General features: G+C 32.4%; 5 protein-coding genes across 8 annotated transcripts; 3 read left to right on the top strand and 2 right to left on the bottom strand.

The window, feature by feature from the left end:
• Nucleotides 1-21825: 21825 nt before the first annotated feature.
• Nucleotides 21826-31484, top strand: LOC132739346 (uncharacterized). Its single transcript, XM_060727044.1, has 3 exons — nucleotides 21826-22016; nucleotides 22408-22601; nucleotides 29200-31484. The coding sequence occupies exon 3, from the start codon at nucleotides 29203-29205 to the stop codon at nucleotides 31378-31380; it is 2178 nt and encodes a 725-aa protein (XP_060583027.1). The 5' UTR covers nucleotides 21826-22016; nucleotides 22408-22601; nucleotides 29200-29202; the 3' UTR covers nucleotides 31381-31484.
• Nucleotides 31485-33539: 2055 nt separating this feature from the next.
• LOC132739345 (uncharacterized) lies at nucleotides 33540-39892 on the bottom strand. Its single transcript, XM_060727043.1, has 3 exons — nucleotides 39785-39892; nucleotides 35750-35861; nucleotides 33540-34553 (listed from the first exon to the last, which is right to left on the bottom strand). Exons 1-3 carry the CDS (start codon nucleotides 39853-39855, stop codon nucleotides 34401-34403), a joined length of 336 nt encoding a protein of 111 aa, XP_060583026.1. The 5' UTR covers nucleotides 39856-39892; the 3' UTR covers nucleotides 33540-34400.
• A 2867-nt stretch (nucleotides 39893-42759) lies between these two features.
• LOC132739344 (large ribosomal subunit protein mL44-like) lies at nucleotides 42760-59749 on the top strand. Its single transcript, XM_060727042.1, has 10 exons — nucleotides 42760-42918; nucleotides 47605-47752; nucleotides 50225-50311; nucleotides 51586-51677; nucleotides 52378-52453; nucleotides 53021-53105; nucleotides 55913-55984; nucleotides 56399-56518; nucleotides 58075-58186; nucleotides 59274-59749. The coding sequence occupies exons 1-10, from the start codon at nucleotides 42807-42809 to the stop codon at nucleotides 59444-59446; spliced, it is 1077 nt and encodes a 358-aa protein (XP_060583025.1). The 5' UTR covers nucleotides 42760-42806; the 3' UTR covers nucleotides 59447-59749.
• A 2067-nt stretch (nucleotides 59750-61816) lies between these two features.
• Nucleotides 61817-131836, bottom strand: LOC132739343 (ankyrin-3-like). Of its 4 annotated transcripts, XM_060727039.1 has the most exons (26): nucleotides 131732-131836; nucleotides 129061-129180; nucleotides 117760-118633; nucleotides 114610-114732; nucleotides 112380-112558; nucleotides 110059-110128; nucleotides 100584-100711; nucleotides 99765-99868; nucleotides 97711-97870; nucleotides 96983-97036; nucleotides 94895-94989; nucleotides 94407-94470; nucleotides 91797-91864; nucleotides 90121-90241; nucleotides 89253-89323; nucleotides 88038-88143; nucleotides 86799-86876; nucleotides 84921-85125; nucleotides 84126-84331; nucleotides 83281-83414; nucleotides 82895-82968; nucleotides 74203-74320; nucleotides 73463-73572; nucleotides 72154-72362; nucleotides 68133-68251; nucleotides 61817-66687 (listed from the first exon to the last, which is right to left on the bottom strand). In XM_060727039.1, the coding sequence occupies exons 2-26, from the start codon at nucleotides 129076-129078 to the stop codon at nucleotides 66540-66542; spliced, it is 3636 nt and encodes a 1211-aa protein (XP_060583022.1). In that variant the 5' UTR covers nucleotides 129079-129180; nucleotides 131732-131836; the 3' UTR covers nucleotides 61817-66539. The 4 variants fall into 4 exon arrangements, with proteins under 4 accessions (XP_060583022.1, XP_060583021.1, XP_060583023.1 ...); XM_060727038.1 differs by lacking the exon at nucleotides 131732-131836 and having other exon boundaries at nucleotides 117760-119048; XM_060727040.1 differs by lacking the exons at nucleotides 96983-97036; nucleotides 131732-131836 and having other exon boundaries at nucleotides 117760-119048.
• Nucleotides 102042-106344, top strand: LOC132739339 (uncharacterized). Its single transcript, XM_060727033.1, has 2 exons — nucleotides 102042-102514; nucleotides 106037-106344. The coding sequence occupies exons 1-2, from the start codon at nucleotides 102334-102336 to the stop codon at nucleotides 106342-106344; spliced, it is 489 nt and encodes a 162-aa protein (XP_060583016.1). The 5' UTR covers nucleotides 102042-102333.
• Nucleotides 131837-144179: the final 12343 nt, after the last annotated feature.

Genomic DNA, 144179 nt, shown 5'->3' with positions numbered 1-144179 from the left:
TTGAAAATATGTCTGACAACAATTGAATGATTTTAAGCATTAAAATAACTAATTACGCTTCATGGTTTGTTTTCCTTTTTAGTTCTATTTTTTGTGTCCGCTACTTAGCATCAACAAAACAACTTCATTGGTTTAGATTTGATATGCATACACCTTGGCTATTTATAAGGACTTGTTTCCAGTTTTCATTGCTATTTGTAGTGTCGCTTGATTTTCAAAATTGTTTCCGAAGTCGTTTTTTACGTGGGTGTGGCATTCCCGCCTTTTTATTTTATTACGTTTTAAAGTTATCACTGGACTTTCATATTAATCTAGAAATTTATTTTGTCATTTTAAGGCATATAGACCCTTGTTGGGTTTATTATTCCATTCCAGTCGGAATAAAATGTCTATAAGGACTAATGATAGGAAAAAAGGTCGCGAATACTATAAAAATGATCCAAGGAGGACGACAATGGAAGAGAGGTAAACAAATTGCCGACTGCTTCTGCTGGTTTATTGGAAGAGTCAAAGCCCTGTGGGATTTCAGTTTGTAAGGAGCAAGCGTCTGCTGATACCGAGGACTCGAATCTGGATAGTATGAAGGAGGAATTGAGAAGCTTAGAAATGTAATTTAAATATGCCCATTGATGTTCAATTTTAAACAAATCCGACTAAATGTCAAAATGTTTTGTTTTTTTTACTATCGGTTTCTACAACCATAATAATAAATATATAAATACTGTATTGTTTGCTTTTGTACCTATCAATTAACTTATTTTAGGTGGACTTTTGCTACATATTGGAAATAAACTTGTCAACAACTCCCAGCATTGAATTACTATTTGTTTACATGTTTAGTCTTTTAGCGTAGGTTGGACCGAAATACCGCATCCGTTCTGAATATTAATACTATTGTGTTCGAGGTCCTTATCCGAAGACTGACGGAAAGGGCCAAAAAGTTGAGATTGATACAGAACAGTAATATTATCTTCTGATAAAACTTAGTAAAATATGATGTGGGCTGTCTTATTAAGGTGTACGGTAATTATTGTGTAGAGATACGAGGAAAAACTGATTACCTGTACCGTAAACAAAATATATTTTTATTCAGTTAAAACATTTCAGACTGTTTGGTAAACAGGGACAAATTTAAACGGACGTTGTTGATTATATGTGGATATTTTAAATCAAATTTTATTGAAAAAAATGAAATTTCTTCTCTCTATACTGGTTATCATTGGTAACTTGAATGTGTTGCTTGCAAACAATGATAACTGTAGAGAAAATGACCTGAATGCTTTAATGGTACGTCTGCGTGTACTTCGAACAGATTTTGACAAACAGAAGAATGTTCTGGAGGACCTAAAAGAAGAACTTAAAGAACTTAGAAAAAATACATCTTCAGAAATAGCTGAAATTAAAGGTATTCTATCAAAATATTTATTCTAAGATGACAGTACTTATTAAGGGGACCCATCTGAGGTATAACTTGACATGACTGGGTCAAAACCTTGTTTTTCTTCAAAATATTTATACCATTTGATTTAGGTCTATACCAATATTATGTACAACATTTCAGATCGTTAAAAGATGTTCACTGCCTTTTTCAATAGTTATCACTTTATTGAACAACATTTATTTACTTAAATATGAAAAATTAAAACTCAAGTTGGTCTGAAAATTGCTCTAAAAACAATTTTCTGTATAAGACTGGGTATATTTTACAATATATTTGCCTTTTTAATTGTCCCTGTTGATATATGTAAAATTTTCAAATTCTATGTTTTTAAGAAAAGGAGCTAACTTTAAAAATGTTCAGCTGAATAAAAATTTAAAAAATAATAAATCATACTTTAAATTAAAGAAATAATTTATTATACGGTAAGAAGATAAAATTACTGCAAAATCATTTAGATCAACTAAATTTTCATGCTTTTCGTGAATGTCATAAAATATTATCCAATGATATATTGTTTCGTCTGCTGTAAGGTTACTTTGCACAACCTTATTTGCATTTTTATTTTGTTTTGCAAAACAGGACATTCCACAGTTTAAAAAAAAACATGACAATTTCTTTTTCGACAAAACCATGGCATTTTATGCCCATGAAACTATTATTTTATGTGGCTTCACAGTTATAGCAAGTGTTACTACAACACTTGCGAGTGTAGGGACTTGAAAATATATGTTATATTTCCTCTCCCAGGTATGCTTAAAGAAATAAAGATGGTCCCATTATTTGTGGCGCCCATGAACAATTACTATTTATGTGCCAATTATACATATCATTTAGCAATTCCTTTTGAAAACATCCTCCTAAATCAAATTCTGCTTCAAAGTTATTCAGAGACAACTTAATGATTTTGAAATCTATGGGGATTATACCCAAACATTTCAAGATACTACTAGAGAGATGTTTTTAAACAACACTGTAATCAACCAAAATTCACAAACAATAATATCCCAATCATTTGAAGTTAAAAAATGTGTTTTCTTATTTTTCTATAACTTTTAAGGTAGCTCGCTAATTTCCTACAGAAATTGGATAACACATAGATCTTGATGTTTTGTTGGTATGCAAACATGTACATATTTAAGCTTTATTCTGTAAACAAGGAGCGTTAGTATGATGTCTAAGAGCCCCCTATGGGCTTTTTACGTCTTTTCATCCGTAAAACATCCTGTACTTCATTTAAATTTTATAATGTTTACGAGTGTATTATCTTCCTTTTATCTTTGCTACATACTCGTTTACTTCGATTTTACATATAATTTTACTCCGTTTTGACGTACACATTGTTGAAATATCGCGCGTCATGGCAATACCAGTTGTGAATTAAAAAAAATAGCATGTAGTGAAATAGTGAATGAAAATATTTATTCAATAATTATATAGGGTTAATGCGCAAGATATTTTGCTATCACTGTTTTAAACATGTTTTTTCGGTTCTCTCAAAAATTGATTTAAAAAGCATTTAAATACTCGTTTTAATCAAAATTTGGGGAGAATACATGTGCTTATGTCAGAAGAGGATATTTGTTTAACCAATCCGGACATAAATGTAAAATTGAACGATAAAAGCACTACTTAATACAAACGTATCTATTCCACCTCGAGTAAACAAAGATACAGCTATTGACCAAAATGGTAGGCGACTTATAGATCTATGTCTATCTACTGGGTTACAAATTGAAAATGGCCGGTTAGAAAATGTACTTTTGTTATCACCGAAAATGATTTACTATTAAACTTTTTAGACTTTGAAACTGTGTAGCAGTTCAGTATATGAGATCATGCTGCTATGGAGTTAAAATTTTCGCTAAGTTTAGCAGACGACAATGATAGCACCTGCACGAATTCATCGTTTAACACAGCTCCCTTGACCTCTAAAATAGTATCGGATGACAAAAAACAACTTTTTTTTTGTGCATAGGTCACTATTAAACAAGATGCATTTAATAACATTATCGAACGCGCATCTCACGCACCACATAAATGGCTGATAGTGCGCATAAAATCTTCGATGATCTTACACAAAACATGTAACCATACACTCTAGAAAAACAAGCAAAGATTGGTTGCTAACTTCGTTTCGGCAAAAAAAATGAGTTTAAACGCGTACATTATATTTTTGATCTTAATAAAACAAATGAAAACATGGTATTGTTCATGCGTGCTTGAACTAAGTATAATAAAGTGAAGCCCAAAACATTTGATATGTGTGACAGAAAGTTAGCAATTTAGTTAAATCTCAACCTAGACAATTTTGGAAAAACATTCGAAAATCCTTTAAGAAAGGCACCATTAAAGGCTGGTAATCTTAATCTCGATAGTTTGTTTAACCATTTTAAATGCATTTTTGGTAAGGATCCGCGTTATTTGTGATTGTGCATTTATTTACAATTCTATAAACCAAAGCTACTTTTAACTTTGAATGCATTATAATTCGTTGGATATTTGTAACAAAATTAGAATATTTCTTTCGTTTTCAACGCTAGTTTTAAGCTTTTTTAAGGTTAGGTTAGCTGCTGTTTAATTTACAGTTTGGTTGGCCTTATATTAAATTTTTGGTGTGAAAAATGGGGGGGGGGTGCATGAGGCGACCGACATAGACTGTAACATCTTGTATTAGGCGTGAAACATTCAACAAACCTTTCAGCATTTTACGGAAAACTCGATCGCGTGCCTCTAGCTGTATTTAGAAACTAAACATTATTAAATATTGAATAAAATGTGTAGGGTGCATGGACTCTTAACTAATTCAGCAGACCTATACGTTTCTAAAAGCTGACGCTGAGAGTGGTCCATAACTAGGCTGCTCAAGCGAAAAGTATTTTAGAAGTAAATGGGTTAAGCTATGTCTGGAATCAACGAACGAATGTGAATAATATACCGTTACAGTTGATAAAACAACGCATATTAGATACATATTATCAAAGCTGGTACTCAGGCATAAATAATTCGCCACGCCTACAATCTTACTGTATAATTAAACATAATTTTCAGACAGAACATTATTCTGATTACATTAAAGAGAGCAAGTATAGGGTTTCAATATCAAAAACTTACCACATATGTTATTTTATAGAAATTTATTTATAGAAAACGGACGTAACGAGAATATCGTGTTAGAAGAACGTCTTTGTAAAACGTGTAATATTATGAAAAAAGCAGAACCTGAATTTTACTTTATTAGCTCGACTATACGAAGTATATAGAGAGCTGTCCTACTCGCCCCGGCGGCGGCGTCCGCGTCCAGATTTCAGATTAAAGTTTTGGTGCAGTAAAATATTTTTCACTTTAACTTTGTTATTTCTTAAGGTATCAACTTCAAACTTCAAATATATGTTCCTTATCCTCAACCACATCTTATGTGACAAAGTTCATAACTCTAGCACCAATTTTTTCAGATTTATCTTCCCTTGAACTTAGAATTTTTCTTAAAAAATACTATTTTTTACTGTTACTTCTTTATTTCCTACGGGATCAAGTTCATACTTCAAATAAATGTTCCTTATTATCAACCAAATCTTATGTGACAAGATTCATAACTCTAGCACCAATATTTTCATACTTATCTCCCCTTGAACTTAGAATTTTTCTTAAGAAATACTATTTTTTACTGTTACTCCTTTATTTCTTAAGGGATGAATTCATACTTCAAATTAATGTTCCTTATCATCGACCACATCTTATGTGACAATGTTCATAACTCTAGCACCAATATTTTCAGATATATCTCCCCTTGAACTTAGAATTTTCCTTAAAAATACTATTTTACTGTTACTTATTTATTTCTTAAGGGATGAACTTAATATATTTCCGATCCTTAAAGATCGTTCAGCACGACATTATTGTTTTGCTTGTGGTGTTTTAGTTCTATCTATTCGGCATCTTTTTTGTTGGGTTGTTCCATTATTCCTCACTTGAATACTGTTGTATCAGCCTTAGGATATGAGGCCTGCTTTTTAAATTTGTTATATCTGTGATATGCAGGCTTCATAACCTCAGATCCCCTTTCAAAATTCCATTTTATTTAGTTCCGCCCATTGTTTTTTCGTTTAGGGCGCACACATTTTTTTACTTTGGGACCATATGCTGCTTTTCATGGAATGGCCCTAACGTGTCACATTGAAGGTTCCATGATAACCACCATATGAACACATCTGCGGATTATTAAAAATTCTAAATTTTATCAGTTCATGTTAAATGTTGCATTCTGCTTAAGCCGGTGCTAGGGAGCGTGGACGGTAGTTTGCACTTGACAGTACCGTCCATGAATAGGCTCATTCAAACCGAGCCTGCAACATTTTCAATTTTGCCGCGTTGGGCTTTCTTTAAGGATTCGTATTTCACTCTTTTTCATATTTCAAATATAATTTCATTATCATCATCCTTTTCTTATGTGACAAGGTTAATAACTCTAGCACTAATATTTTCATATTTATCTCCCTTTGAACTAAGAAGTTTCCTTAAAAACATTATTTTTTACTGTTATTTATTTCTTAAGGGATCAACTTTATACTTCAAATATATGTACCTTATCATTAACCACAAGTTACATGACAAGGTTCATAACTCTAGCACCAATATTGCAAGAATAATCTCCCCATAAACTTAGATTTTTTTACTTGAAAAATGTTATTTTTACTATAACATTTACTATAACATTTTTAGTTTTAAAGGTATCTTCCTCAAACTTCAAATACTTATTCCTTATCATCAATGACATTTTATGTGACAAGGTTCATACCTCTTGAAGCAATACAGATTTATCTCTCTTTGAACTTAGGATTTTCTTTATGAAATATTATAACCTCTTTACTTTTAAGGTATCTACTTCAAACTTAAAATATATATTTCTAATCATTACACACATGTTGTGTGACAAGGTTCATAACTCTAGCATGACTATTTCCAGAATTATTGTTATTTTTTTTACTATAACTTAATATATAATTATACATAATTTATTTTTCTTTCATAGTTTTGTCTTCCTAATTGCGTCCAGTATTTTATTAGTCGAGCTTCGCTTTCTTCTGTGACAGCTCTTGTTTTTGTATGTCCTAAATATCGCGAATTGAGAACAAAATATTTTCGACAGTATTTTTGTTATTGGCCTTCGATACATAAATTTGACTCAATTATTGAACTCCACAGCTGAAAACTCTATTTGTAATTAATTGAAATACATATGTTTTGCCAATAGAAAAGGAATTTCATAATTTGATTATATACCCCATATTATACTCTAGTTATTAATTTGAAAACAACAGCTGGCATTATAAAATAAATACATGTACACTGAAATTTATTAAAATGTGAAAAATACTTTGTATTCTTAAAGTCAATGTAACTTGTTTTTCTTTCTGAAAACCCGTTTTCATGTACTTGCCACACTTATATCTTTTTTTTTATTTTTGCTATAAACTTTGTAAAAGAGTTTTATGCACAATAAATTTATGTTATGTAATGTTAAATATAAAATAAAGGGTTGGTAAAACGCAATGACTTTGGTGACGTTAAAAGATGTCGGAGTTTAAAGAATATACAAACTAACAATATTCTTGCGTCAAACATTAAAATTCATACAAAGTCTTGTTGATTCTTTTTTAATTTTCAATGAAATGGATGCGCTAAATGAGCCAGTTATAATGTTTAATCCGACTTTTTATTAATACCTTTCTGAATTTCGGATGCAATATCATTCATCTTTCAATTTAGTTTTTTAAAAGGGTTTTTGCTAACCATTTTTTAGTTTGTGCATTACATAGACTTATTTTATTGACTGGAAAATAGGTTAATAAATTAGTAAATGAACCCTTCTTAACTCGGACACTCTGTATAACCACTATCTTATTCGAATATACGTGTACTTTATTACCCCCTTTTTACTTAATAATCGCATGGTTTACTATACTAAGTACATTTTCATTGGGGATTTGAAATATGTACTGAAATGTAACATGCCAGGGCACAAGGGAGGGAAAAGCACTGAAGATATCTTTTATTTGCTGATTTTTGTTTCAAAAAATTAACTGCGATTAAACAGCTATAATATATGAATCACGTTGGTTACGAGGGTATAACACTGGCTTGCGTGACATCTCGGAATGTTTTTGCAAAAAATCGTCTCGGCCTTACGGGCTTGACATTTGTTAATAAGCAGTATCATCCCTCGGTATGGCCCCATCCACTGTTATATCCTCGTATCTAACTTATTTTATTACGTATAACTTCTACATAATGGCCCTCAATAATTATATTTTTCCTAAAGATTTCCACTTCATTTTACATATGTAAATTAGCACCTCCAATCGAAACCAAAAATATTCGTTTCCAAAAGGGCATTGCTCTGCTGTATATTGCAATCAAATGCTAAATATAATTTTTAAATAACTTGCAATGCCTATTATTTCATAATTATTTCAAAATGATACCACCGAAAAAATTGTTAACGTTATCGTCGTATTCAATTTTTTGTATACAGTTTGATTAAAAATAATAATAAAGAGAAACAAAATAAATTTAAAAAAAAACGTACTTATGTAAACAATAAAATGGACTTATCCGTTATCAACTTCATTTGTCGCCATGATGATGTAGTCGGTAAAGTGGTCTTAAGTTGATTTCGCAAGGGTTCCTGTTTGAGACACGAAATCATAATAAATTACCTTTATTATATTTTGATCTTACATACACAATAATTCTTACAAACATACAAACTACTCAACTTCTGCTAAGCACCATATGTTTGAGTGTGAATACTCTTTGGGATAATTTTATTAACGCCGTGCGAAAGGTTTTTAATTTTGATTTACTGAATTTTCAATTAGCAGGAGGACGAATTTAACCCTATAAATGAGTTTAAAACTGATTTTGTGCTAAAGAAGAGGATAACGCCCCTCTTTGAAGATTTCAGAACATGCAGCGTGTTTTTAAATTTTTTTTTCTTAACAGTTTTAGACTTAATACCGTGTGTGTGACCCGTGTCTATCAATGACGGCTTTGTAGCGCCTTCTCACACTCACTATTATGTTTTTGATCGTTCTAACGGGTATGGCTGCCAATTCGTGGACCAACATTGCTGCAAGCTCCTAGATGGTTCTGGGTTGCCAATGACGAGCTGAAATTCTAACCTGCAGCTCATTCCACATGTGTTTTATTGGATTTTAGTCAGGTGAGTGAGCTGGCTAGTTCATTCGTTCGATAAACATCCTCTCTAGGTAGTCCGCCATATAGGAGCAGTCATTATCGTCCATTAGAATGAACTTATTGCCGACTGCTCCAGTATACCCCTTAACCTGGTTGTCAAAGATGTCGTCTATGTATCGCTGACCTGTCAATGTACCTCTATTTAGCACAACCAGGTCGGTTCGTCCATCCAAGCTGATGCCTCCCCACACAATAACTGACCCACCTCCGTAGCGGTCATGCTTAGCAATATTTACCGTCTGAAACCGTCCACCTCGTCTTCTCCAGACTCTAGCACACCTATCTGTGAAGTCTATGCAGAACCTTGACTTATCAGTGAACAGAACGTGTCTAAAGTGTTGCACAGTCCACCGTATATGCTTCATGGTCCATTCCAAACGAGCCTGGCGACGTCGACGCGTCAAGGGGATACGTATGCAAAGTATTGTCTTCATGCAGCCTTCTACGTACCGTCTACGTGGAAACACGGACCCCACTTCATTAACAAGGTCATTTCAATGAACGACCAAAAACCAATCCTGAGCTGTTCTTGTGACCCTTTGCCGACCTCCAGCATTCCTCCGGGCGGGTGTGACATGTAGCCGAACTCTCTCAGGCTCTAGTGATGTCGGTATGTGTACACCATGCGCCTCACCAACCTTGCGGACGGTTGCCACCTGCTGCACCATCCCTACAGCCCTCCATAACTCTGCTTCTCTGCTTCTCTCAAATGCCGCCTAATGTTAGTAATCGGTATATCGAAGTGACATATGTTAGAAATGTAAGCCACTAAATGACAGTAAGCCGGTAATGTCGCCGTTTAACAAAAGACATGTGATTGCACACATCATCAAAAATATGAAAATATTGGGTGCATGCTTTCCATGTTACCTAGACGAGTTGTAACGGATAAGTCAACACGAATTCATGTCAGGGGACTATCTCAAAACCTTGCTGAATCAGAATTTTTAAAAATTGGAAAGAAATCTGTTTTATACTTGTGATACCGTAATATAAAATTTTACTTATGGTGCTTAGCAAAACGTTGAGTAATATATAATCAATACTTTGGTGATTTTCTATTCATTATAAGATAATAATTATTATGTTACTTTAATTTATTTTATTAACATTCTACTCTAAGGATATACCTTCGCTTAGTAAGCAAAAGTGTAGGTGTATAGAAAACGAGTTTTTGAGCTTGAATGAAGTACACGTTCTTAATAGCGCTTTGAAATTGTTTAGTGTATGAAATAGTTCGTGCCTATGAAGATGCTGTCAGTGAAAACTGGTTTGTTAAATTCCATCCGCAGATCGCGCGCTATTGAACTTGCGGGTTATAAATAAACAAGAATATCTGTGAGAGCAGGACAGCGTGATTCCTATTTTAAATCTCACTTAGTGCGAGAATATTAATTATTGGTATTTAGCTGTGAGAGAAAAGAGAGTCTATGATGGCTGTTAATAAATAAAAACGTGTAGAAAAAGTTTTAAATTAGATGTCTGCTAATTATGTTATTACTACCAGTAAATAATGTTTATGTACAAAACATTGTTACTTTCTGTTGATCATACATTTTTGAAACCTAAATGTTGACTTTATATTTCGTATCAAAAATAAATTAATAATATTCATTTCGAAAATGACATTCTCAAAATTCTTCTTCTAATTGATCTCTCTTATTCGAAATTGTTACATATGATAGCATGGATGTTTATGAGGTATCGAAATATACATAATATATTGATACAGCGGCTGTGTCAGCTCTTTCATTCTCTTTTCTGATATTTTTTGCAAAATTTATGTTTGTACTTTTTTCCTCTTAGTCGGCTTTTTATTTTTTTCTTTTAATATTTAGAATTGTCTCTCGGTGTCTTGAACTACTTATAAACATTGGTTTTCGCTTTTCAGAGATTAATAACAACTTAATAAACAAGTTCAAATATTGTTGCAATGCAGCAATTGAGAAGCTCCGCGCACATACAGATACCTTAGCAAATCATTGATACGCACAGGTCATGTTATATTCATATTAAGTACTGTAATTAAAAATCCGTGATTTTTCGGAATGTTTTGTAAATCATTTTTTTGAACCATTATACTTATCGTATGCATGACGTATTGTCCATAAGAGAATAGCCAGATATTAAATTAAAATAAATATGCTGTCACTGATGCCTACCTGATAAGGAAAGTAATTCCATTGAATACAAACAAGACTTAAAAGACTTGTAATTGTAATGTGACATGACTGTAGTGCAACAGTGTTCTGTTTGTGTCACTACTGTAGTCAGAAACATAAGATGATAAGAATATCAAAGCATGTACATTTTCTTTGTACCTATAATCCTACTTATTTTCTACAAATATCAACAACTAATCATGGTAAGAAATATAAAAATCCATATGTTAATAAGCCAAAACACAAATTTTCATGGACTTTACTTTTCAAAATGTCCTTTGCATGTTTCGCGACAAATGGTGTTTCATGATATAACAAGAAAAGCATTGATGCAAAGCATCAAAGGGCATCAAAGCAAGAAATAGAGCAAATTACTCTATCTCAATCCATTGAGAAGTTGCAGCACTTTGAAATCAGTTTAGATGGGAAAAACACTGCAAAATAGTGATTTTAGGCAATTTTGAGACGTCCCCCCCCCCCTTTGCCATGGTAACAGGAAATATAATATCGAGCATGCTGTTACACAGAGGCTATGGTCCTGTAAACATTGTGCCAAGTATCATCAGTATTGAACCCTTTTTATAGTTCCATAGCAGTTTGAACTTGTATCGGGAGGCTTTTTAATGACTATTACCCAAATAACTGTTTGAACAGAGATCTATTTTAACACGTTTTCGCTAAAAATGACTTTCATTTAGAACTCTAAGCTTCTATAGATTAAGTCCAAGTAAAAGCGTGATAATCAAATCAACTAAAATAAAATTATGCATCATTATAATGTATATACTAGCAAGAGTATAAAAGAAATTAAACACTTAAACTACAACAACTAATCTCAAAGAACCCCAACAAAAAATCAGCTTATATACCCTTTTGTTTGCGTTATGTGCAAAAGTAGACTGGCGCGCGACCCACTTGCGGAAACCAGTCTGCACGACTCCTTGTGCGACCTGAATATTGCGCCTTAACAATGTTCAAAATGGTGCGCAAGTGGTTCACGTATACAGCCTGTTGTGCAATACAAACATAAGTACAAAAATACATACATATACATGTTAACATTTGTTCAACTTACAAATTCACAGATAATAATAATAATAATAATGATGATGATGATGTACACAATGCAAACATTAATTTTTTGAAAAAGCTGTGGGTCCGAAGCATATAAATGCTTTGTTTTAAAGTATTCTAGCCCCACCCAATCAACGATGAATTTGTTTTTTTTATCTAAAATTGAAATCTGACCTTTTGATTGACTTCTTCTGTGTTCATTCGTCGCTGAAGAAGTCATTCAAAAAGGTCAGATTTCAATTTTGAATCAAAAACAGTGCAAATTAGTGCAGCATAAACTTGCAAAAAGTAAATATATATTTGTATTATTTATGCTATACAAGATTGAGACACTTACATTTGATTAACTATTCTTTAAACTTATTGATATCAGAAAAAAAACTGAGAAAATATCTTTTATATAAGCTCAACATTTACATTCTATATAGAGAAAGCAGTGAGGAATTTCATTCATAAAATCTGATATTTTTCGGAGATGATGAAAGGCTAACAGTTCACTCGGAAAGCTGATTCTACGCGACCGTCACTGGCTGATCATATCTAAATATAACTGAGTTGTGTCAATGACCTGGACTGTTAAACTAGTACAAGATATACATTCCTTTAAACTGTACTTCTTTTCAAATTTAACAGTATTGTAGCTATTATTAATGTTTACTGTCACTTTTTTTCGAATTCGCTGTTAACAAAACAATCAATAGATTTTCGGACATTCGCAATGTTAAGGTCTTCTAGTCATTTATAGCTTTCGAATTCATGTACAGCAATACTGCTTTCCGGTTCTCATTCACTAATATGCCATGCTGCGAATCACCGAATGGGAAATCAATATATGACTTTACATAATAGAAATCGGAAAGAGTTCTTGAATTTAGCTGTAAATCGAAGGGATTCATTGTTAAAAACCGGGCCCATGGACGAAAATAAATAGTAAACACAAATATCTCTGCGCCTATGGGCACGGAGCAATAAGATTTGCAGACCGTCATACACTGATCTGTTTTACATGTATATGGATACTTTCCGCTTCTGTAAACCAGAAACCGCTTTTGTATGTCAGCAACCGCGAGTTTTTGCCAGCAACGCTACTGTATGTCAGCATCCGCTTCGGTATGTCAGCATCTGCTACTGTATATCAGCATCCGCTTCTGTATGCCAGCATCCGCTTTAATGTGCAAGCATCCGCTTCGGTATGCCAACATCCGCTTCTGTATGTCAGTTTTTGCTTCTTTTCTTCTGTATGTCAGTATCCACTTCTGTATGTCAGCATCCGCATCTGTATGCCAGCATCCGCTTTAGTAAGCCAGCAACCACTACTGTATGTCAGTATTTGCTTCTGTATGTTAGAATCTGCTTCTGTATGTAAGCAATCTTTTCTGTATGCCAGCATCCGCTACTGTATGTCAGCACACACTACAGTATGTTAGCATCCGCTTCTGTACGTCAGTATCCACTACTGTATGTCAGCATCCACTACTGTATGTCAACAACCGCTGCTGTTTGTCAGCATTCGCTACTGTATGTCAGCGACCGCTTCTGTATGTCAGCATCCACTTCTATTTGTCATAGGTCAGCATACATTTTGATTAACTTGATGATACATAACCGTCATAACAATGTTGTTATTTTATGACCTTATAAACTCGGGGTTTTTATTTGATTTTCAACATACATTTGTATTATATTTTGATCCTTTTCTAATTATAATAATTATGTCTCTATTCATTCATTTACATTTCATGGAAAAGGGGTTACCCTAAGATAAATTATATGTTCTTTTTTCACCAGATTGTCCTGACTTTGAAATACAAGAGATGAACTAGTCGTGAGAATGAAAATATTTCCCATGATTTCACAACACAATTTAAAGAGATTTTCATGGAAACAACATAGTTGCAGTCGTTTTAAATTTCCAAGACCTTGATATTTAAGTATGAGGTCACTTTTATCGTCATTAAACTATTTTAAACAGGATGAAGAGGTTCGTTAAGCGAAGAAAATATTGTGTATTATTTTTCCTAAGAGTTTTTAATAAATAAAAGTGCATGTTCCCACTAATTTTATTTATTACAGGCCTTTAACTACGTTATTGTCAAGTTTTTAAAAAAATATTAACAAACTTTCTTATCTTTCCGTTACTATATAATAGTCAGTTTTTTTTGGCGGGGCACGTGTAACGCGTGTTATCCGATTTTATTAATATAACAAGATGGTATGTTGAGCCGTCCATATTGAATATTAAACACGTGTGAATGGTATACTAGTATTTTATAAAACAATTAACATTTCTGCATTTTAGTTCTAGTTATTATGGCAATTTTATCCTAAACTTTATATTTGTGTGATATTGATTGAAAACTTCGCGAAACTAACGAAAGGCAAAAACAGACGGACAGACAAAAACATTCAACACTATTTTCAAGTAGAGTGTCATAGTCGCAAACAGTTCTTTGGGAACGACTGGACTGCAGAATCCACATAACCATTACTAAATCGTGTCATCATAATTATAACCAGTCTAATATGTAGGTTTTTATAAGCTCTAAGGGTTGTATTATACGTTATAACTCAGATCGTTATAAAATCTATTCGACTGCCCGTCCATATCAATATCTTGCCCGCAGTAATTTTTATTGAAGCGTTTTCAAACTACATTGGTCAATTGTTAATCTCATTGAGATGACATGCACAGCTTAAATTTTAAATGCTAAATAATAGAAAATTGGAAAAATAGAAAAACGGGCAAAAACATTAGATAATGAATTTCGTAGTATGCGAGAAAATCTTATCTTTTACGGAATACCTGAGACCCCCGAAACAACACAGCCAAAGCAACCAACTTCTACTTCCGGTTTGTCACAAGATGAACCGTCTATACAAACAAAATCATCAGAAAATCAAACGTGTGAAGAACTAGTTAAAGGCTTCATCACTACAAAATTAGATATTGATTACGAACACATGTTATTTGATCGGGCGCACCGGCTTGGAAATCCCAAAACAGCGAAACTCCCAAGACCTATCATTGTTAAGTTCCATTATTTCAAAGAAAGAGAAATAGTTAGAGAAGCCTCGTTTCAGAAAAAGGAAAAACTTAAAGAGATCAAATGTGGAGTATCAGCTCAGATTCCAAAAGAATGGAGGGAGGCTAGACAGAAATTGTCAACAGTTTATCAAGCAGAGAAATCAAAAGGAAATAAAGTGAAATTTGTCGGTGAAAATTTGTATGTTAACGGTGTAATCTATAAATCTTCCCATATTAGTGCATAGAGGAGTCGAGAGGAGCTAAGTATCTTAAGTTGGAACATAAATGGACTTTCAAGGAAAATTTCGGACTTAGACTTTTTGAATAATATTCAGTCATATGATATCATCATATTATCAGAAACTTGGATCTCAAAAAACACATGTTACAATTTAGACATAAACGGATATAGTGCATTTCATTTATATGGAAACAAATCCCCAAATACTACAAAGGGACGCTATTCAGGTGGCATATCATTGTATTATAAATCAAATTTAAAGGACAAAATTTCTGTTGTCGAAAGTCACCAATGTGGTATTATTTGGACTAAATAGGTTTTTAGATTCAAATTATGAGTTAGAAAGTAATGTAAATATACCAGAAAGAAAAAACAAAGATAAAGTTCTTGATATTCATGGAAAACGACTAATAAACCTTTGTAAATCTACAAATATCGTTATAGCAAACGGCAGGTTAAAACATGATAACGGTATTGGGGAATTTACTTTTATTTATAATACTGCAGCAACGGTAATAGATTATGTTCTAGCGAACTACAATGATTTCGAGCATATCTCAAATTTTGAAATTCAGTCACCGAATGAATTTTCTGATCACTGCGCTATACACTTTTGCTTAAATTGTAAATATTCATTCGAAGCACGTGACCAAATATCGACGCAAGGCGAACCAGTCATTTCATGGGATTATTCGCGCGCAAATGAGTTCTATGACAATATGTTGAGTCATTCAACCGAATTAAATCGTATTACTTTAAATTTAAGCGACAATATTGAATCAGTTGAAGAGTTGAACACATATACGTATACATAGAAGAATACATGTATGTTATATTTCTTATACTTTTTGAAATGGGTAAGTTATACTGTCAGTAATGCAGTTCATTCTCCGAAATCAGTATGGGTGTTCGCATATGGTATAATTCTGTTCAATACATGCTGCTTTTTTCATTGCATTCCTCATGCGTTAGTATGTTCTTTGCCTGTAATTGTTATTTATGTAGATGAAAAGTTTTATGATATATGGTTTATCCCCGTTTTAATAAAGATGGTATGATCAATGACAAAATGGAGGGTAATAATATAAGGCAAGCATTTGTTTTATTTTGGTGACAATTCGTTACTTTATTTAACATTTTCCATCAAGCATCATATTGCTACAGTGAGAATATGTAGTAAATAAAACAAATATTAGAAAAAATATTTAAAAGCTATCAAAAACTGATATTGATATCATATTTTTCAAGCTAGTAATAACATATTGTCAATCAGCTATCTGTTTATACAAAATACTTATTCATTTACCTAAAGTGTAATTATTATTTACATTAATTATCACCTTTTTTAGAAAAAAAAACTAGCGCAAATATATAATATTTATTATATACTTATAAATGAAATATTAAAAAAAATATTGATGTAATAAAATGCGTATTTTCATTTTCCGTATTTTAACTATAAAAATCTATTTTTCACAGCAGTGAAACATATTTTCCGTATTTTCACTGGTGTCTTGCCGGACTACTTTCTTTTAAATTCTGCCAGTACACAGAATTTAAGGGAAAGTCTTTCAAATTTTAATGTCAAAAAGAGAAAAATGCATATAATTAACAGAAAATTCAAGTTTTTTTTTTCTATAAATACATGATTTATTTTCATCTTGTAGCATGAAAATTACCATATTTCACTCGTGGCTACCGCCACTCATGAAATATTTATTTTCATACCACTCGATGAAAATAAATCATGTATTTATAGAAAAATCTTGAATATCCTCTATTTATTTAGATAATAATTAAAATAATAATGATAACACAAATAAAAAAATTATAATAATAATAATGATATTAAAATGAGAAAAAAAATTGTCCGTTATTTTTAGTTTAATATTATACTTTTTTTCTCATTTTACTATAGTAACTATGCTTAGAAGTCTTAAATATTGTGCTTTAACAATATAACTGTTATATTTATTGGTATGTGTTTTTCCAAAATACCCATAAATTCAGGAAGAACATAGAAAAGTTGTTTGTAGTGGCAAATAGGTGAAAGATAAGCTCCTTTGCTTTCTAACGTTTAACAAAATGAACAGGCAATTTACTCGTAAAGTACATGTTTTTTAAAGCAGTTTATATAGCATTTCATGATAGGAAGATTTTTACTTTATCCTTTTTTTAATTATTCATAAATAAATAAAGAAATGAATAGATAAGTAAATATAAGTAAATACATGTATAACTATATGAAAACTAGTAAATAAAAAATGAATAAATAATTAAGTAAATAAATAAATAAATTTATTAATGATGAATAAATAAAATGAAGAAATAAAGATAACATAAATAAATTTAAAAAATCAATTTATAAATAAATTAATTAATTAATTAGTTAAAATAAATAAATACATAACTTATTGATGTAATACAAAGTGCTTGAAAAGTGAAAAAAAACATCAAATGGTTAAAATGTAGTAAAAATGCGGTTTATCAATATTAATTGTATATGCGATGAGTTGAGTTTGGTGTCATGAAAATCTTTTGTTTTAATGATGAGTAAATATCATAATTATATAACCCGGTTCAGAAAGAAGACAGAGCTCATTCAACCAACGTTTTATTTTGAAAGATTCTATGGTAATATGACACGTCTTCAACTGCTAATAATTTTGAAATAATATTCAAGATTATGCGGACATTTAAAATGTAACTGTTTGTTATCCATGTATGTTCTAAAAGTGACAATTCAATAGTCTTAAATATCTTTACTCAAAGAAATTGTAAAACTTATAAGCTTTCATTCTAGGCTAATCGTACAATCTGTAGTTGTAAAACTGACAGTCGATTTTACATTAATCATTTTCGCTAGAAGTCAATAAATACACTGCCCTGAGAAATGCTAGCACTAATAGTCCATTACGCATTACGCAGACATAATAAAAGTTAAACATTAAATTGATTAATAACACAATTTGTGAGAAGTTCTACACTATCTTCAGGTATTTCATTTAAAAGAATGCGTTTTCAAAATAATATAATAAAATATATATTACTTACTTTATGATAACAATTATGTAACACAAGTTAAGCTTAAATAAAAACAAACAAAAGAAACAATATGGATACATAACTGAAAATGAACCTAAACTATTAATTTTATCTAACAACAAAAGTATCTTAAAAATGTTCGGCCGTTTTAGGCCATGCTGCCTTGTTATTACAACTATAGTCCTAAATATATTCAAACGTATGTTCAATGATATGTTTTATTGAACTTGAAATTAAATTTATGCATAGCATAGAAAGAGCTTAAAATTTCAATTTTCATCATAAAATTTTTGCATTGTTATTTAAACATATAAATAAGACAAAGTTGAGGTTGAGTTGAGGTTACTGAACATTCATCAAATGTAATTATAAAATAACTAATAAATTATTTATGGAGATTTCTGATCTCATGTCTAATTTCCTAACTGATATCGAAAATCAGAAACAAAAATAAAAATCAATTTGAACATTGAAACATATTTAACATATTAAGAAAAGATGTTTATCAAAGAAAGATATTGGATGTTAAAAGCTAGTATCAAAATTTTAAAAAGGTTAAAGGCACAATATGTCCCAAAATATATCAAACACAAAATTGTTCTATATGGACAATGAGTGCGTACTTTTTTTATAAAACGGTAACAAGATACCAAACATAAATGAAACTAACAGTATTTTTGAGGCATGTCGTGCCTTTAAGTATTTAATATCAAATATTATGAACAAACAGAAGTTTATGGCACAATATGTATCAGAAATCCATACTTATCAAATATGATACTATTGCGCAATATTATATTACACAAAACTCAAAGCACTGATAAGACATATTATTTATACATTTCCCGGAATTATATTTTAGCGGAATCAAATACTAGTAACAAGTTTGATTCTTAAAAAAAAAGAAAAACAAAAAAACTTTAGTTGAAACATGATGAATTGAGAATACCAAAATCACTTCAGCAACTTCAAAGTTAAATGTTTATGCCTGATGTCTTCAGCGCGCATTCAAAATTATTTGCGTTTGTTCCAATGCATCACTTATCTTTTATCCGTTTTATCCGTATTTTATGGTTATTCCTTATTTGACGCCTTTTTATATTAATATCCAGTATCATCTTATTGATTGTTTAATGTCAAATCACTGTTTCTTTCTTCTTAAATCTGAAAAATAAAATGAACAATTTCATTGCATTTTTTCTCATTTCTTTAAAGTAATAAAATTAGTCATACATTTATTCAAAAGTTTTAAACGATCAAATTGCTTGACACAAATGAAACACATGACTGTATGTATTTAATTGGAAACTTATCACTCAATAAAGGACTGACAAAATGTACATGTATCACATACGCAATCTGAAATATATTCATTTTTTTTACCCTCTGATGTTTGTGTGTGAAATAGGTCTTAGAAATATATGTGACTTACACTTTAAGCATAACGGGGTTTTCAAGTAGATATCATTTTATTTATTTGATTTATTGCAAGGATTAATACAATGTACTTTTAATTTTATTATGTTACTTTTTATTCATGGACAAATGGACGAACGAGTCAAAACAACATTTAAGGATCATTATATGCAAGAATAACAAATTATTAACAATTAAAAGCATATGGATATACATGTAATTATTAGAAATAATTTATTAAGTCTTATAACATGCGTAAAATTATTATGCTTGTTAAAGATTATTTGTGTAAAGTACAATAAATGTAAAATTGTAATAATATAAGGTTCGAGAAGTTGAATTACAACAATTTCAGCTATCGTTATGATTCTTTTATTAAAATGCATGGCACACATTTGCATGGCAATGAAAGAGATGTACCTAAGCTAAAACAATAGTTAAGAATCTTAATTAAAATCTTATGGAATAAAGGTAATAATTCTGTGATGTTGATACAAATACAAACAGGAAAATATTAAAATCAATGTATACAAAACATGGAAATGGTGAGTATATAAATACCTGATTAATTAACGAATTCCCAAGCACCACTCGATTACCTCTCGATTACTTCTTCCTTGAAGTTTCAATAGCCATTGTTTGTAATGTTTTGCTTGCTAATTCGAATCATCACTGTCATTAAGTGTTACATTTCGTAGTTTTAGTACACAATTATACATTTTACATAACACATATGTACTATTCCCCGAGACTATTTTCTATTTGAACCGAAAAAGTCTGGGCCGATTCTCTCTTCTGATGTTGAATAACCCTTCGGTCATACTTCGGTTAAATCTGCCATTATATAAATGCTGAATCTGTTCAAAACATGAAAATACCATAGCACAGTCGTATAATAGAAAATTTTTTGTCGGTCTGTTAGCAATTTTAATCTAAAGGAACTTGGAATAATTAGACAAAATTATTGTCATTAATTTAGCACAAAAAGCGTGTTTATTTTATCAAGATAATAATGAATTTTAATTATGACATGGTAGAACAACTTTTCGTGTGAGCTATTTATAACTAGGAAATACATTAATAAAAGTGTACACGAAACATCATCTTAACTTTAACGCCTTTTTATCGAAATACCGGTATTGTGCTTTTTTCAAGGAAAAACTGTTTAATTGAATTTTTGTAATTTTCAAAGATCTTAACGTACATAACATAACTTATTGATGAGTACCTGTATAACCTTATTATTTTAATGTCTTGAAATATGCTGAACAGTGAGTATATTTAACAAGATATTAAAAGAATATAAAGGTAATTTTTGGCGTTATCGTGTTACATTACAATAGTGTGCACGTCTTTTGATAATATATTATGGTTTTCAAAATTCGAGTATTAGTCATATGCACCTGCATCTACTACATAAAGAAATATGGCATGTTTTCATATTCAATTATATTAAGTGTATCCCTTTGTCGATTATGCTCTGTATTATTCTGTTTAGCTTTTTCTATAACAACAGAATATTATTTTCACATTGTCGTTTATCTGTTTGCACGAACAGCACACAAATACGTTTCTCCCACGAACCTTTTTCCTTATCATATCGGCTTCTTATGCAAATATTTCATCAATCAAATAGTGTACAATAAAACCTAGCAATTTTTATGTTTACAGTTTTATGGTGGTTTTTGTACTACTTTAGAAAGATAAAATATTCAGTAAAAGACAAAAAAATCTTCTAACGATAAACTTACATAAAGACATGGGTAAGACGGACTACAATAAATATATGAAATATGTACCGTGTAAAACATTGCAATATTGTTACACATGACATCTATTTGTACAATAAGTAACAGGCGGGTATCTAAATAACGGAGCAATATGTTGTGACAGCTTAATAACCAACGGTCTATAACATATATAAAAAAACTAGTATAAGAATGCGCTTAGTAAACTCATTCTTAGAACATATCATGATATAATATGTACTTATTGACATATTAAGAATGAGACTGGGCCATCAAATATGAAAATATCGTAATTTGAATGCATACAAACAATAAAAGTTTAACTGCATACATTTACAAAATAATTGTGTAGAAATAAAAATGAATCTTTAATTTACATACCCTGCCACGTTGTTCGATCTCTTTATCAATATTGTGGTACGGTACGGTACGGCACCGGAAATAAGACAGGAATTAGCATCAACGCATGCGCAGCAGTTCAGTTCCATGCTCGTTTCTTCTTGTATCTAGATCGTTCGCTGATCAGACTCAAGGCATTTACACCTACAACAACGACTCAGAGTTCACTGGCCGGTTGCCATTGTACGACGATTCACACAGCTTGTGGGTAAGTGCTTTACTGGCGCTGCGAGCTATTTCGGATTTGTGCATTTGATGTTTTTATCGCGGAAATTTCTGGTGCGGCCATAACTTTCCCCGCGGTTTTACGTCATCACATCCATTTCATTTTAATAGATAAATTTTTGCTTTACAGTGAAAATATCATTTATTTCTTCATTTAATAGCATAATAATTGAACATCTGTTAGGGATTTGATGTTCTTTTTGTGATTTAATTAAGGATTGCATCAGATTTCCATAATTACGAAACCGTTGCAACTTTGGCTCTTTCTATACAGATTCAGCAAAAATAATTTAGTTGAGACATCTGTCTTAGAGGCTATTAAATTATTGTGAATTTTTGTGAAGCATTTGAAACAATTAATATTTATTTTCCAGATATTAATTCTGATAGCTGTCGGTCAAACATAGAACAGTATTACGGTTCTAATTGACAGAGGCTTACAGTTAGTGTGGTCATCCTTCGGAGGACAGCACTTCCTTGAACTTACTTACTGATTTTGTGTTCGTGGTCATCCGAAAGGGGGACAGCGTTCACTTTCCAGGGTTTTACAGCGACAAGCATCTTGAATGTAAGTAACCTTTATTGAATACTTGTCTTGCATATAGGTATATATACATCAAACAATAAAATTAAAATTAGGCATCACACCACCAATACAACAATGTAATTTCCAATCCAGACGCAATACCTTGGTGGACTCTCATTCAATCTGACCTCATGTTCTAAAGTAAGTTTCCTATTCATGAAATCTTTAGTTTTCATAATTGTAGGCAAAACTGGGTTTTCTTTCATTTCTTTGATCTGGTAAAGATTTTCAACATTTCTTATAACATCTTGAAGTGGATGTGCTTCCGACAGAGTGATCAACGATTTGCTTGATTGTTGTCGAAGAGTTGTGAATGTTTTCTCAAACTCTGTAACTTGTTTACCAATGTCTCTTTCCATGAGATATATATATACACTTTACCCTTCCCAGTGAGTACCACACTACACCCCTCTTTAAGTTCACACTATATTTCACATATATATTAATAATATTTGTTTTCATGCATATAATTATTGTTGTAATTACTAGACATTGTGGTTGATCAGGTTATACCGGTCCGGATTGGCTAGTCCATTATTCAATATTTTATTAAAATATTTTTATTGTGAAATCTCTGTTTGGTAATTTGCCTGGTTCTACCAAAGCGGCAATATTATCCATTATAATAGTAGACAATTTAATATTAAAGTTTACTTGTTCAAAGTATTTATGTAAGATAAAAATTATTAATTTTGTCTGCCCTGCATTCATCACATTTTTTTGTTGCAATAATTTTGTATTATAATTAAATACCTGTCATTTATTGAGCAATAATTCACATTTTTTCATCATCTATGATTATAATATCAATAAATATATAGATAAATATATATAAATACTTCATTCATACATAAATCATTGTACAATTTCTATAATATTGTGATAAAACTATATAATATTGTGATAACACTGCCCTACCCTACACAATGTCATTCAACAAAGTAAGAATCAATGAAGCATCATTTGAGGAGCTTACTTCATTGCCGGGTATTGGACACAAAACTGCACATGCAATTTTGGAGATAAGAGACAAGTATGGGTTGATCGATGAAGAAACATTACAAGCGATCCCCCACATTCGAATATCTCGGGAACTCCTTAGCCTGGTTGACTTTTACCCTGCGGAGGAAAGAAGATACCAGAAGGGTCCAATAGAGAGAATTACAGAGGTAATCAACAGGGCAGATCTCCACGGTCCCCCAAGGGACAGAGGAACATCACGTTCAAATAAATCTTACTCTTATTCAGAGTATGACGATGAGGCATATGATGATTATGAGGAACCTATTTACATGAGGAGAGTGCCAAGGTACCAGCCCTCAAATACTAGAGCAGATATACAAGCTCCTAGATCTGCTAGAAGAATGATTAATATTCCTAGGACGCTAAATTATGATGGTGCCTCTAATTGGAAGGCCTTCTTTATGAAGTTCATTAAGTATGCCGAAACGCAGGGGTGGTCTGGCAAGGACAGCAAAGATGCTCTCTGTTTATGCTTGACTGGGAAGGCAAGCGAATTCTATGCCAACCTGTGTGACCGTGACGGGGACATGGAATATTACGACATTGTTAGACGGTTCGAAAAGCGGTTTGGGTTTACAGAATTGCCCGAAACAGCTATAGTCGGTTTCAACAATGCAAGGCAGTCATCAACTGAATCCCTGCATGATTGGGCGGATCGAATTGTATCTTTGGCAACTGAGGCATTTCGAAACCTGCCCGAGGACTACATGTGGTCACAAGCGGTTCTTCGCTTTTGCCATGGGTGTGCGGATAAAGAGGCTGGTGAAATAGCAGCAAACGCTAGACCAAAGTCTATGGATCAGGCAATTGACCAGGTGAAGTGGGCTATCCATACCCATAGTGCTATGCATGGCAAGCAGAGAACAGTGAGACAAATCAGCCAAGAAGATCCTCAGATAAGCAATGTTGTCAAACCCTCTGTTGTCAATTCCAGACTTGATCAGCTGGAAAGCAAGGTAGGGGATATGGACAAGAAATTGGAAAGAATATTATCAAAGCTTGATTTTTTATGCAAACGTGTTGAACGAGGCCGGTCCACATCTCCAAGATCACGTGGACAGGTGGAATGTTTCGCATGCAAAGGCAATCATTACCGTCGTGATTGTCCTCAATTACAAAACCAAGAAAGGCCTAAAACGGAGATTAAAGAACAGGAAAAGCTAACAACAGAGGATAAAAAGGTCCAATTCCTCGAAAATGCAGACAGTGGGGATGATCTTGAGGATTTAAACTTGCAGGGGTCGGGCGAAAAGGCCTAAATTCGACCTCTACTGATGAAGGCCTATTTCCAATTGATCAGCTTAAAGCGGATCAACAAGTGACTTGGGAATTGATGGCTGAAGATGATCAGCACATGGCGGATCATCCTTTTCATCAAGACAGGGAAGGGGAAACCATTACTTCAGCTGAAAGCGATCAGTTTGTGGCGGATCGCAATGAGGGAAGTAAGGGAGAAGAAGATACTGGTGATATTGTACAGGACACTGTAACTGAGACTTTATCAGTATGCAGGATAAAGTCAGACTCGATGTTCCGTGTTCCGGTGCAAGTTAATGGATTAAGTCTGAAGGCTGTTGTTGACACAGCTGCAGAGGTAACACTTCTTTCGGACAAAGTTTACCATGAATTATCTGACAGACCAAGTAAAATCAAGGATGTCAACTTACGTACAGCCGGCAGACAGTTAACAATGAAAGGATTTGTTGCTGGTCCCTTTGATATAACCATTAAAGAAAACAAATACCGGGAAGACTTTTATATTTTTCCAATACATGATGACATGTTGTTGGGCCTGGATTTTCTCAGGAAAGCGGAAGCTTTAATCAACTTGCCGGAAGAATATTTGCGATTAGGGACAAGCATAATCAATGAATTAAAGCCGGAAGGGGATATTCAAATTTCAGCTGTGAAAGTTTGCAAATCTTCCACAATTCCACCAAACTCCATCACAAGACTCGCATGTGACGTAAGTTATCAAGAGAATGCCTATTGTCTAGAGTCAATGGATAATGGTGAACTTCTGATTGCACGCACCCTACATGAAGGAGGCACCAATCCTGTGGTTTGCTTAATAAATTTGAATGACTTTCATCTCAAACTGAAAGCTGGCCAGCAAATAGCCGTCGCCCAGGAGGTTAATGTTGTTCAACCGGTGCCAAATGATATGAATGAACAGCTTATTGTCTGTAAAGTTTCAGCAGACATAGGTGGTTCAGACTCTTCCAAGAATTTGCCTGCACATCTTTTAGACCTGTTTGAGAGATCGATCACACATCTAGATGATGAACAGCAGCGAAGGGTCAAGGAATTGTTGATCGAATTCGAAGATGTATTTGCTAAAGACGAATTTGACTTGGGAAATTTCACAGCTGTGGAACACAGTATTGACACAAGTGATGCCAAACCTGTGAAACAGAGAATGCGACGCACACCAATGGGATTTGCTGCCGAAGAAGAGGCGCACTTGCAAAAAATGCTTAAAGCTGGCGTCATAGAACCTTCAGCATCAGATTGGGCTTCTGCTCCGGTGCTGGTGAGAAAGAAGGATGGGAATGTCCGCTGGTGTGTGGATTACAGAGCTCTTAATGCGGTTACTGTAAAAGATGTTTATCCACTTCCGCTGATAGAAGACTGCATGGATATGCTGGCAGGACATAAATGGTTCTCGAAGTTAGATGCAAATTCGGCCTACTGGCAGATCCGTGTAAAACCAGAGGACAGAAAAAAGACAGCAGTTATCACAAAATACGGTCTTTATGAGTTTGTACGGATGGCTTTCGGTCTCTGTAATGCACCAGCTACCTATGCAAGGGCAATGAACCTAGTCCTTCATGGTTTAAATTGGAACACCGTGCTCTCTTTCTTGGATGACTTGATGGCTTTGGGGAAAAACTTTGGTGATCATCTTAGAAATTTGAGAGATGTGTTTACCAGATTCCGGATTTACCAGCTTAAGTTGAAACCGAAGAAGTGTGTTCTTTTTCGGACAAAGGTCGAGTTTCTGGGACGTATGGTCGGGCCTGATGGGATAGAGATTGGAAAGGCTGATATTGATGCCGTTAGCAAATGGGCCAGACCGACATGTACCAGGGAAGTTGAAAGTTTCTTGGGTTTAACTAACTATCATAGGTCATTCATACCAGACTATGCTCTTAGGGCCTCTGCACTGTATAACATTACAGGGAAAAAACCATTTGTCTGGACTGAAGCTCAAGAGAAGTCATTCAATGATTTAAAGGATGCACTAACAAACCCACCAGTACTTGGTCTTCCTAATACCACAGATCTGTTCATACTGGATACGGATGCATCGAATGTAGCGGTAAGCGGGGTATTATATCAACAGCAGGAGGGAACAGAAAGAGTTATTTCTTACGGTTCCTATGCCCTTACCCCGCAGCAAAGACGTTATTGCACTACCCGGAAGGAACTATTAGCAGTTGTGAGGTTTACCCGTCAATTCAGACATTATCTCCTGGGGAAACCATTTAAGGTTAGAACTGACCATAGCAGTTTGACATGGTTACTACACTTCAAGGAGCCTCAGGGACAAATAGCTAGGTGGTTGGAGGAGCTTAGCCTGTATGATATGGTCTTAGTTCATAGACCTGGGAAACAACATGCAAATGCTGATGCTCTGTCAAGGATCTCATCATCAATCTCCCCTTGTACGGAATATAAAGCAGACACTAGGCTTGAGGATTTGCCTTGTGGAGGTTGTAAATATTGTGCCAAAGCACACAAGGAATGGCGAGGTTTCGAGGAGACTGTGGATGATGTTGTGTCTCTCGGCCGTAAAATATGTAATGCTGAAGTGGAAGAGCATGACCTACAAATGTTTAAAGATGTAGATCTGTACACCAATGACACTGAGACACAGCTAGAGCCAGGACAAGCTGGGCTGGTCCTTACAATTGACAAGGTTCAGGAGGTAACTACTGACCAGACTGACCCTACTCCGAAAGCTTGGGATTTTCAAATTCAAAGGTTGCAAAAGGCCCAAGGCGATGACCCTAATATGAAGTTCTTAGTCATATGGCTGGGCACTAAAGCCGAACCAGCGGAAGGAGAGTTATTTATAGCTGGACTGAAAGCCAAGTTTTATTGGGTCAACCGTGATTGTTTCATGTTAAAGAATGGACTAGTCTGGAAGAAAGATCTAAAATCTAGCACAACTCGCTTGGTTATACCAGACACCCTTAAAGATGAAGTCCTGTCCTTGTGTCATAGCATTCCTGCATCTGGTCATCAAGGGGAGGACCGGACATTAGCAAGAGTTAAGAGAAAGTATTATTGGCATGGCGTTTCCAAAGATGTAAAGCAGTACGTAGCGACCTGTCCGGCATGCAATAAATGGAAGAAGCCAGTTCGAAAGGCTAAATGGGAAATGTCCAAATTTCATGCTGGAGCACCTTTGGAGCGTGTTCATTTAGATTTCTTGGGACCACTTCCAAAAACTGTCAGGGGAAATGAATATGTACTGATGGTAGTCGATCAGTTTACAAAATGGGTTGAGTGCTTCCCACTACCATCACAAACAGCGGAGGAGACAGCTCAAGCAGTAGTGAATGGTTTCTTCTCCAGGTTTGGTTGCCCTCTGCAGATCTTTACAGACAGAGGAAGTAATTTCGAAAGTAAGCTCTTTTCTTCGGTCTGTGATTTGCTGCAGATTCATAAAAGCCGGACAACAGCTTATCGGCCGTCAGCCAATGGTCAGGTGGAACGATATAACCGGACCCTGATGGACGCCGTTAGATGCTTTGTGGGAAAAAATCAAGGCTCATGGGATAGGCTGCTTCCACAAATAGCAGGAGCACTGAGGGCAAGTGTAAACCGTCATACGGGTTATACACCGAACATGATGATGCTTGGAAGAGAGGTTAATATGCCTGCTGACCTCATCTTCCCCAGTATGTATGAGGAAGTCCTGGATTCTGACCATTATGTGACACGTCTCCAGAACAGTCTAGGGTCTGCTCATGAAGCCGCTCGTGGAACATTGAAAACTAGTGTCGAGACCATGAAAAGACACTATGACGTGAAACTTCACAAGAGACAATTTGAGGTTGGGGATGTTGTATACATTTTGAATGCTGCAACAGTTAAAGGACAAAGTCGTAAACTTGGTCCCCCTTGGAAAGGGCCAGCGGTTGTGGAGGTCAGAATTTCTCCTTATCTATATAAGATAAGATTGCAAAGAGAATCAGTGACGACAAATCACGACAGGATGAAGCCCTGCAAAATAACGGCTTTACCTGCTTGGGTTAAGAGGGTTCAAAGACAGCTGACGTCGTCAGAGCTCTCCAAGCAGGAGGATCAGTCAGCGGTAGAGTTATTTTGCATCTGTAACGGGCCAGACACTGGCCAGTTTATGGTGCAATGTGATACCTGCGATGAATGGTTTCATGGCGAATGTGTCAACCTCACGGAAGATGATGTCAAAGACATAGAGGAGTACATCTGTCCAAAATGCACAAGAGCCATGAGGGATTAATACAGGGTGGGCAGTGTTTGACATTGCCTATGTATATTACTTATATTATTCTTTACTTTCCAGAAAATGGCGGAGGGTTCACAAACACCGACGTCTTCAAGTTCAGACTCGCCAAGGAGAAGTCCGCGCAGACCATGGAAACAGTTTCACCAGCCACCAAATCTGGTGAAACTCCAGACGCCCCTGGAGGAAGTATTGACCTGGAACGACCAAGGCAGACTGTGGGCGTCCCCAAGGGAATTGGTTACGCGTCTTCACACATTTCTGTCGGCTAAACAAAACGACAAGATCCAACAGACTCTTCTTGGCCAATATAAGTTGGCTAAGGAAAAGAAGAAGATCGGGTGGATGAAGGAGTTCAGGGCGTGTGTTTCTCTTCATCAGAGCGACAAGTGGATGAAGGAGAATATTGATTACCGCCCACCAACTCGCCGACAGCAAACAAGTGCCATCCCCTCTTGCACAATGACTAAAGATGTACGCTTGGGTACAGATCCGTCATTACAAGTCGTGCATGAGGAGGTGGTCACTGTCAAACAGGAGCCCACAACGGAACCCGGTTTGACAGTGACAGTCAAGCAGGAAGAGACATATGCACTGTTAACAGTGCCTGAGCCGATAATAATATCGGACGAGGAGCCTGAGGACAGGAATGCTGATGCCCGGTCCACTGCTCACACAGAGGAAGTTATTGACAACCTCAGGGAGGTTATTGACGAGTCCAACTTCCAGGCTCCAGGGGACAGGGATTTACGGTCTCCTAGGGGTCTACCTGTAGAAATGCCACCACTGGTTGACAGAGAACTATCTCGGTCTCTAGTGGCACAATCAGATCTGAGGGCTACTTTGGACAGGAAAAGACAAAAAAGAGGATCTAGTCCCCCACAAGAGGCAAGTCGTGGAAAAGTGCGCTTGAAGAGTTGTGTAATTGCAAGCTGCAAGAGTATGTTTCGCAACATAAGACGCCACGCTATGGAGAAGCATCTTCCAAAGGCTTTCCAGGAGAATGCATTAGCTGATAGCTCTCTTCACAACAAGAGGATAGAGTTGCTGATGTTTCTTAAATGCAAGGTTCTGGGAGAGAAGGCTACCTTTAGTGATTTGTTAAGGTGGGTGGACAGTCAAAGAGCCATGTCAGTGGACACATTTGTGCCAGATACAGATTTCAAATGGCTAGAGAAAGCCTGCAGAAGGCAACGGTGGAGACAGCCTAGAAGGTTTTCGTTAGTGCCAATCAACTGTGAAGCATTGTTGTTTCACTGGAGAGTCTTGTTAGTGCTGTTAAACCATGTCACCGAAGAGGAACGCCTGTTATTCAAGCAGGGTAACACAAGTAACCCCATCACAGTGGAGTGCAGCGAGGAAGATTTCCGGGTTGTGGACAGTGTGGGCTTTGAAGACAATTTTTCAATGGCCAGCCCGTCTAATGACCTGGAAGCATTTGACTCTCATTTTCATGCAGATAGGCTGAGCAAGGTCCTATATGGAAATCCAAGGGAGGCGGTAGCCGACCTTATCAAGGCGTCAGTTGGAGTTCTTCCAAAAACATCCGTGAAAGTAATTGGTGGAGTTATGGTCTTCTGTGACCCGGAGACATTTCCAGAAAAGCTGCCAAGTGAAAAAGGGTTTGGTTCTGCCGTGGGAGTTCATCCAAAGAAATGCCACCTCCTCTCTGATTCTGCCTATCAGAAACTATTAAGCTTCCTTATGTCCTGCAATGTTGTTGCACTTGGAGAGATAGGGCTTGACAGGACGGAGCCAGAAATGTCTTGGGATCTGCAGGAGAAGACCATGGTGCGTTTACTTCAATTTAGCATGCCGGTTCGCCCAGTTATTCTACATATGCGGGATGGAACAGACCAACATGCTGGGGAGGTAAGCGCCAAATGTCTTCAAATAATGAAGGCTAATACAGCCCCTACGCAGAAGATCCACCTACACTCTTTTGGGGGAACTGTGGAACAGGTCGTTGGCTGGTTAGAGGCATTTCCTAACTGTTACTTTGGATTTAGCGACCGAGTAACATATTTCGACAAGTATCAGGTTGCTGCCCTCCAAAGGGTCCCTGACAACAGACTTCTGCTGGAGACAGATGCCCCTTACTTCAAAAAGAATGCAGCCAAAGCAAGCACACCAGCTTTTCTGGGAGACATTGGTGATGTGGTCAGCAAACACAGAGGTACTTCATTACCGGAAACAATGAGGCTGACTACTCGCAATGGACAGGATTTGTACTCTCTATAGAATAAGGTTGCAGAAAAGTTCAGCGTTTAGCGGAGCTTTGTTTGTCCATGCTTATCGACGACATGTAAATTTAAGGAAGTTGCCTCAGCGTAAGCGGAGCATTTATTGTCTTAATTATAGACTAAAAGGAAAAAATTGTACCTCAACTTGGATGACTTTGAGCGGCGTTAGTCTGCCCTTAAAACTGGAAGTATTCAAACCTAGACCTTTTTCTATAGAATGGGGAGGAGTGTGGTACGGTACGGTACGGCACCGGAAATAAGGACAGGAATTAGCATCAACGCATGCGCAGCAGTTCAGTTCCATGCTCGTTTCTTCTTGTATCTAGATCGTTCGCTGATCAGAAACTCAAGGCATTTACACCTACAACAACGACTCAGAGTTCACTGGCCGGTTGCCATTGTACGACGATTCACACAGATGCTTTAGGCTGTCTCCTAATTTGCACAGCACAATGGTATGTGGGGTAGTAACAATGTTTCTGTCTTCCTAGAATGTCGAAGCACCTGATACAAATTGTTTGCTGTCAGTTTCAAGTGAGTGTGAGAAGTCAATTTCTTTCCACAATAACAGCAGAATTTTCAATTAGATTGTAGAAGAGAACACAGACACGATTGACCGGTTCTTAATAGATCTTCAAGTTGTAAAAACTGGAATATTTTCACCAATACTTCACTAGGCAGATCTTGAATCCTTGCACTCCTGAAAATATGCAATTTATGGTATTTGAAATATTCAGAAATCATAGTGATCAACAAGAAAAAAAGTTATAAAAAATAATCATGTTTGATCTTTAGAACAGTCTTTATGAAAGAACTGCGCACGTCCATACTGGCACGCAAACAAAGGTCCCAATGGGTTTAATATACAATGTGATCAGCAAAAACAGTATGGCAGCTTTAAAAATAAAATTTAAACATCAAACCAAGAAGGACTTGTTAAAACATCTAACTGGTTTGGTGACTGATTTCCCAGCAGAAAGGGCACACAACGTGTTAAAATATAAGATAGGTGGATACACATTTACTTGGAATGTATGTTACATACTATTTATCTGTGCATACATAATGTAAATGGTGACAAGAAAAGTTAAAACATAACACACTGAATGGTTCAAGGGGATGTTTTTCTGCACAATCCAAACTTTGTCCAAATACAGTGTGCATCCGAAATATGTCTATTCACTAAACCATTGGAACAGGTGTAAATCAGAACATTTTAAAACACCGCTGTAAGAAATTCCTGAAATAAAACAGTACTTTTAGTTTATACTTACATTTTCTATTAAAAATAATTCCCATAACTTTATGAAAATCATGTTTAACTTTACAATGCAGCTTTCAAAAATGGATACTTTTGCAAGTGAAAATTGTACCTAGCACCGTTTAGAGTGAAATCGGCCATTCCCATTGGTTGTTGAGTTTACGACTTTTTGGAAATCAAATTATGTGTTTAAACGGACTTACGTCTTCTTGGAACGGAATATAGCGTATTTATTATTAGTTCTACATGGGTGTTAGTCGGCCCATCTTGTATAGCTTGAAATTACGAATCCAACGATACCAAACATGACATTTTGCCAAAAAATCGAGTTACGTCCCTCTAGAAATAAGGCGACGAAGTGTGCAAAGTTTCAAAGCCATATGTCAATGGACTCTGAAAATATTTGAACTATTACAAAAACTTTAACGTAAATTCTAAGTTGAAAAAGGGGCATAATTCTGTCAAAATGCTTGATAGAGTTACCTCCTCCTATCTACAGGTTGAGGTCATGATGGTGAACAAGTGTGCAAAGTTTCAAAGCCATATGTCAATGGACTCTGAAAATATTTGAACTATTACAAAAACTTTAACATAAGTGGTTACGCCGACACGGACACCAACGCTGACGCCGACGCTCGGGTGACTACAATAGCTCTACTTATTCTTATCGAATAGTCGAGCTAAAAATTGAAAACAGCTGGTTTTGTGGCATTGCTTTATTTCCTGTTTTGAAGAATCAGACACAAAGTGTGACAGGTTGAAAAGGGGTGGGGGGGAATTATAAAATGATTGACATGGTGTCCATTTTCTGAAAATCACAATAGAACATTTGCTCACAACCATGACATCCAATTATATAAATTGAGAAAGGACAGGCTAAATCAGAACAAAACAACTGGAAGTTAATGATCTATATTTTTCATGTCTTTTTTATATAATTGAATTCCTTATATTAATAATGAAAAGTTAAATTTTTCTGTTTTATGAATATTAACTGACATTGTGTTGAAAAAGCACGGGCTTAACAGTACATGATTACTTCAATTCAGCTCAAATGAAAGATATGAAACAAAGTTTTAAACTGTTCTTAATATATATATAGAACCCTAAGATGCTGGTTTATAAAAGACATAGCTCAATTTCTTCTTTAACTCTATAAAAATTGAGTCAAGAGTTAGCGATGAGAATTAATGAACAAAGAAATAAAACTCCATCTAGCAATAACCTTTCACTGACAATATTCACTTCAAGTATAATGAGTTTGTCTTATTTTCTCAACATTTATTTTCTCACCTTCTTAATGAGACCTTGTGCATGTTCAAGTAGCACGTCTCTAGATTCAAGTCAATTATCATGAAAATTTTAGAAATGTATTTAAAAGAAAAATATTGTGAGGTGAACAAATAACGTAATTTACATATTGTAATTGGCACATACAATCCAAGAAAATTACTTAAAGATGGTCAACATATGCAAAAACAGCCCATATTGCGTTATTAACGCAGAAGAAATATGGTGATAAAATACCGCAAAATCAGTCTTTAACAGCACATAACATGTAAATATAACTTGGATCTTGAATGTTTTTACCTTTCTTAAAAATGTTAGTTCATTTTTCTAAATATTGATTTTCTTGAAATATTTTGGCTCATCTGGAAGCGTGAAGCTTTAACAACTTTGTAGTAAAATATGACCTTCATTTCTGATACAATGTAAATATATCACTATCACATATCACATGTCAATACAGCATCAAATCATTCCCATTTTTTACTTTGTTTATATACAGAGTTTATATAATGGTCCTCTATTGTTTTGTCTGGGAAAAATGGTTTTCTCATTTTCTCAAAGAAGGCCTGTGTCCTCTGCTGCTTACTTCGAAAATGTGTTCCATAAATATTTTCTTCTATCTACAAGAAAGCAAAATAATAGATAATTTTAGAATAAAATATATAAAATGATTTTAGTTTTTTTTAATATATTAACATTTGTTGCATTTATTTTCCTACCTTTATCTACCTGACCATCAGGTCAACTCCAGAATCAAAATATGAATATTTAACCTAGTCACACAGCAAACAAACTGATCTCCCCATACTAAGAGATAATTTGTATAATTGAAACATCAAATAATAAATAAACCAAAAAAAAAAATGATAAACATATATTTGACTATAATTTATCTTAAAATTACATTAAACTATAACAATTTAAATGTTAATTAAAGGGGAGACAGTTCTGAAAATATGGGTGCTAGAGTATTTACCTGCATGTAGTAACATATGATATTAGTGATGATAAGATATACATACCGTAAAATTCCTAATAAACGCCCCTCCCCTAATAAAGGCCCCCCAAGGCCTTTTTGATAAGGAAAACTATCTACTCTTCAGTGCTGAACTCATAATTAAAGCCATAATTTTATTCAAATCATTCAGAATCCATAGTTTTTTATAGTAAACACAAATATGTATAATATGAACTTCAATACCTTAACACTTTTTAATGTTATTACAAACACTTGCTAACACTAAATGTTTTTACAGTGATTTTTGGATTTAGGATAAACTGTGTTGTAATAATAGCCCCCCTTTTTGAAAATGTTAAGCCCCCGGGGGCATTTAATAGGAATATTACGGTATATGAAGTTTGAAGATATAAAACTGACTCAACTGATTCAATATAACATTATAATATTTGAGGGACTCAATTGATTTCAATACAACATCACAACTTTGGCAACAAATAAGGACTGTTCTCATTACATATTCCTTAACAACCACATCATTCAAGAAAAAACTAACTGAGCAGGGAAAAGTTAAGAGAGCTCGCCTTCAGCATAAGTGCAAGGCAGAATTCTCAACCACTGACAAATTTACTGTCACATCTGTACAACCAAAAAAATCAGATATTTTGAAATTGGAAAGCAGATAAAAGCATGTACATGTATCTACACATTAAATGGGGAGGCTTTTGTCCTACAATTAATTGAAATTAAATGTACTAAGGAATACTTCACCACTGGCTAAGTACTCTTACATTTACTCTGGCTATGAGAGCACTGTTAAGTTTGTTAATTTTAGAAAAAAATAGAATTTTTACTCACTGATGAGAGATATGGATTGTTGATGTATTTCAGATTCTGCTCCTCCATCATCATCTTATTGACAGCTGCTATCTTGTGTGAAGTTTTGATTGGCTTTATTTTCTGATTCTTTCTGTAATTAAACACATTGATCAAGTATTAAATTATATTCTATAAATTATGTACTTTGAATAGCTTTGGAACATTAATCTAGTATATGTCTATTATAGAACACAGATGTTGGATATTTGCAAGTGTAAAGATAAGGTTAAATCACCGTATGTTATTCTGATGAGGTTTCGTAACGGGTCTAATCAAAAACTTTAATGCCGCACCATTTAAAAAACAAAAATGTTAAAAAGCGGCTTATAAAGTTTTTGAAGCCAGAACTATTCGTATGTATGCTTAGTACATTTGTATTTGTGAACAAAAGTAAAAAAAATACCTTTTTACAAAATAATTAAACTGTCACATCCTAAAAAAGAGCACCGCTAGGCGGAGCATTACATGCCTGAAGGTGATTTTTTTTTAGTAAAGATGAAGCATTTGTAAGACATGGGAATTAAATAAAGTATAACCTCCTTCAAAAAACAATCCTCCTTTGAAGTTTCAATATTGTGGTCCAAATGGAACTTAAGTTATGCCCTGGAAACTGTTTTCAGTTCTAAGGTAATAGTGACCTTGACCTTTACCTTGTGACCCCAAAATCAATAGGGGTCTTCTACCCAATATGTCCAATCATACTATGAAGTTTAAACACAGTGGGCCAAATGAAACTTAAGTTATGTTCTGACAACTGTTTTCAGTTTTAAGGTAATGGTGACCTTGACTTTTGACCTTGTGACTCCAAAATCAATAGGAGTCTTCTACCTAATATGGACAATCATCCTATGAAGTTTGAATATTGTGGGCCAAATGGAACTTAAGTTATGCTCAAGAAACTGTTTTCAATTTCTAAGTAATAGTGACCTTGACCTTTGATCTTGTGATCCCAAAATCAATAGGGGTCTTTAACCAAATATGGACAATCATCCTATGAAGTTTGAACACTGTGGGTCAAATAGAACTTAAGTTATGTTCCAGAAACTGTTTTTAGTTTTAAGGTAATAGTGGCCTTGACCTTTGACCCCAAAATCAATAGGGGTCTTCAACCCAATATGGACAATCATCCTATCAAATTTGACCACTCTGGGCCAAATGGAACTTAAGTTAGGCTCCGGAAACTGTTTTCAGTTTTAAGGTCATAGTGACCTTGACCTTTGACCTTGTGACCCCAAAATCAATATGGGTCTTCGACCCAATATGGACAATCATCCTATGAAGTTTGAACACTGTGGGCCAAATGGAACTTAAGTTATGCTCCGGAAACTGTTTTCAGTTTTAAGGTCATAGTGACCTTGACCTTGTGACCCCAAAATCAATAGGGGTCTTCTACCCAATATGGACAATCATCCTATGAATTTTGAATATTGTGGGCCAAATGGAACTTAAGTTATGCTCCAGAAACCAAATTGCTAACGGACGGACGGACGCCAGGGGGTATAATATAATATGCCCGAAATTCTTTAAAAATAATAAAAAATGATAAAAATCATAATTAAATCAGGGCCGGCAAAATCAATTGTCCGTATTGCCCAGGTTGTCCTACAGCCTAAGCGGACAAGTGAAAATTTTCAAGAATAAACTATGTAAATATCATATGGACAAGTTAAAAAATGCTTCACATTAAAACGGAAAAGAGTGTCAAAATCAGATTTTGCCGGCCCTGATTAAATCCTCTCATTTAATTAAATAGAGGATATTTGTTTAGTTCAGTGTAAGATCAGAATATATTTCACCGAGTGAGCACCAAAAGGTATATTTCACGAGTGGCGCAGCCACGAGTGAAATATGAACTTTTGGTGTTCACGAGGTGAAATATATTTCGATCTTACATTAAACTAAACAAATTTTCTTTTTATTATATGCAAAGAAACGTTTAAAAAGACATTTTAACTTAATACTAAATGAAAAGGGCGCCAAATAATAATACAACGTGACGTCATTTACGATGTCACGTCATTAAGTAGGTTTCGAGTACTGTGAACGCTTGTATTTCACTGAAACAACGTACTGGGCTCAAATATTCAAAACAGTGAAATTATCAAATCGATAATTTCACTGTTTCAAACAGAGAAATTACCAGTTTTTAACTCACTGATATATTTCTATAAACCATCGAAAAGCATGTAATAAATTCCTTTCACACCCTGCCATACAGTGCAAGAAATCTGATTGGCTAATTCAAATGCAAGCATTTAAATGAGTCAGAAGTTTCTAACGGAATATTTTTTAACGAAATAAATGCCCATGCACCCAGTGATTTTTTCCCCTGTATTTTACAGCCGAATAAAGGCTGTTTCCCCTTGCCTAAAATAGCGGTATAACTAAATACCGAATATGAATTCATATTCGCGAATATGAACCGGAGTACCGAATATGAATATGATTTACTTAAAATCAGCTCTTATGGGATTACTTAAGTCAACAGAGACTATAAAATACTTGTATTATATGTATTTAATGAAAAAAAATAAATTCTGATCCTATGGTTGTAAATTAATTACTGTGACCAAAAAGTAACCCGAATTGAACGTGAATGACCAAAATGAACCTTACTATTTAAACAGTATATAAAATAGCTCACAAAAGTATAGAAATAAATATTTCAAACTATAACTTGAAATGAAACCTTGTTTTAACATATATGACAGTTTAAATTGCTAAGTAATTTAGTTACTGTGACTAGCTTTACAGTACTGTAAAGATTTAATTCATATTTGTGACAGAATAAGAACAAGGATACCGAATATGAATATTAAATAGATATAAATGAACTTTGTCTGAAATAGTTTCGTAAACAAAGACTAATATTATATACTTGCATCATGTCATTGAATGAAATTAAATGAATTTAATGCATTGGTTGCAAATTATTGTGACCAGAAAGATACCAAAATGACAAGAATACAAAATATGAACATTAATTTGATAATGTATACATGCATATAAAAACAACGCTTATAAAATATACTAATTATCCTTTAATTTTTCAAGTAATAAATATTCACTATGGTTTAAATTTGACCCTATGCCAAAATTTTATGAAAGTAATATTCATATTCGGTATTCTCTTCATATTCGTGAATATGAATTCATATTCGGCATTTAGTCATACCCCTAAAATAGGTATATTTTCCCCTAAAAATACTAATATTTTCCCATAAAATGCCCTGTACACATTCTCCACTTAACAACATCTGACTAATATCAGCTATAGATCTACATTGTATGTCGGTGCAATCACACTTGATTATAATGCGACGGGTGGCGCTAGGTCAAGTAAAGAAATATACAAGAAATGATAGAAAGTTAGAAGAGGTTGGATAGGTCAAAAGAAAGAGATCTAGACAAAAAGTCTGGCCAGCTACATTTCGCCTCTTCAACCCAAACCTTTCCAAGTACTATGGCTGCGGCCGGCACAGCCTTGGATATTACTAGTGGAACCAGCTTCCAGAGCACCTAGCCACAGCAGTCAACCTTGAGGCCTTCAAGGGAGGACTAGTCATGGGGCCCTAATATGCCGGAGTCGATTTTATTTTTAACATGTTCTTCTTTTAAATCTGCACTTATTCGCCGCACAACACTTTGTACATACACCCTGTACGTCAATGCTCCAGAGTGGGTTATGTACAGTATTGGAAGAAGAAGAAGAAGTGGATAATTGTAGCTAGGCCCCTAATGCCTAATGGCGGATTAGAATGTGAGGGGTGATAGCCTCTGCTATGTACCATGCATGTTAAATTCAGTTGAAATTTAGGTTGTTAGAATTTAATTAATATTAGACGTCAGGCTTGACCGAAATAAACTATAACAAGCCTGTAACGTCTAATATATTGGACTATTACGTCGACACATCAAAATATTTGTTGTCGCGAAAACATGTGATATTTACATAATATATAGAAAATAACACTGGCGTCATAAAATATAATTTAAGTCAAATAGAATACAAACCCTTCGTATTTTAAACCTGGAAATATTTTCTTTTTAGGGTAAAATATTCTTAAAGTCATTGACAATCTCATTTTCACAAATTTTTAAAAGGTCACATTCAATAATGACGGGTCTCCCTAATTACCGACAAGAACCGTCAGGAACCGACAAGAGCCTATATATTACAAATAAACAAGTACAGATGTGTTTTTATGGTTGTTAAACATGCAGGGCATATATATTTTTCATATTTGATAAGTGTTTTCTTGTATTTTTATAGAAAATGAAATATATGTGTACCGACAAGAAAAATTCGAGTGCAACGCATACTGTTACTGTTACGTTGACACCGACAAGAAAGATTTTTTATTGTCAATATAATATAAATAATATAATCAGTTGCAAAAGTTGTGGTCAGAATATCTTATAAACATGTTTCAACCTTATTTGTAGTCATAAAATAGTTTTTCATGACATTGCATGAATGTATATGCAACCGACAAGAAAAAACCAGGGGTCATGCGTAATGAAGATTTACCGACAAGAAATTGAGAACGGGCTGTAGTGTAGAAAGAACATGTATATAATCTTTTTTTGTAATTTAATTACTTTTAACACTTTAAACTTTCATATTTTAATGCTTATAAGAAAAAATACTTGTGTTTATTCCATTTAGTTTTAAAATATATTTAACAAATCGATTACCGACAAGAAAAAACCAGGGATCATGCGTAATGAAGATTTACCGACAAGAAATTGAGAACGAGCTGTAGTGTAGATGTAGAACATGTATATAATCTTTTTTGTAATTAAATAACTTTTAAGACTTTAAACGTTCATATTTAATGCATATAAGAAAAAAATATTTGTGTTTATTCCATTTAGTTTTAAAATATATTGAACAAATCGATTACCGACAAGAAAAAACCAGGGATCATGCGTAATGAAGATTTACCGACAAGAAATTGAGAACGAGCTGTAGTGTCGATGTAGAACATGTTTATAATCTTTTTTGTAATTAGATAACTTTAAACTTTCATATTTTAATGTATATAAGAAAAAAATATTTGTGTTTATTCCATTTAGTTTTAAAATATATTTTAACAAACCGATTACCGACAAGAAAAAAAACAGGGATCATGCGTAATGAAGATTTACCGACAAGAAATTGAGAACGAGCTGTAGTGAAAGAACATGTATATAATCTTTCTTTTGTACTTTTTTTTCAGTTTTTGAAGAAATTGATGATGACTTAATTCTCACCACTGAGAAGAAAAGACGGACATCGTGACGTACAAAGATGTGATGTTATGCATTATAACGCTTGTATTTGTTTAATGAAAAAACATTGAAACCTATTTCGACCCCTCCACAGGTCTCATTAGGTTGTGGTTCATTTCTCCACTAGAAGTAAAGAAATAAACAGATATCCCTACTATAGGTTTTAATATTTTATTATCATAAAACTTACGGGCAGAGGTTGCAGAAATTTTTAACTTTTTTTGTGTATTATATATGTATTCATATGCTTTTTGAGTAACTTCGCGTCTCAAATTAAACATTCTCACATCACATGTGCATAAACCATTATTTTGTAATTATATATATTAATGTCATGTGTCATTTATGTATTATATGTTGTATTTGTATATTTAATATGGTGATGAGCTTTTTATGCTTAAACCAAGTAATAAAGTTTTTGTTCTGTTCTGTTCAATGTACGAATTATCTCTTTCTTTCACAGCTGTTCATTTCGAAATTGTTTTCGCACCTTTTCACACCAAGCCTTTGCTATGAACAAGCGCAATACACGCTTAAAGTTTTCACAGCTTTGATTAAATTAAATCGCTCAAAGCTAACTGAGTGAGAAACACACGCGCACAAGCTTTAATTGAGTAATATCAATCAATTTTGTTTGAGCAATCTATTTTGAAATTTGTACTTGAAAAAAAAATTTTTGCCCTGAATATGTTATATGTATATATGCTAATAAAATAACTGAATTAATTTATGTTTTTGTCCATTATTTTATTTTATTTCTATATTCTTATTGCATGCTTTACCGGTGTATTTGTGTAAAAATTGTAAATGGATTATAATTGGATAATTTAAATGGCAGGTATGTACAACTTTAAATATGAAATATATTTTGATACAGTTATGAAATACTATTATTTTAAACAACTATAACTGATCACTTTCATTAAATATGTTATATCTTGCCTATACATAATGTCTCTTTAAAGAAAACATGATCATGAAGCATGATAATATTTCTTGTCGGTACTATAGGCATGAAAACATTTCTTGTCGGTAGACATGAACACATTTCTTGTCGGTACAGAAATATTGCCTAAATGCAGGATATTTTGTAATCAATGACAACGAAATGTTTTAAAATTATTTATTGAATATAGGCTGACAATAAATTATTTGAACACATTTAAAAACCTACGCAATAATGAAAATTTCTTGTCAGTATCCGCGAATATTCTCATATCATCATTCATTAATGATGATATTCTTAATTGAATTAGAAAACATTTAACATAATAATTATTATTTATAATACAACATAATCTTAATAAAAATAATTTATGATTTAACACTTATACACAAATTCTTAATGTAATATCAATGATACGAAGATGGCCGAGTTCTTGACGGTGAGAAACTGAGACTGACTTCTTGTCGGTATAGATATTTGCCTATAAACATGGTTCAGAACGAATTTATTATGTTTTTTATGTAAAAAATATTAGGAATTATTATTTTTAAATGATGAATAAGTGAAATTAATTCGTATTTTCCTATTTTTACTTCTTGTCGGTTCTTGTCGGTTCCTGACGGTTCTTGTCGGTAATTAGGGAGACCGAATAATGACCGCATTTCCGTATTTACGTAAGTGAAAAATGATAATAATAGCGGACATTTTTAACCCAAATGCAATCACGGTCTTAATATTAATTGTTTTGTTGAGGTAATTTTGTTTTATTTTAATATTTCTAAACAAACAATTTTTACGAATGTGCGGTTTGAAAAAATGGCTTCTATCTGCGGATCGCTTGCCCGTGTGCACACTAAAAAGGCACTTAGTTTTAATACCGGACGTTGTCTGTCTTCTTTACTGGAGCACAGATGCCCCCTTAAACAGTGTAAGTATTTTCACCTTTTGATTTTCCAAAAGCTTTTAGATTTACCGTAAAAAATTGCGAGTTTCTAAAAACTAGCATGGAAGTCGTCTGAAATTCATTTTGGGACAAATAATTTGTAAAACAGGGATCAGCCTGGATTTTCAGTGAGGGATGTTGGTAAAGAACAGCGGGATAGCTCAGTTGGTTAAACCACTGATTATCACTCCTGTGGTCCCGTGTTCGATCCAGGGTTACGCCCTTGCTGTGATTGTTTTTCCAATTTCATACATGCCATAACGTCCCGGATGTTCGGGACAGTCCCGGAAATGAGGTGTCTGTCCCAGAGGTGTCCTGTAGATTATTTATGTCCCGGTCAAAAAAACTAAAATAATCTACTTTGAAGCAAGAAATTTTACATAATTTTTATATAATTTTATTGTCAAGTTTTTATAAACTAGTCTATTACACTAATATCTACGGAAGTGTCCTGGTACCAATTCATATCATTCTATAAAAGAATAAACTCCTACGTAGGAGATTAAAAAGCCTAATTAAGAGTTTGTAACTCCTACATAGGACTTTATAACTCCTACATAGAGGAACACTTATAAAGTCCTACGTAGGAGTTATAAACTCCTACGTAGGACTTTTTAACTCCTACGTAGAACTTTATAACTCCTACATAGGACTTTGTAAGTCCTACGTAGGACTTTGTTAGTCCTACATAGGACTTTGTAACTCCTATGTAGGAGATAAAAAAGCCTAATTAGGAGTTTATAACTCCTTTTGTAACTTCCGTTTATAACTCCTACGTAGAGGAACACTTATAAAGTCCTACGTAGGAGTTATAAACTCCTATGTAGGACTTTTAAACTCCTATGTAGGACATAGGACTTTAAAACTCCTAATTAGGTTTTTTTATCTCCTACGTAGGAGTTATAAAGTTCTACGTAGGACTTTGTAAGTCCTACGTAGGACTTTAAAACTCCTAATTAGGTTTTTATATCTCCTATGTAGGACTTACAAAGTCCTACATAGGAGTTATAAACTCCTAATTAGGCTTTTTTATCTCCTACGTAGGAGTTATAAAGTTATTAGTGGCCAAACACCATGAAAATTACCGCTCAATATGAGGTGATGAAATCTACAAGATTCAGCGAATGTTTCAGGTAAACGACATGGCAAATGGACCTTTCCGGTTTTTCGTAGCGGAACATTTAGCCACACATTTTCCATTCATTGCTAGGTCAACTGCTCACAAACAGTATCACAAAAATAAGCACGTGTTCTTTTGTGCAAACCAAGTCAACCAGTGGCTTTGTTTTTATGCCCCCACAATGTGGGAGCATATAGCGTTGCACTTGTCCGTCCGTCAGTCCGTACGTCTGTCCGTCCGTCCGTACGTCCAGAAATCTTGTGAACGCAACTCCTCTTAAACCGGATGGCAGATTTTGCTTAAACTTACAGGGATGAACAACCTTAATGTGTAGATGGTAGTAAAGGAAGGAATTTTCGCTGCGACCAAATTTAAGAGAATTATGGGCCTTTGTTGATTTTTTCACTATATACTATGTAGAAATTTTGTGAACGCAACTCCTCTTAAACCGGATGGCAGATTTTGCTTAAACTTACAGGGATGAACAACCTTAATGTGTAGGTGGTAGTAAAGGAAGGAATTTTCGCTGCGACCAAATTGAAGAGAATTATGGTCCTTTGTTGATTTTTTCACTATATACTATGTAGAAATTTTGTGAACGCAACTCCTCTTAAACCGGATGGCAGATTTTGCTTAAAATTACAGGGATGAACAACCTTAATGTGTAGATGGTAGTAAAGGAAGGAATTTTTGCTGCGACCAAATTTAACAGAATTATGGCCTTTAGAGTCATAAGATTGACAGAACAGTGGCGTGTGGGGGCATCCGTCCTATGGACACATTTATAGTTTCTCACTGTAGCGATTGGATAACAAGTTAGCCAATTTACATAAACTGTAAACACCGGAAAGGTCCATTGTCATTACTTCACATAGCTTTATTCTATTCTGTGACTGATTGAATTAACGTAAATACTTAGAAAAGATAGAAAAACTGCTAATAAATATTGACATTCTGTCTTTTGTTTATGGTGTCATTAAGTTTGCAAGTTGTAAATACCATTAATATAGGTTGTATGCCACTATATAAATTAGAAAAAAATATGTTTGCTGATCAATGCCCCACCTCCAAATGAAAAGTGTCTAGGAAATGAGTCTTAAAATTATGATATGTACGCCAATTTTCAAAACAACCTGTGGCTTACTGAATGGGAAAATATAGAATGTTAAATCAGAAAAAGGGGGAACCTAAAATCAAATTCCAAGAACTGAAAATGAAATTGACCAACACATTTTATAAAAAAAAAATAATTTCATTTCAAGTTAACATGCATGATACATAGCAGAAGCTATCTATAGGGACAGATTTCTGTCTTCTAGCTGATGTAAGTCAGATGCTGTTAACAGAGCTCCAGATAGCGTGCGTATAAGCGTAAAATACGCATAGAAAATCTAAAACTAGCATCACTTTCAAAATTCATGCGTCAAAGTTTTGCACAACAAAATGAAAATACGCTCGTATGTCAAAATTTATGCGCGAAAGAATAATAGTGTAAACATTTGATATGTAGAAAGAAGATGTTTTGAGCATAAAAATACAATATATTTCCATTTTATTGCATTGAAAACTAAAAATTCAGTTGTCAAGAACGCATGTTAAGGAAATACAGAAGGGAGGTAACTCCCGTACATGTAGATCAACCTGTGAAATTGTTGATAAAATTTGTGCCAGATAATCATCGTAGGAGTTAACACAGTATTAAGTTTGTTTAGGCATCTATTGACATGCTTATGCCTCAATATAAACAAAAATATATTTCAATTTCTTTCACTTTTGTTGTTGGAACAAAATAACATGTTTTTTCACCTGCAGTTTTGTACTCATATTTTCGTACCCAGTCTACAGTTACGGACAATTTTCTCTCAGACCAATACTTTTTTTTTAAGGAAAGATAAAAAAATCTTGTTTATTTTTCTTTAATTCTAATTTCAACTATAATTGTTCAAACTGGAGTACATGATAAGGTACATGCCAACAGAAATAAAGAAAGAAAAAAATTGACTCCTAGAAAATAAAATAATTTCAGGGCTTCCACTAGTGGAAGTTTGGGAGTCATTTACTCCTTCATTTTGGCCTGTGACTTCCGAAAATCAATACTTTTCCTTCTTTACCTATATAATGTGACTTTCAATATCAGAGATTTTGAAGTCTTTGACTTCAAAATTTTGAAAATGGAAGCCCTGATAATTTTGCTGTGTATCCTAAACTTGAGTTCCAGTATACTCTGAAGTCTGACTTTACATGGCATGTTTTGTATTGTTTCACATTGAATCAGTATTTAATTTGTAAAGGTTTTTCTAAAAAAAAAGAAAATAAACAAACAAACAAACAAACAAAAACAATAAGTTTAATTTGTTTATAAAAAATGCAAAATGCTTTTTTGACAGATTTTACCCCTTAAGTTTTTCAGAATTTGCATTTTACCCCTCACTCTAAATTTTGAGGGGTAAAAACCCCTTGGCCAAAAAAATTATCTGGAGCTCTGTGTTAAGTCATGGTTCTGGTTACAGGTAAGGAAGAACGCTAGGCATTTTAGGGGAAAATATTATAATTTTTAGGGGAAAATATACCTATTTTGGGCTAGGGGAAACAGCCTTTATTTGGCTGTAAAATACAGTGAAAAAAATCACTGCCTTGGGATCTTTCAGAGACACTTTCAGTGTTTCCCACCTACCTAGAGGTGTACTGGTAAGAAATCCAGGTAATCCTTGCATGTATCAGTGCTGTACACTGGGCATTTAAAAGAACCAAGGGGTCTATTCAATAATGGTTCCTGGATTCCCTTGTATCTCATAGCTGTCTCTTTAATGTATACAATGTATACCTGCTTAATAGTGATCGTAAATGATTTTAAAGCAGTATGATGTTATCATGTAAAGGTAGAAGAATGTAGGACAAAACCTCACACATCAAAACCACACACCTCAAAATTTTACAGAAAATGTCCATTTATCACCCTTAAATATTTAGTTTTTGCTGTGAAATCAAATCCAGCCAGGGACTTGGGATTTTTCATTGAGGGAAATATCCAGCGAGCCTAAGGAATCGTCGGTGAGGTCCTGAGGATTTCTTTCAGTTTTCCACCTGTAAAGCTGACCTTGGTGTGATATAAAATCAGCCCCCCAAAAAGTCATAGTGGAGCTCAAAACACATATAAATTTCAAATAAAATGTATATTTGTCAAACCTATCACATGTACTCAAAAACGCTTAACATAAGATGTTTTGTAAAAAAAATCATATTTCAACATCTATAATAATGCACAAGATAAAAATATTTGCCTGAAAAAATACACACACCTACTCTCAAAATCACCATGTATTTTATTCCATCATAATCCTTTTGTCCATTGACACAGAAGATATTATTCTCCATGATGATAGTCAACTTTAAACTTTAACATCAATTATTATACATGTAAAGAATGCTGGGATTGACAAATGTACATTTTATTTGGAATTTAAATGCATTTTGAGCTTCACACCCAAAGTGTCGGTGAAAAAAATTTCTTTAAACATGTTTGTATAGATAATCTAATTTTCATATTTCAGCAAAGTGTCATTACAGTGAAGTTAAACATCAGTATGCCCTCGAGACTGCTATCTCACGCAGAAAAGTTGCATACCTTAAAGAGTTGTATCATAGAAGATTAGAAGTTGGTCCTGAGAAAGAGAGGCATCCTTCTGTATATGGCTGCTGGTAAACAACACAATGACACCTGTGTCTATTCTGAATTTATTTTACCAAATAATTTAATAAAAATGGAAATTAGAGACCTGATTATTCTTAAACTTAAGGCCTATGGTCTGTCTGATGCCTCTGCTAATCTCATGCAAAGTTATTTGTTTATAAGACAGCAACAAGTAAAACTAGGTACAATCTGTAGTGAGTGGAATGAAATAAACAAAGGGGTTCCACAAGGGTCAATTATTGGTCCCCTCTTATTTAACATTTTCTTAAATGATATATTTTATTTCATTAAAAAAGGTTCTGTATATAATTATGCAGACGACAATACCCTCTCATTTAATCATATTAATGTGGAAACTCTCAAAAGCACAATACAAGATGAAAGTGTTGTCATGATTAAATGGTTTGAAGACAATCTTATGCAAGCAAACCCTGAGAAGTTTCAGACTATATGTATAGGCAAACAAACCTGTAAAAATGTGTCAAAATTCCAGATTCTTGATGCCACTATTCCTTGTGAATCTCATGTAAAACTTCTAGGTATTGAAATAGATTCCCTATTAAATTTTGATATTCATATGATATCTCAAATGTTTGTAAAAAATCAGCAAGACAAATAAATGTATTAACCAGACTATGTCCTCTACTTAATCTGGATGCAAAAATTCTTATATACAAAAGTTTTATCAGATCCAACTTTAATTTCTGCCCTTTAGTCTGGCATTTTTGTAGTAAGGACAATACAAACAAGTTGGAAAAACTTCAACATAGAGCTCTGAAAATTGTTTTTAATGACTATTCATCAACTTATGAAGATCTGCTTAAACTGACTAATATGTCTTCACTCCATATCAGTAGAATTAAACAACTCGCTATTGAAGTCTTTAAATGTCTTAACAGCATTTCTCCTAAGTATGTTCAAGAACTTGTTAATGTGCGTTCATCAAATTATAATTTTAGATACCAAAAAACATTAGATGTACCTAAAGTACGCACAACCAATTATGGTAAAAAGAGTTTTCGCTTTGAAGCATCTAAAATCTGGAATAGTTTATCTAATGATCTAAGATGTACATCTGACTTAAATGAGTTTAAACGACTAATTGAAACATGGAGTAATGACAAGTGTGCCTGCTCTATGTGCATCTAATTGTTTATGTTCTATTTTACTTGATTCCTGTTTTTTGCTTGTAAATAAATTTAGTCTTTTCCTTGAATTATGTACTATGTATCTGTATATATGTAAAACCCTGTTATACTACCTTTAATAGATATGATTGTATTTTCATTGTAAATGCTCAGATCTCATTACTATGACTATATAAATTAATTGTATGTATTATTATCTTATGGTGTCTGTTTATTTTTGTTTCTTTGTTTCTTATTATTATTTTCTATATTTTGTTCATGTCGGATACAAGCTTAAAGCTTATGTTTTGTACTGTTTAGTGTTAACCATAACCGACTATAAATCAAGTTTGTCTTACTGTCTTACTGTCTAGAGGTTACTGGAAAGACCCAAAAGGGAATTTATTAATTTTGAAGTTTGAAACAGACTTAGTAAAATATCTTTGTAGAATTTTGTAATTGTAAATTTATTGTCATTTATAGTCTTTGCCAAGACTTAGAGATAATATGATTTATCATCATCAGATTTTAGTAACATGTAAGTTAATGTACTAATATCATTGTGATTAGAAGTGTTCAGGTTTACAAGGCCATTCTTTTTCAATGTCTGCCATTTATAAGGCAAGGAAAACACTGAGCATTTTATTAAAAATAAATTAACATTTATTAATGTAGAGTTAACTTGAAGTGATGAATATTCAGGTTAAAAATTATTAAGATGACTTTTACCTGTTTAATATGTGTTATTACTTAATCAAGCTGTCATTTTTGGAGCTGTTGATTATAAAATTTTAAGAATAGCAAGATTAAAAACAGTTTGAAGTTAACAACAAACAGTATAGAGATTAATCAGACTGCATCCAAACTGGCCTGGCTCTATTTTAATGACATATGCTTACCTTTTATTGGTTCCAGCCAGTTATGGGTTAATATATATATATTTTTTTTTTGTTAGTGAACAATTCTTATTGAGCATAATTATGTGAACAAAATTGCATGTTCAGAGACTTTTTTTGGCAGGTTGTTTTGACATTATGTCCCAAGGCATCTCTAACTTTAACTAACATTAGGCTGATATTTACACTGTCAAGTTGAGATAAAATACTTACAACTGTCTAAAATATAAAAGTCTGCCCCATTCCTTATAAATTGAATGTTATTTTTAAATCCAGACATTATCATAGTAAAATTGTAAACATTTAATATGACAAATGTAAAGTTGCTTTGAATTTTACCTGAACAGTCGATGTTTACTCATGGATAGGGATAATGTCACTTTAATTTAAAAAACTAGTTCACAAATTTAGCAGCTTATTGTGAAGATGATATCTTGTGTTTTATTTATATTTACAGGAGTCATGATGCAGAGATCTTTGCCTTTTCACAAAGACTTGGTGAAAATTTTGATGAAAATCTCTTGAAAGAAGCCTTTGTTCAGCGGTGAGACATTCATTATAAGAATCTTACATCAGCTGCCAGTACAGACCAGAATATCTAGCTTGAGGGTAACTGTTTACGGTGGTAATGAGGCTCTGCCGAATTTCTGCTAAACAGTTTACCGACAGCTAGATATTCCTGTCTGTGAAGACAGCTCGTGTTTGATTCTTTTTCTTGCATATTACAAATAAATAATATTACAAAAAGAAATTAAGAAACTGATATTTTCATTTAGCTAATTTTTTTTTTTTTTTATAGTAGCATATGAATTTACAACTTTATTCATGGACGTCATCCTAAGAACACAATTCATCCATAAAAGGCGCACAGTAATGACGTCATTCAAAGCACTAGACTTGTCTTACATGGGGGTGTAAGACAGATTTTTCCAGCACCGGTGTAAACAGTAGATAATCCTGTCTGATATGCAAGAAAGATATATATTTATATTTTTTTTTATAGTAATAGTGTAAATGATAAATTTTTCAATATCTTTGATTTCATTGTGGTCCATTTTGATTTATGAGAAAATTTAGAATTGTTTTTATAAGGTGAAAACATCCAAGAGCTTGAATAATATACTCAAATCTAATAAGCTAAATATCATGTATTCTACAGCTAGATAGTCTAGAAACTTGATTCTAGTGGTCTACAATTTCTTTAAACAACATCTCCTCCTACACCACATGATGGATTTTGACCAAACTTTAAAGGATTGATCCTTAGGAGATCATCTGCAAAAATTTACATAAATGGTTCAAGACTGATGTATAAGTAGGTCACAGGAGCTTAGAATAGACTATAAGGATAAGCTCTCTAAAAATCTTCTCAGAAAGGACAGTGCCCGGAGCTTAGGTATTTGGCATGAAGCTTCACCTTGTGGCTTCTACTAAAGTTCTATAAATCATGCCACCTTGAAGGTCACTTAGTTTATATAGACTTACATAGAAAAAACAATTAATATATAAGTGCTTGTGTGAAATTACAATGCCAAGAGCTAGATATTTATCGTGAAGCTTTCTGTAGCATACATCTACAAATAATTAAAGTTATGCAACCTAAAGAGAAAAGTTATAACAAACCTAATGTGACTTCATTACTGGCTTTACCCTTTTCTAGTATGAACCTCAGGTGAGCAATCCTGGGCCATCATGGCACTCTTGTTTGAAAATTCAATAATTTCTGAATATTTGGGTCTTTAACCCTTAATCTTTATGCAGTACAGTAAAAGCCTTTTTTGATGATAAAGCCATAACTTTTCTGATTATATTCAACAGATCATATGTAGAACAAGAAGCTAAAAAACAGAAGGACCTTGGTTTAGATACAGAAATTGACTTGAGAGACAACGTTGAACTGTCAGAGAAAGGTTATCATTATTATATTTATAAAAATGTTACCATTTTTACCTTGACTATTATATTTATGTAATAGGGAGAGCTATCCTCCTCACCTTGGTGCCGGTGTCAGCGTCTGTGTCACACTTTCGGTTAGTTTTTCATACCACCCCATTTCTTTCCTATACCCTTTGAGGTATTGCTTTGAAACTTTGTACACAAAGCAGCAGTTAAAATACCCAGTCTGGTGTGTGTATTTGCGTTTATTTATACTCGCCACCGGTTGCCCATATGGGCGAGTCCTCCAGAAGAGTATTAGTCATTTTATTTTTTGGAGGATAGTGCAATTACAGATACAGAAAGATGCCCCAATTCCAGAAGCTTCTCCTGGTTCTTTAGCGTGCCAAGTGTTTAAGCACCCATACACAGGACCTCGATTTAAAGTCTCATCCGAAAGACTGATTAGTAATTTTAGTTGGCCAGCCCGGGAATCGAACCCACAATGTCGAGATTACAAGTCTCGCGCTCTAACCGATTGAGCTATGCGGGCTGGCTGATCCAGTCTGGGTGGTATAGGTGATAATTAGTTTTCAAGTTTTTGACAGTTTGAAATTAATATAAGTCTTTGATCATTGTATAAAGTCAGTGGTTGGTGACTGGAGTCCAAGATATTTGTGAGGCCCATGCCTATGTGTAATTATATTTAACTTCAAAATTTTTATGTTATTTTAGGTCAGAAATTAGCAAGCAGGTTTATAAAGGCTTACCTCAGATATTCCTATCCACAGGCATTCGAAGAAAAAATATGGTAAGATATAAAACCCAGCTAAGTCTTTATAAGCATTCTTTATTGTAAATTGTGCTTATTTTAACTACTATGAAAGTCTGAAATGTAATCTTGTAAATTAGTAAACTGAACATTTCAAGTCAATTTCTTAGTCTTCATTCAATGTTCCCAAGATGTTGTTGTTGTGATAATTTATTCTGTAAGTCATGCCATGTATGATAAAATACTGATTAAAGTCTAACCTATTAAGATTGAACATTTCTTATGAATTCTGACTTTACTGTCAAACAAAAGTAATTATTATTAGTTATATCAAAGGTTTCTCTAACCTGGAGTATTTTATCATTTCTGAAAAACACACATTTGTCGTTTAACTTATATTTCTATTGTTCATTGATGGATGTCTTTACTTTATACATGTACTATCAAATTGACTAATTCAATGATGAAACAATTTGTGGCACTACAGTTTGTTCAACAGTTATGATAACAAATTATGTATACAAAGCAGTCTGTAGTTAACCAGTTATATATGTATTTATTTATTTTTACAGCAATCTGTATATTTTATTTTATATTAATTTACAGTGCTATCCATGACTTCCTGATGTCTAATGAGACATTATTACATGTTGGTACTAACCTTGGTTTACGAGAACTCATGCAAACAGCTGTAAGTTACTATTTATTTTGAAGCTTTCCTATTTGAAGAAAAGGGGATATTATCCTAATTATTATGCCCCCCTTCGAAGAAGAGGGGGTATATTGTTTTGCTAATGTCGGTCTGTCTGTCGGTCCATCGGTCTGTCCGTCGGTAGACCACATGGTTTCCGCTGATTATCTTGAAAAGTATTTATCACAAAGCCTTCATATTTCACATAGTGATTGGTCATAACTAGTACATGACCCCTATTGATTTTGGGGTCACTAGGTCAAAGGTCAAGGTCACAGGGACCTTAAATGTCAAAATGGTTTCCGCTGATTATCTTGAAAAGTATGTATCACAAAGTCTTCATATTTCACATAGTGATTGGTCATCACTAGTAGATGACCCCTATTGATTTTGGGGTCACTATGTCAAAGGTCAAGGTCACAGGGGCCTTAAATGTCAAAATGGTTTCCGCTGATTATCTTGAAAAGTATTTATCACAAAGTCTTCATATTTCACATAGTGATTGGTCATAACTAGTAGATGACCCCTATTGATTTTGGGGTCACTAGGTCAAAGGTCAAGGTCACAGGGACCTTAAATATCAAAATGGTTTCCGCTGATTATCTTGAAAAGTATGTATCACAAAGTCTTCATATTTCACATAGTGATTGGTCATCACTAGTAGATGACCCCTATTGATTTTGGGGTCAAAGGTCAAGGTCACAGGGGCCTTAAATGTCAAAATGGTTTCCGCTGATTATCTTGAAAAGTATGTATCACAAAGTCTTCATACTTCACATAGTGATTGGTCATCACAAGTAGATGACCCCTATTGATTTTGGGGTCACTAGGTCAAAGGTCAAGGTCACAGGGACCTTAAGTGTCAAAATGGTTTCCGCTGATTATCTTGAAAAGTATGTATCACAAAGTCTTCATATTTCACACAGTGATTGGTCATAACTAGTAGATGACCCCTATTGATTTTGGGGTCACTAGGTCAAAGGTCAAGGTCACTGGGGTTTTAAATGTCAAAATGGTTTCCGCTGATTATCTTGAAAAGTATGTATCACAAAGTCTTCATATTTCACATAGTGATTGGTCATCAATAGTAGATGACCCCTATTGATTTTGGGGTCACTAGGTCAAAGGTTAAGGTCACAGGGACCTTAAATGTCAAAAGGGTTTCCGCTTATTATCTTGAAAAGTATTCATCACAAAGTCTTCATATTTCACCTAGTTATTGGTCATAAGTAGTAGATGACCTCTAACGATTTAGGGGTCATTAGGTCAAAGGTCAATGTCACATGGGCCTTAAATGTTAAAATAGTTTCTGTTGATTTTTCCATAATTGAACAATTCCATGTACCAATTTTTGGCAAGTTTCTGTAATAAAATTACCAATTATGTGAGTCAATTGCTAGAAAGGGGGGTATATGTGTCGTTCGACATTCTTGTTTGAGTAAATGTCTTGCATGTATGTATTATCTCTACAACACTGGAAGTATATTCACTTGAAAACTTTATAGGGATGCCAATTTTTAGCAGATCTGTAGAAATCCACTGATTTCGAGGTCACCAGAACCCGTTTTGTAAACGATGTAAATCTCTATCTCTGAGTTTGCCACCGTCAATTATCTGATTGTAATATTTAGACAGTACCGCTTTTGGGAAATGTTCAGTTATTGTTGCTATTATAGTAAGCCAATGAACGATAGTGTTACATGTACCAACCAATCGTAACCTGGCATCTTTCTGTAGTTGAAGAAAGAAAAACAAAATGTCTGCTGATTAGCAGAAGTGATATTTGGTAATTAAAATGTTTGATAAAGCACTAAAAGAAAATGAATTATTGGCCATCTGATAAGTTGAAAATGCAGGAGCTTCCAGGGGCTTTGCATCCTGCTCCCCCACCAGGGCTCTGCCCTGGACCTGCATGGGGGCCTTGGATTCATTTTCTTCTCTTTTTTTTCTATAATTACCTGTTTGAGGTGATAATTATAGGTTACAGACTATAATATAAATATCTTACTTGTTAAGTAGTGTTTGCTTAAATAAAGTCAAAGTATTTGTAAGTTTTACAACTTAAATTTTGGGAAAAACTTACATTAAATAAAATGTTTTTTTAAACATAGAGAGCTTTTGTATTTTTAACCCTAAATCTGCATAAATTTGGTGTCTAGTGCTGTGTGGCAGCTGAAAAAAGTTGTCCAATACTTTACTTTAGTGTTGTTATATTTTTCTGGTCCTTTGGGATCATTGATTCCAGCACTTTTAAGTGTTGAAAATTGAGTACCGCTCAAGCCGGTGTTTGGTGCATGACGGATTTTTTTCATAATCCCTCATGCACCGACTCCATCAAACCAATTCTGCAACTTTCATGTAATATTGTTGTGATTAATGCTTCAGAGGGATCACCTTTCTTCCAGATTTTTGCCCTGCTTTTGAATGTAGAACAGTTCATTTGAAAATTGGGGGATTTCAGGAACAAAATATAAAAATTGTACAACTATACAAAAATACCAATTGTACAGAGTCTAGTACATGTGCAAGGATTGTGTAGGCTGTTTATGGCTTTAATGGCACCAAGGGTAATTACATTTGGTTCCAGCAGGTTATGGATTGAATATTTTTTCACTTCATTTGCTTTTAATTTTCAATATCATTGAAATAATTGAGCATGCTGTTCTCTTTGACAGAACAAAAAATGATTGTTTTACTCATTATGTATTCTATTCTGTTCTGTTTTGTTTCATTTCATTAATTTACATTACATTACATTAATTTACATTACATTATATTAATTCACATTACATTACATTATATTACAGGAGTACCCACCAGAAGATGACAACTATATTACCACATTGCTTGCTGTCATTGGTGCACTGCTAGAATCTCAGGTATTTTCAGTTTTATTGGTGCACTGCTAGAATCTCAGGTAATAGTAATTTCAGTTTTATTGGTGCACTTGGGTAATAGCAATTTCAGGTTTATTTGTGCACTCAAGTAATAGTAATTTCAGGTTTATTTGTGCACTTGTAATAGAAGTATTAGAATACTTGCATCTTTAAACATGTTCAGGTCTTTTAATGTCCAGAGATGTATTTAATCTCATTCAAGAATGCTTTGTCAATACAAATTGATTGAATACACGTGTAAGTACCTTTGTAGATTTATAGTGGTGCTGAATCAATATAAATTGATTGAATACATGTCTAAGTACCTTTGTAAATTTATAGTGGTGCTAAATCCTATTAAGATCATTTTCTGCAGTGCCTTTTCTTAATAACTTTGATAACTTATGTAACTTTTAGGGAGAGCGTACAGCAGAGATGTTTGTGTTAGACTTCATCATATCTCAGTTGATAGGAACAGACATCAATGAAATCTGGAGAGTTGATAATCCAATGGGTATACTTGCAAAATTATTAAAGGTAGTGTAACATTACGATTCTTGTTATCTTGTTATGGCTGGTTCAGGGCATTGTCCGTCTGTCTTTCTGTTTGTTTGTTCACAGGCAGTTGGTTTTCACATAAATATATTCTGATTTAGGAATTTCTTAAGTGACATTATGTGTAATCAATAACCCATATGACTCACATAAATACCATAAATATCTTTCAGAAATTACCGGTTATGTTCAGTTTATATTTGAAGAGTGGGGCAGTCTTTCATATTAAAGGCAAATTTAATATTTTACCTAAATATTTGTAATTGTCAAATAATGTTTAATCGCCATTAAAATAGTTAGTGTTTTGAAATATACAAATAATTTATCTCAGCTTAACATTTGAAAAAATAGACTAAAATGTTACTAAGATGTCCAGTTGTTCTTGAAAGACCACCACATAAAATAATTTAAGTTTTATATGTATAATTTGATTTGGTGATCTTTCAAGAACAACTTAACATATAGAAAAACTAACTTCTCAGAAAACTGTTTGACTTTGATTTACCTGCCCCTGTCTAACTGTTGTTGGTTTAAATCCCATGGAATACAATGAAATTTGTGATGTGAGATATTTAGCACAGTAAGTTCAGTTCTTCCCATGTGCATGCATCATACCTGAAATAATAAGCCCTGTATGAGGATTTGGTCTTCTTTTACTGGGCCAGAAAGGATGTTGTATGAGTTAGATTGTACCAGTATGACTTATTTCAAATGTATTTATATAAGCTTGTTTTTGAAACAATTCTTTGCAAATTATATTAATCTTTATTTTTAGCTCGACTATTCGATAAGAATAAGTAGAGCTATTGCAGTCACCCGAGCGTCGGCGTCGGCGTAACCACTTATGTTAAAGTTTTTGTAATAGTTCAAATATTTTCAAAGTCCATAGACATATGGCTTTGAAACTTTGCACACTTGTTCACCATCATGACCCCAACCTGTAGACAGGAGGAGGTAACTCTATCAAGCATTTTGACAGAATTATGCCCCTTTTTCGACTTAGAATTTACGTTAAAGTTTTTGTAATAGTTCAAATATTTTCAAAGTCCATTGACATATGGCTTTGAAACTTTACACACTTGTTCACCATCATGACCCCAACCTAGAAACAGGAGGAGGTAACTCTATCAAGCATTTTGACAGAATTATGCCCCTTTTTCGACTTAGAATTTACGTTAAAGTTTTTGTAATAGTTCAAATATTTTCAAAGTCCATTGACATATGGCTTTGAAACTTTGCACACTTGTTCACCATCATGACCCCAACCTGTAAACAGGAGGAGGTAACTCTATCAAGCATTTTTTTTACTATCAAGCACTAAGAATAGTCGAGCGTTGCTGTCCTACCGACAGCTCTTGTTAAGTTATCCTGTGAGTGATGTAATATTAACAAGTTTGTTACCAGAAAGAGGCTCAAACTTGTGTTACCTTCGTTGAGAAGCAGCAGACACATTTACCACATAGCCTACCATACCTTGACTGACAACGAAGTGAAAACAAAAATTGAATAATTTTAACATGTAACTATTTTATTACTAGGAATCTGGTAGAGGGGAACCAGAGTCCAGACTGTTGTGGACATCATCAAAAAACTCTCTCATGCCAGTGTACCATGTTGGAATTTACAGTGATAAAAAGCTGATTGGAAAATGTAAGGCAAAAATTATACATGTATTCATAAAAAATAACACTTATATCACTGCTTTTTTTGTTGTGTTAGAAATTTTAAATAAAGTTTTTCATATATATGCTCATTTTTTTTTTATATAAAAAAACACTTATATCACTGGGTTTTTGTTGTCAGAAATTTAAAAAATAACCAAATGCTTTTCATATATATGCTTTATATTTTGTGTGATTGGACTTCATACAATTTTTGTCATACAATTCAGTCATATATGAGGTATGCTCCAGAAATGCTCAAGATTAAGCCAAAGACTCAGTAATATTTATTAAAAGATCATATAACAAAGTAATATTTATTAAAAGATCATATTACAAACACTATAATTATTATTGTGTGAAATATCCCAGTATGAATACAGTAAATATTACAACAAACACATTATGATAAACACTTGCATATTCTTAGCAAGCATTGTAATATACATCATATAAGATGTTTCTGAAGAGTTGACAAACGTTTATAAAAAGCACTTTTGTCTGGATGCTTTGATAAAGATGTTTTCAAATAAATAATCATTTAAACAACAAATTATTTTAAAAAAAAGTTTTGAGGTCTAAACTGGATAACCCTGTTTATTTCATGTTGATTCTAACAGTCAGATGACATGATATTTAAGTATGACATATTTTTTTGCAGTTTCCCATCCATTTATTGTAACTTTTCAAATAAAAGAGCCATTTTGTATAGAGCACTATGGTGTATTATTAAGATTTAAGTCAGATTCTGTGAGTTGTAGCAATACCATTATTAAGGCAGATTTAAATGGTATACTTGATGATAAAAAAATAATATTGTACATTTAAATAGATGAAACATTGAACTTTACACAGATATAAATTTAATGAAAATGATCAGATTTATAAACTGACTTGTAAATACTGTGACTCGGAGCTTGCAAGTAAAACTTCTTGGTTTGCTACAGTTAATTTATTGAAAAGAATTCTTAATTTAAAAGGTATGCTTGTACCGATCCTTGTGTCTGACAGCTTTGATAAAAGTTACTAAAAAGTGAAGATTTACCTGTTTATTAAATTCATCCATTTCTTTTCAGCACCAGGGGAGTCTAGTGTCATAGCTGAGGAACTAGCAGCAAAGGAAGCCCTTAAACATTTCATGAAGATGGAAGATAGCAGAGCACCATTAATGTTTGGTGATGAAATAAAAGATATCCAATTAGACTATAATAAACTGAACAGGAGTGTGTCAGATATAATTGGCTCTTGATAAAAACCTTTAACTGTTTAAAAAAGATTCTTTTTTTACTTGAGAGAGAGGTCATTAAAAAAATTGTGATAACTTTTTGATTTAGACCTTTGAATCACAATGGAACTAGAAGTTTATTATTGTTTCTGTGACCATGAAAACTTCAAGCTAGATGCACTGATTAAGAAACTAAGTGGAATTGTGTTCTCTGTATTAAAAATACACTTATGTTGAGTATAAACAGTGGTTCAGTTAACAATCATTGAAGCTTGTTCGTGGTTTTCATTTTACATTAATCACAGATCAATTAAATTATTTAAAATCTGTTTGTACTGGATTTTCTTTGTCATTTTCTGACAGGATAATTTTGAGTCAAGAACTGCGAGACTGTCTGACTTGACTGGTGATGTACTTGTAGTACATGTTTTACTATATTTCCCCGTCAAGTAAATGTTATTTCTCTGGCCAAGTGTATTAGGTTGTTGACTTGCCCCTCACCACTATGGGTTTGAATCCCACCTTGAACTTGAGATTATTTTATATGAGAAGGCTATCCAGCTAAGTTAAGGAAGGTGTTTGGTTGAACACCTACAAATATTTGCAGAACGACCCCTAAATACACTGGCATCACATTGTATGAAACAACCATACTTTAGGAATTTTATTGGCCTTTTATAACAGAATTGACGAAAAATGATTACAACGCTGATGATGTGATGCTAGTGTGTTAAGGGATTGTTTTGCACATATTTGTACATGTTTAAACAAAAATTATGCAAAAGTGATGTCCCCTCGACAAACTATACAGAAGTGTTTGCATAAACGGCAATGAATTACATTGTTTGAGAATAAGTTGGAAGCGTACATATGTGGGCTCCCGTCTCACTAGGTGTTTCCTGTAAAACATTAAACAAAATTCAGTCATAAACTTACCTACAACAGCCAACGGCCATTTATTTATCAACAGCTTCTTTGTCGAATACTCCACCACTGCATTCTTCATTTTAAACTTTACCTTCGTAGTTCTAAACTGTTGGTGAGCCGTAAAACCAAACAAATGAATAACAGTGAATCATTTACTTATTGAAATACAAATTTATGCCAAGAACTTTCAAATGTCACAATTATACATAAATATATTAATGTACATATACAAAATGGTTTGCCCATAAATTGTTACAACATTATCAAGGACACTCCCCTAATTTCATAATTTTCAATGAAAATGTTCAGAGTCATGGACTTTGGATTCTTTCATGTGAGGAAGCTTGTGGAGCGTCAGTGGTTCTACTCTGGTGTCAGTTTGTGCCTGAACTACTGTATGAAAGGGCTCCTGAGGTCTTCCTCCACCAGTAAAATTGGAAAGTTGCTGTATGACCTGTACTGTGTTGGTACGATAAAAAAATATTCTAAACCTTGGTTCTTGGATATACTATACCTCATAAAATATACCTTGATGTCAGAAAACGAGATTCGATTAGTCACAAAAATGTAGCCTCTTAACAGGCATGAAGTGGTTTGAAAAAGCAATCTAAAATTGGTCTTTCATGTGAATTGATACACCTAATTTATGATGCAAGATATGCATGAATTGTTTCTTTTACTTTTCCACCTCTGTAATAAAAGAATTGTAAATTTTCTGCCAGAGCATTTTTATGCAAAACATGGTCAAACGTTAGTTTCTGTTTTTCTTGGCTTGGAACAGAATACATTAATTTATGAAACAGTTCTCCAAATATACCTTCAATAGTTCTATTGACAATGAAAAAAAACTAACCCATTTACTGATACTGTTATACAGTTAATAGCCTGGGTTACTGAGGATGATAAAAAATAAATGACATAGTGCACCAAATCTCCAATCTCTAACTGTTTCAACCCCAGCTTAAAATAGAGGTCCTGTAGGTTTTCCCTAAGATTGCTATCTTAGATTGTACCTTTCATTTAGTTTTAAATTGCACTCAAACAGAAGAGGACCCGGAGGAGCACTAGAGGTTTTCCTCCACCTGTAAGTGGTAGAGGCTCATAGGGAAGACTGGGCTTTCCTAACTATGTTGCCTCTTTAAATAAAGTCTTTATTATTATTATTATTATAAGTAAAGCTAGAAAGTTGCAGTCATGTACAGAATGTATCTATAGTTATAAACAGAGTATTGACTCTACAGCAGGGCAATTATTTACCCCGGTGACAAGATTCATGGAACTTTTGTAAAATAATGCATGGAGGAGCACCAGTGGTTTTCCTTCACCAGTAAGTAAAGCTAGAAAGTCACAGTATAAATCCACTACTGTGTGGGTGCAACTTAAAACCAAACGAAAGGTACAAAATTGTTAAGGACTTGTTGGTAAACATTTGATGAATAGGTCTATAACAAAGTCAAAAACTTATATTTGTTAATATTTTCTTTAATAAATATCTTCTCAACAAACAAATTCATATTCAACAACAGTAAACAAACAACTTCAATTAAGACAAGTAATTAGTTTGAACAAACATGGCATTTTCTTTACAATATTTCAGTCACAAATTGGCAAGCAATTATCCTAATCAGACTTTCTAGTTTTCATCTTCTTTTTTTCATCAACAACAACTCAACAGTTCAGCTATTGTGAAAATATTAGTAATTTACAGATGAACACATGTAAAACAATACAGAAACACTTCTAAAGAAGAATCTAAAGGGCCATTTAATCAATATCTTGATTAAAAATACAAATCAAATAAATTATCCCTGACCAATTTTGACAAAATATAAGCACAACAAGAATATACTTGCATATAATCACAAAATAATCTATGGAAGTAATGACATATCTTAACATCAATACAAAACGAAAAGTCTTTGTATATCAATTTACTGATATCATTAAAACAGCATCCTTCCACATTCTTGTTCACTTTTACGTTGTTTTTTTTAATAATAATTGTTCTTATCGCAAAAATATTAAAGTATACAAAATTAACCATCAATCATCTATAAGCTACATTTTTATATACCTGGACAGTGACCACCTCAGGGTTTCATAAACCACATTTAGTCTAAGACACTATCAATAAAACTACATGTAGTCCAAAACACTATCAACAATTACATTAGTTACTTAATGTGTTAAAAATTACAGAATAAGTTGCTAGTCTATTATATATGGTAAAAATATTATTTCTGTCACTTTTAATTTCATGGACAGTGCTTAAACTCTGAGTTTTTTGGGAAAAAAAACAAATGTTTTATACTCATCTGGAGGCAAACAGTTTTAACAATACAATACATCTTATATTTAAATAAAATAATATTAACATTTTTCACATAATTTATTTTAATATCAAATGGTAATTTCAATAACAATCCTGCTGATTAAACAAATTTAACTTAATAATGCACCAATCAATTTGAGTGGGCCCCATCCCTAAGGAATAGTAGGACTTTGAATTTTCAAACCCTTGGTAAAGGCCCTTCAAAAAAAGACAGATATTAAATCCCTACATTTTACTCTATAACAAAAACAAGATCAGTTTGGGGACACTAGCACCTGTACTGCCTTGAGGTTATGGTTGGGGTTACAATTCACTGCTGTATAACATTCATCAATATTGCACTTATATACCAACATCAAAACATGTAATACAAGAATCCATCAAAAAGAGCATCTCAAAATATATGGTTAATTCAAGCACTTAAATAACTCTGCCTGTCTCGAGGTTAGGCCAACAATACAATAAAATATTAAACAGTACAGTATATATCGAATCTAAAATGAATGTCTTCTAAGAAAGACTTGCATTAAGTTAGAAAACACACCCAGCAAAATCAACATTTAGTTTATCTTAAATCTGTGTAATATAAAGAAATAAATACATGATTGGTTTATAACATTTTCCTTACGATCAAAAGTTGGAATGAACAAGTACATTTGAAAATCCCTGATTATATGTAAAACACTGTATAAAATTTTTCATCACATTTTTTTCTATTAAAGACAATTATTCTCATACTGTTACACTGAAATCACTTTAAGTTACAGTATTGAAGAAAAAAGCAATGGCAAGTTACACAAATCAATGAGGTATAAATTAACCTAATAATGTTTAAACATTCTCACTTATATGAAAAATAATTTCCTCCAATTTATAGTTTGATTATACTTTGAACTGTGAAAGTGACAACAAGGTTAAAATGAAATTGACACTGTAATAATGTGGTAAAAAACCTTTCATATTTACATGAAAAGTGCAAAATGGGAGTCTCAGAAAAGCTTTTTGAAATAAGAGGGAAAATGTATACTTTCAGCTTTTTCCTGTATTTATTATTTGTATATTATTAGTTGTGAAGATTTTCACTGGATCAAATGATTGTTTGCATATAATGGCTTTAGTTGTATTTCAAACTATGTTTATATACAGCCAGATGAAACTGAATGAAACAGGCTTTTAATAGATTTATAAAAAAGATTACCAAAGTGTATACAATACCTAAGCTTTCAAAATGTTAAACAGTAAACATGATATACATGTATTTTTAATGATATGTTTTCAAATATTTTACATAATTTTACAATGATATTGATCACTTAGTGTAATAAAATAATTTATTATATACCTTTTAATTTTCTCCCTAATATACATGCATATCTTGAAGGGCAAGTAAGCTTCAACAGATAAAAAATTCTGTATTATGTTAGTGACAAATACCGTACCATATATGGAAGAGCCAGACTATTTTTGACGTTGGTTCCGATCTTCGATGTGTATAACATAGCATTTTGAAACGTGAACCAAAATTATAAAAGGCATGACCTGTTTTGCCAAAATTACGTTTTCATCCGTCAGTCATAAATTTATTTCTTGACAGCTAAATTTCATTTTCTGAAATTTCTTATAGAAGTGTAGTATAATAAAAATCATTTTTACTTTGAACGAAAAGGTATATAATAAAAGGAAAATTATGTTGTAATAGCTTTCTGAGGCTACGCATTTTGCTACTCGCAACATTGGAAAATTGATATCTACTACAAATTGATAGCTATTACAACATAATATTCCGTATGTATTGCACATGTACAGTTAAATGCTAAAAGGAAATCAACAGTTTTTATGACATCATTTGGCTGAACATCTTATGTTTGTGTCTTCATGTACACAGTAGTTGAAAGATTAAATAATAGATAAATATGTCCTATATTGGCTGAAGTGTTATGTGTTTACACTTGAAGTTTATAGGTTTTGTACCTAATATTTAACACTGCACTAGAGAAATAAAGAATCAATATTGGTATTGGTTTTAAGTAACTGGTTTTTACTTTCCTGAAGTCAAATTATCATTGGTTTACTTTCAGTAACAATTCTTGTTATCATTTTTTTTCTTGATTGATTTTAGATATAAAGCTGGCAAGAAAATTTTCTGTTGTGAAGGGAGTAAATCCTACATCTAAAAATCAAAGAAATATGTCAATGTGAAAAGTAAGACAACTGCTGTTTAAATATTAAAAAAAAACAGAAACAAAAAAACAACAACAACACTAAAAAGATTGCCATAAGATAAAGTGACTTTCTTTTGAAATTAAAATATTCATGTATGAAAAAGACAAGTCCAAAAAGAACTGCTGAGATATACATAAAAATCTTCATAAATAATTAAATATACTGAACATTTAATCTTTATATCAAAATTAAAATAAATTCATAAATTGGCAACAACCATGTTTATAAATAATTACATCACAATGAAACAGGATGTAGCAAACATGAAGCACATTAAGGTAAATATTAACAAAGTTCATCAGTTATTGATCATTCAAGAGCCATTATTAAGAGGGCTTCATTATAAGTTTGAATATGCATGTTTGAATACATGTAAAACATTATGCAAAACATTATGCAAAATAATAATAAATAAACAACAAAAGAAACAGGTTGTGGTACAGGCTCTTTCAACATTAGGTTAAGCCCTTTTGAGTTTAATGGTTATCTATCTAAAGTCTAGAATCAATCACGAATGATAACTTAAATTATCTAGCAGACACTGTAAATAGAAACCTACTGTCTTTAGTGAACCATATACTGTATATCAGGACTAGAATTTTTTGTGCACATCAAATTTCGGGATCTTTAGCAGTAATTTAATTTTAGCACCTTTGCTTTACCAGATTCTGTTTTTCACATTTTATTTCTGCTGACAAAGTAACATCACTCTATTTTACACATATTAAATTTTATTTACAATTTTTCTAACAGGCAAGCATTTGGTATTATTTTATCTAACCTTATTTTCAAAGCAGCATATGCCATTCATGCTAATTTTCATGAAAATTTTAATATTGCATTTAAAAGTAAAATATTGTATAGCAAACAAAGAAAGTAATTTACATACTGCAAATGGCACTTATAATCTTTGTAAATAACTGAAGTAAAGTAGAAAATCCAGTTACAAAAACATGCAAATTTCTTCTATTAAATTTGACTTAATTTTAACATATCTACTTCCTGCGATATTTAGCACCCGCGAATATATCAAAAATTAGATATTCACACAAAAAACACCTGATATACAGTACATTATTTTATCAGTGATATTATAAATAAGTTAAAATATCTAAATATTTAAAACCAAATTTCTTGGATACAAATTGTTTTAATCCACCATTATGGAGCTCTCGCACGCCTTTCCCCAGTGTTACCACAGGTCAGATTATGGGACCCTATCCCAATGGCATAAAATCCCAATTGAACTAATATTCTCAATATCAAAACTGACAAATTTGCTAGAGTTCATTCCAGTATGGTATCAGATAGATGTTTGCACACAATTCATTGTCAAATTTTAATGATTTTTATGCTTTGAATGACATTTGCATTTGTTGGAATAAACAATTTTGCACAAATCAAAATACTATGCCAAAAGAGCATGAAAGTTGTTTCGAAAGGTACCATATATTTTTCCCAATTAAGCAATTTTACAACGCAATAATTCCGAAACTGGGCAAGGTACTTTTCCCCAAAACGGCTAGGTAAAGGCCTGTCTCATTACTTTAGCATGTGTAAATGAACCTTTATAATCAAATACAGTCAATACTGTTCAATATAACAATGAAATCTTAACAGTAATATATTTTTTTTCTAAGTATCTTTCAGCGTGTTATACAGATCGTTGATTTTATCAAAGCTTATAACAGTCTCGCCTCCTCTACTACGAACTGATGGTAAAGACTCCTGCATCTGAACACTAACACTGCTCGGATACGCATCTTCAGGTGTTGGGGGCTGCCTGTAATGAATGTCTGAAATTCTAAATAACAAATAATACAAAATTTTGCCATTTTTATCCCATATTATTTTATTAAAATGTTCAGAAGTATAATAAACTCAATTGTGAAACATGTTTTAGCAGCTTATGAGTTAAATGTGTTAAATAGAAATATAAACAAGAGCCATGTCAACATGGCCATCCCCCGCCGAATGTGTTTGCTCATTGGAAGAATGTATATGTAGTAGAGCGGAATAATTCTATTTTAAGAGGTCTTTTGGTAATGAAAACTGATGGCTATAGTGATTACAGATTTGAAACCTATGTGAATACTGATGGCTGAAAATAACAAAGGGCAATTACTGAAAAATAATGCAGGGTAGGTTATCATTATTGTGTGCTGCATCCCTCCTCAGTAAAGTCTATCCACCTATGAAGTTTCAAGTTGATACCTCAAATACTTTTTGAGAAAAAATTAAAGTATGAAAAAGAACAAAGGGCAATAACTCAAAAATTATAAAAGGTAGAGTTATCATTCTTGTGCAGTGCACACCTCCTGAGTCAGAGATCTATGCACCTATGAAGTTTCATGTTAATATCTCATAGGCTTTTGGAGTTATGCTCTGGACAAAAATCAATTTTGAAAAATAACAAAGGGCAATAACTCAAAAATCATGCAAGGTAGAGTTATCATTCTTGTGCACTGCACTCCTCCTCAATGAGGTCTATCCACCTATGAAGTTTCAAGTTGATAACTCAAATACTTTTAGAGATATGCTCCGGACAAAAATGTCGGACGGAAGGACGGAAGGTCGGACGGACGGACGGAGACTATTTCTATATCCTCCGCCGAAATTTTTCGGCGGGGGATAATAAAGTTACAAAGTGCTATATGTAATCTGTTAAATTAACACATGATAACATATCCATTTATAGACTGTCCTCTTAATTTATATACATGTAGGCTTGAATTCTAATAAAATGAAATATAACATTAGGTTGGCTGGAGGAAAGCCCTGTCCTTAGTGTTAACTCAACATCCCTGAACTTCCAGTCAATCAGTTCAGCTCAGTAATTTTAAACTCTTTAGAGCTAGGTTTTGTTGCAAAAATTGGTTTTGTTCTGGTTCAGTGTTGACATTTGTTTATAAAATGATGCCCAAAATACTCCAAGCTAAAGGGCTGCAAAATCAATTATATTGCCTAGGTTGTCCAACAGCTTGTACAGACAAGTGGAAATTTTCAAGAATTTACTATATAAACGTTATCAGGGCAAGTTTAGAAATGCTTCAGAGAAAAACCGACTAGTAAGTCAAAATGAGATTTTGCCGGCCCTGTTATAAAATAAAGCTTTGTTTTAGAACGCCTAAATGACTTCCAGTATAGTTGTAGATTACAGAAGTGCAGTTCACATTTCATTATACATCTCTCACACTGGCATATAACAATTTTTATCATAACACGTACCTGACAGGTTGTTCTTTACGCACTTTCTGTACCATCTTAATAAGTGTTTTATTAGTGGTAACTTCCTCTGGTAAATGACCATTGAGAGTAGGTAAATTTAGATCTATTCCAGGTACCATCTAAAATAAAGTTAATCCAGTCTAATAAGATTTTTTCAGTAAATTACAAGTTATATATATTAAAACTAGTATGTCCCAATATATTTTTTTCCATTGAACTTTACACTCAGCTTATATTGTTAAAGATTTTTTTGACAGGTTATATATCTAAGTAAAAAAGGTTATACAGTAAACTTCACTTATAGCGAACACGGTTATAGCGAACTTCCGGTTATAAGGAACAATTTATTTTGGCCCGAATTTTGCCCTTCTTTATTTAATATAAAAATATACGGTTATAGCTAACACGGTTATAGGGAATTACCGCTTATAAGGAACTCTATTTTAGTCCCAAATTAATTAAAAGTACAGAAAATTACACTTTTATAACGAACTCCAAAATGACTTGTTTTCTTTGGCACAGATTAAAACTCGCCCGAATGTACTGTTCACTGTTGTTTGTACTACAATACAGCTGTGAAAATGAATTTGTATAGCAGTAACGTAATATAACTTAGAATATTTTTATTTTTATTTATGATATTTTAGTATGAGTTCTTGTCATTAAGATAAAACTGTTATTCTTTCTATTTTATTCAATTATTTCTTGTCTTTAATAGGTTTGCTCTAGCAAAATAATTATTATCATTTATAATCAGTTTTCAACATAATCATGCATGCTTGCTTATCCATTGAAAACTACAAAGTACGTCTGATTGAAATAAAAAGAAATCTATATCTTTCATAAGTAAAAGTCACCACCCTTAAAAATATAATAGAAGATATAAATGGAAGGAAGAATCGAATATCTTGTTTATTCTTAATCAAGGAAAGAACACGAAAAGCACTGAATTTAGAAAAACAAGAGGGCCATGATGGCCCTGAAGTCGCTCACCTGTATATAGGCCCCTGGAGCGGGGCCAGTTTAAACCCCAGGCCCCGTGTTCACAAAGATTTAAGGATCAGGATCAAGATCAGGATCAAATTTAATAACTCAAATATTCTCCATTATTTATCCTCATAGATTAAATATTCAGTATTAACTTGATAAAACTGGACTTGAAATAGCATGCTTATGAAATTTTAGAATGAATTTATTGTTATTTTTACAAGATATGGGCATTTTACAGTTGATCCAAATTTGGTTCTTGATCCTGAAATTGATCCTTATTTTGATCCGATTATTTTTGTATTTGTTTTGTTATTTGTTGATTTTTCCCCAAAATAGGTTGGTTTCTTTGCAAGTAAGAAATTATTTATATTCCGAATATGTACCATTTACTTCTAGCATAATACCATCAATTTTAGCTGTATAAAACAATGAAAATAAAATCAGGATCATCTGATCCTGATCCTGATCTTTTCTTTGTGAACACGGGGCCAGGGCTTTTATTTGAACAAATATGGTAGACACCCATTAGAAGATGTTTCATGCTAAACATCTAAGGTCTAGCTCGTTGGGTTTTTTAAAAGAAGATTTTTCAAGTTTTTTCTTTACACATATAGATAAAAACAATGACACACCTAGGGCAGGGCCAATTTTGACCCCAGGGCTTTTATTTGAACAATCTTTGTAGACACTTACTAGAAAATGTTTCATGCTTAATATCTAAACTCTAGCTATTCGGGTTTTTCAAAGAAGATTTTTAAGTTTTTGCTATTCACATATAAGGAAAATTAATGTCCCCGGGACGGGGCCAATTTTGACCTCAGGGCTTTATTTGAACAAACTTGGTAGACATTCACTAGAAGATGCTTCATGATTTATATCTTAGCTCTTGCTATTTGAGTTTTTTCAAAGAAGAATTTTTAAGTTTTTGTTATACACATATATGGAAAATGAATGACCCCCGGGGCGGGGCCAATTTTGACCCCAGGGCTTTTATTTGAACAAACTTGGTAGACACTCGCTAGAAGATGTTTCATGCTTAGTATCTAAACTCTAGCTTTTTGGGGTTTTTTTCAAAAAAGTTTTTCAAGTTTTTGCTATACACATATAAGGAAAATCAATGACCCCCTGGGGCGGGGCCAATTTTGACCCCAAGGCTCATATTTGAACAAACTTGGTAGACATCCATTAGAACATGTTACATGCTAAATATCTTAGGTCTAGCTGTTTCGGTTCTTTAAAAGAAGATTTTTTAAGTTTTTACTATATGCATATAGGGAAAATCAATGACCCCCTGGGGCGGGGCCAATTTTGACCCCAGGGCTTTTATTTGAACAAACTTGGTAGACACCCATTAGAAGATGTTTCATGCTAAATGTTTAAGCTCTAGCTCTTTGGGTTCTGTAAAAGAAGATTTTTTAAGTTTTTACTATATGCATATAGAGAAAATCAATGACCCCCTGGGGCGGGGCCAATTTTGACCCCAGGGCTTTTATTTGAACAAACTTGGTAGACACCCATTAAAAGATGTTTCATGCTAAATATTTAAGCTCTAGCTCTTTGGGTTCTGTAATAGAATATTTTTTAAGTTTTTACTATATGCATATAGAGAAAATCAATGACCCCCTGGGGCGGGGCCAATTTTGACCCCAGGGATTTTATTTGAACAAACTTGGTAGACACTCACTAGAAGATGTTTCATGCCAAATATCTTAGCTCTAGCTTTTTGGGTTCTTTAAAAGAAGAATTTTTAAGTTTTTACTATATGCATATAGGGAAAATAAATGACCCCCTGGGGCGGGGCCAATTTTGACCCCAGGGCTTTTATTTGAACAAACTTGGTAGACATTCAGTAGAAGATGTTTCATGCCAAATATCTGAGCTCTAGCTCTTTGGGTTTTTTAAAAGAAGATATTTAAAGTTTTTTCTTTCGGCTGCCATGGCAACCAGAGTTCTGCATGGAATTAAATTCTTTGAACAATTTTTAAAGGTGACCACCAAAGGAACATTCCTGTGAAGTTTGGATGAAATTGGCTTAGTGGTTTATGAGGAGATGTCATTTAAAGTAAAAGTTTACGGACGGACGACGGACGGACGGACGGCCGGACGGACCAAAATTTGATGTTTATGAGGCAAATGAGCTCATAAACACCACCTGGACCAACGTCCATAAGCAAAATAAGCTCATAAAAACAAAAAATAGCTCTTAATTTTAAATTTTATGAGTTTATGTTCTTTACTTAACTACGGAATGAAGCTCATAATAATCAAATGTTGGCTTGGCCGGACGGACAGACGCCAGACGGACGCCGGACGAAAAGCGATCACAAAAGCTCACCCTGTCACTTTGTGACAGGTGAGTTAAAAAAAGATATTTTATGTGAAATTGAAAAAAAGTGTAAAACTTAAACTGAAATAGTAAAGGATTTTGAAAATTCAAAAAAAAATACGCTATTGAGTATTGTGTCTAAAAATCAATGACTAATGTTTCTTAATTAAATGCCCTTCAAAATTACGGACGATGGTAAAAATCAAATCTGTTCGCTATAAAAACTCCTGTTACAAGAAACTAATTCACTTTATGCTTATAAGGAACTCCGGATATAAGGAACAGATTTTGAATGTCCCAATGAGTCTGTTATAAGCGGAGTTTACTGTACTATAACATGCAAACACATTCTTACACAGAACCATATAACCTACCTTCTTACACAGAACCATACAACCTACCAAGTCATCAAAACTAATTTATTGTAATGCACAAATGCTTTCTTTCGGAAAAAAAACAAACCCAACAAAAACAGTTACCAATATCTAATGAATAAAAATGTTACAAAAGTGAATTATAATAAAATTATAGTCAATAGCAAGAAAATATGCTTATATATTTGATTTTGAAAAATTAAGTACTATTTATTTAAAAAAAAAAAATGAATGATTATAATAACTTTGCCCTTAAATACATATGTTAACAATTTGATGAATAAATAAATGCTGTCTAATTTATAACAAATTTTGTTTAAGTTAAACCAACCAGTAATCTTTCTAGGATCTTTTTTCTGCCAAGTTTACATGCAAGATGGATTGGTGTAAGTCCTGCATCATTCTGCATGTTGATAACCGCTGCATCTGCTTCAATCAATGCAGTTGCTATGGCAACATTGTCGCCACCTTCAATTGTACGATGTAGAGGAGTGTTTCCATCAAATAAATTCACAGCACAAATATGGCTCACTATACCATCTATGATAATATAAATGAAGAAATAAAATCATGATGTTATTTAACAACTGAGTTAACTTCAACCTTTATCCTGTTAATTGTAAAACACACCTGTCATTTGTAAGCATATTTGTTAGTCCCATTCCAATGCCATGAAAGATGTTTCAAAATACTATAATTAAATGTGGTGCTGTCAGATTTTATAAAGTATGTTCTGTAAAGATAATTTGTAAAATTAAAGACCTATCTCTCCAGTAAAAGTTTATGTAACCTTAGAGAGTGTTAGTTAAACGTGTTGATCTTGAGGTTATGGTAGTCTTACTGTAATGCTTTCCTGCCAAAAAAATTCTAACATTGGCCAATATCTTAGCAAATTGATAATTTCCAGAACGTCATTTTTTTCAATATCTTGGGCATTAGATTATTTACAATCATCAATCTTTTATTGTTATGAACTAAATTCAGGATATAAACAGTTAGAAATTATTTAATATGGAAGATTGTGAAAAATAACAATCCAGAAATGACCAATTTATTATGTTATTGGCCAATGTTGGACATTTTTTGGCAGAAAAGCATTGCAATAAGACTACCTTAAAGGGACTCAACTGAGGTTTAAAAGCCTAAAAACATAACATTTGAATTTCTTACATAAATGAGATGGGACATTTTAAAGAAAAATATATGCAAAGATAGTTAAGAAATATACTTTGAAATAAATTGAAAATTGTATTTTTATGCTCTTCTTAACCCGATTTGAGTGAAAAGCGTTTAAACGCTTTTCAGTTTGTGTCATTTTTTTACAATTTGAATAATTCTGGAAATACGAAGTGCGCGAGTGATCTGAAATTTTGCACAAATATTTATGGTCTAAACCTACACCAAATGATACATTTATCTGGAAAAATTGTTTTCAGTCCCATCATGTCAAAAAACCTCAGTGGAGTCCCTTTAAATTCAATTCAAAACCTTAGTTTGTGAAGATTTTATTTTGTTCTTGTATAGAGGTTCCTGCTCTACAGAGATCTGCTCTGCATAGGATGCACTGTATACATATATATGTATAAATGGCAATCATTAAACAAACCATACTAAAAATAGATTTTGTTTATATATAGTACCATGATATATGTAAAGTCCTTTTGGCCTCTCAACATCAGTGAGGTAGGAGCTGACTTTGTTTTGTTCCATCTTTGCATAAACTGATCCAGGTAATGTATTTGCCAAGTTGCTGAAAGTTGAATAATAATTTCAATAAATATATTATTCCTGACATCTGACAGTTTCTGTAAATAATTTCCCTAGACAGTTTCTTTGATTAGAATTTGCCTGGTAAAGTGATAGTTTCTTTTACAGTTGACTCTTGTTATCTGGAAGTCATCACGACCGCCAAATAGACAATTCCCTGACATGTGACAGTTTTTTTTGCACAGATTTTTCCCTGACAATGTGACAGTTTGTTTTAATAGATTTTTTCCTGACATTTTGCAGTTTCTATTACCAAGTTTTAACTGATGTTTGCTGATTTATATTATTAGACAGATTTATCGTTTATTCTAAAGATGATTTCATAAAATGAAAAAATAAAGCTACATTTTACATAAGAAACAATTGAATTGTCTATGATTTATAGGCTGTTGTATTGTAAAAGAAGAAAAATCATCTCAAATATTAACCCAAAATATTTTCAGACATTTTTAATATTCTCTCTGTTTGTTTTGTTTGTTTGATTGGGTTTTACATCACATTGTCAAGGTATAGGCCACATGGCGATGTTCCAGCTTTACTGGTGGTGGAAGATGGTAGACCAATATTTTCTCTGTTGCTATAAATACATAATTTATTCTATCAAAGTAGTTACCTGGGATTTAGAGAAGTTGAGAAATCACAGTTTGCACCGGCTGGTCTATCATAACTTTGAGCTAGATTAGGTAGATATTCATTCTCCCCAGATCTTTCTAATGACTTCATTAAGTCCTCTATAATAATAAATAATAATAATAATAATATTAATAATAATGATAATAATAATATCAACAAAAACATTCAGTGATTTTTTTCCTGTATTTTACAGCCGAATAAAGTCTGTTTGCCTTAGCTCAAAATAGGTTTATTTTCCCCTTAAAATGCAAATATTTTTCCCTAAAATGCTCTGTGCATATTCTTCACTAGAACCATGACTTAACAGCAGCTGACTTATATCAGCTAGAAGACAGAAAACTGTTCCTATAGATAGCCTCTACTATGTACCATGCAAATTTAATTGAATTGAAATTGAAAATTTTATAATTTGTGTGGGTAAATTATATTCTCAGTTGTTGGAATTTGATTTTCCCCATTTCCCATTTATTGCTCTTATTTTCCCCTTCAGAAAGCCACAGGTTGTTTTGAAAATTGAAAGAATCACTGACAATACTTGTAGTAGCATGGTGGCCAATAATATTTGAGGGCAGTTTCTGGACACAACAACAAAGTTACAGGTCTGATCTCAGGCCAACATATATTTGATTTTTCAATACATATACATTTACAGGTTGACTTTAAGAACTTTCTATAATCAAAGACAGTTCATCTTTCTTTTCTTTCTCCACATAATTCATATATATATATAACTTTTGAAAAATCTTAGTTATAAAGGCAATTCTATAAACTGAACCTTTAATACAATCGATTGAGGCATTTAATTATCTCCAAAGAAAAAATCTTAGGTCTAAGGACCTTAGAATGTTATGTGTAAACCCTGGGAAATGTACATTTTCAGTTATTAAGACATCCAGTATCATTTGTCTTCAGCTACTATGCAACAAAGGTCATTTGTCCTCAAACAATGTTTTTAAGTCAGAAACCAGTGTCAATCACTATTTAAAAACCAGCCAACAGAGTTAATTGTCCTCAGCCAAGGCTCAGAAACTTGCCCTAAGCTGTTTTATAAAGATATACCATGCTCAAATTAGATACTAGAAAATATTGATAATTACTACACAGTCTCTTTGTGAATATAAAATAAATATGTTTTGATTTTACACAAAGTAGATATGTTATGATTAAAAATCTACACACTATACAGCCATTCTCCTATAACTTTTTAATAATTCCTGTCTTTAAAAATCGTAGTAAAATGTACAGACCAGCTTTAACATTTGTGACTAACATTTAAATAAGTACACTGGGATGTTCTCAGCAGCTTAACTTTAATTTTGTAGCGTGGATGCTCCTAGTTTTTCATTTGTGTTAAACTGAAAAGCAATAGTAACTGCAAAAAATCGCTGTAGCTTGACCAATTAAAGTTTAAGATTGAAGAAAAAATAATCTATTTCCATATTTTCCAACAAGTTTGTGCCTAAAATCAATACAGTATTGATAATTGATTCAGAATTACATAAGAAGTTAGAAAAAGAGACCCTTATTTTCTATGATTTTTTTTTTAATGCTGCCATCTCCGAAATGCAACTATGGTACCATAACAATTTTAAACTGGAATGTAACAATCTTGAGATGTGTTGAATTCTTTTAAATTTGTACTCAAAACAATATCAAAAGACTATATTTGGAATAAAATTGATAAATTAGGCTCCTGCGATGAAACATTTTTAATATAAACCGCTTTATTGTAAGTAATTCAAATGTCACGTTTAAAATTCTATGCCTCCGTAACGGGGGTATACTTTTAAATATACATTATACCAATCAAATAAAAAATTTGAAATATTGTTTTGTATTTTTTTAAATGAAAAAGACCAAAATGAGATGTCATTTGCACAAAAATGTGATAACTGTCACCTGTATAAGTCTAATTTCACTAAAAGTTTTTTCTTCCATAAGTAAATTTTACTTGTTTATTGGCAAAATGTATTTCTTCCTTTATATACAAGCACATTTTTTTATAATTTTGAGGTCATTATGTTATTTAGAAGTGTTTCTCTGGGTTCATGTACATATTGTATTTACTTTACTTAAGTGTAGCTATGTATATTGTAGATATAGTGTTGAATGTATTATTGTAAATATTAGTTATGAGTAGTCTTAATATTTTCTCTTTACAATTGTCGAGGTTTACACGATAGTATCAAGAGAAAAAGATGTTTTAGATTTATTTCAGTCAAAAAAAGCTGATATTCTCTGCCTACAGGAAACACATTTTATAAAAGAAATTGAAAAGAAAATTTATTCTGAATGGAATGGTTTTATGTTTTTACAGCCATGGTAGGTCTAATGCCAAGGTGTGGCTATTTTATGCAGAAAAGGTTTAGATATAAAAATTAATTCTGTTAAAACTGATGATTCAGGAAATTTCATAATTTTACAAATAATGCTTGATTCTATAAATTTCACATTAGTTAATATTTATGCGCCAAACAGAGACAGTCCTAGTTTCTTTAAAAACATTTTTGATACTTTAGATTCTTTTGATGATAATGACTCTCTAATTATTTGTGGAGATTACAACCTTGTTCAAAATCCTGACTTAGATTATTATAACTATAAATCAAAAAACAATAATGTAAAGGCAAGAAATTTTTTAATAAGTATTATTGAAGAAAAAGACCTCATTGATCCCTTTAGAGAACTGCATGGTAATATGAAAAAATATACATGGAGACGAACCAACCCTATACAACAAGGTAGACTAGATTTTTTTCTTATATCAAATAGTTTATATCAGTATGTACGAAAATGTGATATTGACATTAGTTTATAAATCTGACCATTCAATAATATATTTAGATTTTTGTTTTAGTTCTGTAAGTCATGGAAAAGGTTTATGGAAATTTAATAATGCTCTGTTATATGACATTGAATTCCTTGATATTATAAAATAAAAAAATAGATGAAGTAAAATTACAATATTGTTTACCAGTATACAATATAGACTATGTTTTAGATCCAAAAAACAAAGATGTAAATTTTGTTATAAATTATGAACTTTTTTAGAAACTCTTTTGATGGAAATAAGAGGTAAAACTATATCTTACAGCTCTTATAAGGTCAAAGAAAGAAATACTTATGAAAAAAAGTTAATTGAAGAAATTAATCTTATAGAGCAAAACATGACAATTGAAAATAAAGACAAACTTTTACACTTACAGAATGAATTGACTGAATTAAGAAATAGAAAAATAAGAGGTGCTATGATAAGGTCAAGGTCACAATGGATTGAATCTGGAGAAAAGCCTACTAGTTATTTTTTAAACTTAGAAAAAAACACATTGTTCAGATAAAAATTATTCCTTTTCTAGAACTTGATGATGGATCCTTTATATATGATCAAAAAGATATTCTTACAAAGACATGTAGTTATTATGAAAATTTATATAAAAAATGTTGATATAACTGAAGAATCTAAGATTGATATGGAATTAGAAAATTGTAATGTTACCAAGTTGTCTCAAAATGAAGCATTGAATCTTGAAGGTCTACTTTCATATGATGAAGTTTCTTTTACATTAAAAAACATGAAAAATGATAAAAGCCCAGGTTGTGACGGATTTACAGCAAATTTTTTTAAAATATTTTGGAATAGAATTGGACATTTTGTTGTAAAAGCTATAAACTTTGCTTATACTGTTTAATTCTTTTTCTAGAAATCAAAAGCTAGGAACAATAACATGCATTCCAAAAGAAAAAAAACCAAAACAATTTTTAAAAAATTGGAGACCAATAACTTTATTAAATGTAGTTTATAAATTAGCTTCAGGTTCCATAGCAAATAGACTTAAACTTGTTTTAGATATTTCTAGTTTCAAAGGATCAGACAGGATTTGTTAAAAATAGATATATTGGTGAGAACACTCGATTATTGTATGATATTATGAAATATACTGAGGATAATGATATACCAGGTTTAGTAATGATGATAGATTTTGAAAAAGCATTTGATACGTTATCATTTACATTTATAGAGAAATGTCTAGAACTTTTTCAATTTGGTCCTATGTTTAAAAAATGGATATCTTTATTTTTATATAATACTGAAACTTGTGTTATTTTAAATGGATATTTATCAAAGTTTTTCAAAGTTAAACGAGGTTGTAGACAAGGCGATCCTATTTCACCTTATATCTTCATTTTATGTGCAGAGATTTTAGCAATAAAAATAAGACAATGTAAAGATGTTAAAGGTATAAATATAGATGGGGAAGAATATAAAATTACACAATTTGCTGATGATACTTCACTTTTGCTAGATGGAACAGAAAATTCCCTTAATACTGTTTTAAAGTTATTAAACACGTTTTCAGAAATTTCAGGATTGAAAGTAAATTTTGATAAAACTAAAGTTATTTGGATAGGCTCTCTTAAATACAGTACAAGATCTATTAAGACAAAATGGAAACTGACATGGGGTGATACACAGTTTAAATTGTTAGGTTTGATATTTGATGTTGATTTAGAAAAAATGATAGAGTTAAATTTTTAATGAAAAACTTCAAAAAGTTAAAAATAGTATAGGATACTGGAAAAAAAAAGAATGTTAACACCTATAGGAAAAATTACTGTTGTTAAGTCATTACTCCTTCCTTTATTCACTCATTGCTTTACAAGTTTACCAAACACCTAATTCAGCATTTTTGAAAACACTTAATGACTTATTTTATAAATTTATATGGGAAGGTAAAGCAAAGATAAAGCAATCAGTAGTTATTAAAACATATCAGGAAGGTGGTCTAAATATGATTGATATTGATAGTTATATACATTCTGTAAAGATAAAATGGTTTAAAAGATATGTTAGTAATAGTAACAGTAAATGTTATAAGCTAGTGATGGCTTTATTCAATATTGATAAAGTGTTTAGCACAGGTAAATTGTTTTGTAAATTGACAATTGATAAAATTAAAAATGCTTTTTGGATAGATGTTTTAAAAGCTTATATGATTTTTACAGATAAACTTTGTATAGACAGTTTAGAACAAGTGTTACAAATGCCATTGTTTTACAATCATAACTTGTTAGCAGGAAATAGATACTTTTATATCAAAAATTTTTATGAAAAAGGAATCAGATTTGTTAATGATATTATTAATCCCCAAGGCGATTTTGTAGATTTAACTTACTTAGAGCAGGTGACACAAAAACAAGTAAATTTTTTACAATATCATAGTTTGAAAAAAGCAATATTATTATATACACAAAAGCTTAACATTTCTATTTGTAAAGATTTTATTAATGTTCAATACCCTATTATGAGTTGTTATATAAAACCTATTTTAATTACACAAAATATCAAAAAGAAATATGTTTATGATATTCTAGTTAAAAATCAAGATGTACCAACATGTCAAGAAAAATGGAACTCATTTTTTACAAATTTTGATATAGATTGGAATTTAATATATAGTTATGTATTTAAATGTACCAAAGATTCCTATATTCAGTGGTTTCAGACAAGAATAATTCATAGAACTTTAGCAACAAACTCACTTTTATTCAAAATGAAAATTGTCAATAGTAAAATGTGTACTTTTTGCAATTGCCAAGAGGAAACTCTGTTGCATTTATTTTGGGAATGTCCAAAAATTCAATTGTTTATTTCAATATCTGAAAGACAAGATAGATAATTTGGATGATAATTTTAATTGTAAATCATTTTATTTTAGGTTCTGAAGTTAATGATTTTAAATATGATATTTTGTTTTTAGAATTGAAAAGATATATTTATTTGTCAAAGAGAAAAATCGTGTTACCTACAATACCTGGTTTTAGAAATAGTCTTAAATTGGCGTGGAATATTTACAAAAATACAAATTTGACCAAACATGTAAATGAAGGATGGCAAATTGTAAGAACTTTAATAAACTAATAGGCTACACTAAATCAATTTACCCCAAACCAATATTCTTTGTTTGTTTTGAAGCTGTTGCATAATACATTATCATACATAATTGTTATACATATTATATGAAAATTGATTGAATGTTTGAATATAATGTATATTATAATTATATAAAAAATATTATTATAGATGATGATTTAAATATTATGTATATATCATGTAAGGTATCAGAGGGATGACCCCGACCCTCTCATACCTATTACGGGGTAAATAAACGGGGTTACCCAGTTGGGGCCTCAAAAAAAAAAAAAAACAAAAAAAAAAAAAAAAAACAAAAAAAAAAAAAAAAAGTCTAATTTCACTATGTTTCCATAACGACTATTTTCCGTAACAAAACAATCACAGTATACGGTTCAATCGACAGTGTGACTTTTTTGCCTATCACCAATCCCAATGATATGTCACAAGAGGTATGCATGCAACATCTTAATTGACTTTTATGATACAATTGGGCAACTGGAGGTAATTGGCAATAACTGTACTTTATTTTGGCAACCACTGTTCTTGATTTGATAACGATATTTTCACTATTATGTTACATATATGAGAAGTTTTACTGGTAAAAATCGATTGCAAGCTTTATTTTCAGCAAACCACAGAGTCAAAAGTAGCAAGTTGCCGCTATTTATTTATTTTTCACCTGTTTAAAACATTTGTTACAGAACATAGTTAATTATTTTGAGATCATAAACTGATGTCATATATGCACTTTATCCAGTTATTTAACAATTTGAAATGAATGATTGGTTTCAAACATGGAACACAAAGAAGTGAACAGTTTATCAAATAGTCAAAGGCAATTTGTTACGGAAGCATAGTCTTCTACCATCTTTTTTGAGCACCATAATACTTTTATTCAGTTTGTTTATAAAAACTGTTCCAGTGAGTTTTTTCATTATAAAGATACATGAAAATGGTGTCCAATATTAACTGGAAGTCTCACATGATTTGTATTGTGTTGTAAGGTTGCAGCTTTCCGTTACAGAACATAAAATTATCAAATTTGTTACGGAACATAGCATTCATAAATGCTATGTTTGAGTATGATTTTTAATGTTTTTTACTATTTATAAAATACCAAAATTGTATCATTATGTCACTTACATTATCTAAAAGTTTTAGAATTACAATTATCATAAAAAAGTAATATTAATAATGATATTAATATAATGATAATGATAAAATGATGATTATTATGATAATTGTTATATTAATAATAATCATTATAAAAATAATAATTTTAATGATGTTCATGAATCAAGGTTAATAAGTTTATAATATGCAACGATTTTTTATTTTAGAATGGTGCTTTTAAATGCAGAAATACAAAAGACAAAAGCAGAGAGGGGAAAACAACAAATCATTTAAAAGAGAAAGAAAGCAGAAAAAAGTATGTTCCCACTCAAAAAAGAAAGAGCACTGGTGAAGAAAATGTAGAGAGAACTACACGAAACATTATAACAATACAACAAATTTGTGTAAATTAGGCAGAAATAAAGCTAATAAAAGTGAAAAAAAAGAATTCTTGTTCATTTTCTGTGAAAAACATAATATTTTATTTTCCATAACATATGTTCCGTAACAGATATCTTTTCCTGCACTACTCACTAAATTAAACTGTTGATGTGATTTTAAATTGATACAGTGTTTTATGATTGGTGTTATTTGTCAAGATACCACATTTACATTGTTAAAGTAATTTTAAAGAGTGAAAATGTTGAGTTATTAATCCAATGTTTTTTAATTATTCACCTATGTTCCGTAACAGATCGTAAGGACTGTTTGATGAACATTTGTACCGGGAAGTTATTGTTTGGTAACGTTACACCAATTAAAAGTTATGCTTTATTTGTTTTCTGCTTCTATTTTAGATATAATTTGATAACTTTTATGACAGTATTTGTTTGTGCATTGTATCTAAACAATGTCAATCTTTAGTAACGAAAATATTTGCTTATACAAGCTTTTCAAATAAGAAGTATACAAGTTTCAGAATAAGATACTAGTATGGCATAAAATATTTTTGCTACAGGTAACCATTGGTCTTCAACTTTACAATGCATATTCTTTTGGATTGTTTAATTTAAAATGTTAGTAAAACAATACCTCCAAAGTAATTCCGATGATTAATATATGTTCAGTAACAATGTTATTCAGTAACTAACTTCAAAAGCTTTTAGTATACAAACGGAGCGAATGGTGTGTGTTAAACTACAACACAATCTGTCCAAGGTATTGAACATTAAAGCAAATCATAGAAAACGTTGTTTATTAAACTCAGATTTTTCATTTTTTGTGAACCAAAAATGCTTCAATTATGGAAGAATGGCTGTAAAGGTGGTCACTATATGAATATACATTAAAATTAGTCATTAAAAATAACTGACAGTTTTTTTTTTAAAGAAAGGACCACCTTTACTTTTCTATTATACGGAGCGCAGCTTCCCATACATAGTTATTCATTATTTTATTCAAATTATATATATTCAGAAGAATTTCATAGATTTCAATACATTTTGGGATTAAAATATTTTACTCAAGGATGAGCATATTATATCTTTAAAATTCAGAATGTTTGTACTGATACATAACGGTATCAAAGAACATTTATATGGACACTGTCTGCCATATTTTCCCTAAAATACTGGTACAAATGGTGACAAGCCCAAGGAAATACTCTTTGCAAAAATTGTGTTTAGTTACATTACAGGCTGATTACCATTGATGGTTTCTATTCGTGATTTCCAGGGAGGTAAATCAAGCACACCAGAGTCTGTATCAGAGTTATCTAAACTGAAATGGAGCAAATACAATATTGCATTAATATTAGATTATAATGTTGTAATGGTCATCATACCTTTGTGAAATTTTGTCTTCGTATTAATTAACAGTTCATAAGAAAAGAAAAGTCTGTTCATATAGAAAAAAACACATACTTGTGGCTTGAATTTTAAGTGACATTGCCACTTTTAAGGTCATATATAGAGGATATTGAATGAGTGTAAGTTTAATACTAAATTTATTGAACTAGTTGAATAACATTATTTTATTCAACAAGTTTTTTAAGAAATATACCATCATTTAACAGTAAACAAGATAACATACTCATCATCTGAGATTTGGTTGGCATAGACAGCAGACTGAAGCAGAAAATTCACCGTTTCTAGTCTCCCTGATCTACAAGCCACCATTAAAGGAGTATCTCCATTCTTGTCTCGCAAGTTGTGGTCAAATCGTGGCTAAAATTAAATATCATAAAAAAGTCAAATGTATAAAAGTTAAGCTCACGTTTTTGTTTCAAACATGCTTTCATAAACAGGGATCACCTTGCCATTTCTTATAATTTCATATCATTTCAGAAAATCAAACAAATTTGGCAATAAGATATTCTCAACCAGAGTATTCCCTGTTTACATGAAAGAAAAGTGATCCAGAGAAGCTGTTATAGACCATTTAAAACATTCAACCTCCAAATTTCTAATAATTACTGTTTCACCATTGTGAACATTTGTAACAGAAATATTTCAAATTTCCAGCTGTTTAAGTCCAAATCTTTCCTGCATGGTTCTTTCATCAAGGTAAACAATTTTAACAAATTACTTAAAAATCAACTATCATACAAAAGATAAATTTGTGCCTTTTTGTTACATGTGTAAAAGAGAGCTCAGCAACATTTGTTTTGTTTTTTAATTTTATATATTTTATTTTTTCAAATTCTGATACAAATTTTCCATATTTTCCCCCAACTCTATCAATTCTGATAGAACATGTATTTCCATTCAGATGAAAACATTTAAATAAAAATTAATGTCCTAAATAAGTTTTATATGGATTTGGAACAAAATAATTGTATCTTCATTCAATTTTTCCCCTAGTCACAACCTTTTGAAACCTTTAATTTATTTATAAAAACTAACTCTGACATAGAACAAACACAGTCTGTTACTTACCACCCATATCTTTATTAGCAAAAACGGAGCTTTCCTGGATTTATCAGAGACTAATTTCATCACAGCTTGTGTATGCTCATTCCGATGACCTTCAATGAGGACTCGTGCCCCTTCAAACTCCGGGGAAGTGTACAGTGAACCTTTGGAGTCCAGTAACGCTGTGGTAGCTCCAAAATCTATCAGCAGACTAGTCAACTGTATATAGCCTGATTAAAAAACAACAAACATTAAATGTTAAATCTCAAACTGTTGAAATATATATGTCTCTACAATGATAAATTTTTGTTATAACATGGCTATAAATCTGAAACTGTTCATTATTATTTAAACGGGTTTCAATTTCAAAAAATGAGCAGCATATTCAAATCAGGGCAAAGTTCAAAATATAAATCTAGCAGGATATGGGTTAAACTTTTCTATAGTGAAGTAGAATGCAGAGATTCTTCTTACTTTCACAAACAAAAAGTATTCAAACCCCCAAAAAAAAAAAAAAAAAAATTACAATGTACAATAAATTAATAAATTTTTATTGGAATTCAAGTGACATCAACATTTTATTCATATTATCAGAAGAGAAAGACCTTAAGTGCTGCTAAATTCAATATTAAGATGGGAATGAGCATCCATGGCATGATGAGGCTAGTTTGACAGCTTCCTAACATTAATTGTAAGTCTCAACGCTAAACCAGGAACGGAACAAACTGCAGTGGAGGAAAAGAAACTTTAATACTCAGTCAAAAGGACGTCTTACAAGTAAAACATTTGAATACCATGTTCATCAGGATATAATATTACCTTTTTCTGAGGCTATTTGTAATGCTGTTTTCTTATCATTGTTTACTGCATTAATATCCAACCTATTTCTAGTACTGGACTGATTCTCTGACTCTTTACAAAATGGCAGCAAATAGTTGGCAGTTTCTAGGTGACCAGTCTGTGATGCTATATGTAATACTGTATTAGCAGTTCTTATGTCTCTCTTTTTTAAGTCTGCTCCTTTCTGTTCATGAAAAATTTAATTCAATCTTAGATTATCTCATGAATATTATTATATTAAATTCTTATTAATGAAATATTGAGAATTATTTATTGAATATAATACTTATTTTCATTTTCTGTACTTTCACTGTAAAAAATTTATTTTTCACTGTGGTGAAACATATTTTTCATATATTTATTGGTGTCTGCCGGACTACTTTCTGCTATATACAGCCAACATACAAAAATTAATTAAGGTAAAGTCAATCGAATTCTGATGCCAAAATAAGAGAAAAATGTATATAATAAAAAGAAAATTTAAGTATTTCTACAAAAACAGGATTTATTTTCATCTTGTGGTATGAAAATTATCATATTTCACTTGTGGCTATTGGCACTCGTGAAATATTTTTTTCGTACCACTCAATGAAAATAAATACTGTATTTATAGAAAATAAAAACTTGAATATCCTCTATTCAATCTTTTTATCTTTTAACTAGTCTACAAAAAAACTGACCCATTCATGATAAAAAGCAAATTTGAAAAAGGCAGATGTTGAAGAAGCATAATCTATTAGATGACAGTGTTCTTCTTCCTAATTTGAGATGTCAGGAATAAATATGATAGTGTTCTTCTTCCTAATTTGAGATGTCAGGAATAAATATGATAGTGTTCTTCTTCCTTATTTGAGATGTCAGGAATTAATATGATAGTGTTCTTCTTCCTTATTTGAGATGTAAGGAATTAATATGATATTGTTCTTCCTAATTTGAGATGTCAGGAATTAATATAATATTGTTCTTCCTAATTTGAGATGTAAGGAATTAATACGATACTGTTCTTCCTAATTTGAGATGTCAGGAATTAATACGATACGGTTCTTCCTAATTTGAGATGTCAGGAATTAATATGATAGTGTTCTTTCTTATTTGAGATGTAAGGAATTAATATGATAGTGTTCTTCCTAATTTGAGATGTAAGGAATTAATATGAAAGTGTTCTTCTCCCTAATTTGAGATGTAAGGAATTGATATATAATAGTGTTCTTCCTAATTTGAGATGTAAGGAATTAATATTATATTGTTCTTCCTAATTTGAGATGTCAGGAATTAATATAATAGTGTTCTTCCTAATTTGAGATGTCAGGAATTAATATAATAGTGTTCTTCCTAATTTGAGATGTCAGGAATTAATACGATACTGTTCTTCCTAATTTGAGATGTCAGGAATTAATACGATACTGTTCTTCCTAATTTGAGATGTCAGGAATTAATATGATAGTGTTCTTTCTTATTTGAGATGTCAGGAATTAATACGATACTGTTCTTCCTAATTTGAGATGTCAGGAATTAATATGATATTGTTCTTTCTTATTTGAGATGTCAGGAATTAATTTAATATTGTTCTTCCTAATTTGAGATGTCAGGAATATGATAGTGTTCTTCCTAATTTGAGATGTCAGGAATTAATATAATAGTGTTCCTCCTAACTTCAGATGTCAGGAATTATATATAATAGTGTTCTTTCTTATTTGAGATGTCAGGAATCAATACGATAATGTTCTTCCTAATTTCAGATGTCAGGAATTTTATATAATAGTGTTCCTCCTAATTTCAGATGTCAGGAATTATATATGTTCACACATGTGAGCATTCTTACATTAAAGAAGTAAAAATAAACATTGTTTCACTTACCTCCACAAGGAGACGGACAACTTCAACATGCCTATTCTCTACAGCAGCAAATAATACTGACTGACTACTGAGATCACTCTGGAATACATACAACATAAATTATACCACAATACTGACTGGCTACTGAGATCACTCTGGAATACATACAACATAAATTATACAACAATACTGACTGGCTACTGAGATCACTCTGGAATACATACAACATAAATTATACAACAATACTGACTGGCTACTGAGATCACTCTGGAATACATACAACATAAATTATACAACAATACTGACTGGCTACTGAGATCACTCTGGAATACATACAACATAAATTATACAACAATACTGACTGGCTACTGAGATCACTCTGGAATACATACAACATAAATTATACAACAATACTGACTGGCTACTGAGATCACTCTGGAATACATACAACATAAATTATACAACAATACTGACTGGCTACTGAGATCACTCTGGAATACATACAACATAGATTATACAACAATACTGACTGGCTACTGAGATCACTCTGGAATACATACAACATAAATTATACAACAATACTGACTGGCTACTGAGATCACTCTGGAATACATACAACATAAATTATACAATAATACTGACTGGCTACTGAGATCATTCTGGAATACATGTTTGTTTGTTTTGTTTGCTTTGGGTTTTACGTCACATTTACACAGTTTAGGTCATATCGCGACATTCCAGCTTTACTGGTGGAGGAAGACCTCAGATGCCCTTCCATGCATTTGAGATCTTCCTCCACCAGTAAAGCTGGAACGTTGCGATATACAACATAAATTATTATACAATTATTGACTCGCAAGCCATTGAATATGATGTGATATTTACCGGCAGATGACCGAGGCAATAGCTGAGGTCAATATTTTTGGGAACAAAATTTAATAGGGTCAAAATTTAGCTTTTAAACTTTTAAAATAATTAATGTTTGTGTTTTTTGATTGGGGAAAAATATGACTTTTAAACAATGGAATAAACCAACACTAAGTTTCATTGCGGCAACAAATTAATCAAGTTACAATCTTTGCTTTGGCTTTCATTGTAATATTTTTGATTGGAAAAACATTACAGTGAATATGATACTCTTACCAGTGAATAATAATTGATTTATAAATAGTTCTGTTGACTACTGTTTGGACCAATGAGATTGCAGCTATCTTTCAATCAGTTAATAAACAATAATACTGACTGGCTAATGATATTTACCTTTGAATTTACATTGTCTCCATCCTCTAATAAACAAAACAGTTTTTCAGCATTTCCATCCATGGCAGACAGTCTTAGCTGAGGTATTATCATCTCTGCTTGTCTCCTAAAACACAATTACATTATATTGTCATTATTGTGTCTTACATTAAATATATGATTTACTATTTCTCAAAATAAATAATACAGGGTAACACCATTTTAAATCTCAGTTATTTTATTCAACCTCTGACGTCCAAATGTAACCTTTACCTTGGTGTCATTGACCTCTTAAAGTCTTTATGAAGGAAGGTATTTCAAAGGTCAATGTAATATTTTGAATAACTCAAGTTAAAAACCAAGATCTGAATGTTAATTTTCAACAAGTATATATCCATTACATAAATTAATAACAAAGTTGTAGAAAATTTTCATAAAGCAAAATGGAAAACCTTTTAAAGATTTAAACCATATTCACTTTACTCAGTCTAACACATCATTAGATCTAAATAGTTATCATATCTGTTCACAAATTATTAACTTTAGCAGAAATTAACTAAATTTTTATTTTCATTTTGCACTTGAGGATCAAAGACGGTCATACTTTAGTTAAAATTTGTCCAAAGTGTTGTTATGTTCAAATATAAATCAAATCCATTCGTTCATAGTAGTTTAATTTACAATCTATTGCTTACTTAATTTATGGGTGTCACAGAGACCCTTATGCTTTTCAATTAAGAATTTGAATCCATTCCTTTCAGTAAAATGTGTAATTATCACAATATTAACTATTGGGTATTTATTGTCTTTTTCACAGTCATAATCTTATAACAAAATTAGTTACTATAATCACTTACAATTCTTGTAAATGTATTATGCATGAGAGTTCATGTAACTAAAAAATGGCTGAATGCAACAATGACTTAAAACATAACTGTTACAAACATCAAACTCACATGCAGCAAATGTCTGTATACCAAAAATGCCAATAAAATAAGGATAAATAACAAAATAAAAATCAACTGATTAAGCCAGTCAAAAGTTATTGCTCCATAATTTTGATTTCATATACAGTTTTAACTATAAGTAGTCTATATTTCACAGAAGCACAAATGAAACAGTACTCAGGTGTGATTTTATGGTGGCATGTTGTCTAATGTTTGTCACAAACATAACCTGCTTGCATGTGAACTAGGAAACATAAATATTCCAAGATTTAACAAAATCAATACTTACTTTTCAAACATCACATTCAAAATGTCGTGGATGGATGACTTCCTACAATACCTCAAACTTTTAAACAGTCCCTGAAATCAGTTCATTAAAATCATATTGTAAAAGAGGTTTTTTCTCAGTTTTAATTTAGTTTTTTTGACCCCTGTAGATTTTGTGTAGAGTTTTTAAGTTTTATTGTTTCAAAAGCTTAAAAGGCCAAGAGTAAAAAGCTTTTAAAACAATGACAATTTTGCAGCAAAATGGATTTTAATCAAGGAATACTTGAGTTTTCCATGCTGAAAGTTCCACTTCTCAGAAATCATTAGTGTCAGCCATTAAAAGTTGTTAAGTTGTGGTATATCTTGTATGCCTTCAGATAGGACTTTTCTTATTGTAACAACCCATCATATATATAACACTAAGAATCAATATTAGGTCTGTCTCAAAACAATTAATCAGAAATGATCACAAAAAGGTTTGCTGTCAAGCTGGTCATTTTACTTTGAGTTAAGGAAGCCAAAACCTACTTTCACCACAATGACTCATTATGGTTATCATTCCTGACAAGAAGTTTAAGTTACCTTCCATTGGTTCAAAAGATACAAATTGGACATAAAATTGCTGTATGAATAGAGGAATGATTAGGGACATTACCAAAGTTCTTTCAGGTGTGTTATCAGGAAAATAAGGGCCGAGGTACTTAATGACAATTCTATGAAAATTTTGTTAAAATCCTCTGAGAAATGTAGGAGTTGTGCAAAAAACAGAAGAAATTGTTTGTCTACTGATATACAATGATCCAATAAGTTTTCTGTTTATAAAAGTAAAACCTTCCAGACAAAATATAAGGATCCACTTCAAAGTCGAATATATCATATAATATACATACCACATAGGCAACAGGAAAATGTTGTCTAAACACCTCCACAACTTTTTCATGGCTCTGTAAAACTGCATGATGTATTGGTAGAAATCCATCCATATCCTGTATAGTGGCACACGCCCCACTCCTGTTAAGAAAATCATTCAATTAAATAATTTACTCTTGCTTTAGGTGACCATTGTTTGTTTTTCTTCATAATTAATCCATCTAACCCACTTTCCCATATAACTAACCTTTAACTATTGATTTATCCGCAAGCCATGGAATACTAGTCTCATATAATTTTCTCTATCAGCAGTAAGAGGCAAATGTCCGAGATCATTTGTCACAAAGAAATTCAGCCTCACCAGAAGATCAAACTAGCAACCCAAGCAGGTGAACTTAAAGTCATAATGGATTTTACCACATAAACCGCGACGCAGGAGTGTAATAAAGCCATTTAATAAAAACGATATTACACTAGTGTAATAACACTTTGACGTGACATCATTTGCGCTATATAGAAACATAGCGTTAAAGCGCGCTAATGATAGCGTTACACTATGGGCGCGTCATTGAAAAATTATTCATTTTAACAGTTTACTGTTCTTATTTTACATATGTGATAAATAGAATATTATATTTGTGTAGATTCAATACTAAATTTATTGAACTCGTTGAATAAAACAATATTTTGCTCGCCAGAGGCTCGCATAATATGATTTTATTCAACTCGTTCAATAAATTTAGTATTCAACTACACTCATTTAATATCCTCTATATATCTCACAGACAAAATACTAGCTTTAGGTCATAATGGATTATATTTCACAGACAAAATACTAGCTTTAGGTCATAATGGATTATATTTCACAGACAAAATACTAACTTTAGGTCATCATGGATTATATTTCACAGACAAAATACTAACTTTAGGTCATAATGGACTATATATCACAGACAAAATTCTAACTTTAGGTCATAATGGATTATATCTCACAGACAAAATACTAACTTTAGGTCATAATGGATTATATCTCACAGACAAAATACTAACTTTAGGTCATAAAAGATTATATCTCACTGACAAAATACTAACTTTAGGTCAAAATCGATTATATCTCACAGACAAAATACTAATGAAAAATGATTACACAAAGGCAGGAGTGAATACAGAAGTACAAGTATATACTTAATAAGAAGAAAGATTTACATGTGTATGATATAAAAAAGTATACAATTTTTTTGTTTGATTCCAAAAATGGTTCAATATTATTTAGTCCCACATATTTTTAACATCTTCAAATCATATTTATTTTATTTCTGAAAGCATTTTGCAATTTATACTGTTATACAGTTTGACAGAAACAATCTTCATTACATAATTTTGTAATATGATTGGCACTAATTTTACTATTAAATGTTTGAATATATAAAATAGTTAAGAATGGATTTACAGAACAAATAGGTCATTGTAAAATTACCTTGATCTGGGACACTGGATCTAATTTACCACGCTTGTATTTATCACAAATGGCAATCTGACATTTAATATCATCCTACCTTAGCAAATATGACCGTAGCAGAATAGAAGTCCCAGATCAAGGTTGCAAATCAACATATTCATATAACAACCTTATTGTATTACTGTGATAATAAGAATGAAATCAATAAGACTCTCAGGTGAATAAAAGGACACATACCCAAGAAGAATATCACAGCATGCATCATGACCAGCCTTTGCTGCCATAGCCAGAGCAGTTAATCCAGTCTGAAGGTAAAATTATCATATGTCAGAACCAGTCTCGGGTAAAACAAGCAAATTCGTTGAATTTGCATCCACTGCCAAGTACTGGTTATTACTTACACAACAACTGGAGACATAAGGCTTTATGTTTATATTTATTAAAACCAGTCTTTGATGATTGACATAGATATGCTAAAATCCAGACAATAGTTCTGAAAATTCATGATTGACACAAATATGCTTAAATACAGTCAATTGTTGCAAAGAAAAAATGTGCATAATTTTTTTTTATACCTTGTTCATGATAAAAATTCAGGGCCTGCAACATGGGCCATAACTCCATGTTAAATAGTATGTCAATGAGATACAAATTTCCTTTTTATATTGATGGTTCCAATAATGTCTTGTTGAAATCAATCCAGTAATGACAAACAAAATTTAGCATTCTAACACGACCCGCATTTTTCCCTATTGAACATAGAAGAACCGAAAGTGTGTGTTATTTTGCTATTAAGTCACTGTTTGACGTTCTATATTTAGACTTGTGACGTAATCATTATACACGTGACGTAACCACTAAAAATGTGACGCGTTGACAATAAGTACGGAAACAAACCAGGCGCAATTTAGCTTGATATCAGGTATGGCAGCATTTATTTGTTAATGTCGTGTTAGAATCGAAATAATATATCCAAATCGGTGATTTTATTGCTTGATAAAATCACTGTTTGTCGTTCGGATGCGCATCATTATATCACTCGGGCTACGCCCTCGTGATATACTTGCCCGCATCGGAACTCCAAACAGTGATGTTATTGAGCAATAAAATCACAGTTTGGGATTATTTCTTAAATATTGCACAATTTGCATACTGCACATGATCAAAGGCCATAACTCTGTGTTAACCCTTTCGCTGCCAGAGGGTTATTGTTTTATTGATCACCTATTTGCCAGAGGGTTTTCTAAGAGATTACTATATTATTAATTAATATAATTATTATTATTTGTTATTAGTATTGTAATAATTATATATGTTTCCAAATCTGTTAGTTTAATAATAATTATTGTTGATGGTATAATTTTCTTTATATTTATTATTATTATTAATTTATTATTATTATTGTTATTGTTATTATTATTATTATTATTGTTATAGAAACGGCAAAAGCCGTCCATATGGCAAATACGCCGAAAATAACAGGGACGGCATAAGCCGTCCCTATGGCAGTGAAAGGGTTTTAGAAACAAGGCAACAATATGTGCATCTACTCTTGGTATTGATTGTTCCAATAAAGTTTTCTTGTAATCCAGCTTGAAGTTACAGAGAAATAGCGCTGGAACGATTATTAGTATATGCATATTGCATAACTAATAAAGGGCCATAACTCTGTGTTGAAGGGTCGGACAGGAACATGGCAACAATCTGTGCATCTACTCTTGGTATTGATGGTTCCCATAAACTTTCATTGAATTCCAGACAAAGGTTGCAGAGAGATAGTACATCAAAGATTATTGCACTATATGCATACTGCATAACTAATGGTCTGACTGGAACAAGGCGAAAAATTGCAAATCTCCTTTTGGTATTGATATTTCCCTTAAGTTTTTTGTAGAAATCCAGTCAGTAGCGCCGAATTGATTATTGCTCTATATGCATACAGCATAACTAATCAAGGGCCATAACTCTGTGTTGAAGGGTCTGACCCAAACAAGTTGACAATATGTACATCTCCTCTTGGTATTGACGGTTCCCATAAAGTTTCATTGAATTCCATTCAGTAGTTGCTGAGAAATAGCACAGAAATGAAATTTGGACAGACGGACCGAAGGATGAACAATGCCAAAATAATATCCCCCTCATGATTCCATCAGCGGGGGGTAATTATCATAACTATATGCTAAAACCAGTTTCCAGGTGAAATTGTCAGTACAAAATGTAATGATATAACTTGTGTAAAGATGAAAAATAATAACTAAAGATAAAATCCCTAGGGTGGGGTCAATATTGAACCCAGGAGCATGATTCATATCAGTTTTGTTAAGGTCAATAAGGCATTGCTACATGCTTAATACCTAAACTCTTGACACTGTAATTTCACACAATAAGACTTAAATGAGCTTTCCTATAAAAGTCTATATAAACCATGTAATCCCTGGCAGGGCAGGACCAGTTCATTCTCAAGAAGCCAAAACCTGTGTTATGCACATCATCTTATTATACTAGTAAGTAATATTTTTCTGTCAAAAAGTTTCTTTTTTTTTTCTCAATTTGATCAAAAGATACTGAGTGCATGCTAACCATAGAAATTCATACAAAATGATTAAGCGTGACCTTGGCCTGATGAAGGTCAAACTTCGCTCTCCATATTGGGTCATTTTGGTTAACATTTCTGCCAAGAAGTTTCAACTTCCTTCAATCAGTCCAAAGGATTCAGAGCTGACACAAAATTGCTAATAGATGAACAAACAGACAAACGACCAGGTGCCTAACAATATAAGGTGAATTTTTTGGGGCATATAAAAATGAAATATATGAAAAAGAAGTAGATAAAGTGAAATACAATACCTGGGTATGCTGAGCATCTATGGTATCTTTGGACACACTGAGTAATGTTTCTAAGTTGTGAATTCTGAAATCAATGTACATTCAAACTTTTTAGTTTTACACAAAGTCTATCTATATTTTGTTATTTACGGAATTCATTAACATAGCATTGGTTTAATGCACATTTTTTAAAATGTATTTATTGTATATGCATTGCGTCTTTCATCAACAATGTTTTTTTAAAACCTGTATTTTTCCAATTAAATTTCATTCTTCAATGTTTATTAACAATGTCTTTGGAATTAAAATTTCATTTATCATGTAAATGTACTATCCCATTCAACTTTAACCGTATGGATCCAAAAATGATTATTTTGTTATGCCCATTTATAAATACATATTCATAAGTATACAGTATGTACCCACACAATTTCAACTCAATGGCATGTGTACAAAAAATCATAATATATCTACAATTAGATAATATCATTGACAGAAAATATACTCACTTTGCATTTGAAGCAGCTACCATGATTAAAGTATTGTAGTCCGAGTCTACAACTGTCAGATCTGTTGGACGCAAGTCAATAGGATAAACAGCATCCTGTAACATTATTTTAGTCTGATTTTAAAACATATCTGTAGACATAACTACAATAAAACTATAATCTATGCTAACACCTCTCAATGACAATTCTTCCATACTTGCAGCAAATATTTGTTCAAAATGTCAGTTATTCTGATTTGTCATTGATTCTACAAAGGGTACTGAAAAACAACAGCTTCATGAATTTATTTGACAACATATTTGATCTAATGGCTTTATGCCACTTGGTATCATTCTTGCTTAGATTGCCATGTAGCTACATATTAACAGAGAAGAAAACATGCATTTATGGATATAATCAAGCATGTGCAGGCATATGTTAAATGTTTCTTAATATTTGTGATTAATGCCGTTATGTTGAAATAGCTGACTTTAATGACGGCCATGGTAATTTTATTATCAAAACATAGCTGTCGAATCACATTTCACTCGCATGTAAAAAGTGTGACAAATTTTTTTTTTCATAGTAAAAAGAAAAACTAATAACAAAACATGGAATTACCCAATCAAAACTTTACTTTTATGCAAGAATAACACTAATGCACCTTTTCTTCCTGCATTAACACCTGCAGAAGCCCTCAAATTTTCATAAATCCATAGCCCTGTCAACTTCAGCTTTAAATGTGTCCTGAGAAATACTTCTGCAGATGATTAAATGCTCAAAATGGATATTTTATCCCTCAAATATTGACAAGAGCACATTCCGCGGCAGTTTTAATACATTTAACTAAGATCCTGTGAAACTACCAAAGAAAAAAAATCTATTTATTAATTTTTTCAATGAATATAAATTATATAGATTCACATACACATATTTTTAAAAAAGAAAGTGCATTCCTGGTTATAGTCACAAAAGCAAAGATTATAATAATTTTCTGGGAATACAACAAAGGAAAACTTAACAAGAAAATAGTTAATAGCCTAAGTCATTTTCTTCATAAATAAATGCCTGACTAAATCATTCGGAAAATTTCAAAATATATACTGACTTAAAATAGCAAACATTGCTGACTGTGATTAAACTACACAGATATGACGGCTAATCTTGATCTGCACGAGTTGCACGAGTAGAATCTATTGACACCAGCAGGCTAAGTGTTAAGGAAGTTCAGTATGAGAAGTATAATAAACAGAGCTTGGTCAGACTGCACTGATAGTATGACGTTGTATATACACATTATATTTAGTTTGATGTAAAATTTACTTTAATAGATACATTTGAGAGAATAAAGATAAATGTTTAAGTTTTTGTCACAGGACTGTATTTGTTCTGTATCAATTTACAACCCTTGCTTCATAATGCAGAAAAAAACGTTCAATTATCAGGATTGATGTCATAATTAAAAAGCAAAAAAGCTAAGTGGTAGCTGCAAGGTCAATTTAATCAAGTGCTATTTCTTAGTTTATTAACAAATTAGGATTCAATTCACAACAAAGAAACAGATTTTATTATAAATTGTACAATATCACAGACACTCAGGATATGCATGTAGATACTGATCTCTACTCCAACTGACCAAACACCTTTAACCCACAAACTGCTGATTTTTTAAATAGACTTGTCCAGCTTCCAATTTTATATCTATCCATTAACAATTTTTGGGATATCAAAATGTAAAATGTTGGTAGGTTAACAGAAAACAGACTGCACAGATGACAAAGGCAATAAAAACTTAATAACTTTCATTTTGTAAATTCCAAATTTTACATACTTAAGTTCATCAGGAAAGAAAAATAGATACTACATGTATTAGATTTTATCCTCTAAAATTGTACTTAATATATTTTTAATAACTTGCATGATTATTGTTTTGGTTCTGGATTCAATGAAGTACGTAAATAAAAATTAAAGAAATGTGTTTAAGGAGTGTAGAAAGTTAAAGTGAAGGTCAGAACATAACTCATGTGTCTGCGTATAGAATAAATTATTTATCAAAATAATATTTTCTTAATTGTGTGAATTGTTCCCCAATTTTTATTTTTTTCTTACCTCATTTTCAATAATTGCAAAAACTGCACTAGTATCTACAGTTAACTGTTCAGCCTGTATATTCATTCAATTATATTCAAAACATTTTTCTTATTTTTATTTTTATATGAGAAAAGGTTTTCTCAAACATTAAACAAAAGAGGACAAGTTTCCTATACAACTCATTAGATCTGTATAAACTGTTCACTGTTGATTTACACCTTTTTTGTTGTTTAATATATTTTTGTTCACAAATAAAGTTAAATTTTCAACATGTGAATTTAACTAATTTTATAATAGAACATAGCTATATGGTAACATACAATTTACAAAAAATAATTTAAAACAAGAAAAAAAAAGTAATTGAGAAAGAGAAAAAAAAACATCAGCATAAATTTCATTTTCAATGATTTTTAAAAGTGGTTTTCCAGAATTTTTTGTCATAAGAGATATTCCTATTTTGTTAATCCGTAATATACAATGATTATTTCAGAGATTTCAAAATCAAGAATTTATAACGTCCGAGCAGCTAACATAATAACATACAGCAGTAATATAGGCTACCAAGAATCTTTACCGCTGACAATGACTTGATGTATTTCATTATCACACAGAAAACACCAAAAAGTTCATTAACACCATATCTAAAAGACTTAAAGTTACCTAAACACTATATATAAAAGACTTAAAGTTAACATAACACCATTACTAAAAGATTAAAAGTTAACTAAACATCATTCCTTACTTACATTTTTAACCATGGAACTAAGATGCTGACATCTCTGCTCTCTATGTAACTGAACAATTTCTTTACAGTCTTCTGTTGAGTTGCTAAGCAACGTGACATCGTCAGGACGACATTTATCTTTATCCTCAACATTTACGTCTGCCCCACGCTTTACAAGACAACTAACAAATAAAAATGATTTTAGGGTAAGGAATGAGAATTCTATTATTTTCTTTTCCTGATTTGTAAAAAGTATTGAAATATGGCATATGGAAATTTGTCTAGAGTCGGACCAATAAGACTACATGTAGGGTTATTGGATACAGTTTAAGTGTAGAAGTTGGTACTTTCATTACAATCCAACCAACAAACAATCTTAAATAAGAGCCACCGTCTAGCAAGGGCCATGCTTGACTTGTTTCTAAAGACAAACACATCAGAGGAAGAATATAGCCTTGAACCCCGTTGTATTGGTATATTTACCCATTAACACAACTGCACTTAACAAGAGCTGTCGGTAGGACAGCAACGCTCGACTATTCTTAGTGCTTGATAGTAAAAAAAAATGCTTGATACAGTTACCTCCTCCTGTTTACAGGTTGGGGTAATGATGGTGAACAAGTGTGCAAAGTTTCAAAGCCATATGTCAATGAACTTTGAAAATATTTGAGGTATTACAAAAACTTTAACATAAATTCTAAGTCGAAAAAGGGGCATAATTCTGTCAAAATGCTTGATAGAGTTACCTCCTCCTGTCTACAGGTTGGGGTCATGATGGTGAACAAGTGTGCAAAGTTTCAAAGCCATATGTCAATGGACTTTGAAAATATTTGAACTATTACAAAAACTTTAACATAAGTGGTTACGCCGACGCGGACGCTGACGCCGACGCCGACGCTCGGGTGACTGCAATAGCTCTACTTATTCTTTTCAAATAGTCGAGCTAAAAATTTAAAATCTCACTGAATCTTTATTTTGTTTCATTTATTTTGATTCTTTTGTCATAATATTTACATGGCAAACATCACTGATATATACATGTAGTTTTTAGCTTTGGAATATACGGATATTTACAGACATGTCAAATAGGTAGAATTAGGTAGGTCATGCCATTATATCGATGCATTGTGAGAATCGCTCAGTAAGTCAAAGTTTGGGAAGCCTGAACCATCTTTATGTTAGATTTTTCAGTCAATTAGAAACGGAGATGTCTGTTTTAAAATGTCAGCATAAATTTAGGAACTTTTGACAGACAGTAAATGTACTTTTAATAAGATCACACATTTATAAGTCTATTTATCATCTACAATGTCTTATGGTACTTGAAACATGTTTTTGATCATTTTTATGGCATAAAAACAAATGCGAAAGATTTTCGTGACACTGATGTAAATGTAAACAATCAGCAGATTGCGCATTTTGCAAAAATCGAAAGATTTGTAACTAGATTGATACAGTGAATAGCATGATACAATGGGGTTCCACTATAATAGTAAAAAGAATTCCTACATAACAAATAAAATTAAAATTTCATATTTGACCTTGGTGTGCAAGGTCAATCAAAGGGCAAAGTCATATTTGAGTTAATCATCATGTCTGTTTTATCATTTTATCATGTGTTCTTTTGTCCAAGTATGAATGAAATCAGTAAAATAAATAACTTAATTAAGACAATTTAAGCAAATTTCAATAATTTGACCTTGATTGTCAAGTGGACAAACAAAGAGTCATATTAGCATAATAATAGAAAATCATATAACAATGGACAGTGCGCTCCAATTTTCTCAGTACTGGATAGTAATATGAAAGCAATTTCCGAGTTGGCATCTTTTTATATGACAATAAACATGCATACCAAGTTAGAATCGAATAGCTTTAATAATTTCTGGAAAATGGACCTTAAGGAAAAGGTAAACCAAGGCCAATGCCGATGCCGTTGAGAAGGAAATGAAAAAATTTGTTGTTGAAAAAAATGATGCTATAATCATGATCATATTCAGTATAAGCTATAAGGAAAATTACTCAACACAAGCATAGTTATAATTCAACATATAATAAATTAATAATTCAACCTACTTGACAACGTTAACATGGTTATGGCTAACAGCATAATGTAGAGCTGTTCTTCCATTCTCCTCATTCTGTTTATTTGGATCTGCTCCCAATACACACATTAATATCTGCAAACATCATAAGAGAAATGTATTAATTTTTATCTGGAAATTTTTAATCATGATCCAAGAGACCCAGCTTATAAAATCAGGTTTGAGCATTCTCACTGAGCTTAACACTAGCCACTAGCCATGGCCCAGTGGTTAAAGTTGTTGATTTCAAATTACCTGTCCCTAACTGATGGAGGTTCAAATCCTGTTTGAGACTCTGGATTGTTTTATGTCGGGAAGATATCCAGCTCGGTTACTGAACATATGTGCATGAAATAATGCAAAGAGAGCTCCTATGGTCTTCCTTCACCACTTTGAAAGTTTGAAAGTTGCCATATGACATCTACTATGCTTGTGCGACTAAAAACCCAACAACAACAAAAAATATGTATATTTATATAAATGAACACTGCTGGTATGTGTATAGAGTCTATGTGGTGACCCTACAAGGGCTTTAATTGATGATCTATAGGTTGACCAGCTGATATTTTAACTACTATGATATAGGTACATAACACTGATGATCACAGTGTATATGTAACAACATTGTATATTAGTTATAAAGATTTTTGACAGGTTATATGGCCCATATTGATAAGCATCATTTTTAGTGAGAAAAGTGAGACTCATTCATAGACAGCAGCGGTGTATATAAAACTATATAAACATCATGATTATCCAATGAAAAGCAATGTTACAAACATGCAGTATTATAAAGAGATTTATAACTTACATCACAATAGTTACTATCACCATCCCTGGCAACAATCATTAGTGGAGTAAGACCGTCTGAATTACACAGATTAATGTCAGCATGTTGCAGACGAACCAATGACATCAACACTGGTAGCTGACATATTCCTGAAAAACAAAGGTTAAAGGTCACACAGATTATGAGAGATGCAATGTGACATTTAATTATATGATGTCAAACTTATTATTGAATGATTTCATTGGATTCATTGATGTTCCACAAATTGTTGTAAAGTATTCACATTGTATTAAAGATGATGAATTAAGGTAGTCCTTAATGGAAAAATTTGTAGAGATTTTTTTTCAACTTTGCAAGCTTTAATTTTGAAAAATTTAAGAAAATTCCTTGCACTACTTAAATTTTTCTTCTTTGCCTTAGTAAAACAATACTAAAATTTCCAATAAGGGGTCATGTGTTAATTTGCTACCTAAATATGCTGTAAAGAACGAGCATATACATTATATTACCAATCAAAAGTCATTAACATGACAGGTAATCTTAAAGTTAGCATTAATGAAGTATTAATTTACCCAGCCAGGTTCCTAACAAATATTACATTCAAAATTTCAACACAAAATCACTTGAAGCCTATCTTTGAGTTAAATTAAAGATTAAACAAAATGTGAAAAACATCATGTCTTGTTGTAAACGTTGCGATATTATTTCATACCTTTTGTATCTTTAAATCATTTTGTTTTAAAAAAATCACTTCCTTAGCAAGTTGTGTAATATCAAACTGTGTTTTAAAGTTATCCAACGGTATTGTTGTGCTGATATTTTGCATGTGTCTTATCAGCCACTACTATGTTATTCATGGGCAAATTTTACTAAACCTATTGTTTTAGTTTCCACTGAAGATGACTTATTGTGCACGGGTAATCATGTTTTGCATGCTTTTCTTGTTATACTTAATTGTAAAGGCGGGAAATTCTTACTATAAATAGAATTATTTTTTATATTTTATCATAATGGTAAAATTAAATAAATTAGTAAAACTAATTTCTTAAAGGGACTCCACTGAGGTTTAAAAGCCTTAAAACATAACATTTGATTTTCTTACATAAATGAGCTGGGGCACTTTAAACAGAAATATATGCAAAAATAGTTAAGAAATATACTTTAAAATAAATTGAAAATCGTATTTTTATGTTTTTCTTAGCCCAATTTGAGTGAAAAGTGTTTAAACGCTTTACATTTTGGGTAATTTTTTTACAATTTGAATAATTATCCTGGAAAACAAAGTGTGCGAATGATCTGAAATTTTGCACAAATATTAGTGGTCTAAACCTATATCAAATGGTACATTTATCTGGAAAAAATATTTTCAGTCCCATCATGTCAAAAAACCTCAGTGGAGTCCCTTTAATAAAAATATTGATAAGTTAAATATTTGAATTACATTTGTAATTAATCATTAAGTAAAATTAAACTTAAATAATACAAATTATTTTAATATTAAAATAATTTCATTTATTTTATTTAGAAAACATCGTCTGCTGTAAATATTAGTCGTCTGCTATACTGCCCCGTCAGCTTTATAAATCGTCTGCTATATTTTGTTGATACACAATCTACCTGGTTACGCTCGATAGTTTTTTCTTACTCGAGCATAACGTGTACCCGGTATGGTATATATAAGGCAAAACCCGTGCAGAAACTCACTCTTTACACGTTTGCAGTACAGATTGACTGGTTTAAAACATTTATCTGCTATCTACATTGCCAAATTATGCCACGTGGCCGCGGATGCGTACGTCCACAAAGACTGTCGCGGAACAACACCGCCAGGCAGCCCGAGCCAGCAAGTAGCGCAACAAGGAGCCAACAACCTTCAAACAGAGGGAGGAAACGAACGGCAGAGGTCCCGTTGGAAGATTTTGTTGACAAGAGGGTGTCGCAAACGAACGCTGGTGAGTCAAACGTAGTAGATTTTGAGCAGATAATAAGGGCTTCGAATATTATTCCACAAAATTTGACCGATAACGTTGGTTCTGCTGCAAATAATGTTTCTACGGGGTGTGGCAATATGTTACAATCTGTGGTTTAGATAGTTCTACTGCGAATCATTCAAACGATATTTTAAATGTTTTGCCTGGAATACGTTTAGCCGATGATGATTTGGCGGCGCACGTGCCAACATCTCTTAAACAAAAAATTTGTAGAGGTGAATATGTAAATTTGATGTTATTATTGAAAGGGGCAGTCGAGCTTTCAGAATTTTGTAAAGGGACGGTGTTTAAGTTAGATAGTGAAGGTCACATAGAATCCGCTCAAAAGAATGTAAAGAGCAGATCAATTGCATTGAGAAATGGACAAACGCATTTATTATATATGCGTCCATTTATTTATCATCACACGCTGACAAAATCTATGAAATTTTGCATTATATGTTTAATATCAAGATTGTGCCTCGCGCCAGGGTGGGTCTTTTCATGGAGGACTTACGACGAGCAATTTCGTCTAAGACAGGCTATTGCTCCTCAATCATGGTCGAAAATAAACAATGAGTTATGGTGGCGCTGTGTACAAGTCAGACCAGTTTTACGTGACCAATCTAATCCTTATAGGTTTACGTGTAATGACTTTAATGCGGGAAAATGTTCTTGGCCGAATTGCCGTTTTTCCCATGTTTGTGCCACGTGTTTTGCTCCCCACCAGCAATCAATTGTCAAACTTCAAATTCTTCAAACAAACAAAGCTTGACGAGCGGTCAATCTCAGTCGTCATTTCAAAAACTCTCGGAGCAGACATTTTCAGCCACAACGGGCTAAAAGTGGACGGGGCTATTACAAAAAGTAAAATAAATAAAAGTCCGGTCATTTCATTTTCTGACACTAATGTTAACTCATTCGCTTTGGCAAAATCTCCTGTAAACGTTGAGGCTTTAAAGTTCTATTTAAAAGGATATAATGAGAAAGAAGCAAAATTCTTATTAGACGGTTTTGTCAATGGCTTTCCAATTCAATACACAGGGCCACGTGTTGCACGTGAGTCAAAAAATTTACGGTCATCTCTATTAAGGCCTGATTTAATTAAAGAGCAAATAGAAAAAGAGAGAAAGGCAGGAAGAGTTGCTGGCCCTTTCGACGAACGCCCTCTTCCAAATTTAATTGTGTCGCCGATCGGTTTAGTACCAAAGAAAACACCGGGGGAATTCAGGATGATCCATCATTTATCATATCCCTCCGGTAAATCTGTTAATGACTTCATTGATCCAAGTTTATGTTCAGTACAATACACAAGTTTTGATGAAGCAGTTAAAATGATTCAAGAATTAGGTCAACATTGCAAATTGTTTAAATCAGATATCAAGAGCGCATACCGTTTAATACCAATTTCCCCGAATGATTTTGAGCTACTTGGTTTTTGTTTTGATAATAAATATTATTTTGACAAGGCGCTCCCTTTCGGTGCTTCAGTGAGCTGTATTACTTTTGAACGATTTTCAAAAGATTTTTTAGAATATAGTGTTAAATCGAAATTTACGTCAGCTAAATTGATACATTATTTAGATGATTTTCTTGGGGGTGACAGGACGTCAGAATCATGCAATCAGGCATTAAATACCTTTCAAAACACAATGACAGAGCTTGGTGTGCCTTTAGCATCGGAAAAAACTGAAGGCCCGACTGAGGTTTTAGTCTTTTTAGGTTTAGAGCTTGACACAAACCAAATGACAATCAGAATTCCGTCAGAAAAAATAGAGGAGATCAAAGAAAAAATTTTTGAGGTGTTATCACACTCGAAATCAACTCTTAAAAAATTACAATCTTTAATTGTTCACTCCATTTTTGTTGTAGAGCTATTGTTATTGGTCGCCCTTTCATTAGACGTTTAATTAATTCAATTTGTGGGCTAACAAAGTCGTATCACCGCGTACGATTAAAGAAAGAGGTTCGACGGGACTTGAACATATGGCTTATATTTTTAAAGAAATATAATGGCGTGTCTGTGTTTCATGACAAATTTTGGGTTTCAAACGAAGATGTAGAATTATTTTCGGACAGCGCGGTGGTGTCAATTGTGGTTTCGGAATTTAACTTTCAAGGTCATTGGTGCCAAGGGAAATGCCAGACGATTGGCACTCACGCGGTCTTACGGCCGATATCACTGTTTTGGAGTTATTCCCAATTGTTGTGGCAATATTTATTTTTGGTTCTAAATTGATAAATAAAAAAATAAGATTTAACTGCGATAACATGGCAGTGGTAGACATTTTGAATAAGGCTTCGTCTAGGTCTGAAACAGTAATGTGTCTTGTAAGACTTCTTGTATTGCATTGTATGAAACTTAATATTTTATTGAAAGCAGTTCATGTCCCAGGTCGTTATAATGTAATTTGTGATGCATTGTCACGTTTTCAGTTGAAAAAATTCAGAGAATTAGCTCCGGAAGCAGATCAGCAACCTCCCCCAGTCCCAGAATTCCTCTGGAGCGTCTTCGATTTAGAGCTCGAACATTGTTACAAGGTGGATTAGCGCCAAATACTAGATCAAAAATACGATACAGCGTTGAACGCTTTCGGATATTTCTATCCGAATATAATCTGTCATTACAATGGCCAATTTCAATTCAGAATATTGTCTTTTTTATTTCGTATTGTTTTGAGAGGGCATGGCTTCAAAAACTATAACCACATATGTTGCCGGCTTGAATTATTTTCATAAACTTTCTGGTTTTTACGATATATCAAAAATATTCATGGTTAGCAAACTGCTTGAAAGGTTGCAAAAAAATCTCGTAAATCACATGATAATCGGGCTCCGATAACAAAACAGGTTTTTGAAAATTTTATGTGACATGTTACCATTATGTTGCTACAATGCTTACGAGACTAGATTATTTACCACAATATTTATGTTCGCATATTTTGGTTTATTTCGCATAAGTGAGCTGGTCGTTCAAAAGTACTGGAAAGTCGGGACGTACTATGGAATTCGGACATATCAATTATAGATAATAGCAAGGTGCTTATTTGTCTCCGTCATTCAAAAAATAATAAAAACCGGTGGTTCCGGTATATCTAAAATTGCCTAAAGAAATGGACAATTTATGTCCAGTAAATGCCTTATCTAATTTCCTTTCTATGCGACCTAAAACACAGGGCCCTCTTTTCATTCATAACGATAGTTCACCAGTAACGAGAACTCAATTTTCAGCAGTTTTGTCGAAATGCGTTTTAAGAGCCCGCTTGTCATTTGGATGTTGTTACAGAACTCATAGTTTTAGAATTGGCAGAGCTACTGATCTCGCCATTATGGGCGTTCCTGCAAAAGCTATAATGAAAGCCGGTAGATGGAATAGCGATTGTTACAAATTGTACATTAGATAAAAATATATATATATATATCATTTGATAAAAAAAAAACTTTTCATAAGCTATTTCGGGCAGTTTGTATTTTGATTTCAAGACATGTTTATTCTATATTTAGACATCTGGGTCATCGGGGACTCGATCCCGTACTGGGCAGGCAATCATGCAATACAAACTGGGAAGAAAAATTTGAGACTACCAGGACAAACAATTGCATGGCTAGGGGTTCGAGGTCTGCGATGGTCCACACTTCGACGGGAAATTGAAGCTAAGGTTCTCCTATCACCTGCTCCATCGTTAATACTTATTCATTTAGGTGGTAATGATTTAGTTCACTCTCATGCCTATGATATTAAAGGGACAATACAGGATGAAGTATCTTACCTTCACGACGCATTTTCCGTCCGCTTGCATTATTTGGATTGATATTTTACCCAGAAGAGTGTGGGGAAATTTGATAACAAGTCTATGAATCTTAAACGTAAAAGAGTAAATCGTTTAGGTCGACACATAGTTAGTTCCTTAAGTAAGTTTGATATTGTCAAACCAGATATTTGACATTGCAACGGCGTTTTATCGTGAGGACGGTGTCCATTTAAATTTAGTTGGTCTAGAGTTCTATCTTGACTATTTAAGAGATGCTATGCTAAAAAATCTATAATGGAATTTTTGGGTGATAAATTCGTTGAATTTATTGTGGCGGAAAAATTCTGTCGATTGAGGGGTAGGCAGGCCTCGCAATTTAATGTATTCGCAATTCATGTTTTTCGAATATTTTAGCTGGTTAGGGTCACCTTGTTTTTGGGCTGGTCTAATCGCCTAAAGATAGGAACCTTGACCTTGTAGGTTAAATTTTAAATGCTCACACGGTACTTTCTAATTATTATACGGTCTAACAGTAATTGTGTTGACTCGTTAATAGGTTTTGCCCTTAGTACTCGGCAATTCCTAACTAGCCTTGCTTTATTGCCTTGCATTGCCTTGCCTTGCATTGTACAGCCTTTGCTGTTGCTGTTTAACATTAACTCGGATTGTGGAACCGTTCATCTCTTGGTCTAATCATTGGTGAGTGGTTTTATTGTTCGTCGTTAATGGTACCGATGCTTGCGGGTAGTATGTTACCAGTGGTATATACATGTAGGTTGCCGTTAATATTAGAAGTACAAAAACAATAGAAATGTTAAAAAATGAAGTCAATTACGCAATTTTTATTTGTGTACAGTTTGCGTACAGTTTTGTCGAGTTGTGTACAGTTGTGTACAGTTTGTAGAAAATACTGCCTCCCTTCGGTCGTCGGAATTTTTTTCTCACAAGACTCGACATGGTCAAATCTGTCTTGTCTCGAGCGGCCAAATTATCCAACCAATAGTTTTTCGTATAATTCAAAAGTTTTTCATCTGTGTATATGTGATTAAGTTTCTTTTCACGTAAACTTATTAAAAGAAATATTAGTAATTTTGATATTGTGTTTTGTGTTTCATTTTCGAATATTTAAATAATACAAATTATTTTAATATTAAAATAATTTCATTTATTTTATTTAGAAAAACATCGTCTGCTGTAAATATTAGTCGTCTGCTATACTGCCCCGTCAGCTTTATAAATCGTCTGCTATATTTTGTTGATACACAATCTACCTGGTTACGCTCGATAGTTTTTTCTTACTCGAGCATAACGTGTACCCGGTATGGTATATATAAGGCAAAACCCGTGCAGAAACTCACTCTTTACACGTCTGCAGTACAGATTGACTGGTTTAAAACATTTACCCGCCCGCCACACCCCATTTGCTTAATTATAAATAACTGTCATTTTATGAGTTATCATATCGATCATAAAGGTGACGTCACAGGTTAAACATATTTTGGTAAACTGTATATAAGCGTGTGTTTGTCATTGTTTATTTGGATGTAGATACTGCTGTGACTTTTTATACTTTGCAGGCTGTTGTTATAGACATGTTTTTGTGGACTTCCAAGGAAAATAATTATGGGAGAATATGCCACTACATCTCAGACTATGGAGCCGCAAATACACACAAGGATGTTATTGACGTGTGAAGTTAGTTATAATAATAATGTGTTAAATATGGTTAAAATAAAACGTGCCAGATATGTGTTAAAGATAACTGTAAATTCGGAAGTGCAGGACTTGTAGCGCGGTGTTAGTGGTATAAACTGTTATGCTATAATTGTTGCTAAGTCTTCATGTCAGAGATTTTGATGAACATTGTTGACATTTTAAACTGAAATAACATTCTCCATATTATATTTTCCTTGGACGCATATAGTAATGCGATTGTAATTGTTGATGAGTTTAATCACTGTTTGGCCACATTTGGCCATTGACTCAATTTATTCTTTGTCGCTCTAAAGCGGAAAAATTCTGTCGATTGAGGGGTAGGCAGGCCTCGCAATTTAATGTATTCGCAATTCATGTTTTTCGAATATTTTAGCTGGTTAGGGTCACCTTGTTTTTGGGCTGGTCTAATCGCCTAAAGATAGGAACCTTGACCTTGTAGGTTAAATTTTAAATGCTCACACGGTACTTTCTAATTATTATACGGTCTAACAGTAATTGTGTTGACTCGTTAATAGGTTTTGCCCTTAGTACTCGGCAATTCCTAACTAGCCTTGCTTTATTGCCTTGCATTGCCTTGCCTTGCATTGTACAGCCTTTGCTGTTGCTGTTTAACATTAACTCGGATTGTGGAACCATTCATCTCTTGGTCTAATCATTGGTGAGTGGTTTTATTGTTCGTCGTTAATGGTACCGATGCTTGCGGTAGTATGTTACCAGTGGTATATACATGTAGGTTGCCGTTAATATTAGAAGTACAAAAACAATAGAAATGTTAAAAATGAAGTCAATTACGCAATTTTTATTTGTGTACAGTTGCGTACAGTTTTGTCGAGTTGTGTACAGTTGTGTACAGTTTGTAGAAAATACTGCCTCCCTTCGGTCGTCGGAATTTTTTCTCACAAGACTCGACATGGTCAAATCTGTCTTGTCTCGAGCGGCCAAATTATCCAACCAATAGTTTTTCGTATAATTCAAAAGTTTTTCATCTGTGTATATGTGATTAAGTTTCTTTTCACGTAAACTTATTAAAAGAAATATTAGTAATTTGATATTGTGTTTGTGTTTCATTTTCGAATATTTAAATAAATTAATGCTTTAAACACATGTCTTCCAAAGCTAGGTAGAGTACTGATCACTCCTGTGAATTTTGGTCAAAATCATCCCAGCAGTTTGACCTGCAGCAAAGACAAAAGTGCCAGCAAATAAGCACATCTAGGAATGATACAAATCTCTCCTGTGAAGTTGGATTAAAATCCCACCAGCAGTTTGATCTGTGACAGCCGCACAAGATTTTTATATTTATCTGGCAGCCATTTTGTGCACTCAGCTGAATGTGCCAGCAATATGCACAACTAGGGATGGTACTGATCACTCAAGTGAAGTTTTGTTGAAATCCCATCAGTAGTTTGACCTGTGAAAGCCAGACAAGTTTTTTCTAATTATAACTTTGGCGGCCATTTTGTGCAGTGAAGCAGAACATGCCAGCAATATGAATAACTAGGTATGGTACTGATCACCCCTGTGAAGTTTCATTGAAATCCCGCCTGCAGTTTGACCTGTGAAAGCCTAACAAGATTATTCTATCTTTAGCTCTGCCAGCCATTTTGTGCAGAGAAGCAAAACATGTTGGCAATATACACAACTAAAGATGGTATTGATCCCTCCTGTTTAGTTTCATTGAAATCTTGCCAGCCATTCACCATATGAAAGCTGTACAAAATTGTTCTATTTATAGTTCTGGTAGCCATTTTGTGCAGCGTAGCGGAAGGTGCTTGCAATATGCAGTATTGGTACTGATCACTCCTGTGAAATTTCATTGAAATCCTGCTAGTAGTTCAGCATGTGAAAGCCGGACAACCTGAATGTGGACGGACAGAAGAACAGACGGACTGACAGACAGAGGCCATTCCTATAATGCCCTCCCTGCTTTGCGGAAGGGGATTAAGAATTAATACTAATGGTATCAATGGCACCATATGCCATGACTGTAGATATAGCTAGAACATTTTTCTTTGAAATAGATGGGCTAAAAATAGCTACTAATATGAAGGTACAAACCTGTCTTGGCTACCACATGTATGAGATAATCACCACCTTTTGTATCTCCATTTACATCAAAGTAAAATGTCTGGAAGATAGTGAAAAATTATTAGGGGAAAGAGTTCTTGCAAAATCTTGAGAAAAAGAAATAGAGAAAATCCCAATTAATCATATTTTCTGAATTTCACATGAATAGCTCTTTAATACAATTCTTTATGAATCTAAATATAAGCTGCACAGGTAAATATTTAATTAAAATGCATCTTACACTAGCTGTTGCCGTCTAGTGGATAAATTGTCTGCCTATTAACCCCAGGGATTGCGGGTTTAAGCTTTACTGTGCTCAGAAATGTTTTTTGATAATTTGACACCAGTACTGGATAGTTCCATGAACTGACTCATGAGAGCTATAACTAAGTAATAAACTGTCTTTTATAATCAAGCTTAAACAAAAAAAATTTAAACTAAGTTGCATCTATGGTGATAAGATAACTACAAAAAGAGCTGTCACGCAAAAGTGACGAATGCCCCCGAAAAGGTCTCTTAAGCATTGCAGAAAAGTAATATGAAAAGTAAAGATAATGAAAGTAATTAATTACTAAATATTGTTCTTGTGAAATGAACAGCTTATTATAGCAAACTTACTACCTTGGCATATGGGTCTTGGATGCCACACATCATCTTGATGTGATAGACATTTGTGTTAAGTTATTTTAACTCTTCAATGCATGGCAAAGTTACAGTCCGATCACAAATGTGTATCTTCAAACTCTTCTTAAGAAATGAGAACCTTAAAACTGTAAGAGTGACCTTGGAGGTAGGGACATGGGTCTTGAAAGCAAAATGTCATCTTCATTTGGTAGACATATATGCTACGTTATTTAAAAAATCCTTCCGTGCATAAAAAGTTACAGTCAAGACACAAATGAGTGTACCTTTAAACTCTACTTGTGAGAATGTGAAACCATCGAACTGTAAGTGTGACCTTGACCTTTGACTAACTGACATGGGTCTTAAATGAAACACATCACCATGATGATTTTGACTTTTGTGCCAAGTAATTTTAAAATCCTTCCATACATGACAAAGCTACAATTTGGACACAAATGTGAACTTTCAACCTCTAAGTGTGACCTTGACATTGTCTGGATGTGGTAGATACTTGTGCCAAGTTATTTAAAAAATCCTTCAATGAACAACAAAGTTACAGTCAGGACAGCAAATGTACATCCTTCAAATTATAAGTGTTTCCTTGACCTTGGAGGTAGGGACATGGGTCTTAGACCCGACACGTCGTCTTGATGTGGTAGACAACGTTTTATGCTATACTAGTCTAAAATCCTTTGATGCATGACCAAGTTACAGTCGGGACACGAATGTGTGTAACTATTAACTCTAATTGTGATAATGTGAAATTTCAAAATGTTAGTGTGACCTTGACCTTTGAGGTAGGATGTGACACATCGTCTTGATGTGGTTGACATTTTTGCCAAGCTATTTCAAAATCCCTTAATGTAAAACAAAGTTAAAGTCCGGACATGAATGAAGTAGGGATACACAAACAGACAGACTGATTATGTAATTTTAATATGCCACCCTTCGGGAGCCCCAAATAAACAAAAAACAAAATAATAATAACTCCAAAATAATGCAAAAGAGACTTATGGTTCGAAGACACTGCCCTTTGCCTAATTGTGATCTATCAATATAATATTGCTATACTTTTCAATTATGCCCTATACAAAAATAAACTTTTTATAAAAAGTTTCAAAGGACAATAAAGAGAGTTATGATTGTGAGGTACAGCACTTTTTTCCAAATGAGATGTAACCACGTATAAGGGTTCTAAACACAAATTGTTTAAGTTGTATGCTTCTTTCAATCCTGTGGCATACATAACTTTGTGAGGGATGCTGTACAGACAGTAAAAAAGGAGATGCATATGATCTGTAAACCGTACATGATTGGTTAATCAACATTGTATAGTTTCTTTTAATTTTTTTAATAAATTGGTAATAAAATCTATACTTCATGCACATCTGGTAGTTTCAAGTTGATATATGAAAGAATATTAAAGGGCAATTAAGAAATTATAAGAATTAAGTAAACATGAAAATACTAGTATGACCAAGACATTTGAAAGACAATTTTTAAACATCTGGATGATACAGACGGAATACCTACTAATCTACCCTCTCCGGTCTTCAACAGTCACCAGTCTCCAAAGACCTTTTGATCGATTATTGTCAACTATATTCTCAATACAATTAATTAATATGGAAATATCTTTAAATTGTTAAAACTTCCCTGCCCAGGAAACCTTTTTAACTTGTAAATACCTGTAATCTTTTCTGCAGTTCATACAGACACTTTGGGTTTGATGCTAGTTTAAAAATAGCATCTTTATCTTGCAGTCCTGGTTTGATTATTGTAAGATTTTTAATTCTGTCTGACAGGAACTTTGTATTTAACTGTTTCTTTATCTTTGGACATGTACAAACTTCACCCGCTGTTTTACCTGTACAAAATGGAAATTTAAAATCTTAATTGTTGTTTTCTTAATAACTTAAAGTTGTATAATTAAGTAACTTTTCACAGTTGTAAATAAACTGACTACCATTTGGTTTTATTGTCAATTTCTAATCTTTCTCACTTGATAATAATAATGAACAAGAGGGCCATGATGGCCCTAGATCGCTCACCTGATTTATCAAACTCATCCAAACAATTACCTAGACAAGCATTCTGACCAAGTCTCATGACAGGTGAGTCAAAAATGTGACCACTACAGTGTTAACAAGGATTATCCATATTTGAGCAGTGCGACCTAGTTTTTTACCCAGGTGACACATATTCAAACTTGACCTAGAAATCATCAAAACAAACTTTTAGACCAATTTCAAGGATACTTGGATCAAAACAGTAGCAACTAGAGTGTTAACAAGATTTTTCTATTTTTAGCTCCGGTGACCTAGTTCCACATGCGATTTCGAACTCATCCAAGCAATTACCTATACAAGCATCCTGACCAAGTTTGATGATAACTGAGTCGAAAATGTGACCACTAGAATGTTAACAAGGTTTTTCCATATTTGGGCGGTGTGACCTAGTTTTTTTCATCCAAGATGACCAATGTACGAACTTGACTTAGAAATCATCAAAACAAACTTTCAGACCAATTAACAGAATATTTGGATCACAACAGTAGCCACTAGAGTGTTAACAAGATTTTTCTATTTTTAGCTCCGGTGACCTACTTTTTCATCCGAGATGACCCATGTTCAATTTCTTCCCAGCAACACCCTACACAAGTTTCCTGACCAAGTTTGATGACAATTGAGTCAAAATTGTGACCACTAGAGTGTTAACAAGGTTTTTCTATTTTTAGCTCCTGTGACCTAGTTTTTCATCCGAGATGACCCATGTTCGAACTCATCCGAGCTATCACCTAGACAAGCATCTTGATCAAGTTTGATGATGATTGATGCAAAAATGTGACCACTAGAGTGTTAACAAAGTTTTTCTATTTTTAGCTCCTGTGACCTACTTTTTCATCCGAGATGACCCATGTTCACACTCATCCGAGCTATCAACTAGATAAGCATCCTGACCAAGTTTGATGATGATTGATGCAAAAATGTGACCCCTAGAGTGTTAACAAGGTTTTTCTATTTTTAGCTCCGGTGACCTACTTTTTCATCCGAGATGACCCATGTTCGAACTCATCCCAGCTATCACCTAGACAAGCATCTTGATCAAGTTTGACGATGATTGATGCAAAAATGTGACCGCTAGAGTGTTAACAAGGTTTTTCTATTTTTAGCTCCGGTGACCTACTTTTTCATCCGAGATGACCCATGTTCGAATTCATCCCAGCTATCAGCTAGATAAGGATCCTGACCAAGTTTGATGCAAAAATGTGACCGCTAGAGTGTTAACAAGGTTTTTCTATTTTTAGCTCCGGTGACCTACTTTTTCATCCGAGATGACCCATGTTCAAACTCATCCGAGCTATCACCTAGACAAGCATCTTGACCAAGTTTGATGATGATTGATGCAAAAATGTGACCGCTAGAGTGTTAACAAGGTTTTTCTATTTTTAGCTCCGGTGACCTACTTTTTCATCCGAGATGACCCATGTTCGAACTCATCCCAGCTATCACCTAGACAAACATCCTGACCAAGTTTGATGATGATTGAGGCAAAAATGTGACCTCTAGAGTGTTAACAAGGTTTTTCTATTTTTAGCTCTTGTGACCTAGTTTCTCATCCGAGATGACCCATGTTCGAACTCATCCGAGCTATCAACTAGATAAGCATCCTGACCAAGTTTGATGATGATTGAGGCAAAAATGTGACCGCTAGAGTGTTAACAACTAAATGTGAACGGACGACGGACGGACGACGGACGACGGACAATCATCGATCCTAAAAGCTCACCCTGAGCATGCTCAGGTGAGCTAAAAATCAACATCAACTTTTTGTTATTTTTCATGGGCAAAAATTATCAAACTATTGTAATTAAAACTAGAAAAATTAAATGAATTATATAGACAGTATAAAATAAACCTGATCTATCTTTGATTTTTGAAGAAACACCAAGTTGTGTGATAAGTTGTACAGCTTCAAGATTCTGTAGAACACATGCAAGATGTAACAGTCCAGCATCATTCTCAAACTGATAATCTAGCCCTAGTATTGGGAAAATAGCAAATAATAAAAGATGACATTAAAATTGATAGTCATAGATCATAAATTCAGATTTTGTAATTCATTTTTTCTTTGCTCAAAGGGTAATTCCTCTCCAGGATTTAAACTATTGTCATATGAAACACTTCACCAGGCATGTTCTTTATCATATAAATGCTATGCTATTTACAGGTATCAAGATGATAATGCTTAAGTTACATGCTATGCTATTAAAATGTATAAAGATCATAATGCTAAATACTTGCTATGCTACATGTATTTAAATTATGATTATGCTAGTTACATGCTATGCTATTTAAATGATATGCTATTTACAGGAGTTTGTTGTTATTTTAGAAACTTTTCTTTCTTTACCTCAATACAGCACAAATTTTAATATACATGAACAATATGCAATAATTTAATGATGTAAAATCATGACAAATGTTCTACATACATGAAAATTATAAATGAAATTTATGCAAAGGATTTATGCATTAGCATGAATGTCTATCAAGTTTAACCTGAACATGACTGAACATCTGCTACTGAAATTATTAAACTATTTTTCCTAAGTTTATGTATATAAATAGAGAGGGGGGAATAAAGTCACACTTCCTGCTGGAGGAAGATCTTACATGTCCCTCCCTGCATTATTTCAAACACATGAAGGAACCTGAGATCCACAGCCTAGATTGAAAAAAATGTTTAAAATCATTATCTTTAACAACATTGCCACTGAAACACTATTTCATTTTCATTCATTCATTATTATTATTATTATTATTATTATTATTATCATTATTATTATTATTATTATTATTATTATTATTATTATTATTATTATTATTCTTATTATTATTATTATTATTATTATTATTATTATGTTTTTTATCTTGTTTTATACATGTATATAATTTAAAAGAATTTGAAGTGAATGAAAAAGGAAATATCTTGCAGTGTTTTAGTCTTACTTAATTATAATGTTTTTCACCCCGAAACATATAAAATAATATATGGCACACATCTACAATGATAGACTGATAACCTTTATTAATAATCTAGAAATATATGCCCAGATCTTGTGACATTATAAATAACACACTTGACCTGCATATTATCTTAATTACAGGTAAATAAGGGAAAGGTTAAACTTTAATAATTGCACTGAAATGAACCTTATGATATTATCCAGCATGTATACATGATATGATAATGAAGTAAAAATGTAAACCAATCCTCACTGACTTCACGAAATAGACTTATAGTATTGTTAGTTTAAAACAAGACCTGTATGCGGACAGTGACCTTTAATTTTTTCACAGCTGGACAGTTGAAAAAAAAGAAAACATTAAAAAAAGGTGGCATAATTCTGCAAACACGTTTATAGACATACCTGTTCTTAATAGTGAACAAATATTTTAAGTTTGAAGTGAATACCTTTCGACAGTTTTTGTGAAAAAACAAATATTCCAAATCCAATAAGAAACAGCAAAGTCAGGGGCCTGAATGTAAATTTGTTTGAGTTATAAAAAAATCTTTCATTTAGGCTCGAGACCAAATAAAGAAACTTGTCTGAAAAATATTTCATCTTAATTATCCTTATGATACTATATGACCACTAAGGTGGATTTTTTTTATATTATGTGTTGTCTTATACCTTAGTCTACATGAAGAAAGTCACTCCTGAGGCATTGTCAATGTTGACCTGAGGGTTATGATTAGTATAACTTTTGTAGAAATCTGAAAATGATGCTATGTTAATGCCAAAATCATCTAAGCTCTCACATAACAAGAGACTTAAATGTGATTTCTTATGCAAGTCTATACAAATCAAGTGACCCTAAGGTGGGCCAATATTTACCCAAGAATGTGATAAATATCAGTTCTTCAGAGGTCCTCAATTAGGTAATGCTACATGCAAAATACCATAGCTCTTGGCATTGTAGTTTCGCACTATCTATAAGACTTAAATAAATCTTATTCTATATAAGTCTATATAAATCTATATAAATATAGTGCCTCCAACGAAAGGCCATATATTGTTGACACAAGGGGTATGATTAGAAATTAATATCAGTTTTGTGGAGGATATGCCAATTGCCAAATATCTAAACTCTGGGCATTGCAGTTTCACACCATAAGACTCTAATAAGTTTTCCTATAGTTTTCATATAGCAGTTTGTTTGTTTGGTTTTACAGCAAACCATCATATGGCATCAAAACAGGACAGATGATACTGGCAAACCTTGGGTGTTATTAACTTAAAGTAACACCATAAAGGCATCATATAGAAGTCAATGTGACCCCCGGCATTGGGCCAATAATGACCGAGGGGTATGATTTATATCAATTTTGTAGATGTCAACAAGGCAATGCTCCATGTCAACTATTTAAGCTCTAGGCATTGTAGTTTCACAAAATATATATTTAGACTTAATTGTAATTTCCTGTACAAAACTATATTAACTGAGTGACTACCAAACAAATAATTAAGCGACAATAATCGATTCACAAAATTTGTTCCGCGATGTCGTCGAAAATGTTTAAAGTATCAAAGGGAATTAATTCTGAAGGTAATTTTTTGCTGATCGCAAAAAAACTCATGTCTGAGACAATTTGGAGTTGAACAGGATCAATACGTGATGTAAACAAAAGTAATATAATGTGATTTGAAAGTTATTATTTGACATCCATTGAAAAATAAAATCTATTTCATAAAATTATGACTATATATAAGGTGAAAACTGTGTTGAAAAGTGCTAAATGAAGTTCATGTTACTGAATATAATCAAGTGCCTTGGGAAGAAATGTTTCTTTCCTATTTCTTTTTAACGCGACTTTATTCGAAAAGTTATCGATTATGGCCCATCCGATTGAACCGATGATCGATTGGGACAAATTTCATCCGATTTCCATCACTAATCTTTATAGACTTTAAGTTATTATCTTTCTGACTGTAGCTTTGCCTTGCTTATGTATTCAAATTAACGTTCATTTGAAAATAATGTAACAAAAAACTGTACTCACTTATATATTTCATTTCTAAGAGTGACTGGAGAATATACACAGGGCCATCTACCGTCACAAGTACACAAAGTTCCGATATTGCACCTCTAAGTCCAAAGTCATCCCGCTCAACACATTCCATGCCCTCTTCAAGCAAACTTTTGATTGTAGACTTTGATGGCCACAGGCTTTGAAACTTGACAAGATCACAACCATGTTTATACTCAGAAAAACTAAGCTGTGGCTTCCAAAATATGTTTGAGATTACTTTTTGATTTTCATTTCCGTGTAATATGTCAGATGTTTTCTTAACAGGAGATTGTTCTTCCGGCACTGGTATGACTAACTTGGACATTTTTCTATGTTCTGGTTTGAACACATGGGAATGAAACTGGCCACACTGGCAATTTTTGTTGCTAAAATTTCCTGAGGAATTACTTGAAGAGGAAAACCTGCTTCCTGAACTTGATCCATTCTTTGAAGACCTACTCAATAAACTACGTTTTCTCATTTTCCAGTCAGAGTAATCATTTTCAAATCTTTGTTGTCGAAGTTCTGGGTTACTTATATTATGACCATATTGTAAAGATGATAAAAATGAGTATTTTACTTCAGAATCTGTTGCAAGTCTTGATGGGTCAATATAATCATGAACACTTTTATATATCGCATATTTTCCTTCAGAGCTTGATGACGGCACTACTTGTACAGACTGAACAAATGAGCTTGTGTCTGATGCTGTGGATGCAGATCTTGTACGCTGATTTGAGATATCAACTGACTGAGAAAACTCTTCAACCTGGTTTACAAAGTCCTGCTCTTCCCCAGCACTACTGTGTGACGATTCAAATTCTTTTTCTGGTTTCCTGGAACCCTTACGCAGGCCAATACTTTCCTGATGGTAAAATAATGTTTCATTCAAAGAATTTGGACAATAACCAATCATTTTTGAAAAATTATATCAGGTATCTAAACAAATGATAGGGTGACTGTATCATCTGATTTTAATCAAGTCAATATTAATACATTCTGATGAAATTTTAACAAAACACATAAACATTTATCAGTTTGGCAAGGAAAATTGTAGGTTCTGCTAATTTGATAATTTATCATAAATATCTTTTTTACTTTGGGAAACATGGTTTAGGTTTGGAAGGAAATTATTTCGGGTAGAGATTAATTGTCCTTGGAGAGGTAGGCAGGTGACTGATCAGGAGCATATAGAAGCTTTGTAGGAATGTTGAGGACATCTTGGTTGGTAGAAGCTTGATGAATCAAAATGTTGTTGATGAATCAAAATCTTTTTATAACTGAAAAAAAAAATGAAAAAAATTTAAAGTATAACTTACCAAAACTATTCCAGATTAAACCATTTTTGTCTTTCCTTTCATAACGAGGGTGTTTATAATATATAATATTCAGATTAATTTAAACCTCAAAATGAAATCCCTTTATATACCCATAATTTTTACAATTGCCTGTAAAAATGAGCAAAATATTAAGTCATCTTTTTGTTTGAAGCTTAAAGAAAATTATATTGTTTAACTTTTTTCAATTCTTCAATCTGCATTGTTAACTTCCTTATTTAAAACATCTTCATTTTTGTCTTTATTTGGTACACTGTTTTTTTTCTTTTCATATTATGTTTGCATACTAACCAACCAGGTGTAGACAATAGTTACAGGGTAACAATATAAACTTACATACAATCATTGCATGTCTACTTTACTACAGGTGATGTCAACAACAATTATATCAGGTTTCATAAACAAAACATGATGATGAATTTCAATGATGAAATTAAAATTTATCATTATGCATGCCAATGTATAACTTTAGGAAAAACATCATATTAAAATTTCATAATTAGTTTAAGTATCCCGCAACAGTGGTTGCTGATTAATTTTGGTTTGTTTATATAATAATACTGGAACAATTCATAGCTTAGATGATTATATAATAATAGGGAACACAATTCATAGCTTAGATGATTATATAATAATAGGGAACACAATTCATAGCTTAGATGACTATATAATCATATAATCATAGGGAACACAATGCATAGCTGAGATGATTATATAATAATAGGGAACACAATTCTTAGCTAAGATGATTATATAATAATACGGAACACAATTCTTAGCTAAGATGATTATATAATAATAGGGAACACAATTCTTAGCTAAGATGATTATATAATAATACGGAACACAATTCTTAGCTAAGATGATTATATAATAATAGGGAACACAATTCTTAGCTAAGATGATTATATAATAATAGGGAACAATTCATAGCTGAAATGATTTTATAATAATAGGGAACAATTTATAGCTTAAATGGACTCCACTGAGGTTTTTTGACATGATGGGACTGAAAATATTTTTCCAGATAAATGTGCCATTTGATGTAGATGTAGGATACTAATCTTTGTGCAAAAATTCAGATCATTCGCGCATTTTGTTTATCCAGAATTATTATTCAAATTGTAAAAAAAAAAAATAAAATGAAAAGCGTTTAAACGCTTTTCACTCAAATCGGGCTAAGAAAAGCATAAAAATACGATTTTCAATTTATTTCAAAGTATATTTCTTAACTATCTTTGCATATATTTCTGTTTAAAATCCCCCTGCTCATTCATGTAAGAAATTCAAATGTTCAAAAGGGAACAATTTATAGCTGAAATGATTTTATAGGAAACAATTCATAGCTGAGATGATTGTATAATAATTATATATTTATATGTATGAATGTATTATGATGAGATGATCATGAGTTTAGTGAGTAATCCTTATAAATATATATAATCCTTAATATATAAACTGCTGTTTATAAATATATATAATCCTTAATATATAAACTGATGTTTATAAATATATATAATCCTTAATATATAAACTGCTGTTTATAAATATATATAATCCTTAATATATAAACTGATGTTTATAAATATATATAATCCTTAATATATAAACTGATGTTTATAAATATATATAATCCTTAATATATAAACTGCTGTTTGATAACAAATGAAATACATTAGTGTTTAAAATTATTTTTTGTCCAATAGGATTGCAGTAGAACACATTTACTTTGGTAAATCGGCAAACTGTTTATCAGTCTAGTAAATCGACTATTCATAAAAAATAATTTAAAACACTAAGTTGGTTAAAATTTATTAGTATGTATTATAAAGTAAAATTGGTCTTAGCCTGACCAATTTAATTTTGTAAATACGTACTAATAAACTTTAGCCTAATCATACTTAAATTACTCTAATAACAGAAATTACAAAATTAAATCAATCATGTATAGAGACATTATGTTATAATTCCTTATAGTGCCCATTAGGGGGCTCAAACCTTAAAAGTTAGATAATAAAGCAAGCTGTGGCATAGGTATTTAAAGATTTGGGATTGCGGCCATGTTTCTTTATATCACAACAATACTGGTTTGTTTCATAAATCCAACTTTAAAGTGATTAAAATCAATTACAGGAACTTAATATTCTACAATCAACTGTTAAATTAAATATTGTAATAATGTGAACAATTAGAAACAATGAATTATAAATTACATTTATAACATGATGTTTGTTAAGTAATACAAATATTTCTTTATATTACACAGTCATTAAAAACAGTAAATAAAATATTTATTGTATTGTATTATAAAACATTGTGAAGTTATCAACCCATGAAATGTTGACTAGTGATCACATTTTAAAAATGTTATGGTAAAGAGGATCTCATTTTTTACAATGAACTTATTTAAGAAATTCCCTAAATGATTATATCACAGTCTTGTTTTACAGACATATTTAATATAATAAGTATTAAATTTAAACCCAGGAATCAAAATGATTTTAGAGCTACTTGTCTTTCATGACATGTTTAATTTTATAAGGAAGAAATAATCTTCTGTTTGTTCTGTTGCAGTCAATGAATTTAAGATTTTGAAATAACTGGCCCGAATTCCAGTTTTGAATTTATTCTGCTACATACAATTATTTAACTAAATTTTCTTAAAATTTACCATGGCCCGAACTAATTTACACTGGCCATAGGCCACCGGGCCAGTGCTAGATTTGACAACTGCTGTTGCAAATTCTGTCAATTTTTACCTTGCTCTTATAAGATAAATATATATGAAGAAAACGAAAAAAAAATTATATAAACTATAAATAATAATTATATAACAACAAGAACAGTCACAATATTTAAATGTCATATTTATTAACTTTATTTACAATATGATAAACCTATCTCATCCTTACTTGTAAATTTTACTGATTAAAATGTTTCAAACATAATAATTACTTAACATTACACAAAATATAGTAACTATAACAGAATCAAATATTGAATATATATTTACCAACATTAGATTTGTAACTTTTAGTTTCTAATTTTAAGGATATATTATTATCAAATTGTTTAAATCATACAGCCAACTGGTCATTACTTGCCAGACTCTATCCTAGTGGTATTGACTGGTCACTACTTTCCAGACTCTATACTAGTGGTATTGCCTGTTCACTACTTGGAAGGCTTTATTCTAGTGGTATTGATAGGTGACCACTTGCCACATTATATTCTAGTGGTATTGGCTGATTACTTCTTGCCATACTCTATTCTAGTGGTATTGACTGTTCACTACTTGCAAGACTCTATTCTAGTGGTATTGGCTGGTCACTTCTTGCCATACTCTATTCTAGTGGTATTGACTGTTCACTACTTGCAAGACTCTATTCTAGTGGTATTGACTGGTCACTTCTTGCAAGACTCTATTCTAGTGGTATTGGCTGGTCACTACCTTCCAGACTTTATTCTAGTGGTATTGACTGGTCACTTCTTGCAAGACTCTATTCTAGTGGTATTGACTGGTCATTACTGTGACTAGCAATCAATGGGTTTATATCAAACTCGTTCTTTCCTCAAACCATAAATTAATTACCTTTGTCACTAGAATAGAGCCAGGCATACTGCTGATATCTTTATATAATGGACAAGTCTAAACAATACCATTTAAGAAACTCATCAGGTCAAAGGTTTTATCTTACTGAAGCAGGAATTCTATAAATAGTTACAGGAACATGATAGACTTGACAAGATTGTATTTCTTGACATGTAAACAAACATTTTAAAAACACATAATGATAAATCTTTTGTTGTTATGACATTTCAAATTTGAGTACAGGTTTGAGATTTGACTTCCAATACAAGTTAGTTAATTAAGTCAATTTTAGAAAAATTGACACCAAATCCCTTTTTAAAATTAACTCTGATCCTTAACATTAATTATACAATTTTCTCTTTTTCCTACATGCAATTAAGGAATCTGTATACTTTTGTGACAGGGTGAGAAAAATGTGCAACCTGACCGGAATTCAAACCCGGGACCCTTGGAATACCGTACTGCGGCTCTACCATCTGAACTATCCAGCCGCTTACACATCATCTCCCCTAAATAGTGAACAGTTTTGTACCAGTGTTTTTTTCTCTACTTTGGGAATGGTGCTGGTACCAGACTGATTGGGTAAAAAATGTGTTATTTTGACTTAAATTGGGAATTTTTTATTGCTTTTTTTCAGTTACAAATAAGATTATTCATCATAGTCCAGGTAGAACTATTGAGTGGTGATTTAAATGAATATGTTGGATTTACATGATTTCAGAGAAATCACTTGGCTTTGTGGGAATTTTGAACAGCCATTTTGGGAATTTAAACTTTGGAAATTGGGAATTTTAATGTCTATTTTCTATTGGGAACAGTACCGTTTTAGGGTAGTAGTTATATAAAGAAAAAAAACACTGTGAACTATGACACTTTTACAGCAATATAATACAGGGATAGAATACAAGGACATAATTTTGTGTAAAAATATCTTATGTCATCAAAAAAAATGTACAATTGGATGTATTGCTAGCCAACTAATACTTTATTAACTATCATTCAAACAGTTTATCATTTCTAAACTTGAACTGACTGATACTATACAAAGCCAAGAACCATGCATTAAGAAAATTTCATTGTTTAAATTGACTTATTATTCTAGGCCTCTAAGCTCAAATATTTTTAATTTCCTAGTACACTGATGAAAATTTCATAGAAATAAAATAAATCAGCTGAAGTGCTATCTCAATGATCTGTTATAAAAATTAATGAACTCATTAAAAAAAATAAATAAGATAACTTTATTTATCAAATTAAAAATTTTCTTATGAGATAATGAGACAACATGTCTTGTATATGAGAAAAAATTCTTACTATATACTTAAGTATTCCTATGACATGGAAAGTTTACACTATACAAAGTTCAAATGACATGTCTTTAATTGATATTCATAATATACATAATATACATGATGACAGACTTAATCAGACTTTAGATAACTGAAGTGCTTTCATGTAACCAATCAAATACTTATTTGTCCCTTATTTTTAATCATTCTATTTCTCATTTTGATTACACACTTACTATCGTTTGAGCAGATAGTTAAGTACTTAGCAAATTGATAATTTTCAATTCTTACTCATTCAAAATAGTGTCACTTCTAAAATATAGTTTGAATTTTAAAATATATTCACATTTCTAAAATATAGTCTCACCAATAAAAAACAGTCTCACTTCTAAAAAATAGTCTCACTAATAAAATATAGTCTCACTTCTAAATATAGTCTCACTTCTAAAATATAGTCTCACTAATAAAATATAGTCTCACTAATAAAATAAAGTCTCTATAATAAAATAAAGTCTCTATAATAAAATAAAGTCTCACTAATAAAAAATATAGTCTCACTAATAAAATATAGTCTCATTTTTAAAATATAGTATCACTAATAAAATATAGTCTTACTAATAAAAAATAGTCTCACTTATAAAATATAGTCTCACTTCTAAAATATTGTCTCACTGATAAAATAAAGTCTCTATAATAAAATAAAGTCTCTATAATAAAATAAAGTCTCACTAATAAAAAATATAGTCTCACTAATAAAATATAGTCTCATTTCTAAAATATAGTATCACTAATGAATCTAGTCTTACTTTTAAAAAATAGTCTCACTTCTAAAATATAGTCTCACTAATAAAATATTGTCTCACTGATAAAATAAAGTCTCTATAATAAAATAAAGTCTCTATAATAAAATACAGTCTCACTACAAAAATAAAGTCTGACTAATAAAATATAGTCTCACTTATAAAATAAAGTCTCACTAATAAGATAAAGTCTAAAGAGAAAAATAATAGTATCATCAATGTGATCAGTACAGTGTGAAGATGTTAAAAGTTTGATATATTTTTATGTCTGAACACTCTCTATAATATAAATGGATGGCATTGCCAGTCGAAGCTGTATTAGAGTACAATATTAAAATAACCAGAAAAATATTACATACATTCGTATGTAATATAGGTACGATTGCATACTACTTTTTGTGAAGACTTTTTATGTTTGCTCAATAAAAGTGTAATGTAAAATGAACAAACATGTCATGAGATATTTTATATCTTTAAACATTTTCATGGAATGTAATTAATGTATCATCATATTAAAGTTGCATGCCTTCAGATGAGAAAAATGATTTCAAGGAAATCAAAATATGAAAAGAAAATTCACGGTCAATTCACTGCTTTGAAGCATAATCACAGGATAAAATTACAGGAAATTATAAACCTTTTTAATACACTAAAGGTAGAATTTCATTGTAAGTCATAGTCACAGATTTGAGATATGATCATTTATTCATATTAACATCATTATTGGTTATATATTGATAAAAAAAAAACGAAAGACCGGTAAATTTTTATTACAATAAAATATGAAAAAGGTATTTTCCATCCTATGCGATGCGCCGAGGTTAGCTATATTTATAATTCCCGCCCTAGGTTGCGTATGTGCTTGGGATAATCACTTGATACTGTTAATGGCAGCCATTTTACGATACGAAAATGCCTGGCCCTCCTCGGACAGTTTATCCTGCCACAAAAGATATGAAAACAAGCATTTGATAGTATTGCGGGCAATACAGTAGTCCCCTACCGGTCCCTCAAAAAGTTCTTTAATTGTCATACACTCCTGTGTATTGCCATTTATAATAATATTATAAATTATGTTTATACAACCTTGTCATATTATTACGATGTGGGATTTTAAAGTAAATCCTATAAGGAATGAAGAAGTTGAAGTGAAAATACCAGTTTCTCGAAAAAAATCTAAGTTCAAGGGGGACATAATTCTGGAAATAGTCTTGCTGGAGTATTTAACCTTCTCAAAAATGTCGAGTGATAATAAGAAACATATATATGAAGTTTGAAGTAGATACATTAGGAAATAAAGAAGTTATTTAAAAAAACAACATTTTTTTCCCCTAAAAAATCTAAGTTCAAGGGAGGTAATACTGATATTTTTTGTGCTAGAGTTATAAACCTTGTCACATATGATGTGGTTGATGACCAGAAACTTATATTTAAAGTTTGAAGTAAACACCTTAAGAAATAAAGAACATATAGTGAAAAAGCTGAAAAATTTAAATCAGAAATCTTGAAATTCAGGCTATTTGTTGCCATAGCAACCAGAATTTTCAACATAGGAAGAAAAGAAAAAGATGTGCATAATCTCCAGGCTGCCATCTACCCATATTTCAAGTTTCATAAAAATATTTTCAGTACTTTTTGAGTTATCACTGGATCCAGTCTATGTGTTAAATTTGCCATATTTTCAGACTATTTGTTGCCATAGCAACCAGAATTTTCAACATAGGAAGAAAAAAAAAAGACGTGCATAATCTCCCTACTGCCATCTATCCATATATCAAGTTTCATAAAAATATTTTCAGTACTTTTTGCGTTATCACAGGATCCAGTTTTGTGGACGGACGGACTGACGGACTGACAGACTGACAGACGGACAGACGGACAGACAGACGGACGGAGGGTAAACCTAAAGTCCCCTCCGGTTAAACCGGTAGGGGACTAAAAATACTTGCAATACTAAGTTTGTTTGCTACACGTATAAAGATTATCGATTTACTCTTTGCAAACCTTTTCTCTGCCTGATTGTAATAATATTGATGTGTTTTCATTGGCTTAAACCATCACGTTATCAATACACATAAAGGCGTGAACTAATATCGTGTTCATTAAAATTATTCCGTTAATAGACATATAACAATCTTATTTACAAATGAATTGATAAAACAACAATCCCAGAAGCATTTGAGATAATAACAATCATTGGAAAAAAATAAATGCATATAAATTGTATATTTGTGTATGACAACTCACCCCCTAAACAAAACATAATAGACTCAACCAAAACAAGCGTCTGCTTCTTTACCTAACTATGTAGTTGCATGACCATGATCAGCAATAGTAAACCAAATGTAAGAGCTAAAGCTATTGTAAAAATAATACTATGACCACAGCAGATTTCGTACAGAAAATATCTATTGTCATGTACAAATATTCTGCCATTTTTGATAAGTCGTACTATTAACATAACATCAAGTAAATAAATTCTAAATGTACAATCATAAATTCAACTTGAAACATTTGATAAAGATTTAGAAAATCAAAGAAAAAGGGGAAAAAATATAGGAAATTTTCGCAAGGGTTCAGATGAAAAAGACAAGTAATGACATATGACCCGAGTACGGATATTATTCACATAAATTATATAAATAATCCTGGCTTACAACAAGGCTTATAAACTGTCAGTGATTTTGGAATCATTGTTATTTCGGCTGTAGAATAGAATATGTTTTCAGGTTTACTGCTGACTGTCATTTGAGGCCCTGATGAATTATGAATCTTTCAATGACCTTTACCTTTAATTTGGCTTTAAAGGTGAAACAATAGATCAACTGAGAAGGGAATATTAACATACTTATTACAAGTTCTCAAGACATGCGATAACACCCAGCGACCCTGGCTATTGGCTATAGTATTTGGCTAATGTAATTAACTAAGTTCAAAATTGTTTAAAGCTATACAATTTTTTCTATTTTTTTCCTGCATGTAATAAACAATATGTTTAATTTTTATGGAGGGTTATCTTGTATCAAACTCCTTAATTTATCCTATGTCAGTTTGCTATATTGACATATGATTATTGAACAATTAATTTATCCTATGTCAGTTTGCTATATTGACATATGATTATTGAACAATTATGATAACAAATGTGTTTATCCTATGTCAGTTTGCTATATTGACATATGATTATTGAACAATTATGATAACAAATGTGTTTATCCTATGTCAGTTTGCTATATTGACATATGATTATTGAACAATTATGATAACAAATGTGTTTATCCTATGTCAGTTTGCTATATTGACATATGATTATTGAACAATTATGATAACAAATGTGTTTATCCTATTTCAGTTTGCTATATTGACATATGATTATTGAACAATTAATTTATCCTATGTCAGTTTGCTATATTGACATATGATTATTGAACAATTAATTTATCCTATGTCAGTTTGCTATATTGACATATGATTATTGAACAATTAATTTATCCTATGTCAGTTTGCTATATTGACATATGATTATTGAACAATTAATTTATCCTATGTCAGTTTGCTATATTGACATATATGATTATTGAACAATTAATTTATCCTATGTCAGTTTGCTATATTGACATATGATTATTGAACAATTAATTTATCCTATGTCAGTTTGCTATATTGACATATATGATTATTGAACAATTAATTTATCCTATGTCAGTTTGCTATATTGACATATGATTATTGAACAATTAATTTATCCTATGTCAGTTTGCTATATTGACATATGATTATTGAACAATTAATTTATCCTATGTCAGTTTGCTATATTGACATATGATTATGGAACAATTAATTTATCCTATGTCAGTTTGCTATATTGACATATATGATTATTGAACAATTAATTTATCCTATGTCAGTTTGCTATATTGACATATGATTATTGAACAATTAATTTATCCTATGTCAGTTTGCTATATTGACATATGATTATTGAACAATTATGATAACAAATGTGTTTATCAATACAAGTGATGTCAAAAATATTTTATAAATAATTGAGATTATCAATGTACTTGCACCAAATGAAATACATGTTAAGATATAATAATAATATACCTAAATGTCATAAATTTTCTGTAAAAGATGATGTGCACTGGGGAATATAATTTTGCAGAATACATACAAGTGCAATGCCTCGTGCTAATTTCTGACTTTAAATTCTATGTAAATTACACACTTGATATATTTATCATATTATCATATCTGAGAAAAATACAACTTACCAGAAACCTTCCAGCCATGTTGAATATTTTGATCTTTTCTGAATACTGAACCGTCAATTTTTTACGAAATTAATATGAAATGTATTTCAATATTTTCTGTTCTCTTTGTAGACAAAATTTCTGAAAGATAAGAAAGAAATAAGCTGATGTAAGTCAAGTAAATTATGTGAAAATATAGAGAACAAAGACAACTGAAAATGAAAATTAAACAAATTCTACAATATATACCCAAAAAAGTAGATAATAAGTAGTAGGTGTTCAGCGCGTTGATTGGTCACTACCCCCGGGCCAACCCCCCCTCCACCCACTCTACAACCCTCCTACCTCTCAAAACCATGTAAACTGCAGTATTTTTCATTTTAAACATGTTTTAATAATTGGTACATGCTTTAAATTCAATAACCTTCATCTCCCACAAAAAATAAAAAAAATGATATATAATATATTTAGTAAATTAATATATATCGTCGATGTATGTAAAATCGCGGTGTATATAAATTCGCGGATTTTGTTTACACTTGGATAATCTCGTAAAATCTCGTCGCACCTGCCCGACAATGACGTAATATTTCTCGCAAAATGTGTCTACATATGTTTCGTGTATCAAACCATCACAAATCACACAAAAATGGGCAGTTTATTGTTTATTTTCTAATAAGTATAAAAAAACATGATTTTACTTATGCCCAAATATCTACCATATAAGTAATCCATTTCTATTTACTTAGAAAAGTTTGTCTTCCGGAAATTTCTTCAAGATGTGAAGGTCAGTCGGCCATGCTTTTTTCCCCAAACCGAGGCTATGAATATATTTACTGACCGATATTGGATACCCATATCAGCTAACGCAAAAAGTGTCATTTCCTTCATTTAAAAATTAATTAGGTCTAACTTTAAGCCTATTTGACCAAAATATAATTGACATAATAACTTTTATGTCATCATCAAACTTTAAGATGTAATCACATGTTTAGATTACAATGTGCAAGCACTTGACCTACTTAAATCTTTTGACGGAAATGAGGGTCATATGGGGAGGTGAAAATCGAATTTTTCGGCTGTTTTAGTTTTTTTACTACTTCTTACATGTTTACAAAATTAAACTTCAAATAAGAAATAGATATAAAATATCAACATTATTCTGAAAAATTGATATTTTCTCAGTTTAAAGTGACTGGAATTTTTGTCATGTGCACTGATTTGACCTACAATGACGTATTTGTAGTCGTCCGCGAATTAACATACAGTTCCAATATGGCGGCGGTCATGACAGACGCTTATTATTTAAAGTTACCACTGACAAATACGAGTGTAAGTTGGTGAAACTTGAACTGACTTGAAATTGAAAAAGGCCAATTGTAAGCAAACATTATGTGTATAATTTATTATATATCTTTTTTCCACATTATTTCTCACAAATGTGCCTAATACCGCTAATATACATCAATCAAGGATATATTAATAATATATTTACCAATCAACGCGCCAAACACCTATGGCCGAAACCACTACCTGTTTTATAAGGGGGTTTTATTATATAAGATCAGTTCTCCGAACAACCACTCTCATCGCTAGCCCGCATAGCTCAATCGGTTAGAGCGCGAGACTTGTAATCTCGACATTGTGGGTTCGATTCCTGGGCTGGCCAACTAAAATGACTAATCAGTCTTTCGGATGAGACTTTAAATCGAGGTCCCGTGTATGGGTGCTTAAACACTTGGCACGCTAAAGAACCAGGAGAAGCTTCTGGAATTGGGGCATCTTTCTGTATCTGTGCACTATCCTCCAAAAAAATAAAATGACTAATACTGTGTTAAATATGGCTCCGCCCCTGTCGTTAAATGAATAACGAGTTTTGAAAACGTTGATAAAACTTTGTTTATTTTATTTCACTCTATAATTTTTCAAGCGAAATAAAGATTATTAAAAGTGAAATAAATGTAAAACTTAAAACGTTTGCGACATTAAAATAGCGTACTTGATTTGTTTGTTTTGCACGTGCTGTTTGGCGCTACATTGTGACGTCACGTAAACAATACTTTAAACGTCTGTACAGCGTTAACGACTGAATAAAAGATATTGGTGTTCGGATTCATTTTCTTAGTTAGACCATTTTCTTTCATTCTAGATAGTTTTCACAACAAAATTCGACAAAAAATTGTTTTAATTTATCAGATTTTTCAAACAAAATGGCGCCTTCAATTTTCATTTTACATTTCCGTTCGATATTTTATCGACAGCTTCCGTTATTCTGGTTTCCTGTCCAATTATGGTTCCCATAGACGTGCGCGGGTGACCAGTCTACACATCCGTTTTCAGTCAGAATTCCTCAGTTTTTATCGTTATCTTTAAATTCGAAAGGTTGCGATGTGTCCAATTCGGTACTTCGAACGAAAGTTTTCAAAACCATCACTTAGCAGGTACTCGCGTTACCGTAAAGCTCGCTTTGCGAGCAGGCCCTTCGGGCCAGCTCGTCGAGCTCGCTAATACTCTTCTGGAGGACTCGCCCATATGGGCAACCGGTGACGAGTATAAATAAACGCAAATACACACACACCACTCTCAGTCTCACCCGTATCAGCGTATCGTGAAAATTTTACAATTATAGCATGGCAGCAAGGAAAAAAGCTAGAGAAGATAAGGACAGATGTACAGGAAATATATAAAATACCTTTTAACTTATTTAGGTTTTCTAACACACATTTTAACAATATTATATCACTCGATCTATTTGAGGCCTCTCTATTTGTTTACAACCAACAAGTTGACTTCCGGATTAACCGGCGTCAATAATAATACAGTTTTATGCAAATAATATTTGTATTATACCACTAAATGTTTAGAAGGTAACATGTACCAAATATGTAGCGTGTACAGAGCGGTTATTAGTGTATTGCTACAAAATAAAATCTGAATATTCTTAAAGTAAATATATAATTTTTCTCGGGATACTTATCCTCATGATTGGAAAATAACTATAAAAAAAAAACATTCCATGCAAAACAACAATCTTAATTTATTTTTTAAATCATACTAAACTGTGTATTCTAAGAAACCATTTATTTTTTCAAAAACTATTCTCACCCAAATGACAATCAAAAGCTAGATCTATAACCTATCCTTCATTTCCTTACTTTTACATTACAATCTGTTATCCTACATTTCTTTCCAAAAATACAACACTTCAAACATTCGTAACAAATACATGTAGTTCCTCAGTAATCATTTGCCTTCCTTACTACCAGATATCCGTGATCTATGTCTACTAGTAACTATAAGCTTTAACTTCAACCGTAATACAATGTACTGGTCACAGATTGAAATTATATGTTAATGGCAGCTGTTGCTTTCCATAGTTTTATTTAAGCGGAAACATCGTGCTCGCGCGTTTTAATTTCTGCACACTGTTTACTTTTCCTGTACCGCTCACTCTTTACAGTTAATATATTTATACGACTATACCCCCAGCAGATCTATTCAAAAGTGTCTTCTTACGTCTGTAAGAAGACACTTTTAAATAACCGTTAACTTACTTCCCCCATGGATTTAATACAGTTGAAATATACGGTGGCCTGTTAGGCCCAGTTAAAGGACTCCTATTGACATTTTTTTAAGTCTTGCCCCGCCTTTCTGTATTTTTATAGATAAAGTAGCAAGATTTTACATTCTCGCAAGAAACTTTTCGCGCCAGTAATCGTTGAATTTGTCATACTTTAATCCTCGTGCGAATCAAAATGTATAAATCTTCGCGATGATTAACCTTAATTTTCGCATGTTTCTTTCGAGAACTGTATCTTAATTGCAATTTACAAGTGTTTATGGTGAAAGTTCTTCGAGAGAGAATGTTAAATCTCGCTACTTATCTATTAACAACAGTCAGTGCGCTCGACTATTCTAAGTGCTTGATAGTAAAATAAGAGCCTGAATAATGTAGAAATTTCTAAGTTCAAAGGGGCGAAAGTTCTGTCAAAATTCACAATTACAATAGTTTTCCCTATTTTTTGAATAGTCGAGCGAAAACAAGAGATTTGGTCAATCCTAAATTGTAACAGCTAGCTAGGCGATATGTTAACTGTCTCGAACAGAACACCATAGAAACCGACGGAACTTGTAGCGAACTTGATAGCGCAACTCATGGGCATCGAGAAATGAATCAAATAAATTGGATGGCCATTTCCAGGAACAGAGTTACATTGACGAAAGTAACAGTTGTTCGTTGTGGCGCAGTTATATGTCGCAACGCCGCTAAATGTCGCACTTACCGCTAAATGTCGCACCATTGCCGCTAAATGTCGCGACCGCCGCTAAATGTCCCAAAATCATTTGCCGCTAAATGTCGCAATGTTAACGTTAAATGTCGTACGAATTTCCCCTACCGTTAAATGTCGCAACACTGCCGTTAAATGTCGCAAGACGTAAATTCATGTTAAAATCATGATTAAAAGTAGTATTATTTTACTTTTTAACGCTCTCATAGTTATTTTTTTTACTGTAATTGCCATTTAACAAAAAGTATCTTTGTTTTAATTGTTTTCTTTTATGAACCTAAATATCGAGGTTTTGAGCTGCTATGTAATGTAATCTTGACGCTAGAAAGCGTATTCTAGAAAGATACAATTGAAATTCAATTCTCAATAGATAAATATTTTTCTTTTGTCTCCCTTTTTCATTTATAACCCTGATTGGCAACATTTTAAAGGTATTATGATATTGTCGCTATCAGAATCCGCTTTAAGTCATTTCATTGATTTGAAGACTTTTTTGTTGCTAGTGCTAATAGTTATACAGTCATAAACGGGCGGTTTAAGCCCCATTTACACAGTCCCGGTTTGGTGTCCCGGTTTGCCACGGTTTAGTCAACCGGGATCAACCGTGGTAAACCGGCGTTGGGCCGTTGCGATTCCGTGAAGTAAACTGAAAGATGGCCACGGTTGTATTTAAATGTTAAATACAACCGGGGCTCACCGGCACTCACCGGGAGGAATCCCAAAACCGTGTTCTGTCGTCTGGAACAGGGAATTGCCGGGAAACCACCGTATCTATACAGCATCCATACCGTGACAAATCGTAGTAAACCGGGATGCGTGTCAATCAATGTCCAAACGGCAAAGCCTCGGTGATGACACGATGTTGCCACGGTGAAACAGGCAGAGTTACGGTAGAGCCAGTGTACATTGAGGTCATAGGCAACAACGCTCCGGTTGGAGCCGGTAATGTCCCGGATATTGCCGACAAGGAATGGTTATACAACGGTGATAGACGGTGGTGTAACGACCTCATGCCGATAACAGGAAATTTAAAGAACAGGAATATATAAACTTGAAGTGTATGGCATGTCAAACGTTGCAATATAATTTTTGGTCTATATCCAATATTTATATTGTATAGCTCTAATTTTATATGCTTTACCATTATATTTATTCTATCCTACTAAATATATTTGAGCCGCGTCATGACAAAACCAACATGATGGGTTTGCGACCGGCATGGATCCAGACCAGCCTGCGCATCCGCGCAGTCTGAACAGGATCCATGCTGTTCGCTATCAGTTTCTTTACTTGCTATAGGGTTTGTTAGCGAACAGCATGGATCCTGATCAGACTGCGCAAATGCGCAGGCTGGTCTGGATCCATGCTGGTCGCAAACCCATTATGTTGGTTTTGTCATGACGCGGCTCATTTGTTCATCCAAAAATATTTGTGTGCGATAATTTTCTATATATATATATCAAACATATGAATAACGGATGATGCTAATTAAGAATACATTGAAAAAAAAATTCTTCCAAACAAGAATGTCGGAACGTCACGAAATTCGATCAATAAGAAATTGTGTCAAAAGTAAGTCGAGAAACTGTCTAAAACATAAAAAGGGATATTGGAAAAAAGGAAAAGGTTAAGGTAGCCACAGCACAGTTTTTGATTAGAATAACTGATTAAGAAAGGGTAATTGAGAAATTGAAAAAAAAGAAAAATAAGGGAGAGGCAGAAAGAAGAAATTTTCAAGGACGTTGGTGACGTCAATCGCCGAGAGAGACGTTGAAAAGTGACAGGCGATTGACTGCGGACATTATAAACTATGTTCGACAGTAGCTACTGGACTGTGTAATAAACTCTTACTAAGGAATTTAAAAAATGAATATTAATGCAATTATTATCACACTGGCCATAGCTTTTGCAGAATCGGTCGCGATGGAGATTTCGTCGCAGAAGCGCTGGATAAAATATGGCCGTTTGCTGCTGTCATAGATGTATATGGTCTACGAAATAGTGTGGTCTAAAGGGATAATTAGCCTAGAACATTTTTGGCATACTTTTAAAGATAAAGCATAGTGTTTAATGTGACATAAATCAATTCAACTTAAAAGACAAAATGTTCTAAGTCACATTGAACACTTTGATTTTAACAATTTTTGAAAAAAAGTTACAACCAAATGTTTTCTTAGGTTTTTAAGCAAGGAAATATTAAAATCCACATTTCTTTAACGATATTGAGTTGTTCTCCCGACACCACGTTTAGTAGTTTTTATATTTTCAAAATCCGACAATAAATAAAAAAATATGCAATACTAAATCTTTACATGCTTTTTTCTCAAAAACAACAAAATGGCACTTAGAACAAAACGTTTTTTCAAGCGACGATATATAATATATAAATATTTATTACATGCTTTTCGGTAGTTTATAGAAATATATCAGTGATATAAAACTGGTAATTTCACTGTTTGAAACAGTGAAATTACCACTTTGATAATTTCACTGTTTTGAATTTAAGCCCCTTACGTTGTTTCAGTGAAATACCAGCGTGCACAGAACTGGGTACCAACTTAATGACGTGACGTCGTAAATGACGTCACGTTGTATTATTAATTGGCGCGCTTATCATTCAGTATTAGGTTAAATGTCTTTGTAAAACGTTTCTTTGCATATAATAAAAAGAAAATTTGTTTAGTTTAGTGTAAGATCGAAATATATTTCACCTTGTGAACACCAAAAGTTCATATTTCACTCGTGGCTGCGCCACTCGTGAAATATACCTTTTGGTGCACACTCGGTGAAATATATTCCGATCTTACACTGAACTAAACAAATATCCTCTATATCTTCTTGTTGGTATTTTTCGTTTCATATAGGGGATATATTCCGATTTATGTTCCATGTATTTTGATGTAAATGCATCTTAGGGGCCAGTTACACCGACGGTCGGTCCCCAATCGGTCATTTAATTTTAAATTTACTCGTTGTTATGATCGGTTGTCATGCGTGATTTTATTTCTGGTTTTCTGTGTAAACGGCCATCGGTGACAGAAACGGGGTTGGGTCGGTGATAAAAATGCTGAAATCCTATCGGTTTTTATCGTTTGTAAATCGGAGCTCAATCGGGCGTAACGCTGATTAATCGGTGTTTGATAGCTAGTCATCAGTGGTTAAACACTTTCCGTCAGATATGGCCGGTGATTCATATTTGGTTATCTTTATCCGATCGGCGATATCGGTGATTAAGAGCTTGCATATCTCATGATATAGGTTGCTGTCGGTTATCTGTAAGATATTTTCACAGATCGAGAATTTTAAACATGTTTAAAAAACCCAATCGGTAACAATTAGTATGCTAAGTGTTCTATCCCATGATTCAAATTATCGAATAAATATTTTTCAGTAGAACTATACAATAAATATTTTAATTATACAATAAATATTTTCAAATATAGAACATACATATAGAAAACACAAATATTTTAATGATGAATAAATATTATGGTATATAATATAAAATTAGAGTTATACAATATAGATATTGGATATAGACATTTTTAACGCAATAACGATGTCTACAGTCTATCATACTTTAAGGCTTTAATAGATGCGATTTCATGTTATGTCACCCAAAAAACATTAATTCTGGGATGACTTAAGGCGGTAAGTACTGAAAACGTGAATTTATTTTTTAACAGATCTACGAAAATGTGTGGGACTAATAATTCAATGGTCAAAAAAGGGCACACACATGTCGTTTGTTTAAGGTATCATTAGACGACTTTTTCATCAGTAATTTAAATTGAAACAGCAGGGTGTTATAGATAAAACTTTATTACCCCTGTATTACATAATATTACACAATTTGTATTGTACACTTCCTTTGAATAACTGGATTGGTCAGGCGGCAAGTGTCAAACAGATTGGCACGCCAACGGTTGTTCATTTAACCGGGACTTTTTTAAATACCATGATATAATTAATCAGTTACGCTTATTAAAAATGGTTATTTATGTAACTTTTAAATATACCGATCAATGTTTATGGATTTTGAGAAGGGAAAAATTGTGTGACGTGCATTATTAAAAATATCATGTATTTTAATACCACGGATTTATATTATTTAATATAAATCGGTGGTATTTACGAAGAAGCGGATAAAATGTGTGTTATATCTCTTCCAAACAACCCACCTTAACTTCTAAAGATTTTGAAAAAAATGATTAATTATTTGAAATCTATTTATGTGACTTATTTTTTTTCTGTTTGCATCACAGGCAAATCGGATAAAAGATATATATAATCAGGTATATATTGAACATATTGAAAAATGCATTATCACCTGTTCTGATATTTTTTCAGAATTATAATTAATCTCGATTTCATGTTTTAAAATTTCTTTTGTTTTTATATAAACTATTTCAACAGCAAATAAGTTGATTTTTCATTTGCTATTAGATACATTAATTTACACATCTTCTTTAAAAAATGATCTCAGCTAGTGTGAGGTCCGTGATCGTAAATTCTTAAACAAGTATCTTTTCCTAGCCTGGGATTCAGGCGTTGATATTTTTTTGCTTATTCATAAGGCAATAGAAAATAAATTCCCAGATTCTCATCCCCGCCCGCCCGTCAAAAATTGCTCCGCCCGAACGATTTTTATTTAAAAAAAAAAAGAAAAAAAGAAAGAAAGAAAGAAAAAGAGCGAAAGAAAAAGAAAGAAAAAGAATTATTTTTTTGCTTGATTAGTGTGTACGGATGCCGAGTATTTAAAGTTTATATTAAAGTCTTTCATCATCTGTGTGGCCGAAAGTCCGTCATTCTCGGTCCTGGCTGAATAAAGATCGGATCATGTGCGGGCTGAGATAAAATTTCTTACCGTGAAAAATCCTCGGGTCCAAATAAAATTTCTAAGAGCTAAAAATAACCTGCTTTGATAGTTACAATGAAATGTGTTAAAGAACTTTAACTATATTGAAGTTTGAACGACAAAAGACCAATTTTGGACAAGTCAAATATAGTCAAATAAACAGCAGTTCATAACAGCATCGGTATAAATTTTGCCGTAAATTACAAATTTTGAAATTTTGTTTTACAATGCCTTTTGAAAAAGCAGCTGAATACCAATTTAAAAATACTCATAAAATAATTAATCTGATAAAATCAAAATCAACAACAACTAGAATTGTGAATGGTTATGCAGGAAACAGACATTTTTTTGTTTGTCACATATTTTCGCGATGCCGATTTTTATAATACAAAAAGAAGTCACCAAAAGGAAGCCTTGTATTGATAAAATTTGTCCAATAACACTTTAAATATAGTTTATTTATTAAATTTACTTACTGTATTGTTTACATTAGTTTAGAATGAGACATTTGCCAGTGTGTGTTGTACAATGGATATTTTCCTAAGGGAGGGGGTGCGTGGAATCACAGATATATTGTACAATCTTCATGATGGAATTAATCAAGAAGAAACAGCAAAATTGGGAGTCTGAGGATTTTGAAAATCCTAGTGAGGACCATGATTATTTCTTCCGTCCACATTTTGTTTTGTTTCTTCATTGAAAGCCACATTAAGAAAAGCCGTCATTTTGACATTTCACCCAGGTTCTGTTATCATATAATACTAGAAATGTCACGGCCTGAAATAATCATCTGAACCAAAAATAAATAACAGGGTGCTGGTCCTTGTGGCCTTAAAAATGAATTTCGCGTATAATCTTCATGGTCAGCGTGCTGCTTGATTTGTATGTAATCTTTATAATATCTTTAGTCATAAATAAAATAGCTTTTTAATATAATAGGTAAATCTCTGTACTTTCTTTGCCAAATTTTCAATGAGCTTAGATGTTATTTTTGCAATAGGATTGTCTTTTTGTGTAGCTTCATTGATTGAATTAATTAATTTACTCATGTAAAAGCACTTTTGATCGGCATAAGCATAGTACATCTTTATTCAACTCTTATAAAATTAAGATGTCTTATTATGTAACAATACATGTAGATCTATATATTTTTTTATTTTGTCAAAACATCAATTGGTTTGATGTAAAAGGTTCAATAAAACAGCTAGATCATTACAATCAAGATAATTATTATCATGTTGCTTCCATTCTCAATCTGAATCTATATATATCTTACATACACATAATGTTAGAACCTATTATATAGAACAAATTCCCAAATATTGACCTCTTCATGTGTAATTCCAGACCGAGAATGGAAAATAAAAAATAAAAATTAAAATCCACCCACCCGCCCCATTTTTTTTCCAAAATTTGGATGAGAATCTAGTTATTTATTTTCTATTGCCTAACTTACGCGCTATTTCATACCCGATCGTCATAGATAACACATCATCTCTGGTTTTGATAGTATCAACTCGATTTGCCGAACAGAAGCACATAAAAAAATCGACAGACTGGAACCCAGGCTAATCTTTTCCATGCCTTTTTATGACATTCTTCGCCACAAAGCTACACGACATCTTTTCTATATTTGTTAAAAGCTATTTCATATAATTTTTTATCTTTTACCTTGAACTAACTCGGTATTGTCTATGAACTTCTACTATATTTCTATGTAGGGCGAAGGATTTTCTGCCCTACGCAGATTGCGCATGCGCGAGAAAATTCTAATTCCGGACGATTTTTCATAGCAACGGACCGAGTCGTAAAAAGGGCTATAGGACAAAAAATTTAATTTATTGAATATTGCAACGTTTAACATGCCATATTATGTAAACAGAATAAAATGTTCCAGAACAAAATATTAGTTTGCTATTTTAAGTAGGGTTTTATCCTTTTAGCAATTTAGCAATTTTTGTGCATGCGCCACTCGCTTTATCATTTTTATTTTAAACAAGCATTTTGGAAGTATTCTTTTTTTTTTTAATCCAAACAATACTTTTTGCATTGTATATATAGCTTTATACACTTTAAGGACCCGAATGATTTGGTGTATATCGAATATTTTTATGGTTTCGAAGCCCTAGGGTAACTACTAGTGTCCTTCGGTCCGACTTCACTGATCGTTGGCCTATCATTGGACTATGTGCTTTCAATTCTTTCATTTATGACAACATAAGACACATGCCCTGGGCCTAGAAACACATATGCATATTGTTTCACAATAACAAACAGGGATAGAACCCCTTATGTATCTCAAAAAATGAGCATCGGTAAAAATCGGTGAATTTCCGCTGCTCCAGATGTGAAGCTTAAACTTTTTAAACAGTTATATAAAATTCAATCATTTTTTTAAGAAAATCGAAATGTGATTCTACCCTCCTGACTCTCCTCTTTATTACTCATTTTTGTTTTGATTTCTATGTAGTCTTCATCGAGATATTCTTTCCGTGTGTCCAAAACATGCAATGTGTATCACTAAACGGACTAAAAAATCCAGAGATTTTACGAAATCTCAATACAGAGCGATGCTTAACATTCAGACAAATCCTGATTTAAACATTTATTGAGATTTGGCTACAAACGAAGGAATCGCTGCTCAAAATTGCATTTGAGCTCCATATGTGTTGAGGAGATCCATATGCATATATAAAAATCGCACTATAATTACGGATCACTTTCATAAAGTGTAATCTCATTGTGTAATAAAAACTATTATCCAAAATAGACACATTTTCACGGACGAGCTTGAATAACATTGTATCTATATAGAAAGAGATAAATGACATTCTGCATATGAAAGGCATTGGAAATACGTAGATATGGTGGGAAGGCCTTATTTATTTTGATTTATTGACGTCGTGTGTACTGCATTCATTCCCTTTTACGCCGTCATGCATTAATTAATTAACTAACAAGAGCCATGTCAACATGGCCATCCCCGCCGAATGTGTTTGCTCATTGGAAGAATGTATATGTAGTAGAGCAGAATAATTCCATTTTAGAGGTCTTTTGGTAATGAAAACTGATGGCTATAGTGATTACATACATTACATTACATACATTTGAAACCTATGTGAATACTGATGGCTGAAAATAACAAAGGGCAATTACTGAAAAATAATGCAGGGTAGGTTATCATTCTTGTGTGCTGCATCCCTCCTCATTAAAATCTATCCACCTATGAAGTTTCAAGTTGATACCTCAAATACTTTTTGAGAAAAAAATGAATTGAAAAATTAAGTATGAAAAATAACAAAGGGCAATAACTCAAAAATTATAAAAGGTAGAGTTATCAATCTTGTGCATTGCACACCTCCTGAGTTAGATCTATGCACCTATGAAGTTTCATGTTGATATCTCAAAGGAGTTATGCTCTGGACAAAAATTAATTTTGAAAAATAACAAAGGGCAATAACTATACAATTATGCAGGGTAGAGTTATCGTTCTTGTGCACGGCACTCCTCCTCAATGAGATCCATCCAGCTATAAAGTTTCAAGTTGATACCTCAAATACTTTTTGAGATAAGCTCCGGACAAAATAGTATGAAAAAGAACAAATGGCAATAACCCAAAAAATTGTATAGGGATGAGTTATCATTCTTGTGCACAACATTCCTCCTCAATAAGATCTATCCACCTATGACATTTCATGTTGACATCTCAAACACTTTTGAGTTATGCTCCACTCGGGCGAAAAATTAGGTATGAAAAATAACAAAGGGCAATAACTCAAAAATTATGAAAGAAAGAGTTATCATTCTTGTGCACTGCACACCTCCTGATTGAGATCTATGCACCTGTGAAGTTTCATGTTGATATCTCAAAGGCTTTTTGAGTTATGCTCTGGACAAAAATTAATTTTGAAAAATAACGAAGGGCAATAACTCAAAAATTATGCAGGGTAGAGTTATCATTCTTGTGCACTGCACTCCTCCTCAATGAGATCAATTTACCTATGAAGTTTCAAGTTGATACCTCAAATACTTTTTGAGATAAGCTCCGGACAAAATAGTCTAAAATGTCGCATTCTGCATCTAAAATAATCAGTATATATAATTGTTAAAAATGTCGCATTCAACACCCGAATATCATTATAAGAAATGTCACGTTCTAAATCTAAAAGAATCAATGTTATCTTTAATTAATATATTGTCGCATTCTCCACCTATGTAGATCTATTTATATAATTATCAAAATATCACATTAATTACTATTAAACATCAATATAATTATACAAAATTGGGTATTGTACAGCTAAAAATTCAATATAACTATAAATGTGTCTCCCATTTCTAATGAAATTGATATAACTATTTGAAATGATGAATAATAATAATTCGACTAGAACATGAACATTTTTAACAAAATCCAAAATCCAAAATTTTCAAATCGATCACAATGTATCAGCAAAGAATCAACTGTCTTATCGACCACCAATTCCCAAACTATTCAGAAATAAGGCCAGAATTTTCGACAAAGAAAAACAACCATAACACACAAATGACATTAACAACTCCAACAAAGACAAAGAAAAACTACCATAACACACATAAAGTCATAAACAACTCCCACAAAGAGACAAACTAAAACACCGAACCAAAATCGAATAACCCCAATCACACACCAACTCCAAAAAAAAATGAGAAAGAAACCAAAACAACCAAAATCGATAGAAACAATGCACACACAATATCGTCAATATACATAAACATAAAACATAGTTTTCAATTTTGACAAAGAATCTTCATTTCTAAATAAAATTTTGTAATTCTACGCAATTTCAGTTACTGGCATCATACCATTTACATGTATATAATTATGTATATCAAATTTCTTATAATGTCAAATTTTCCAAATGTAAATTAAATTAAATAAGTATGCTGTTTTAATGTTGCATAATGTGTGCTGTCCTTGTTCCACAAGCATGGCCCGATATAGTATGATTACTTGCTAGTTCATTGGTTCCTTTTGAAATTTCATCTTCAGAAACTGATAAAACTTACGAAGAAAAGTTAAAACTCATTTGTCTAAAAATAACTAGTTTCTAAAAAAAAGCTCGTTTCTATAAATAACTAAATTTACCTGATGCTCACTTGAACAACGTCATTTCATCATCATTGTAACACCCATTGACGTCCTCATCAAAACAACATTGTCATCAACATGACCATCATTTTTACATATCACACGTCAATCATCCATGTCAATACTTTGTTAGACCTCATATGCCAACTATCAATTATTCATATCTGTATTTTGTTTTATATCATAAGCCAATTCTCATAATTGTCAAAAATAGCTATGATCGAAAAGTCACATGAAAAATTAAAAGTTTAACATGTATAATCCTTATGATTAATGCTAATTTATAATAAAAGTCCTTATTCATGGAAAATTTAACTTTGTGTCAAACAAATTGTACCTACGAAAAATATTTGATAATTTACAAATTGTATGTGATACAATAACATTTTCCGGATTTTCTGTGAAATATTTACATTTTTTCCTTAAAAAAACAGTAACGCTTTCCCGATTTTCATGTGTAATAATATTACGTTTCGGCTATATAGTTTTTATTAATAAAATATAAAATAACTTACACTTTTGATTGATACTAAGTTCTTCGACGTCCTAAAATAAAAGAAACAATTCCAGACCTGCCATACTTTTGTTTCCGTCATGTCCCTCTCACAAACTTCACGCAAATGTAGCTAACAGTAAAGTGCATGGAAAATCACTCGACCATGAATCGTGAGCGCTCGGGGACAATCTTGTATGTTTAACCACTGATTGATTCTCACCAAAAAAACTTTACTAAACAAATCCGTTAAAGACGCCAGCAAAACATTTTCCGATCTCTTTTAAGTCACACGATTTAATTTGCTATGTATTTATATGAAACTATTGTTCCCCGCAGGACCAAAAAGTTAACGTGGTTGGCACACCA

This window comes from Ruditapes philippinarum, unplaced genomic scaffold (assembly GCF_026571515.1).
Source record: "Ruditapes philippinarum isolate M1 unplaced genomic scaffold, ASM2657151v2 ctg607_1_1_1_1, whole genome shotgun sequence".
Classification (NCBI taxonomy): Eukaryota; Metazoa; Mollusca; class Bivalvia; order Venerida; family Veneridae; genus Ruditapes; species Ruditapes philippinarum.
This window is presented reverse-complemented; position numbering and strand designations above follow the sequence as displayed.

Excerpts from the sequence above, each read along its gene's own strand:
- LOC132739346 (XM_060727044.1), top strand. The coding sequence starts at position 29,203 with ATGGCGGAGGGTTCACAAACACCGACGTCTTCAAGTTCAGACTCGCCA.
- LOC132739345 (XM_060727043.1), bottom strand. The coding sequence starts at position 39,855 with ATGAGATTGTCAATGACTTTAAGAATATTTTACCCTAAAAAGAAAATA. Across the intron at positions 35,862-39,784 it reads CCAGGTTTAAAATACGAAGG|AAAGAATCAGAAAATAAAGC; the intron begins GTTTGTATTCTA and ends GTTTAATTACAG. Across the intron at positions 34,554-35,749 it reads ACAATCCATATCTCTCATCA|ATAGAAGAAAATATTTATGG; the intron begins GTGAGTAAAAAT and ends GCTTTCTTGTAG.
- LOC132739344 (XM_060727042.1), top strand. The coding sequence starts at position 42,807 with ATGGCTTCTATCTGCGGATCGCTTGCCCGTGTGCACACTAAAAAGGCA. Across the intron at positions 42,919-47,604 it reads CAGATGCCCCCTTAAACAGT|CAAAGTGTCATTACAGTGAA; the intron begins GTAAGTATTTTC and ends TTCATATTTCAG. Across the intron at positions 58,187-59,273 it reads TAAAAAGCTGATTGGAAAAT|CACCAGGGGAGTCTAGTGTC; the intron begins GTAAGGCAAAAA and ends ATTTCTTTTCAG.
- LOC132739339 (XM_060727033.1), top strand. The coding sequence starts at position 102,334 with ATGCCACGTGGCCGCGGATGCGTACGTCCACAAAGACTGTCGCGGAAC. Across the intron at positions 102,515-106,036 it reads GGTGTCGCAAACGAACGCTG|ACATCTGGGTCATCGGGGAC; the intron begins GTGAGTCAAACG and ends TTCTATATTTAG.
- LOC132739343 (XM_060727038.1), bottom strand. The coding sequence starts at position 118,684 with ATGATTGGTTATTGTCCAAATTCTTTGAATGAAACATTATTTTACCAT. Across the intron at positions 84,332-84,920 it reads ACAAATAGCCTCAGAAAAAG|GCTATATACAGTTGACTAGT; the intron begins GTAATATTATAT and ends TTTTTTAATCAG. Across the intron at positions 73,573-74,202 it reads TCAACTTCTCTAAATCCCAG|CAACTTGGCAAATACATTAC; the intron begins GTAACTACTTTG and ends TTCAACTTTCAG.